Here is a 144179-nt window from a genome sequence, read left to right as displayed (position 1 = left end):
TTTATTGAGTTTTTTGTTGGGTTACAAGCAAATTTATTCCAATGATACAACAGAGCCTTGGGTGAGAAACTGCATCCAACAAAGTTGAAGAATCTCCGAAGAAACCTTTTGTGAGACAATAGCAGAGAGACAAGAGTGATTTTCAGTAAAAAGTGATAGAAAATTTATATGTGCATTAGTTGGTTCACACTCTTTATATAAGTTATGGAGAGTCATCTCAAAGAGAAAGGTGTTGGTTCAAAGAGGCTCTTCGCACTATCACAATTTCAAACTTTATAACTATTCACAATTAGCTAACATTATTGACAGTTAACTTTTGAATAATACCTCTTGATCACACCCGATGGACATGGAAAAAAATTCCTAAGTATGAAAAAATTGAAACAAAATTCCTAAGTATGCCACAAAGAAGAGTCTATGCCTAGTTCTTTACAAGATTTAATTTTTCAAACATCAATCACTTTAGTCGACTAGATAATAAAATAAGCCAATTTGATAAAAAAAATTACCATTGCCACTCACAATTCAAACAAATTGATTATCCAAATTCACAAGAAAAATATGCATCCTTGTAATGCACCAAACCATCATAAGATATGTTCCTCAATGGATAATCTACTTTACCCTCCAAAATCACTATTTTTATGTGGAAATTCTTTCATAATTGTATATGTTAGGAATTGGAAAAGCTTTGAGGAATATTTAAAGACACTGTTGTTAGAATGTTATTTGCCCCCACTCAATTTTACTGAGTTTGTTGTTGAGTTACAAGCAAATTCGCTCCTAGGATACAATAGAGCCTTAGCTGAGGAAGTTCAAATTTTCTTAAAACTTTTATAACAATGTGCTACTTTCTTGGTTTCATGAATGATTCCGAGAGCAAAACCTAAGCTTTCATGAGAAGCAACACCACTTCCACATTCCCATAAGTGAAGTTTCACTATGTGTTCCATTACTGTTATTACCCATTATACCCAATACTTGATATTTTCAATTCAGGTTGGGTTACCATCACTGGTGACTAGGCAAAAGATTTTAATCCTATCTCTTTAATTGTTGTTCTTACCAATTCTTTAAGCAAAACCTTGGTATATAAGAGGATCAACTAAGATTTTACTTGATTTCACATATGTTATAGTGATAGCTCCGTCCTAAATTAATTGCCTAATATATTCATGTCTTAAACTTATGTGTCTGGACTTGTCATTATAAGTACTGCTATAGGCTCTCGATAGAGTTGCTTCATTATCAAAGTAGATGGAAATTGGAGGCATAAGACTAGGGCATAGTTTTATATCTAACAACCGCTAAGGCTATGAATTCGGATTCCATGGTCGAGTGAGATATACAGGTTTCTCTTTTGGATGCCCAAGATTTTGCACCCCCACCAAACATGAAAATCCAAGTAGATGTGGACATATTATTTCTGTTACTAGTAATCTAACTTGCAGCAGTGTGCCCTTCTAGTATACCTGGATAATCATAGTAGAATAAGCATCTTATTGTGCCACACATACGTATATATTGCACGGTAGCAAGCCTCCATACTCTCCTCTCTATAACTTTAAGGAGTGTAAACAAGCTCATATTTAAAAGCTCAAAACAAATTCAACAATTTTCCGATATGAGACAAGGCTTTAAAGAAGAGAAAACAAGTTGAAAAACTAGTTTTTTGTGTGAAATTTAAAATTCTTTTGAAGGTGTATGTCCAGGAATGTTTTCATGTAATTGATCAATCAAACCCCATTCGATTTAATCTCTCGTGGTATTAAAATCCAACAATATAGTAGTGGAAGACAATGATAAAAAGAAAGATATTTCTATGGAAAGATGTTGTGGTAGTTCGCTATGAGTTTATTGAACACATGTTTGGTAACAACATCTCAACATATTAGAGATCAAATCAAGAGCTGGTGGGGCCTGTGTGATTCAAGTACTCAAAAAAGAAAAAAAGAGATTTGGTGATGTTACCTCATTTATTCTTTGGGAAGTTTGGTTTGAGAGATGTAGTAGAATCTATGAAACTGCTCTAACTTCGTTTAAAGTTATCACAAAATGAAGCTTCTAATCGAGATCTACATAAACGAGCTCTCCTATTCCTCATATTGAAGATCGCGATTATGTTTCCTAATTGGGTGTTTATTTTGCAGATAAAAAGTAGGGTAAAACATAAAATCCTCCCCTAAAATTTTTGACAACCATATTCAAACAAAAACATCCCCTATAGTTTCAAAAAAAAAGAAAAAATTGCAGTTATCTCTCTTTCATCTTTGTCCCAATAATGGAGACTTCAAAGTTACAAAATTGCTCTTACAACTTATTAATTAGGGCACCTTTCAATATAATTTAAAATGCTAGGTTTGCCCTTCGAAACTTCACTAGACCTAACGTTTTTGTAAAATTACTTTACTACTCTTTTCAATCTAAATAGGGGAACTTTTGAATTACAAATTAAAAGTTTGGGAGTATTTTAATAAATTTCTATTTGAATTGATAAATGAGGGGTAAAATGGGTAATTTTGAAAAACTAATTCATTAGGCCACAACATTTTCTATCTAGGACAATAACGAAAAGGGAGGTAACTGTAGGTTAATTTTTTCAAAAGTATAGCATAATTCTTTGTTAAAATGAAACATCACAGGAGGCTTATATGATTGTGAAAAATCTCAGGGGAGGTTTTTTTATTTTACCCCTAAAAGAAAAGCTATTGATCAAAAGAAATATATCTGATGGTGCGCAATCCGGCCGGTCCTAGTTGTCGATGACCTGGCCTCTAAACGGAGCTACGGGGAACATGAAATCAAAGGGTGAGAACGCTCCGGGGGAGACCCTGTGTGGAGGCTCCGAAGCTCAAGTTAGAATCCTTCAAAGGCAAAATGAAACCAGATAGCGCAAAGTTTGCATACCTTCTTCTTGGGGGGTCGGGGGCCTTTTATAGTCACCTCGCGCACTCACTTCCAAGCTCCGTCAGATCGGGCATGATTACTTCTGCGTTCCTACCAGTTCGGATGCCATTTCTTCTGACTTGGTCAGAACCGCCACTGCTCCTTCTGTCGAGGTCGCCTCTGCGACTGGTGACGATGGTGGCAGGTGGCGGTGGCAGGAGACCGTTTGAAGTGCGGCCGTCAAGCATCAGATCCCAAGCCAGTCAGGTACGCTGCCCTGGGAAACGGGCACCCCCGGTGTCAGGGGCGGTACGTTCGGTCAGCTTGGTATTTGGGAGGTGAGGTAGAGGAGTGGCGAGGCGAGGTGAAGTCTTGAGTTCGGTTTGGGGAGTGTCCCGAGCTGCCAAGGGCCAGTTCGGGTCACTGCTTTGTGAGGCTCAGGGACGAAGGGAGAGTTTGGGCTCCTTGCAGGGAGTTTAGGTTCTTAGTAGGGAGCTCGGGCTTCCAGTAGGGAGTTCGGGTCCTTAGTAGAGAGCTCAGGCTCCTAGTAGGGAGTTCGGGCTCTTAGTAGGGAGCTCGGGTCCTTAGTGGGGAGCTCGAGTCCTTAATAGGGGAGCTTGGGCTCTTAGTGGGGAGCTCGGGTCCTTAATAGGGGAGCTTGGGCTCTTAGTAGGGGAGCTTGGGCTCTTAGTAGGGAGTTCGGATCGCTGGTTCCTCTTGGTGCTTGCGCCTTGGGTGCGCTGTTGTTCCGAGCTGTTTGCTTTTGCCACGTGCTGGGTGATTGCGAGGTCGGGCCAAATTTCCTTTCATCAATTGCCCCCCACTCCCTGCGCTAAGGGTCCTGCCTTGGCGCGGGGAGTTTGCAAGGTGGCAGGTGGATTTGCCCGCACTTTGAATTTTATTCAACTGATGGCGCGCGTTTTAATTTGAATTTTCAAAAAGCGCGCCATTTGGGAGACGTGACGGCCGTTGTTTTCTCAAATTTCGGGAGTCGTGCTGCTGTCGCTTTTATTGCGGGGAGACATACGCTGACACCCTATCAGTTTTGAAAAGACGCGCGCCGACGCCCCGTCAGTTATGAGGAGACGTGCGCCGGCGCCGTCCGTTTTAGGAAGACGTGTGCTGGTCACGTCTCGGATTCGGAGGACGTGCGGTCAGCGCGACTGTGGGCCATTGGATTGGCTTTGATCTGGGTCGTCGTTTTCTGGTCACTGTGGATATAAATAGCAGGGGGGACCCCAGCCGCTGCTACTACTGTACTTCTCGAGCTCGCGTCCAAGCTTTTCAGTTCGCGTCTTAGGTTCCTTCTGCTCATTTGAGCTTTCATGGTCTACTCCAGTCTTCTTCTCGGGTGAGTGCTTTTCCTCGAACCCGTCTTCTACTCTGATGTCTAGCTCGGATAGCTCAGATAGTCCAAGCGGGTCTGATGCAGGTTCTACGAACCGAGCTGCATCCCCCGGTAGTTCTAGCGAGCCTAATGTAGGTTTTGAGGAAGAGGTTGAACCCATAGGTCGAGGAGCCTCGGGTAATTTGGCGTCCACCTCTTGTCGGGGTCGGGCTTTAGACCAGTTCGGCCCTTCGACCATGACGCCTGAGGGACTCCAATCCCTCATACACTACTATAACTTGCCCGGGGAGTATGCCTACTTTATCCCTACGGGTAACTTTCCTTGAGAACATGGTCCTGATGAGATCGTGATATTCCAGGAGCAGCTCGCTGCGGGGCTGCGGCTGCCTTTCCATCCTCTCCTTGTCAAGGTTCTGAACCACTTTGGCGTGACGGTCGGCCAGCTCCACCCAAACTCCATTCGGAATTTAGTGGGGACGATTTCCCTATTCTGTGAGGAGAGCTTTCCTTTGGACTTGGAGATTTTTTCTTCCATTTTAATGCTTAAAAAGCAAGCGGGTCCCCTCCCTGGACGTAGGCGGGCATACTACCTGTCTCCTCGCCCGGGCTTCAAGCTCTTACACGAACTCCCTAACAAGGTCCCGGCGTGGAAGCGGGACTATTTCGGGGTGCGAAGTGTGCTGGGGTGGCCGTTTCAGACCGGTTGGGGGATGGCCGCTCCCGACTCCGGCGTCACACTTGACAAAGAGACGGTGAAGGGCCTCCGGCAATGGGCGCGGCTTGGGCTGAAGTGTCAACAGTATCTAATGGAGGCCAAGCTTATTGCTGCCGGCCTGAGTTCGGGTAGGTTCTTCCCCTAGCGATTCTGTCTTGCTCTTCATTTGCTTTTTTACTGATGCCGAACTCTTTTTCGCAGGTGTGATGGACTCTCGAGGGACCCGAGGTGGGCACTTGTTCCAGGGCATGAAGAGGAGGAAACGGGTTGCTAAGCGAACTCGCACCGAGCTACCCCAGGGTGCGGAGCCCGAGGTGCCGGGTTATCCGGCGGAAGATCAGCCTAGGGAGCCCGAGATGGTTCCTCCTATGCGGGAGCCGGCGGGGGCCCCTTATGCTGAAACTACTCACACAGGGGCTCCCGCCTACTCTGGGTCTGCCCACACGCGAGCTGGGCCATCAGGCTCGGGGGCCCCGGGGGACTTTAGGAGTGTGTTGTCGCCTACTCACGCTCTTCAGAGGAGTAAGGAGGCCATTTTCCCCGAGGAAGTCGCGGCGTAGACCGATCTCCCTCTGCACCAAGTGGCCTGTCGTTCCGTTACCCATGCCATGGTGGTTAGTGATCTTCCTTTTTTAGAGTTCTTCGGCTTTTATTCTTCTATTGGTTCCTTTGAACACTTGTTTCCTTTTGGTAGGTGAACTCTTCTATTCACGCCTTGGCGAACTAGGTGGAGAGGAGCTCAAGGCAGGCGCGAGCTGCCGAAGAGGCTGCTCGTGCTGCCGAGGAGGCTGCTCGCCTCGCGCGGTCTAGGCAGGCGAGGTCTCAGAGAGATGCCGAGGCCATGGGAGTGGTGGTGAAACATATGGCGGACTTGAGGCTGGATCTGCAGCATCAGGTCGAGCACCTTTAGGAAGATATCAGGGAGAGGACTCAGATCTTCTCTCAAGGCATCGAGGATGCGAAGAAGAAAGCTATTGATGATTATATTTCTTCGCCGGGCTTCGATGATCTGATGGTGGACTCCTACAGGAGGGGTTTTCAAGCTAAGCCGGTGGATGATCCGGAATACGTACCCCGAGCTCGACATCAGCGCTATATCCACTTCGCGCATCACTCAGGAGATGGCCAACACTGCGGATGGTGAACCAGACTCCGAAGGGGAGGCGGGGCCTTCGGGTATCGTCGAAGTGGCTTTTGATAATGAAGAAGTAGCCCTGGACTTGTAAATATGAAATGGCTCCTTATCTGAAATGAAATGAAATGGCTTTTTTTTTCTTGAATATACACCTCATTATCTGAAATGAAATGGCTTTTCTTTTGTTTAAGTGTTGGTTGTCCTGTCTTTGAGCTGTGTTTTTTGCCGAATTGACCATTTCGGTCTTCCCTGCTAACTCGTTTTTTGCCTTTTCCTTGTTAGCTCGGTATGTTCGGGGTACTTGCCTTGGTGGTTTATAGGTAGTACCTTCTTAAGTTGACGATGTTCCAGGTTCGGGGTACTTGCTTACCCTCTAAGGTTTCGAGCTCGTATGCCCCTCCGAGTGCTTTCTTTACTTTGTAGGGTCCTTCCCAATTTGGTCCCAGTTTGCCCACGCTGGGCTCGGATACCATGATTTTACGAAGAACCAGGTCGCCAACACGGAAGCTTCGCTTCTTTACTCTGGCGTTGTAGTACCGAGCTACTTTTTGCTGGTAGGCCGCAGTTCGGATGTGCGCGAGGTCTCTTGCCTCTTCCAATAGGTTGAGATTGGTGCATAACTCATCTCCGTTAGCTTGATCGTCATACGCCTCTAGTCGTAACGTAGGTATTTCGATTTCCACTGGGATTACCGCTTCGGTGCCGTAGGTGAGGTTGAAGGGGGTCTCTCCTGTGGCGGTTTTTTCCATAGTTCGGTGAGCCCACAGAACGCTTGGTAGCTCGTCCGCCCACAACCCCTTAGCTCGGTCCAGTCGTGCTTTCAGTCCGTGGAGGATGGCTCTGTTCATTACTTTTGTTTGACCATTTGCCTGTGGGTGTACGACCGATGTGAAGTTCTGACGAATTCCCATGTCTTGGCACCATTCTTGGAACTTGATATCCTCGAACTGCTTGCTGTTGTCGGAGATCAGTACCCGAGGTAGCCCGAAGCGACATACTATGTTCCTCCAAAAGAAGTTCTGTATGTTTCGGGCTGTGATCGTTGTCAGAGGTTCAGCCTCTATCCATTTTGTGAAGTAGTCTACTGCCACCACTAGGAACTTTCTTCCTCCCGTTGTTGGTGGAAAAGGCCCCAGGAGGTCGATGCCCCATTGCGCAAAGGGCCATGGACTGGTGAGGTACTTGAGGTCGGCAGCAGGCTGATGGTGTATATTGGTGTGCCTTTGGCACTTGTCGCATTTCCTGACGAGCTCAATCGCTTCTGCCTTCATTGTTGGCCAGTAGTATCCTTGTTGGAGTGCTTTTTGGGCGAGGGCTCTGCCCCCCAGGTGTTCTCCGCACAGGCCTTCATGGGTGTCACGTAGTACAAGTTCAGCTTCGGTAGGTCGCAAGCAACGTAGGTAGGGGAGCGTGTAGGATAGCTGGTACAATTGCTCGTCTATTATGACGTATTTGGCTGCTTGTCGCTGCACCCTCTTGGCTGTATTGCGATCTGCGGGGAGGGATCCATCTAGCAAGAAGCTCGCGAGTGGGTCGATCCAGCTCGGTTCTGCTTCAAGGACAGGAGCGACCTCCTCTGCCCCCCCGAGAATGCTAGGCCGAGGTAAGTCTTCTATGTACGCGGTTCTCATGGTGTTGTGACTCGTGCTGGCTAACCGTGACAGGGCGTCGGCCTCAGTGTTCTCTGACCTCGGGATTTGTCTGATGAAGTGTGACTGGAAGTTGAGCAGAGCATTCTTTACTTTTGCCAAGTATGCGATCATAGCGAGCTCGCGTGCTTCGTATTCGCCCGTAACCTGGTTGATCACGAGCTGAGAATCGCTGCAGATGACTATGTGCTTTGCTCTTACCTTCTGTGCTAGGTTCAGCCCGGCTATCAGTGCCTCATACTCTGCTTCGTTGTTGGATGCCGCGAACTCAAAGCGTAATGCGTATTCCAGTTTCACGCCACTTGGTCCGCGCAGGACTATTCCAGCCCCGCTGCCCAGATGGTTCGAGGAGCCGTCTACGTGAAGGATCCAAGGCTCTTCATCCCAGTTCGCGTTTGGCCTAACCAGGAGAGATGCCACACTGGCTGCTACTTCGCGAGGCTCAGACTCTATTGGCTTGGGAGCTCCGGGCTCGCCCGAACTGGGGACCCCGGGTTCGGCCAGCCCAGGGGCTTCGAGGCTGAAAGTGCACTCGGCTATAAAATCCGCTAAGGCTTGGGCCTTAATAGCAGTTCGTGGCTTATACTAGAGGTCGTACTCGCTGAGCTCGATGGCCCACTTCGTTAGCCGACCGGAAACCTCGGGCTTAAGTAAGACTTGCCTTAGGGGTTGCTCGGTCAAGACCACGATGGTGTGGGCCTGGAAATACGGGCGGAGTTTTCGAGCTGCAATTACCAGTGCATACGCTAGCTTTTCTATCTACGGGTACCTCGCCTATGCCCCTTGCAGGATTTTGCTAACATAATAGATGGGTCGCTGGACCCGACCTTCTTCTTTTATAAGTACCGAACTGACCACCTCGTCGCTTGCTGAGAGGTACAGTTCTAAGACTTCGCCTTCCTCAGGCCTAGCCAGGGTCGGTATAGTAGCGAGGTAATTTTTTAGCTAGTCGAACGCCAGCTGGCAACCTTGGGTCCATTCGAACCCTTTGCCTTTGATTGCCTTAAAGAAAGGTAGACAGCGGTCTGCTGATTTGGACATGAAGCGGCTCAGGGCGGCTATGCGGCCGTTTAGCCTCTGAACTTCTTTTACTTTTCGGGGTGGTCTCATGTCTAGGATAGCCTTTACTTTGTCTGGGTTGGCCTCAATACCGCGTCGGTTGACAATGTACCCAAGGAACTTACCCGAGGTGACACCGAAGACACACTTGTTGGGGTTTAGTTTCATGCTAAATCGACGCACAATTTGGAAAACAGAATCTAAGTCTTGTATTAACTCCCGTGAGAATTGCGTCTTGACGACCATGTCGTCTACATAACACTCTACTTTCGTGCCAATTAAGGGACGAAACAGTTTATTGACAAGTCTTTGGAAGGTCGCCTCAGCGTTCTTCAGTCCGAAGGACATGACCTTGTAACAGTATAGGCCGAACTCGGTTATGAAGCTGGTTTTTTCCTCGTCAAACGGGTCCATCTTGATTTGGTTATAACCCGAGTAGGCGTCCAAGAAGCTTAGCAGCTCATGTCCCGAGGTCGCGTCCACTAGGCGGTCGATTCTGGGGAGGGGGAAGCAGTCTTTTGGGCAAGCTCGGTTCAGGTCGGTGTAGTCGACGCACATGCGCCACCTGCCGTTTGCCTTTTTCACCAGCACTGGGTTGGCCACCCAACTCGGGTAATGAACTTCTCTTATAAAGTCTGCTGCGAGGAGCTTCTTGACCTCCTCGTCAACCGCCCTCCAATGCTCAGGGGCTAAGTTGCGTTTCTTCTGTCTAACGGGTCTGACTACAGGGTCAGTGTTAAGTTTGTGAGTTATAAGGCTAGGGTCAATACCGGGCATGTCGGCTGCGGACCATGCAAAAATATCTAAATTTTGGAGTAAGAAACTTACCAATTCAGTTCGTAGAGGTTCCTCGACGGAAGCACCGATCTATATTGTTCGGGCCAGATCCGTAGCTGAGGTTGGTATTGCGACAGTCTCCTCTGTGGGCGAAGCTCGCTCCTCGCCCTGCTCCGTAGGCCGCTCCAGTTCGAGGTCGTCGGCCGCCTTGGTCTTTCCCTTCGAGGCGGCAACATAACACTTGCGGGACTCAAGTTGGTCGCCCCGTGCTACCCCCACACCGAAGTCGGTAGGGAACTTCATTGTCAGATAGTAGGTGGAGACCACTGCCCGCAGAATATGCATAAATGGCCGTCCTATTATGGCATTGTATGGGGAGGGGGTCGCGACTACTAGGAAATCGTAGTTGAGTCTGACCGCATAGGGCCATGTACCGACTTCCACTAGTACCGTTATCTTCCCGAGGGGCCTGACTTCCTCTCCACTGAAGCCTACTAGAGGGGTATTTGAGGGTTTCAGCTCGTGTCTCTGCAACTGTAGCTGCTCAAACGCTGACTTGAAGAGGATGTCTGCCGAGCTTTCCGTATCCACAAGCACACGCTGGACCTCGAAGTCACTGATCCTTAGCTTTATGACGAGCGTGTCATCGTGAGGGTAGTGGACACCTCGCGCTCCATCTTCCGTGAAGAAGATCGGTTCTTCCATCTTCGGCCTGCCTCGCGAACTGACGTCTGGGTTGCTGCCGAAGTACATCCTGCCACCACCGAACCTCCCACTATCACATGGATGGTCCCTTGGACTAGCCTTTCTTCCGGGGGCTGTCGTAGCGGCGCTTCGGCTGGTTTGCTACTGGATTCGGGGATATCCTTTCCGTGCTCCCCTTGTCGACCTGCCTTATTGTTATCATACTGTACAAAATTTCTCAGGTATCCACGACGGATGAGTCCCTCTATCTCGTCCCGGAGATTATTACACTGTTCGGTACTATGACCGTGATCCTTGTGAAAACTACAATATAAATTTTTATTCCTCTCGTTTGGATTCCCCTTCAGGCGAGGTGGCCACTTCACGTACGGGGCGTCCTTGATCGTCATCAAGATCTCAGTCCGCTTCGTGTTTAACGGCATGTAATCCGTCCGAACTGCTGGGGGAGCTCGGGACGGCTGGCTAGGCTTCGCCTCTCAGGCTGGGTTTCTCCTGTCACTTGGGTTGGTGGGCTCATCTTCTCTTTTTCTTTTCTCGACCCCGGCTTCGGTCCTTTGGTTGATTTCTTCCTCTGTTCTCATAAACTTGTCTGCGAGCTTGGGCTCTTAGTGGGGAGCTCGGGTCCTTAATAGGGGAGCTTGGGCTCTTAGTAGGGGAGCTTGGGCTCTTAGTAGGGAGTTCGGATCGTTGGTTCCTCTTGGTGCTTGCGCCTTGGGTGCGCTGTTGTTCCGAGCTGTTTGCTTTTGCCACGTGCTGGGTGATTGTGAGGTCGGGCCAAATTTTCCTTCATCAATATCTAGATTAAATGGCAACCCCCTCCTCAGGGTTATTTTAAACTCAATACAGATGGAGTATGTCGAAGTAACCCGGGTTCCTATGGTGTGGGGGCCTAATTGGGATTGAAGATGGCCAGGTTACAGAAACATTTGCTAGTTTCTTTTGTTTTTGCTTATTGTTTTGGGCTGGGTGGAGTGTGTGAAAGAGAGATGTGTAATCAAGGTCTTTGGGGCAAGGGGGATTATGTCCTCCCCTGTAATGTTGTTGCTTATTGAGCTTTATTTTAATAAAATTTTAAGGTGGCTGCCCCTCCACCTAGAATAAAATTTGGAGCTCAAAAAAAATGTCCCTCAATGCACCAACATTCTATTCTCCATTAGAAGTCAATATATCTTATTTAATCACCAAATCTTTAAAAATTCCTACATGCTGGACCCCTCAAAGTTATAAATTCCCTACCAACCCGAATCCAAAGAATGCTCCAAATATTCACATTAACAATCACAAAGACCTTAAACCCAAATTACCCAACCTTCCAAACAAACTAAGTGCTTTACACAAAGACCTCCAAATCAAGGAACTGTTATTAATCCTTATTCTAAGCAGAAATAAGTTATTATTAGTCAAATGTTTAACTTTCAAAACTTTAATAACCCATAAAGCATTCTTAGAGTTCAAAAAAGTCCAAGCCATCTTCGATTAAAAAGCCTTGTTCACTTCTTTAGCCTTCCAAATTCCTAACCCTCAGATTTGGAGAATAAATCATATCCTAGCTATACCAAACAAACCCTTAGTATCTTTCCCAAAATTCCATACCTGAGAAAGATTAGACACGTTCCAACTATTTAACTTATTATTTAAATTCTCCAAAATATAAGAAATATAAATTGATTTATTTTTTTACTAGAAAAGGGGAAATCTTAAATATTTAGATTTAGAATCCCTATTATCATCCTTAATTGTTTCCTAATTACTTTCTCTCACCCTTGTGACTTACATTCTTGTTACAAATTAAAAGATACAAGACTAACTACAATTAATATAACCTGACTTGTCATACTTTGGAAATCATTACTAATATCTAACAAATTAGCAATATCTTCTCTAGAAGCCTTCAAAAACAAAATAGTAATAATAATTCACATGGCCCAAATAGCCCCACCAATCAGATGTGGACATGTGGCACCCCCAAATGATAAATTCATCCTTGCACAGACCCCGAGGACATTCTTGACATTTTCCGGGGCCATAAGGGCAGAAGATATGACCTTGGCTGAACAGTCTTAATTTTAAGGATAAATTTTTTAAACTACCACTATTATTTAACATAATAACATGCAGCCATTGCTACAAGTTTTCTAATAATTGTCCGATTCCTCCCCTCCCCTGTCGTTTATATATCCGTTAATGTTCTATCGAAATTCATACAGATGATGGAACGTGATGTATAAATTATCTTTAAAACCAATTTTGCCCTTCGTCCCTCTCCATCTTCCCGCTCACCAGCGACAACTACAGCGAACCACTCTGCACCCGTATCCCCGGCGAAGAGGGCTCTGCATCACAGTTTTCCACTTAGATTTTTTTGGGCAATACAAGGAGAGGTCGGATGTGGAAAGGGAAGGAGAACGAACGAAGGGAACCGAGAGAGAGAGGGGATGTGAACAGGGGGGGACAGGGAGAGAGAACGAAGGGAACAGAGGGAGAGAGAATGAAGGGGACGAAGAGAGAGAGAAAGGAACCTCCATGAGCTCCCGAGCTAACTAAGATGACGGAGAAGAATATTTACCACCGATGCCTTTTAGAAAAATCGCCAGAGTTGGATCGTTCCACCAAGGTTTTCAAGGCATCCCGTAAGAAGCCGAGAGATTCGTCGCTGTTGTCTCCCTCTCCGGTGACGACTAGAACGTTCCGGACTCTACCTCCCAACATCGCCATTTCTGCTCGGATGGTCGGCGGAGGGATTTCAGTGTCTCGATCAGATCGGGCAATAAATCAGATCAGTCTTCGTGCTTTCAGAATCAATCTCCCTCTCCGGCACACGCTTATTTCAAGTAGACGCTGCAACTACTTCTTCTCCTTCGTCCTCTCTCTCCTTCGTCCCCTTCGTCCCCTTTGTGGTGACAGAAAAAGTTGGGTTCAAGTTTGACAACACTGGATATTCCTTACCCTCATCCTCTTCATCATTGATGAGTATTGTGTTAAATTCAAGAATGATAAATCGATTGGCAACTAGAGAAAATAAAACAGAAAACATATACAGAGGAGGTTTATAAATCGATTGGCAACTAGAGAAAATAAAACAGAAAACATATACAGAGGAGGTTTATATGGTTCAACTTATATAGCCTACATTCACAGGCGTCAGAGAAGAAGAAATCCACTATTTGGCAATGGAGATTTACATTTCAACCTCTCACCAAACCCTAGCTCCCAAAACATCCGCCACTCTAGCCCTGCTATTTCTCTAACACACTCTTACCTTCTCGTTTGATCCCCAAGATACAAGTTATCTAAGATTGTAAGATAAAGGCTATTTATACCGAGAAAATTTTACCGGGTTGGCCTCCTCAGAACCGCTAAGAGTCGAATCTCACGAGTCTCGCTGAGTCCAGAGTTGCGAGATCAGTTTGTGATGGTAGGCTATTGTGAGCCCATCTTTCTAGCTGTAGGGGAAAACCCTTGACTAACCAAAAAGACAGCTGACGCCATTTTTCTTATTACTTTCGGTCTCTTCATTTCCACTGCAATATACATTAGTCATCTCGTCCGCTTTTCCTTCCATATGATCCTTCGCTCCTCCTTTGCTAGTTCCACCATACCGAGTTACTGGCCAAAAACCTTCCGGCGCTATTACCTAAAGAGCACCCTCGCCACCCTCGCTCCTACGGAGACTAGAGTAATCTCCCCCTACAGTTGCAACACTTATTTGGTACATAAACGTTGCATTCGATTGCCTCGCCTGACGGGTGGCTGTGGGAAAGAAGGGCAAATTTGAAGCCTCCGGGACAATACGCTATTACCTATAGAGCACCTTGCTAGCCTTCGATTGCCTCGTCTGACGGTAAAACTGGAAGTCTTCGGAAAATAAGGGTAAATTTGACATTTTATTTCCTTTCATTAATACTTAACCGCAATAACAATTGTTAGAAAACTCAAGGATACCGCAAAACAATAATTAAACAGTAGGGGTACCATGTGTTATTATGCTAAAATAGTTTAAGAGATTTACCCTAACTTTAATGACACTCTATGTGCAAAGTGGTTACAGATACCTTACTGTGCAGCTTTAGGAGAGACCTCAACTATAAGTACTCTCAATTACTCCTACTCTTCTCTCTTCTTGGCGAATTCAGATCTGCACCCCACAAGGGGTGCCCATAATGTTTCACAGTACATTCCCGCCGTGTATTAGGAACATCTCCCTATAATGGCATCATGGGGCCCCCACGATGGGAATGTGTTGTGGGACATTGTGGGGTGCCCCCTTGTGGGGTGCAGATGTAAACTCCTTCTCGGCACCTCAACTTTCTAAGACCTTGGCTAGAGTGTTATAATCCTCGCCCCTATGACCACACCTCAAGGCCTTTTGATGTCTTTTTGTCCTGAGAGGTGGGATCTTGGACCTCATCACCCTTGGGAATTCGATCCAATCTCAACTTCACTCAACATTTGGCAACGTCAATAATAATAATAATAATAATAATAATAATAATAATAATAATATTATTATTATTATTATTATTATTATTATTATTATTATTATTATTATTATTATTATTATTATTATTATTATTATTATTATTATTATTATTATGATCCATCATGAGAAGCAACTTCCTTGTGTAATGCATGCATGGACCGGGAGAGGCAAATCTAGCTGGATTAACACAACACAAGAAACTTTGAGCCTCTGGCTCCAAATGCCAATAAGAAGGTAAAAAGGAAGGGTTAGAGACTCAACAAACCAAGAATATTGGCAGTGGTGTGTAGTGTATCATTCCCATTTGAGCTATAGGAAAGATTAGATCATAGCATCATTGGATATGGTGGTGATAAAAGAATAGAGCAGTGGCCGTTAATAGCTTGGCACATCTAACATATATCTTATATATTCTTAAAGCAAAAAAGGGAGAAGGGAAAACACAATGCGTAGTTGGATGACGACTCAATATTCATAATAACACAGTAACCGCCTTGATTGTTTTGTGTTGAAGGCAGTGTTGTTTATGTTTACTGCCATCAACTTTTTGTTTGCATCCAACAGCCAATGATTTATGTTTACTACCATTATCGTTTGTCTTTTTTTTATAGCAGAATTGAAGAGGCACGCAGTCACGACACTTGGCCCCTCTAACCTGTCCCTCCCTTTTTTTTTTCCTTGCACCCAATCTATATATATATATATATTAAAATTGGTTTGTCCATGTCATCATACTTCTTCTTGCTTCAAACCCTCCTTAATTTTCTGTTTTTTTGAATTTTTTATTTTTTATTATACATAATTACTCATTAAACCAATAAGGAAATCACATATGCATAATTATTTCTAACAACCATAAAGGAAGAGGGATTTGCTTTTCTAATGTTTAGCCAAGTGGCAATACTTTCCCCCACTTCCTCTTAAATTGTCTCTAATTCCTATTTATCTCCTAAATGATCTTTAACTCCTATTTATCTCTTAAGTTATCTCTAATTTAGTAGAGGGATTCTGATGCTGCTCAATCCGAGGTAGTGCATGAACTAAGGAGAGCAACCAGATAATCCTTACTGACTAGGCGGTGCCGAGCTTACAAGGACGATGTCGCGCTATGTAACCGGCAATCAAGAGAAGTCAGAGGCCCGAGGAGTTATCCCAGGGTAAGTACTCTGATGCTCAAGTCAATGAGAGGGCGGTGAATGGTCGGGCCGAGCAATTAGGGTGTTGGTCCGAGCTAAATAGCAGTATGGGTGCTAGAAGTTGGGGGCCCTTCCCTCGAGCATGGAGTACCTTTTTATAGCTAGGGGGTCCGTATCCTGGTCGGAGTAGGGTTCCAGGATAACCGGGATAGAACTCTCTATTGACGTTACTAGGGTAGAGTCCTACTCCTCGACGGAGTTGTCTTCCCACCCTTCTCCATTAGGTGGGCTTATCCGTGTGGCATGTAGCTAACGTGGCTAGCGGGATTAGGCAAGGGACCATGACAATAACGTAGCTTCGTTGGGCTATGCCGACGTGGCCGAGCTGTGACAGGCGGCCATGGGTCTCTCTAGGCCAGCTTAACCATGACCCCAACACCACTCCCCCAGTTCTGAAGTCGAGGGATGAGGTTCTCTTGGTTCATTGCTCGGTTGAGAAACTTCTGGCCATGCGTATTGTCCACGTAGTGTCGGTTGTTTCTGAGGGACTTCCGAGCTGTTGTCCTATTCGCACCGTATTGGTCGTTGTCGAGGAGTCCTCCGATCATCGATTGCAGAACTTAAATAAGAACCGAAATTTTGATTACCGAACCACTCCCCCAGTTCTGCTGTCGAGGAGGGGGAATGCTCGGCCGAACTATTACGCGGCCTTGTAGCCTTGTTCGGCATCGGTTAAGGTTGGTACTGGGCATTCCAGTTGGACCTACGTCCTTGAGTGGCCTAACCGAGGATCCGCATCGATGGTTGGGCTAGTATTGAGGGTCAAACCGGTGCAATCAATGGTCGTAACCGCTACCTGCCAGGGGCACCGCTCCGGTTTCTGAGGCTTTGTGCGTATGCTATTGGTCATGTCGATTGGCCTTCCGAGGCATTGTTAGAGGCGCTTCATCTGCACCGTTGATCTCTCATCGGTATTATTTGCAAGGTGGTTGGCGTTGTTTGGCGGCCATTTCTCGGCAGGTTGTTCGATAGATAGCTCAAGAGATAGTTCGACAAATTGCTCGGTGGTTTTCATTCCTCAGCTCTGTAGATTGCCTGGTATGTCTTTTTCATCTCATCGGTCCTCTTCCTCTTCCGGGTCCTCCAGTAGTTCTGGTTCCAACTCTTCTCACGGCTCGAACTATGAGCCTGAGCTGAGAGATTTTGTGGCTGTCGAAGTTGAGGAGGCTAAGGCTTCCTCTACAGACAGGTCGCCGGTTTGGCACCACACCCTACGTCTTGGTGCTTGGGGATATGGCTTGGATTTGAGCTACGTACGCCATCCCCGAGGAATACCAAATGAGGTGTCCACTGCCCGGCGAGATGGCCACTGATGCTCAGCCCAGTGAGCTATGCTTTTATGAGCATAGCTTGGAAGCTGGGATGAGGTTTCTATTGAGCGAGGGGTTCGCCGAAGTGCTAGGCTGGTATAGGGTGTTGCCGGTGCAACTGATGCTGAACTCCTTTAGGTTCTTGCTCGGCCTTATGTCCTACTGTGTCGTCTGTGATATCAAACTAACCCTGGGGATGGTGAGCTTTATGCTCCAGTTGAAACACCACCAGTAGGGGTACAATTACTTCTCTAGTAGGCGGAATATCCGGTCGTTGGTCGGGGCCCCTTCTTCTGTGAAGCACTGGAAGGAGTCATTCTTCTTCATGCGCATTCTCGGGGGTCTCCCTTTTCCCACCGAGCTATGGGAGCCGAGGACAACTGTGCCGCAGCCCTAGTGGTCAACGCTCACTTGGGAGGAGAGGTCGGCTCTGAGCATGATCTACGAAATTGATGTTACCATGTACACATGCTCGGAGATGCTGATGCTCACTAGGTTGATGGAGAGGGTGGCCAGTCTGTTCCTTTTACAATTTGTTTGTCGAGCTATCGTTCCCTTGCCCACTTTCTACTTATCTTGGGTATTTTGTGTTGCACGTATAAGCATGGCCAACGAGGAAGAGATTGTTCGTTGGATGAAGGCACATCGACAGAGGTAGGGGTGAGCTGGTGCACAACCGGAGGCTCATCCCGAGATAGAGGAGCGGCTACGGTCTGCGGATAGGGTGGATCATCGGTAAAGGAGAGCTTGGCAGTGGGAAGCCGAGGAGGACGATGTTGTCGTGGTTGACCCTGAAGGGGTTCATCGTCCTACAGGTGCGTCGGGAACTGAAGCGAGCAACAGCTCGGGTCTACACATGCTACGATGGTCGGTTTGCGACGACGATAACTTGGAGATGCTTGGGGTTCCCGAGCAATTGCTGCGGGGGATCAGGACAATGTTGATAGCTCGGGAGTCGATCAGGGTCGGCAGCGGAGCCTTAGAGTGTGCGCTTCTACGGTTTGCTGCCCAGGTGAGTTCCTTTCTTTCTTACCCCTTGAGCTTTTGCCTTCTTTTTGTACACTTATCATCTTCTTCTGCAGAATTCTTGTGCGGCGGTCGCATTGGTTGATCGTCTCTAAGACCTCCAATCAACGTATGTGTGGGAACACTCCGAATATCTACGGCAGAAGGCCTAGCTAATCGAGCATCAGGCTGCCGGGGAGAGGTCGGCCGCGCTAGAGAGGGAGGTGGCCGAGCTGAAGGCGCAATTGGCCGAGCAGGCCAGCGTTGTCCAGGGGCTGAAGCAAGAGATCGCCAAGCTTAAGGCGAAGCGGGAGAGGTTGAGGCAGGAGGCTGTTGAGGAGATAGTTCACCAGTACAAGGTATCGAAGGAGATGAAGCTGCACATGGATGAGTACGTCGAGGCTTCCTTCACAGCTGGATTCAACGTCTTCCGACGAAGGATCCTTCGCCACCATCCAGAGCTGGTCGAGGAGTCGTAGGGCTAGGCTACTTTCGATTCAGATACTTCGCAAGGTTCCGCCGAGGGAGCCGATGAAGAGGCTGGGGATGAGGCCGAAGCTGTTGATGGGGTTGCTGACTCTACTACCGAGGATTGAGTGGCTATTTCTTCCATCCTTTTTATTGGCTCGTTATGACGAGCCTTAAACAATGTAATGGACCATCTTGAATTGAATATTAGTGTTTCTTTGTGTTGACCACATGTATGCCTCTTGCTGTCCCTATCCTTACTTGTGCCTTTCTTTTTCAAACCGAAGCATGTCTGGTCGGGCTATTGCGTGTGCCGAGCTGGGCTATGCCTTGGCATCTTGTTGCACAATTTTCTTCCGCTGGCCAGGGTGTGGCCGGCTGGGCTACTGCATGGGCTGAGCCATGGGATGCTCAGTTTTTGGTCTCGGGAGCCTTAGGAACCTTCTAGGGCTAGCCATTGCTCAACTAGCTCGGTCGTTAATCAGACGGTTGTGCGGAGTTCCACGACCGCCCTCGGGCCTCGGTAAGCGGGGGCATTCTTTCTTCGCATTTAGGCTCAGCCGTGGTCAATTGAGTCAGGTAGCTTGGTCGGTGATTTGTGATGGACTCAACCATTCGGGGTTCGGCGGAGTCAACTTAGTCGGTAGTGTGGCTTGGCCTATGCATGTGTAGTGTGTGCGGTGAGCGTGTGCGTGCTTGGGGGTCGAAGATGTAGCTTAAAAGAAAGGAAACTTTCATTGCTTGTAGGTCTACTGGTAGTACATCCTGAGATTCCCCGAGTTCTAACTCCTCGGTATTGGTCAGCCTTCGAGGTCTTCAAGTCTATAAGTACTCGGCCCGAGGACCCTGGTGATTCTGTATGGCCCTTCCTAGTTTGGTCCGAGCTTACCTTCTCCGGGTGTGGGGACTATGACTCTACGTAGGATGAAGTCGCTTGTCTTGAATTCACATCCTCTGACTTTGGAATCGTAGTGCTTTGCTATCCTTTGCTGCTGTGTAGTCATTCTTACGTGTGCTCGGTCCTGGGCTTCCTCTACCAGGTCCAACTCTATGCGTAGATCTTCATCATTCTGTTCTTCGTTGAATAGCTCGATGTAGATAGTTGGGGAACCTATCTCCACGGAGACTACGGCTTCGGCCCCGTTGGTCTGGCTAAAAGGGGTCTCTCTGGTGGCGGTTTGTGGGGTCGTCCTGTATGCCTAGAGAATGCTCGGTAGCTCCTCCACCCACCTTCCCTTGGCTTGATCCAAGAACGTTTTCAGGCCATGTAGCATGGTGCGGTTGGTTACCTCGGTTTGCCCATTACTCTGGGGTCGATACGCAGTGGTGGTCCGATTGTAAATTCTTAGGTCGGCAGAGAGGGCTTCAAACTTCTTGTCGGTGAACTGCGTCCCATTATCCGTTGTAAGCACGCGAGGGACGCCAAAGTGGCAGATAATACCTTGCCAGAAGTTTCGGGCATTATGGGTAGTGATGCGTGCTAAAGCTTCGGCTTCCACCCACTTCGTGAAGTACTCTACTGCCACGAGGAGGAATTTCTTCTACACAACCACGGTGGGGAAAGGGCCGAGGATGTCCATTCCCCATTGGGCGAACGTTCATGGGCTGGTGATCAGCTTCGAAGGGGCTGCGGCCTGGCGATAGAGATTTGAGTGTCGCTTGCAACTGTTGCACTTTCGAACCAAATGGGTGGCATCCTGCTTCATCGTTGGCCAGAAGTAGCCCTGTCGGAGTGGCTTATGGGTTAATGTGCATGCGCCAGGGTGATCCCCGCAAATGCCCTCATGTATTTCCCTGAGGATGTAGTCTGCTTTGGTTGGGGGAGACACTTCAGGTATGGGAGAGTGTGGGAGTGGCAGTAAATCTAGCCCTATATTAGGAAATACTGGGCCACTCTTTGTTGGAGCTTCTTCGCTTCCACTCGATCTTCTAGGAGAGTACCTTCTCGAAGATACTCGGTTATGGGGTCCATCCAAGATGGGTCGTGCTGCACTGGGAGGACAAGGAGGGTCGTTGGTATGATGCTCGACTGGGCCAATGTGTACAGTCGGACGGTTGCATCAAGGTTGGTCTGCGGTGAACTGGCTAACTTTTAAAGGGCGTCGGCTCGGGTGTTCTCGGCTCACAGGATCTGTTGAATATCGAAGTGCTCGAGCTGCTGAGTGAGCTCCAGCACCTTTTGTAGATAACTTGCCATGGAGGGGGTCTGAGCCTCGAACTGGCCATGGATTTGGTTGACCACTAGCTAGGAGTCACTAAAGACCTCGATTCTTCAGGCCCCGAGGTCCAAGGCCAGGCGGAGCCCGGCAATAAGGGCCTCGTAATCGGCCTCGTTGTTGGATGCCTTGAACTCGAACCTAAGGGCGCGTTCTAATACTGCATCGTCTGGGTTGAGAAGGATGAGGACAGTGCTACTGCCCTGCTGGTTTGTCGAGCCAACCACGTACAGGGTCCGTAATGGGGGCAGTGGGGCCAGCTCCTCAATGGTGAATGTACACTCTGCGATGAAATCTACTAGAGACTGGGGTTTGATCATCAGTTGGGATGCGTACTTGTTGTTGAATTCACTTATTTCCATGCTCCACTTGACTAGGCAACCAGACACTTCTGGTCTATGTAGTATTTTCTTAAGGGGTTGGTTAGTAAGTACCCAGATGTTGTGGGCCTGGAAGTAGGGTCTAAGTTTTCTAGCATCCGTGACGAGGGCTAAGGCTAACTTTTCTAGGTTGGGGTATCGGGACTCTACGCCACTGAGGACTTTGCTAGTGTAGTAGATCGACCTCTGTACCCAGTCTTCCTCCTTCACCAGCACCGAGCTGACGACCTCATCTCCGATTGAGCGGTAGAGCAATAGCTCATCCCCTGTGTTTGGCTTAGTCAGGAGAGAATGTGAGCTTAGGTACTACTTTAGTTCCTGGAAAGACTGCTCACATTCTTCGGTCCAGTGGAAATCTTTTGGCCGCTTAAGGGCTTTGAAGAAAGGGAGGCACCGGTCTGCGGATTTGGACATGAATCTGCTAAGGGCGGCCATTCTTCCGGTAAGCCACTGCACCTCTTTATGGGTCCGAGGGGATAGCATGTCTAGGATGGCCTTTATCTTTTCCGGATTTGCTTCGATCCCTCTGTGTGTTACCATGAACCCTAGGAACTTGCCAGAGCCAACCCTGAAAGCACATTTGGTGGGGTTTAGCTTCATCTTGTATTTTCTGAGGGTGTCGAAGACTTCGCGAAGGTAGGCCAGGTGATGCTCGGCTTTCTTGCTCCTCATGAGCATCTCGTCGACGTATGCCTCTACATTCTGGCCGAATTATTCTTTGAACACCTCATTCACCAGCCACTGATAAGTGGCACCAACATTTTTAAGGCCGAAGGGCATTACCTTGTAGCAATATAGGGCATAGTCGGTGATAAAATCCGTCCGCTCTTGGTCATCCGGGTGCATCCGGATTTGGTTGTAACCTGAGAATGCACCCATGAAGCTCAGCAGCTCATGTCCCGTCGTTGTGTCGACGAGTTAGTCGATCCTTGGCAGGGGGAAACTGTCTTTGGGGTAGGCCTTATTTAAGTCAGTGAAGTCGGTGTAGATTCTCCACTTTCCGTTCGCCTTTTTCACCATTACCACATTGGCTAAACAATCGGGGTAATTAACTTCCTAGATGAAGCGGCGTCAAGTAGTTTCTGCACTTCATCGGCGATCACTTGCCACTGCTCTATGGCGAAGTTCTCCTTTTTCTGCTTCACGGCATCGAGTAGTTTCTGCTTCATGGGTTGGCCGCGTTGTGCCCATACCTCATCACATAGGTCATAGGCCTCTGCCACCAGTGTCTCAGCGGTTGGACATGGCCCACGGTAGGAGAGCTGATAGCAATGTCGTGCTACTTTCTGGTCCCCGCGTGCCACCCCTATGCCGTACTTTGATGGAAACCTCATGAGCATTGAGGGTCGGCCTACTGAGGATTACGTTGTAAGAGGATGGGCAATGCACCACAATGAAATCTACCATGGCCGTCATAGTAATGTCGCCATCCCCGATCAAGAGGAGAAGAGTTATCCTCCCAGTGGATAGGAGGGACTCTCCCGAGAATCCCATCAAGGGCATGATAACCAGCGTGAGCCGCTCTCTACCGATGCCGAGCTTTTCGAATGCATCTTCGAATAGTACATCGGCAGAGCTTCCCGTGTCAACTAGGATCCACCGCAACTCGAAGTTAGCCACTTCGACCGTGATGACCAAGGCATCATCGTGCGATGTCTAGATCCCTCGAAGGTCATCGTCAGTGAAGGTGATAGATGTGTTGCGCTTCTTCATGTGCCCGTAGTCGTCGATCTTGCACAGTTGAGCATATCTTTTCCAACCCAAACTGCTATCCCCCCAGGCAGCGGTTCCTCCTAATATGACGTGGATGACGCCGACTGGGGGGCCTCAGGGCGGTGGTTACCAATCTTCGTCCATTCTTTGCTCCTCTTGTGCTAGCTTCTCACTTCTGTCTATGAAACAATGGATAAAGAGATATAGAAAATTCAAAAAATCTTTTCCATGCGTTGATTCAGTCAAAGTGAAACAACCCCATGGTGTGCAAATCTAAGGGGGAAGGTGGTTTGTGTAATTTATGCATGATTACACAAACCCCATGGTGTGCAAACATTCAACTGAGCTTTTATGCATATGTTTGGTTTGGCTGCATATGAATCAAGATAGTAATTTATGCATGATTCTATCTTCTTTTAGACTTTCATTGAGGTTACGCAAGAAAAAAGTCTCACCTTATGGCAGAATTTAATGGGATAATGGGGTTGGGGTTTTAGGAAAAATCTGTAGGAAATGTTTTACCTATCTGGTATATTCATATATATATACATGGAAGTTAACAGTTTTATATTAATTCCCATGCATGGGTGCATGAATGCCTCAAGTTAACTTATATATGTTTAATTTTGATTCGTTTAATTTGAGTTCAGGTATAACATGGTGGAGCATGGTCTTTTATGTGAGAAGGTCTTCTCTTTTTGGTGCAATCGAAATCTAGAGGCTGGAAGGGGGTGAGATGTTCTTTGGTGGTGTTGATCCCAAACACTTTAAGGGAAAGCATATTGATGGAGGGTGATTTGGCCCGACATCGTAGCACGGGTACACGTGGGCATGATCTTGCTCAAGCGATGATTCAGTATGACAGCACAGCAAGTGCAATCGCAACTCGGTGGGAAGGGCTCACCGAGTTTAGTCTAGCAACTCGGCGGGTTAGGCTATTCGCCGAGAGCCGCCTGGCTTGCACCTCCTTCCCAAGGCTGAGGCACTCCGAGCTACCTCCAAGCTCGGGGCCCCCTGACCTTTTCTAATGCCCGAGCTCTTCCCAGTGGATTTTAGGCCACTCCCAAACAGGAACACCCTGATCCGCCTCTAGATACCCCGAGGTAGAGACACCTTGGGCCAGACAGCTCGGTGTAGCTTGCCACAAGCAGCTCGCCACTTGTAGGGTAGCTCGGTACAGGGTAGCTCGCAAAAGAGCAGTTTGACACGTCACAGGAAAGCCTCCTACCTGACCACCGTACCTGACAAACCTGGAGACTGCAACCACGTCTCTCATCAGACAGTGTTGTGCCTGCCACCTTTAGAGGGTGTCTTACACCTGACAGGTACGTACCCTGCAACGACGGCCCCACGCGTGCCACCTCAGCCCTGTCTGTAACGACTGCAGCAGGACGACAGTAGCGGTTATACCTGCCCTGTCAGAGGCAGGTGGGCCTGATTCGATAGAGTTCTGTTATAAGTAGCCCAATCCAAAAGGACAGAGGTAACTTTTTTATACTTGCGCTATCTGCACTCTTAGCTTTCTTCCTTCCTTGGCATCTTTCACAGAACTCTAACTTAAGCGTCGGAGTGTTCCTGCCGAGCAAGCCCCCGGGGATCCCTCATCTTCTCCATCTCAGGTACCTTTCAGGAGCCACGCAAGTGCCAGCTAGGAGTGACTGGATTGCGCACCATCATTTGGCGCCGTTTGTGGGAACGCTTCTAAAAGCCTTCCTCTAAGCTTTCACAGTCCTTTCTTTTCTGAAAACTCAGCATTCATGGCTTCTTCAAGCAATGTCGGGCGTAGCATGGAGATGGACATCGTCAGGGAAAAACTCTAGGTCCCCGTGGTCTGCATTGGGCAGTTCACCATTCCCCTTTCGGTGGACGGAGTCCCTAGCCTGAACATGCCACGAGCAGTGGCGCCTGTGAGTGTTCCCCTTCCACCCTCTATTGAGACAACCTTTGTTGAACCAACTGTTGTCCCTCCAACGACAAGCCAGAGCCAACTCGACAACCTGGTGTAGTCCATGCGGGCCATACAAGCCCAGATGCAGTAGTTTCAGCAGTTCCAACTCTACCAGCAGCAGGTGCTGCACCAAGTCTCTCAATATCACTATTAGCAGCAGTCCCTCAGCTGCCTCAGCCTCAGCCTCAGCTCCCTCCTCGGCACCTAGCCTCACGGCAAGCTAGGTCTCGCCGCCAGGATGAACGCCCTTCTCGCCAAGGAGAGGCTTCCCAGAACCCCCCTAGGAGCCAAGCCTCCTCCCGCGACAAAAAGGAAAGACCAGCCACTCCGGTCTCGTCGCGGGCAGTCAAGTCGGGAGGACCCCAATTCGCCAGGTCTACATCACCCCAACAATCAAAGTTCGAAGCTCCACTTCTAAAGAACCGGTTCGAGATCCTGGCTGTAGACTCTAAGCAAAACCCCTCTATCCGTAGCCATCACCAGCAGCCCGAGCTGCTTCCTGCGCAAACTATTCCTGATAGTACGGAGGTGAGCAGCACCAATGCGGAGCCTGCCAAGAAGCAAAGATGCCGCCGTCGAGATCGCCGAACTACCACCCCCAACCTACCCGAGCTCAGAGGCAGGGAAGAGGTAAGCTCGGGTGAAGTTAAAGCTCCCCTCCTTTCTGTTCCATCCCTCCTATCTCCCGAGCTCCTGGTTGTTCCAATGCCCAAGGACTTCAAGCTCCCCCTCTCGATAAATATGACGGGTTGTTCGACCAGAATGATCATCTAGACGCTTTCCAGTCACAGATGCACCTGGCGAGGGCCAGTGAGTCTTGCATGTGCATAGCTTTCTCCACCACTTTCAGAGGAGTGGCCCACACATGGTATCGAAACCTTGCACCCGGATCGATAAGAAGTTGGGCGCAGTTCGCGCAAGCCTTCACGTCCCACTTCGTCACTAGCAAGCGGTGCCCGCGAACTAAGGAAAGTCTTCTCAACATAGTCCAGAGAGAGGGAGAGTCCATCCGGGGCTATATCAAGCGGTTCAATGATGCATGCATGCAGATACCGCGCCTGGACCCCGTAGTGCGCCCTGCAGCAGCCAAGAAGGGCGTGACGCACAAGGAATTCAAGTGGCACATTGTTGTCAACCAGCCTTCGACCATAACTGAATTCCTCAAGCTTGTAGATACGTTCATAGCCACGGAAGAAGAGATCAATCAGAAGGGCAAGAGCGCACCCGAGAAGAGAAAGAGAGAAGGAGAACTTTCCAGCCAAGGAGACTGCCGAAAGAAGAAGGACGTAGCTCGGGGGACAAAGTCGGGTCAGTCGTTCCGACCCCCTATAGCAGACCAAACTGACTATACCCCACTGAACGCAAACCGGGCCGAAATCCTGATGGCAATCAAGGATGCCCCGTACGTGAAGTGGCCACCCCGCCTGAGGGGGAATCCTAATGAAAGGAAAAAAAAAACTTATATTGTAGCTTTCACAGAGACCACGGTCATAGTACCGAGAACTGTAAGAATCTCCGCGACGAAATAGAAGAACTCATTCGTCGCGGATATCTAAGGAATTTTGTATAGAATAACAGTAATAATAATAATAAGGCAGGTCGGCAAGGGGAACACGGTAAGGATGCTCCTGAGTCCAGTAGCAGGCCGGTAGAGCAATCACAGAGGAAGCCCCCGGAAGAGACGGGGCACCATCCACATGATAGTTGGAGGTTCGATCATCGCAGGTTGTACCCCGGCGGCAGCTCGGACGTCAGTTCGTGAATCTGCCAGGGAAGAACAAAATCCTCCGAAATGGCCGAAGACAGAGGAACCGATCTTCTTCACGGAGGATGATGCGCGCGGGGTCCACTACCCCCACGATGACGCGCTCGTCATAAAAGTAAGGATCAATGATTTCGAAGTCAGGCACGTCCTCGTTGACTCAGGTAGCTTGGCAGATATCTTCTTCAAAGCGCGTTTGACCAGCTTCAGTTGCAGGGAAGTGACTTGAGGCCCGCTAATACTCCCTTGGTGGGCTTCAGCAGAGAAGAAGTCTGGCCCCTCGGGAAAATAACAGTACCTGTGGAAGTCGACACATGGCCCAGCGTAGTCAGACTCAACCATGATTTCTTGGTGGCTGCGACCCCCTCCCCGTACAACGCCATAATAGGCCGACCGATCACCTATGTCCTACGGGCGGTGGTCTCCACTTATCATTTGGCAATGAAGTTCCCTACAGACTTCGGAGTAGGGGTAGCGCGGGGCGACCAACTTGAGTCTCGCAAGTGTTATGTCGCCGCCCTCAAGGGAAAGACCAAGGTGGCTGAAAACCTCGAACTGGAGCGACCTACGGAGCAAGGCGAAGAACGAGCTGCACCCACGAAAGAAATAGTTTCCATTCCGACTTCAGCAGAAGACCCAACTCGGACACTTCAGATCGGTGCTTCATTCCAGGAACCCCTGCGATCCGAACTAGTAAGGTTCCTAGTTCAAAACTTAGATGTTTTGGCATGGTCCACGGTAGAGATGCCCGGTATAGACCCTAGTCTTGTAACTCACAAGCTCAATACTGATCATGTCGTTAGGCTCGTTAGACAGAAGAAACGCAGCCTAGCCCCGGAGCGAAGGAAAGTAGTTGACGAGGAGGTCGCGAAGCTCTTCGCAGCCGACTTCATAAGAGAAGTCCATTACTCGAGCTAGGTAGCCAACCCCGTTCTAGTAAAGAAGGCTAATTGCAAGTGGCGCATGTGCGTCGACTACACCGACCTAAACCGAGCTTGCCCAAAAGACTGCTTCCCACTCCCCAGAATCGATCGCCTCGTGGACGCAAGCTCAGGGCACGAGTTGCTGAGTTTCTTAGACGCTTATTCGGGCTATAACCAAATCAGGATGGACCCGGCGGACGAAGAAAAAACTACCTTCATCACAGAGTTCGGGCTATAACCAAATCAGGAATACGAAGCGTTGATAGCTGGACTAGCTTTATCCAGAGAAGTAAAAGCCAAGCACATCGTCATCTGCAGCGATTCCCAGCTCGTAGTCAACCAAGTCACAGGAGATTACGAAGCTCGCGAACCAACCATGGTTGCTTACTTAGCCAAAGTAAGAGAGGCTCTGCTCAACTTCCAGTCACACTTCATCAAGAAAATCCCGAGGTTGGAGAACACTGAGGCCGATGCCCTATTCCAGTTAGCCAACACCAGCGATATCACCATGAGAACCGTGTACATAGAGGACCTGCCTCGGCCTAGCATTCTCGGGGGGGCAGAGGAGGTCGCTCCCGTCGTTGAAGCATAACCGAGCTGGATTGACCTGCTCGCGAGCTTCTTGCTACACGGGACCCTCCCTGCAGATCGCAATGCGGCCAGAAAGGTAGAGCGCCAGGCAACCAAATACGTCATAATAGACGAACGAATGTACCGGAGATCCTACACGCTCCCCTACCTGCGTTGCTTGCGACCTACCGAAGTCGAACTCGTACTCTGCGACACTCATGAGATTCTGTGCAGCAGACACTTGGGGGGCAGGGCCCTCGCCCAAAAAGCACTACGACAGGGGTATTATTGGCCAACAATGAAGGCAGATGCCATCGAGCTCGTCAGAAAATGTGACAAATGCCAGAAGCATGTCAATATTCACTATCAGCCTGTTGCCAACCTCAAGTATCTCACCAGCCCGTGGCCTTTCGCACAATGGGGCATCAACATACTTGGACCGTTCCCGCCAGCGGCAGGCCAGAGGAAGTTCTTAGTAGTAGCAGTGGATTACTTCACCAAGTGGGTAGAAGCTGAACCTCTTGTAACGATCACAGCCCAAAACGTCCAAAACTTCTTTTGGAATAACATTGTGTGCCGCTTCGGGCTACCCTGGGTACTAATTTCTGACAACGGCAAGCAGTTCGAGGACATCAAATTCCAGAACTGGTGCCAAGACATAGGGATTCGACAGAATTTTACTTCAGTTGCACACCCTCAAGCAAACGGTCAAGCAAAAGTCACAAACAGAGCCATCCTCCGCGGACTGAAGGCACGTTTGGACCGAGCTAAAGGATGTGAAGAAATTACGTAAACTCAGTACCATTGTCACTTCTAACTATCTTTACCAATTTATCATATTGGCATTCAACCATAGTGAAGAAATTACATAAAGTTTTGCCCACTTCACTTTTGTCATTAAGCAAAAAAATCCAAACGGCTCTTGAGAAATCATCAACAATAGTCAAAAAATATGTGGCACCACAAGACGCACGTATAGAGTAAGGACCCCATAAATCACATTGAATCAATTCAAAAATTTCTTTAGCATTATTTTCACTAGAATCAAATGCACCTCTTGATAGCTATAAATATATAGCCCTAGCAAGTGCACTAGTTATCAAGTAGTATAAAATATCGTTACCACGAGGGTTTAACAAAATAAGTATTAGAACCACAGTCTTCCCTAAATATTTGGACAATCGAAATTCAGTTTTGAGCAAGAACTACTGAAAATAAAAACTAGAAAAAGAAAATAAAGCAAATGTGATCACTAATCGAATATACAATGGATGAAATCGCTAGGACTTTTAGGTCCACCTAACCAATGTAATGAATATTAAAGGATTTGATTAACCAAGATTATTTGCCATTTCCATAAGCTGAGGTCTTTCCAAATTTATTTAATATTCTCTCTCGAGACATACTAAAACTACATCCATCAGGTAACCCTTTGATCTCTCGAGTAAAGTTCTCAAGATGAAAATGCATTAAGTCCAAGAAAAACCATTAAGTTCAGATGAATCATGTATGTATATCTCTATATACCATTCAATTCACACTATGAATTATTCAGTCGATTATGTGAATTCCTCTCTCGATTCATTCACATAACACAAATCAATTAAGAGGTGGCCAAGCTCTAAATTGCATTAAGCACAATAATTCATAGACTATATGGAAATCACAATCTTGGATAAATCATAAAGATAAAAATATATTCATTAACATGGTTAGGCTTTCCACAGCCCTAGCAAGAAACAAATCAGTTCATGATAAGAGAATTAAAGCAAATAAAGGGAAAGAAAGAACTCTTGAATTCGCCCATGGTGTTGAGATCTCCTCTTCTTGTCGCCACCTTCTTCTTGGTGTTTCTTGAATTCTTGATCACCTTTCCTCAGTTTCTTGACTTCTTTTCTCTTTCCTTGACTGATTGCTCAATGCAATTCGTGATGGCCTTGAGCTGGTGCGCCCAGCTCTCATATAGCTTACAATTTCTTGGAGTTATCTCAAGAATGGATAATCCAGCATTGATCCAAACTCCTCTTATCCTATCTTATCTTCTCCTCTCTCCTTATCTAAAAACCTTTCTTAATATTTCTGGAATTACATTTAAAAGTTTAAATCTAAGAGGACTCTCGAACTCTTGAATTCGAATGGGCTACTTTAATATCTTGGGCCGCCTCAATGTTCTTCTGCGAAATGGGCTTCAGCTAGGAATTGGGCCTCACTACGAAAGTGCTCCATCTTTGGGTCCGGATTTGACTTTGATGTAGGCCGAATCTACAAAATCCCAAAACATGAAAGTTGTATCTTTATCTCTTATCTTTCCAGTGGATCTTGAATCAGCCTAATCGGAGTTCGGACATGAAAGTTAGGCCCGGATTACTGATCAATGCTGAAACTATGAAAAACCCATCCGATTAGCCTTTGTTTGCTCCTAATGCCTTCTTTCATGCCCTGAATCAAAATACAAGAGATATGAGTCCAATTAAGTATTAATTAGGTATGAAAGACAAAATAATTGGGGATAAAAATGTGATAAATTCTACCCTCATCACCTCTTGTCTGTCTGGCTCTTAGACAAACATTACAAATTTTATTTCCACTCCCACATCTAATGTTCAAATCAGAAAGAAATTTAATTACTTTCTCGGAGGGATGACCCATTTTCTTGTGTCATAACTCATATGAAGCTTCAACATTTGCCTTGTGAACCTTGCTTGAGCCCGCGCCCTTGAAGTAGTAAAGCCCTTCGCGTAGTTAACCCGCACCAATCACCATCCTCGAAGTGCGGTCCTGTATAACACAAAATTTATTAGTGAATTGGATATTACAATTCAACTCCTCTAATAATTGCGACACAGATATCAGGTTACAATTCAAACGAGGAACATAAAGCACATTAATAAGCTTCATGTGTTTATTTAAAATGACTGTCCCTTTCTTTATTGCCATGACATGCTTTCCATCGGGCAATCCAACCGGACAACCAGTCACAGTCTTGATATCATGCAAGTGCCTCAAGTCGCCGGTCATATGGTGTGATGCTCCTGTATCAATTATCCAATTGATGGGTTTGTCGAAGCCCTCAAAATTAATACTAGTCCCACAATAAAATATTTACAGTAAAAGTGGTACTAGGTCGAATACCACAGGGAGCAAATCAGTAATCTCTTAGCCAAATGGATAATATAACTAAGTGGGAAAATAACTAAAATTAAAAGAACAAGAAAGCAATAGCAAACTCAACAATCAAAAAGAAATCAGTCTTACCAAATTCTGGTTCAAGGGTTCGGGTTGAATCGATTGGCCATCGATCCTAGGTACACTTCAGCATTCTCGCAATTCAAGCATTTAAAAGATTTATTAGGATAGCCATAATAAATCTTGTGTTTTTCTAATTCAGTTGACCAAACCCAGCATTCAATCAACACTTATCACCACTCAACTGGGTACGATAGCGTTCCATGTTAAACAGGTATAGCATTAAGATTTGTGAAAACAGTTAAACCAAAATAACAATAATTGAGATAGCTGCAATTACTGAATCTTGTTCCATCGATTCCTTTTAGGTTGAACCATGTTAAAACATTGGTCAAAGGCTGTCACGAACAATTGACCCAAAAAGATTTCAACCTAATTGCTACTTGTACCATTATTCGTGACAATTACGGATCACCGAAATCATAGATAGCAGTAGGAAAATCAACATTAATTCAGTTTGCCAAACTAATTAACATTAATATCCACTAAAAATATGCTCAAGAATCAATGAATACTTGAATTAAAAAGAAAGAAAATAAATTAACTACAGAACCTCACAATGACACAACCGAACCTCCCCCCTTGAACCAGTAAAAGAAGCTTAGCTACTCTTGATCTGCGCAATCTCCATGCTTTGCTTCTCCATGGCCGAACTGCTTTCTTGGAGTGAGTGATGCTAGAGCTGGTTCGCCCCCCTCTTTATATAGCCAAAGGAGATGGCTGTTTTCCAACTCCTTCTAGAAGATCATCTTATCTTTAAGGAGTCTTGATCTTCTTTGAACTAATCCTATCCTATCTCTTATCTAATGATTTAATCTCAATCTTCTTATCTCTCTAGGATTACATTCAAGACTTTAGATCTGATAAGACTCTATCCTTGGAGATTACATTCGAAATTCGGACTCTTAACTCTTGAATTCGAGTTGGGCTGCTTCAAGGTACTTCTGCGAGTTGGGCTTAAGTTGTGAAATGGGCCTAGCTATGAACTTGCTCCGACTTCGGGCTCATTTTCGTACTCGATTCGGTTCGAATCTGTCGAAACCCAAAACATAAAATTTGTGGGAATTTCTTTCATCTTTCTAATGCTTCTTGAATTGTCAAATTCGGAGTTCGGAATTGACAGTTAGGCCCAGATTATTGACTGTCTCCAAAACTGTGCAAAATCACCCGATTTGCCCTGTTTTCTTCCAATTGCCTTCTTTATTGCCCTGAATCGAAATACAAGAGTAATGAGTTCATTTAAGTGATAAATAAATGTAAAAGAGTGAATATTAGGGGACAAAAATAGGGTTCTTTTTGGTCTCATCACCAATTCATACCTGTCAACTTCTCATTTGTGTTGGGTTTGCAAGAATTCAAGAGATTAAGAAATGTGGTTCACTGTTCATTAGTCAACCCACTGAATGCTGCACGATCTCCCTCTATTGCGTGGATTGGTTCAGAAGTTTGCCCTACCGCCTGTGTAGCATTCACTCTCTGTACGCCTCCACTTCCATGACCAGTTTTGCCTTGTGCTCCTTGGCCTCGTGTTTTCCCATTTCCAGTAGATCTCGGTCAGTCTCCCCACCAGTCCGGGTAGCCGATGAGTTGAAAACAACTCTCAGCTTCATGCCCTGTTCGTCCGCAGTTCATGCACAGTCTAGATTTTTCTTTTGTGTCAAATCCCGTTCTTTTTGCTCCAACTTGCGCTTGTACAGCAAAGCTCATCGCCTCCCTTTTTTCTTCTTTGCCACGTGTCATGGTTCTCAGGCGCTCCTCTTGTATCACCATGGGATAGGCTTTGTTCAAGCTCGGTAGCAAATCGGTGCCTAGAATATTAGAACGCACTGTTCCATACATTGCGTTGTCCAAGCCCATCAGAAATTGATGGACTCTTTCTTCCTCTCGTCTCTTCTCTAGCTTCGCAGGGATGTTACAGTTGCAGCCTACACAAACGCACGTCGGGATTTGTTCGTAATTAGCAAGCTCTTCCCATATTTGTTTCAATTTGCCATAATAAGTCACGATTGGGAGACCAGCCTGTTTGTTGTTCACGAGATCCGCTTTGAGTTGTTGAATTCTTGGTCCATTGCCCACTGAAAAACGCTCTTTGGTGTCGTCCCATAAATCTTTCACAAATTTCATATATGTGATTGTAGAACGCAAGCTTGGTTCTATCGTGTTCAGAATCCACGAAACCAACATCGAGTTTATGGTCCACCAGTCTTCCAATTCTGGTGAATCATCAGCGGGCTGAGATATAGTCCCATCGATAAATCCAATTTTCTTCTTAGCTCAGAGCGTCATCCGCATTGCTCGAGCCCATTCTTCGTAATTGTCTCCTTTCAGTTGAATTTGGGTAATTATATTACCCGGATTGTCATTGGTAGTCAAGTAGTATGGTGAGGCCGCCTTCTTGCTTCCGCCCTCACCTTCATTCTTCTTCTCTTTTTCATCCGCCATTATCAGTCAACCAGAGCTTGAAAACGGATCTGATACCATGACAAAGTTTAGGTGAAAGAGAAAGATAATGGGAGAAAGTTTCAGTCATTCCAGCCAATGATTACAAGCAACATATATACAAAGTTCCCCCACAAGAATATTGGCTAACAACTAGGAAACAAATCACCGACTCCTATAATTATGGTAACTAAAACCAAATTTACAGCTATCTTAAACTGGCACAAAGATTATATCCTAAAATATACATGAAGATATACGATGAATCTCAATATCAATCAACGTTGAAGCCCTCCCAAATGGATTCTCTATCAATCTTTTGCAGGCTTGTTCAATTTGATGGTAATCTGACCTGGCCCTAGTAAGAACCTGACTCACCACATCTAGGTCAGGATGGATTTTTTGAATGTTGATCAGGTTTGGGGTAGGTTTTGGGAAAACCTGAAATTCTAGTGATGAGAAATGGGGCAGGATAAAAATACCACCGTCTTAATCCCAGCCTCGAACCTGCCCCGATAGGTAATATGTTATTTTATATTTTTATATAAAAATATTATAATATGATACCTATATATAAAACAAATTTTATACACATATGTTACAATTCTCAAAAAACAGGTTTGCATGTAGCAAGGCAAATTCAGAAATTCTCATTCCCTCTGGGGAGAAGGATGGCCTTGAGATTTTCAACCCCACTAGAGTAAGGGGTGGGTATGAGGTGCAAATGCAATAGACAATGGGTATGTCAACACTGGCTCCACCCTGCCCCGTTACCATTCTTAAGATTCTTTGAATAATTTATTTGGAGTGTTTTATAAATAGCTGAATCTTCAATTCAATTCCCCAAAATGGACCCTTAGATCCATGGGTCCATAGGGTTTTTTTGTTTTTTGATATTTAACACAATACACTAACTTTTCAACGGAGGTGAAAATAACAGGACTCTAATTCACGTCTCTACTGAAACTACCCAATTAACATACCAACTGAGCCACCACTCAGTTGGCTGGATCCATTGGAGCTTAGGAACCCAGTTAATGAGTATAAATTCTACCTACCATATCACCTCCCAATGATATATATGCAGCATATTTCGACTGGTTGGATATTAATAGGTTGGAAAAATTAGATCCATAAGACTCAGTTTGGAAGGATACAAATGCAAATACCTAGAGTACAAAACATTATATTTTTGTATTATTTTGTATTCATGTATACTGTACATATTTGTATTTTTGTTCTCCTTCCAAACTGAGCCTAAGGAGCTTACGAACCGAATAAATGAATATGATAAATTCCATCTACCAGATTCGTGGAACCATGAACTTGGATGCTGGACTGAACTGGAGTCAATTATTTTGTCTTCAAATGGGTCGTCGTTGAAAAGTTTAGAGGGGCCATATCACCCTCAGTAGACACCAGTGAACTGTATCGATTGATCAATAAAACGTCATCAGTTTCTGTATATATCCCTTGTTAAGATTTAAATTCAAATCAGATTGAATTCGGATTTTGATGGATTCATCGATCCATTTAATAAAGAAGGTACATAAACTTATTACACTTTTTAATTCATGATAGCCTAAAATCCAACTCCAGCCACATAGGGAAAGAAAAGAAAAATAGGAAAATTCATACAAAGTTCGTAAAGGTTTTCTTACCTTTTCCTACTTTTTCCTTTAAATCAAACACAGCCTAAGGAAGTGGACTTTCACCGAATGATCCTCTCAGTTGGATAATGACTACTAGAAAGATAGAAAAAGATTATCAACAACAAGCGGTTGGGCCTGTGAGGACCGTTGGCAAAAGGAATCCAGATCTGTTCCTTACAGAGTGTTCCTCACATCAACCTTACAACGTGTTTCAGTCATCGGCTTCAGTCAGGGCAAAGCCCATTCAAGCAGCCTTTACTGTTTTACATTGAAAATATCTTCATACTTTTATGTTTTATTTAATGGAGAAATATTTCTAATGCAAGGTTGTAAAATGCTGTTAGAATGGTGTGGGCACATATTTGCCCTGATAAAAGCCTATCTCACACATTCAAATCATCATTTTCTGTACGTTGTATTGTTATTAATGAAAAAATGTTACTGATATATGGTGGAATGGGACTGTGAGGTTGATGTGAGGTGTGTTCTATTAGGAACAAATCCCAATTCTAACATAAAGCTTTTCTATAACCAACTGAAGAGACCTTACCAAGGATCAGGACCAGTTCCTGATAAAGACCTAGAAATATTACAAAAATTAAAAACCTACTTTTGTTGTCAAAATATTGCCACATCATATTTTTTTGCAAGGATTAAATCTACCTTTGATGTCTCTAGTCTGTAAGTATATACATAAATGGTTTTATAAATCAAGGATGGTTAGGGTATGGGATTATGTGGACAATACCAAAACGCATGCCTGCGTATCTTGGGAATCCAAATAGTCATACAAGAGGCAGACTACAACGTTAGGGGGTTTTAGGATTCCATCAAAATCACCATTATTCATGGAAAACTCCACCAACAAACATTTTGAACCATTTTTAATAAATCAAATAAGGTGAGGCGATTTTTTTGATACGTAAAGGTGGAGAGATAATGTTTCCTATGACCACTGCCGTAGGACAAACCCGAGACCCAGTGATGTTTCATTAAAAGTACACCTGGCAAAAAGTTTGATTCAATCCCCACAAACCTGATTCAACCCAACCGAAAAATAGGGTTAGGATCACATATTTAGCTACTTGGATGTGAGGATGACCCAACCACAACCCGACCTGGAAAAACTGGGTTGGGTCATGGATTAACCTGCCAACCCAATTGTCAGGTTTAATTGGGACTACTTTATGTATAGTTAGAAGTTTTCACTCTTTAATCTTTATTAATTTTGTCTTTACACTTCATTGTTTACTTTTTGAATTGTTGTATGTTTTAAATTTTTTATTTTATCTTCAGAATTTTAAGGTTAATTCCTTTAGTTTTGGCATTTTTCCTGTATTTTTCAAAATTTCAATTATTTTTAGGGATGCCCAAATTAACCCGTGGATCAACCCTAACCCGAACTGTTAGGGGTTAGGGTCTAGCGTTTGCCAATTGACCCAACCTGAACCCAACCCACCCAACCCAATTGCCAGGTCACATTAAGCTGGTGTTTGATTAAAACTGTTAGAAAATATCAACCTATTCTAGGACCTCACTTGACAGTTTAAGCTTTTAAGTTCAATGGTTCTTTGAGATAGTATCAGAGCCATCTTGACCAATTGGTCTACTGTTTGATCCTCATTACCCTGTTATAATTAAATAAGTTTCAGCACAAGGTAAGGATAGGCCTGTGCTTGTTCACTCTTCAAGCCCAATGGGCTTTCGTGGGCATGTTAGAGAATATCAATATATTCACGAACCTCACCTAACAGCAGCTTGTAAGTTGAACGGTTCTTTGACTAAAACAATGGCGTACTCAAAAAATCAACCGGAGGTCTCGGGTTTGTCCTGCAACGGTGGTCGCAGTAAATGTGATCATCAGAAAGGTGGAGTGGGTTATTGGAGTCCGGATATTAGTTGCACTTGATTATTGTGACAGGATTGATTAACCATTAATAATAACACCCCACTCAGGATTGGTTAAACAAGCCCTACATAGTCATCAAGTGCAGGTAATCTGTATCTGGGTTATTAAACAAGCATAGACATATGCCATTAATGAACATCTGAACAATTAAAATCTAAACAAGGTGCGTCTTACTGTGGCCTGGCATAAACTTTCCAACGGAACAGCTTGTTTACTGATTAGTGATCCCCTCCAATGTCCCAGTTGCTTGTTTCAGCCAATTTAGATAGTGTATGAGATTGAGGACCATTTGATTGACAATTTGTTTTCAGAAATAAAAGTTGGCATTTTGTTTGCTTCCTTGGCCAGTTAGCTCATGTCTGCCACATTAAAGCTTTGTGCAAAGAGCATGTGCGAAACAATAATTCATTGAATGAAGAGTTATATTGGTGACTGGTGAGATGATCGAAATAAAGAATGAAAATGAAATTAGACGAGAGTCTTCACTCTCTAGTCTCTCCGGTCTTCTCTCAGATCTTATCTTGGAAGCCATACCCTTGAATCTATTTAAGAAGTGAAGAGTTTCTTGCCATTCCCCCCCCCCCCCCCCCCCCCCCCCATAAGTGAAAATATTAAAAATGTCTGCTGCTGAAATGATGAGAACATTCAATGTTGTTGGGTGGGCTCTGCTTATCATCTATTTGTTGTCAAGAGTATCAGTTTGTCATGGTGCTGCAACAGGTTGCTCCGAATCTGATAGGAAAGCTCTGATCGACTTCAGAAGTGGTATTGTCGATCCTGAAGGTCGACTCCATTCATGGCAAGGGAGTGAGTGCTGTCAATGGAGCGGAGTCAGGTGCGACAACAAAACTGGAGCTGTAACTGCAATCGATCTCCACAACCCACATCCATATGACCCTTATTCTTCTGTCTGGTATGGATTTTGGAACTTAAGTGGGCGGATTGGTCCTTCTTTGTTAAGGCTCAAGTCTTTGAGGTATTTAGACTTGAGCCTCAACACATTTCAAGGCATCCCAATTCCTGACTTTCTCGGTTCTCTCAAGGAATTGAGATACCTGAACCTATCCAATGCTGGGTTTAGTGGTGCAATTCCTGCCAATATTGGTAATCTTACTAAGTTGCAGTATCTTGATTTGACTTCTGTATCCAATGTTTTGAATGATTTTAATCCTCAACTAATAGCTGCTGATATTCAGTGGGTAACTGGTCTTGCTTCTCTAAGACACCTTGCACTGAATGGAGTGAACCTCTCGAGTGTGGAGTCCAATTGGGTCCAAGTTCTAAATATGCTCCCATCACTGACAGAGTTGCATTTATCTAGCTGCAGCCTCCCAGGCTCCATTTCATCTATTCAACCTGTTAATTTTACTTTACTCAAAGTTATAGATTTGAGCTCAAACAGTTTCAGTATGAAGATTCTCAACTGGATCGTGAATGTGAGCAGCCTTGTGTATGTGGATGTAGGTGATATTACTGGTCTTTATGGAAGGACTCCTCTTGGTTTCTCCAAGCTTCCAAATTTGCGTTACTTGGATCTTTCCATGAACAATCTGTCTGCTAGTTGTCCACAGTTACTCGGTGGAAGTTGGGCAAGAATCGAGATATTGAAGCTATTTGGAAACAGAATACATAGCAAAATACCTTCATCCCTTGGAAACATGACATCCTTGGATGAATTGGACTTGTCTAACAACAACATCAAGGGCGGAATTCCAAGCTCCATTGGTAAGCTTTGCAACTTAAAGAGCTTAGAATTATCCAATAACAACTTGGATGGGGTGTTACCAGAATTTGTTCAAAGGACAGAAAACTACTGCAGGTCTGGCGGGAGCCCCTTGCCTAACCTGATCTCAATGAGGATGAGTAGCAACCGTTTGGTGGGGAGTCTACCAGACTGGCTGGGCCAGCTGAAGAATTTGCAAGTACTGGATTTTGAGAATAACTCCTTCCAAGGCCCCATCCCTCCATCTCTAGGTAGATTGTCACAACTACAGTACTTGTGGCTTCGAAAGAATGAACTGAATGGAAGCATCCCAGATTCTCTAGGACAACTTTCCAAATTGGTTTCTTTAGATCTGTCTTACAACCAACTAAGAGGTTCTGTGTCGGAATCTCATTTCTCATAGCTTAGTAACTTGGAGTTACTAAGCATGTCTTCTAATTCCTTTAATTTTGAATGTTACCTCCAAATGTGTCCCTCCATTTCGAAAGAATGAACTGAATGGAAGCATCCCAAATTTTCCAGCTTGGCTTGAAACTCAAAAGCAACTCACAGATTTGGACTTCTCAAATGCTAGCATTTCCAGTCCAATACCCTACTGGTTTTGGAATGTTTCCTCCAATATAAATGTAGTATTGAATGTCTCTTTGAACCAATTACAGGGTAAACTGCCAAACCCACTTAACCTCATCCATGGTGTAGGTGTTGATTTCAGCTCCAACCTCTTAGAAGGACCCATACCTCTTCCAGCAGTGGAGATTGTGTCACTGGATCTCTCTAACAATCGATTCTCTGATCTATCCCCCCAGACATTGGCTTTGTAGTTCCCAACTTGATTTTTCTCTCTTTCAAATAACCATCTAACAGGCAATATCCCAACCTCTATAGGAAACATGTTTCTGCTTGAGGTCCTTAGTCTTTCAAGAAACAATTTAACAGGAAACCTCCCTGCAAGCTTAGGGAATTGTTCTAATCTAAATGCCCTAGATCTTAGAGAAAATCACTTATCTGGGCCAATTCCTTGGTCATGGGGCCAATTGCAGATGCTTCAGTCTTTGCACCTTGGTGGTAATAGGATATCAGGGGAGCTCCCTTCATCTCTACAAAACTGCTCTAGCTTGGAGACGCTGAATCTCGGAAACAACAAATTGTTTGGTAAAATTCCACATTGGATTGGAGAAAGTCTATTTGCTCTTAGAATTCTTCGGCTGAGATCAAATGCATTTTCTGGAAGAATTCCATCCCAACTTTCCAATATGAGTTCCCTGCAAGTGTTGGATCTTGCAGATAACAATTTGGTTGGCAGCATTCCTTCTAGCTTAGGAAATCTTAAAGCAATGGCCAATGTACCAGTATTTGCTGTACGGAGGCGCCGGAGGCATCGTCATATACTACGAGGAGAGCTTGGATTTGTCCATGAAAGGCTTGCTCCTTACATACAGCAAAACTCTTTCTCTTGTAACCTGCATTGACCTGTCTGAAAATAATTTATATGGAGACTTCCCTGAATCAATAACAAATCTATCAGGGTTGATGGTTTTGAACTTGTCAAGAAACCATTTCACTGGAAAAATTCCTGAAACAATTGCAAGCTTACACGAATTGTCATCTCTTGATGTCTCAAACAATCAGCTCTCTGGTGCCATTCCTTCTATCATGTCGACCATGGCTTCCTTGAGTTATCTCAACTTGTCAAACAACAACTTATCAGGCTCAATTCCATACAAGGGGCAGTTGACAACTTTTGACATGTACTCATACACTGGAAATCCAGGTCTATGTGGTGATCCACTTCCTGTAAAGTGTGATGAAGGTGAGTATTCAAATCAACAAACAACTGTTGAGAGGAATGAGGGCAATATTGTCAACAGCAACTGGTTTTACTCTGGCATTGGTACAGGTTTTGCAGCAGGTCTTCTGGTACCCTTTCTTGTTTTAGCCATGAAACGGTCATGGGGCAATTACTACTTCAGCCTTGTTGATAAAATTGTGGATAGAATCTGGGATAAGTGAAGCAGCAGAGCCATATCCCATGAGAAATAACATCAATGGTTAATTTCAAACTGAAGATTAACCATTGATTCAAGTTGGGAAGGTCATGGCTTTAGTTCCAAGTTAGTGGTATTCTGTAGGTTACTTGTGGTGATATGAATTGTGCATGAATGTAACAACATCCGGGCATCCTTTTAAGTGAACATATTTTCATTATTCCAAATGAAAACCAGAAATTTAGAAGCAACATATAGTTATATACAACTTCAAATGCATTTATTCATCTACTTCCCAAAGCACAAGAATCAGCCAAGAATTTTATTTTTATAATATGTCCTTATGTTGATGGTTAACTATTCACAGTATACAAGAATTTATCCCAAATTGAGGGTAGTCTAGGAATAAAAATTTACCCCATTTTTATTATTTGAAAAGTTCATCAAAATAGGCACCATTTCAGAAGCAATGGATACACAATTCAACACATAAGAAATAAATACCCAGATCGCTAGGACCAATTTTTTTTCTTCTTTTGGTATTGTCTAGGACCAATATTGGGTACTGGGCTTTTGTACACGCGTATTATATAAAATTGGGTTGACTACTTGTATTTGTATATACATCTACTTAAAAGACAAAAATGACCCTAACTGTTCATTAAATTTTCAAAACATGACACTTGGTGATCAATTTGAATAATGGAGAAAAGGGGGACCGAATACAGGTGAACAAAGCCACCGATATTTGTAAAGAGTACGAAGGTCAACAAAAGGATGCCCTGCTATATCATATGCATCATTGTCCATCTTGAGCAATTAGTCATATTAGCTGCCTCTAGTGCAGCAAGTTCACCTACATACTTGGTTCTTGATGTGATCAAAAAGAAGAAAGAGGATGGACCATTCTCCAATGTATTGGGAAGAGTTTGGTTCTGGGGACTATGCAGAATGCAGTATCAGATGGAAGTGCAATGTTAGCTACCGCCCTTAAGGATGTCAACGAGGTCACTATATGAGTGCCCGTCTTAAAATCTTTAACAGAATTTGACCTTTGAGCCAGATTTCTTCAGAGCACCCGTTCCTACCACATAATCGCGAATCTATTTACGGGGTGTTCTTTTTCTGGATTTTGAGAGGGAGGAAAGTTGGTCAATGGAATTTTGATTCCCATTAACAAAAAATCCCATGTTCTTTTTTCAGATATATGTGGGGGACCAAAAAAAGTTTATTTTCTTGGGTACCCATCTCCCACCTTGGGGAAAAGTTGCTGATGTAACCATTTTTGGTCACGTACCATTTTTTGTGATGTATAAATTTTTTGGCTAAGTACCTCGTTGTTTGACCCGGTGGTGACGCCTTGGTGATGAGCTACTTGGTGACGAACTGCCTGGGGGCGGACTGCCTAGTGGCGAACTGACTGGGGGCGAGTTGCCTGGTGGCGAACTGCCTGGTGACAAACTGTCTGGTGGCGAACTGCCTGGTGGACTCGTCACTTGACTTGCTCCTAGGCGGCTTGCAACTCAGAGGATGGTGGAGCTCCCTGGTGCAGCGCAACCCGACTACCCTTCGCGTGAGGTGATTTCCTCTCCTTTGTAGGCGGCGGGAGCTGAGGGACCTGCGAGAACTGAATCAGAGGACCCGGGGGTACTTTCCCGGCGGGGACTCTCCGATGCCTAAGTTAGCATTCTGATTACAGAGAGCTTGGAGAGAAATGAGAGAGCTAGAGAGCAGGGGTTACCCTCCTTTTTTCCACCCCCTCCCCTTTGGGGGGTGAGGTCTTTATATACCGGAGTCCTCGTGGGTTAGGTGGGTGAAAAGCCTCCAAACGGTAAGACTCGTCACATCCCGTCAGAACCGAGATACGGTGCTGAACTCCTTGAGGTCGTCAGGCTGGCGCTTGTGTCAGGTGGCCAGGTCGGCGCCTGGGCCAGGTTGTCAGGGCGGCGCCTGCGTCAGTCGGCGGGTCGGTGTCTGGACCAGGTTGTCATGTCGGCGCCTGTGTCAGTCGGCGGGTCGGTGTCTGGGCCAGGTTGTCAGGCAGGAGATCTTCCTGCGATACTTGGGGATGAACTGCTTAGTGGCGAGCTGCCTATGCAATGCCAAGCTGTCTAAGTTGCCAGGCTAAGGGTGAGCTGCCTATGGCGAGCTGCCTGTGGCTGGCTGCATGTGGCAAGCTGCCTATGGCGAGCTGCCTGTGGCGAGCTCGAGCTGCTTAGTGGCGAGCTGCCTAGTTGTCAAGAGGCTACACTTAGTTGGCATGAGGTGCCAGGTGTCACAATTTCACTGGAGGGCCAAATCTGCCCTCATCAGTTGCCAATACTTGAAAGAGACAAAAGCACCCCTTGTAATGATAGATTTTTATGAATAAAATGGTCATTGCCTTATTTACATGAAAAATAAAAGAACATGGGTAAATGCACTTACTCAGGTAAATTTTTCCTAGGAAACAATTACATGGGTGAGTGCATTTACCCAAGTAACTTACCGAAATGTGAACGGGACCTTAGTATCCATTGCCTCACTCTCAAACATAATCCTTCTTCCATCCATTTAACCTCATAGCTGTTTCTCTGTTTTGAACTTTCGGTTTGTTTGATCTGATCCATAGTTCACACCATTACACCCCTCCATTCTCAAACATGCTTGAAAAGTATAATAGAATAGAAAAGATCGGTCTTCTAGGGTTTCAGTTAAGATTAAGAAGTTTGAAGAAGATCATCAACCTTCTCAAAATGGAAGAGTAAATTCGGGATTACAAAAAAAAAAAAAAAGATTTGGAGTTTTAAGTGTTCAGTCCACCCCTAGAAATCTTAGTTCCACCCTATTGGTGGAATGAATCCTGACCGTGAATTAGCTTATAAGGGGGCTACTAGTAGATTAGGAGGTGACTGTAATTTCAAATTTCTGAGGGAGAATACAGTCTATTATCCCAAAAATATAAAATTAATTTAACAATAGCTACAAATGACCCTAATCTTTTAATTAAGGGAGGGCCTGTTTTTGTCATGTAAGGCCATCTTAAAAGGTATATATAAACAGTTTTTCAAAGTTTAAGGTGTATATAAGTAATTAGCCATATCAAATTTATTTGGAATTAATTCATCAAATAGGGCGAGATGTGCAATCAGTCTGATTACTTATGTGTTGTCATTCATGGAGAGATGTTTTTGATGTAAGGTTGTAGTAGTATTTTATGGGTAAGTGTGGGAAGAGTCCTTATGCGTAGGAGATTTAAGTGTACCTTAAAGCAGCTTACTTTAGCTCAGCCAGTTTAGCTGAACATTCAGCTCAGCCCTCCAAAATGAGCACTTAGACTGTTTATTATTTTTTAATACACACGCTGACTTTGCCATCTTCTTGCCATCAAAATAATTTCCGCACAAGTTTCTAATACAATTATAGTGGTTATAGATAAAATCAACATAACATAAAGTTAAAGAAATGCTATAAAAAGCATCCATGTTTGGTTCAACTCTCATTTTTGTTCATTCTTTTTAATAATAAAATTTTAGAAAAGATAAAAATAGGTAAAGATGGGTAAAATGAAAAAATATTGTTATTAATTAAATACCTTTTTCCAAAAAAAAATGAATTCTTTTTTGTGGCAAAAATGAAAATAAAGTTTGAATGTATTTGGTTCCAAATCTAATTTTTATTAATTTTTTTCCATTAACCAAAATAATAATAAAGATATACATACAATACCCATTAGTAGATATATAGTGGAAACATGCAAGACCCACACCAACAAAAACCGTGTAGGTCCCTCATCAGTAACACAAAATATAAAATATAAAAGGAAAAAAAAAAGAAACCTGAAGTTACATAGAAAAAATATAAAAGGAAATTAAAAAAAGGCAATTAAAACCTATTTAAAACTAATTAAAAAGAGAATTATTTTGCTGGATAGGCAATTACACAAAAAAAGAAAGAAACTTGGAGCTTCCAAAGAAGTGCAAAATGTTTAATAATTTCATCAAATTGATGTTGTATATTTAGGGTTGTCAATGGATTAGATATTGGTCCGATCTGATCCGGTCCCAACCTAGTATTGATGGACCAGGTCCAGTCCAACACAATGAATACTTTGGACCATTCTTGACAGGTCCAGTTTAATGCTTGAATGGTCCAAACTGTTCAAATTGGTTTTAATATAGATTGGGTCCAATCCAAACCTAGTCCGCTAACACCCATACTTTTATCTTATGTTTATGGACTAAATATTGGTTCAATTTGACCCTTCATTACAAATGTACCAAGTCCAATCCAATCTAATAAGTACTTTGGACAATTAAGTCTAGACTGGTCCAATTCAATATGTCTTATTGGTTTGTCCAATCTATTCAAATTGATTTTGAGTCGAATAGGGTGCAACCCAAACCCAGTCCATTAACCCAAGCTTGAAATTAGTGCTTATTTTAAAAATAAGGGCTTATTTTCTAAGCCCAAATTTCTAGCGTTTTTTAAGTGCTCATATAATAAGCACTTATTCAAATCTTTTCTTTTAGATTTGTATCCAATAAATTTTTAGAATACTAATTATACCCTTTTACGAAAGTAATTTTACAAAAGCACTTTGTAAAAGTAATTTTATAAAAGTACTTTTTCAAAAGTAAAGTACTTTTACGAAAGCACTTTTATAAAAGCAAAGTATTTTTACGAAAGTACTTTTTTGAAAGCACTTTCATAAAAGTAAAAAGTGCTCTTATAAAAGCACATTTACGAAAGTACTTTTACGAAATACTTTTATAAAGTAATTTTATGAAAGCACTTTTATAGAAACACTTTTACAAATGTATTTGTATAAAAGAACTTTCATAAAAGTACTTTTACAAATGTATTTGTATAAAAGCACTTTCATAAAAGTACTTTTACAAAAAGTATGTAAAAGTACTTTTATGAAAGTATTTTTATCAAAGTACTTTTATAAAATCACTTCTACCAAAGTACTTTTGTTCATTTACTTTGGATTAGATATTTTGAAAATTTGAAAGAAAATGAAGGACAAAAGAGTCACAAACGTTTATTTAAGTGCTTATTGGAGAAAAAGACCACCAAATGCCAAATATGAAATAAGTACTTATTTTTTAAAATAAATAATTGAAAAAGCTAGGTGCCAAATGCAAATAAGTGCTTATTAGAATAAGCACTTGTTTTTAAGCAATTATTTTAACATAAGCACTCGCCTAAAAAATCATAAAATATAGTAAAATATCATATAATTGTGCCCCATGTTGTTCATTTTCATTCTTGAATGAAGCTCTTATGCGGATGGTCATAAACTGCCGATCAATGTAGAGCTTCTTTAAAGAATGAAAATGAATAATATGGAGCACTATTATTATTCATGCTACAATTTACCTCAATTTTTGTACCATAGACTCGTTTTTCATTCTAAAAAGAATGAGGCCATGGCAAGAATTTTGTAAACAAATGCTCTTATGTAATTCATTCTTGTCCAAAATAAATAGGGTAAATTACAAAGACCCCCTGTACTATGGGGTCTGTGACAAAGACCCCCTGTACTATGACCGTGAGACAAAGACCCCCTTCCGTTAGCCTTCTGTCCAAGAAGGCCGTTGCAATATTTTTTAATTCCCATACTACCATTGTAATAACTATTTGGACAATTGGGAGAAAAACACTGTTCATCTTCCCTGACCTCACATACACGAACAGCAGTGATGATAATCCCCTCTGCCTCAGATTCCTTAACATTTCTCTCTCTCCCTCCCTCTCTCTTTCTCTCTCCCCTGGTCTCTCTTCTTCCCCTTCTCCATCATCTACCACCACAGCAATGTCACCATTTTGCATGCCATTTGCATCAATAATATCCAAGTCCTCACCCCAATCACCATCAGTAGTCTCTTCATCATCTTCCTCTGCACCCCTCCCTACATTATCCAGCTCGCTCTTAATGATACCTTTCATAACCCTCAACAAGGGCCAATCTCCTCCACAGAGAATTGGTGATGGAGGCATCACAAGCGATGGTACTCTCCCCTCTGGCAAGGTTGGAATGTTATCTCCCAATTCAGCTGCAAGACGTTCAGCAACATCTTGGAGACCATGGCTAGCAACAATAACATATGCAGGGGGCAAATGGCCAGCATTCTCCAAAATCTTGACACGCTCCTTGACATCACCCAAGTACAGGACATTATGAAATTGGCCCATCACATCATCTTTTACTTCAGCAATTCTTAGCATTTTAGACAGTTTGTCCATATTCCCTGTTACCAAATACAAGAAGGATAACTTCAAAGTTCTTTGTCCTCTGGTATGCATATTCAACAATACTCGTATTGCCCTGGCACAAGGCCTCTTCCCCGAACCTATACCAGTGGTCTTTCTCATCAGTCTCCTTAGCTAAAGCAACAACAATCTGAATGTTACCACTCTCAAGTGCCAAGTTGAATCGAGTTCTCTCATCTTTTACAAAATGAAGAGCAATTTTCAGGAAACCTTTCTGCTGCAAATAGGCAATCATGGCTTGCCTACAGAGCTGTGAGCTCCTGATCATCTCTTCTTTAAAAGGGAGAGCTTGAAAACATACTCGGTTGTGCATCAATTACTATTGCGCGGATCTTTCCGTACCAGTCCAAGCAAAATATGGTGTTGCCAGAAACCTTGGTAATGTATATTGGGACATCATGAAAAACAGAAGGATAGCAGAAGGCTGAAAAGCAGAAGAATAGCAGAAGGGTTGACAAAACAGAGAGCCGAATAAGCTTACTTTTTTGTATTAATATTATACGGTTATATATACACAGTTATACAAGAATCAAGGGAAATGACTAGCTACAATTTTGTAATATAAAAGGAAGATATATACAAGATATTGACCAGGCTTAATATAGAAGATATGCAGAATCTTCCCTTTTAACACTCCCCTCAAGTTGGAGAGTGGATATCCTGCACTCCCAACTTGCGAACCATAGGAGAAAAATTTTCTCTCCCCAAAGGTTTGGTTAGGATGTCTGCCAGTTGATGTGCAGAATTTACGTACTTTGTAACGACAGAACCATCTTGGATTTTGTCCCTGATGTAATGGCAATCCATCTCGATGTGCCTAGTTCGCTCATGAAAAACTGGATTGGCTGCAATGTGCAAAGCCGCCTTGTTGTCACAATATAATATGGCAGGTCCACGATGAATAAGTCCCAAGTCTCTTAACAGAGAACGGAGCCATGTTAACTCACAACATGCTCCTGTCATTGCACGGTACTCAGCTTCGGCTAAAGAAAGAGACATTGTTTTCTGCCATTTTGATCTCCAAGATATTAATGAAGGTCCAAGAAAAACACAGTAGCCTGTAGTAGGCCTTCTAGTAAGTGGGCAACCTGCCCAATCAGAATCACAATAAGCTCGTAGTCTGAAATCACTATTTGAAGAAAAGAACAATCCCTGGCCAAGTGCACCTTTCAAATATCGAACAACTCGAAGAGCTGCTTCCATATGAAGTTTCTGTGGTTGATGCATAAACCTGCTCAAGACATGAACTAATACGTGATGTCTGGCCTTGAAACAGTCAAGTATATTAGTCGCCCGACTAATCTTCTGTAGCAGCCTGGATCTTTAAGTAAATCACTCTTATCTGACAACTTCAAACCTTTCTCCATAGGAGTGTCAACTGGTGCCGCACCCAACGACCCAACATCTTTGATAATTTCTAATGCATACTTGCGTTGGGAGATAAAAATTCCATTTTTAGAAGCAGAAACTTCAATTCCCATAAAATATTTCAAGTCACCAAGATCTTTAAGGCGAAATCTGCTATGTAAAAACTTCTTAATTGCAGCAATACTGACAGGATCATTCCCAATAATCAAAATGTCGTCAACATATATCAAGAGTGTAGTGAAAGACTTGCCTCGTTTCCTGGTGAATAAAGAGTAATCGGCTCGGGATTGCACATAACCAGCGGCGCTGATAGCATCTGAAAATTTAGAGAACCACTGCTGTGATGCCTGTTTCAAGCCATATAAGGACTTATGCAGCCGACAAACCAAGTGTTCCTCCCCCTGTCTCCGAAGCCCTGGCGGTGGAGACATATAAATTTCCTCATGAAGGTCGCCATGAAGGAAAGTGTTGTTGACATCCAGTTGGTGAAGGGACCAACCCCGAGCAGCGGCTAAGACAAGCAAGCAACGAACTGTAATGATCTTAGCAGTGGAGGAGAAAGTGTCATGAAAATCAACACCCTCCAATTGAGTGAATCCTTTGGCCACTAACCGCGCCTTGTACTGTTCAATTGAACCATCAAACTTATGCTTGATTTTATAAACCCAACGACAGCCAATTGGTTTCTTACCGGGTGGAAGAGGGGTGAGAGACCAAGTGTCGTTGGCTTGGAGTGCCTCTAATTCGGATTGCATTGCTGCCCGCCATTCAGGATGAGTGACGGCTTCGGAATAGGACTGAGGTTCGGTTGTGTGGCTGATATGGGATATGAAGGTACGGTGCGCTGGCTTGTATCGATGATAGGAAACATAATTGTAAAGTGGATGGCGGGTGCCTTTGGTCGGACCCGGAAACAAAGAGGATGACGGCTCGGATGAAACATGTGTGACATTAGAACAAACGTAATCTCAAAGCTTGACCGGTGGACCAACATGGCGACTGGAGCGATGAAGTGGTTCAGGTGATGGTGTTGGTGGATTAGGCGAGAAGAGAGGTGGTTCGGGTGTCGGTAAAGTTGGATGGAGGGAAGACGTTGATGCCGGAGATGATGCATCAGATGGCAATGATAAAGGGACATGGACGATCGGTGAAGATGGCTCAATGTGTTGTTGTGATGGGTTGGGGGGAGGAGAGGAAGGGGATGGTTGTTCGGGTTCCATAAAGGAAGTAGGTGAGTGAGATTCATTTGTGTGGGGAATAGTGTTGTGGAGAGGTGAGTCAAAAGTTGGGTCAACGGTAGGAAATGTAGGAATTGGGCTATAATGATGAGCTGAAGAAGGTGTATTAAGGGTGGCCTGACTATAAGGAAAAATATTTTCATGGAATCTTACATCTTGGCTAGTGAATACCTTCTTGGTTGATAAATCGAATAATTTGTATGCCTTTTGACCAATAGGATATCCAATGAAAATTGAGGGTGTAGCACGGTGATCAAATTTATGTGAGGTATTCACATTAGTAGCATAGGCTAAACAGCCAAAAACACGGAGATGGGAAAAGGAAGGTGCTTTTGAGTAGAGCAACTCAAAAGGAGTTTTGAAAGAAAGAACTGGAGTAGGTAAACGATTAATTATGTGGACAGCAATAAGAGCACATTCACCCCATAATTGGGTAGGGAGTTTGCGTTCCACTACACCGTTTTGTTGAGGTGTGTAAACACAAGAATGTTGAAAAATGGCACCATTATCTTGAAAAAAGGAACGAAGTGAGAGAAATTCTCCACCATTATCACTTTGAAATATTTTAATGCGGGTTCCGAATTGAGTGAGAACGTGGTTAAAGAAGCGTTTTAAAAGGAATTGTGTTTCATTTTTGTGTCGCATCAAGAAAATCCAAGTGAAACGTGTATAATCATCAGCAATGGTAAGAAAAAAATGAGCACCTGAAAGAGAGGGGTGTCATATCGACCCCAAATGTCACAATGAATAATGTCAAAAGGTTTGGAAGAAGAAATCTCACTAATACTGAAAGGTAAACGACTTTGCTTTGCCAAAGGACATATAGGGCAAGCATTATTTGACTGAATGGAAAAATCCAGAAAATTCTTAGCGATGAAAGCCAAGCGAGAAGATGATATGTGGCCTAAGCGTCAATGCTAGAGGTCAGTGGAAGAAGTGGTGAGATTGCAGGTTGGTTGGAAGTTGGTGGATGATGAAGGGTTGGTAAATTTCTTCGTCGCTAGTGCCACTAAATAATATAGCTTGTCATGCTGTTTACCCAAACCAATCATCCTCTTCGTATCCAGATCCTGCAAAATACACCAATAAGGGAAAAATGTCACTGAACAATTTAAACCTCTTGTAAGATGACTGACTGACATCAAATCAACTTGGAAAGTAGGCACACATAATACATCATGTAGAGAATAAACAGAATTCAGAGGCAATGATCCTTTGGCAACAATATTAGCCTTTTGTCCGCTAGGTAGTAATACAGAAGGCAACGAGCAAGCTTTATTTTTGTGTGAAAACAATTTAGATGATGAAGATATGTGGTCCGTTGCACCGCTATCAATGATCCAATTATGGGAAGTGATCTTAGACAAACTTGGTTTGGTTACAGCATTAGCTTGAGGACTAGACCCCTCATTTTTTATGCTAAGAAGCGATAAAAGCTGCTGCAATTGAGCCTCTGATATCCCAACAATTGGTTTCTCTTCCTCTTTAGAATAGCCTTTTGAAACATGATTAGCCGCTGGTTTTCCGAACTGATTTGAGCCTAAAGTATTCTTTGCCTTTGGATGGCCTGGTGGATACCCATGTAGCTGATAACACTTCTGGACCCAATGGCCCTTATCACCACAATACGTGCATTGAGGCCTGCCTCTGCCAGATCTTGAGCGTCGTCTATCAGTATCAGAACGACGCTGGCCATACTCCTATGACCGCTGGAAATCGACTGATCGGGTTTGGGAACCATAAGGCGGATTAGTCTTCTCTGTTTCTGTCGAATTTCGCACAGCCATAGCAGCACTGGATTCTGTGTCGGAATGGGTTGAACTCAGGTGTCGCTGCTTCTCTTGACTGACTAAAAAGGAGGCTTGACGAACAGAAGGAAGCGGATTCATCAGAAGAATCTGCCCACGAATAGCATTATAAGATTCATTCAAACCCATTAAAAATTGTATTAATTTTTGTTGATCAGCTTGCGCCCCATATGCTGTGTCTGAATATGTTGCCAATTCGTCCCATAGGCTCTTCAATTTTGTATAATAAGCAGAGACAGAGAGTTGTTCTTGTCGAAGGCAAGCAATATCTCGCTGAATCTCAAAGATACGAAGTGCATTATTTTGAGAGAAACGCTCACGGAGATCTTCCCAAACTTCATGAGCAGAAGAATAATAGATCACACTGTCCGAGATTTCTGGGCTGAGAGTGTTAATAATCCAGGAATGGACCATATCATTGCATCACGACCAAGTCGCATAACCTTCAGGATCGGCTTCTTTTGAAGGAGCCTTGATTGAGCCGTTGACAAAACATAGCTTGTTCTTAGAATTCAAGGCCGGTGTCATAGCCCTCTTCCAAGCAGAATAATTGTCTCCATTCAAAGGTTTGGAAACCAAGACCAAACCCGGATGATCTGAATGGTGAAGGAAATAAGGATTGGAGATATCTGTGGGGGTAATAATAATTCCTGGTTTGGATATACCAGAATAGGCATTGATCTTGCCGAGAGTAGGAGTCATATTATCGTTGGCCATGAAGACGGAAAAGATGAAGAGATGCTACACGAAGGAATAGAGTGCAGCGATGATTGAGTCAGGATCTTAGTTCTGCTCTGATACCATGAAAAACAGAACGATAGCAGAAGGCTGAAAAGCAGAAGAATAGCAGAAGGGTTGACAGAACAGAGAGCCGAATAAGCTTACTTTTTTGTATTGATATTATATGGTTATATATACACAGTTATACAAGAATCAAGGGAAATGACTAGCTACAATTCTGTAATATAAAAGGAAGATATATACAAGATATTGACCAGGCTTAATATAGAAGATATGCAGAATCTTCCCTTTTAACACATCAAGGGTCCTAATGATCCCACTATCTCTATTAGGAAGGCAATACTTGATATGGTTCAGAGTTGTATATATGGAGATGGTGATTGGGGAAGGGGAAGAAGAAAGATTGGGGGAGAGAGAGAGAGAGAGAAATGTGAAGGAATCTAATGGTAGAGGGGATTACTGTTACTGTTGTTCGTGTATTGTGAGGTCGGGGAAGATGAACAGTGTTTTTCTCCCAATTTTTCAAAATGAGAATTAAAAATATTGTAATGGAAAGCTAAGAAAGGGAGGACTTTGTAATTTACCCAAATAAATAAGAATTAAAAAAATGAGACTCATGGCAACGAACCAAACATGGCCTACATTTTTATCTCTATTAACATAACAAAACAAAAAAGGACACAAAGTTCATAGAAGAAGGCCTATACGGTTAGAAGAGCCACCCCAATTCCTCCACCTCCACACAAGTCGTCTAATACTCCTTCCGATTGCATCCTCTCAAAGAAGAAACCCGTTCCTCCGCCAAATCTTTCAGTAGAACATTGCCCGTTCTGATTCCTGAAGCAACGAAGTCTTTAATGCTCTGTACAAGTGGAATTAGAGCATAAAACAAATCGGTGGGTATATGGTGATTGCATCTATTCCTTGGGAAGTTCAACTATGAAGGAGATCGATATAAAACAAAAAAACTGCAGCAAAGTTTCTACGTTTCATAAAACAGATAAATTTGTAAAATGAGAAGCGATTGCTCTTGATAATAAGAAATCCAAACCCAGGGTTTGGTTTCATGTAAATGGAAGCCCTAAATAAGGGACTTATTGCCATGGAGTCGATTAGATAAGATAATACTGTTGTTCAACAACTGAAGTTCAAGATGATACTGTTGTTTTGTTGTTGTGTTCGTGTGTTTATAAATGTAAGAGATACTTACCTGAGGTTTGAGCGAAGGCAGCAGTTGTTAAGGAATTAGGATCTGCTGATCATAATACATTGTTGGTCACTCATCCAGCCGTGCATTAAGAATATCGGTGAATACAGAACAACCGATGTTCCATATATATAGCTGAATAAGCATGATCAGCAGATTCGGACTCCTTGTTAAGCGAGAGGAAGAAGATGACCCTACGCATACCAGGGCTTTTTCAAAAGGCTACTTATATTTTAGGACACATTTACAGAAATGCCCTCTCTTTCACACGTTTGTTATTTGAAGATGACCATGAAGAGGACATTTGAGAGCATAGAAGAAATTACATCTACAAAAGAATGGATTTTCTGGAATAGGCAAACCCAAACACAATTCTGCCCCAAAGAATTGTGAGAATCGCCCGATACAATTCTCTGGAGTGATGCCAAACAGGGTTTGACTTAGATGGTGTTTGGAAGAGTGGGCGTTTTTTTGGACCGATTTTCAATAAAAAACGCCCATGCTTCCAAGACCCGTTTTTCACAAAAAAAAAAAAAAAACCACTTCTGCCACATAGGCGATGAGCAACACTATGCTGTTTAGTAAGGTGATTTTCATCACCGTTTTACATGTATATTCTGACAGGTAAGCACCACATAGGATACACATCAGTCAACAGTTGGGGGCAACTGTTCATCGATGCATGTTGGCGTTTCATGCATCGTTGGGGTCCCAATTTACGAGGCATGTCTGATTTTTCAATAAACACCAGAACCAAAAATTCATATATATGGATGTTTATTGAAACGCCTATGTGGATCTGATGTGGCACTGTTTTTTTTTTTTTGAAAAATGGCCACAATTTCAAACATCCCCTTAATAACAACAATATAACCTTTTGTAGGGCTGCAACTTGGGCCAGATTAAATTGAACCCAATCCGAAATGTAGGCTTGAATTGAGACCTTCACCAATCCGACTTAACATCATATTTACATTTATAAATATTAATATTTATGCATATAAATACTTATATGTATGTATATTATATATTTAAATAAATATGTATTTATGCATGTAAGTAGTAATGTAAATTTATGTATATACGTGTATTTATATATCTAAGCATATATGCATGTATATTGAATGTCAAAAATTTCAAGTTTAAATGAAAACTTTTTTTAGAGCACAATAACCATGTTATTTTACACATAATAATGTTAATATTGAATTAACATCAATCTTTATGTTTAGAAAATAAATAAATTTAACAAAAGAAAGTAGAAAAGTCCGGCCACCCTAAGACTAATTAACCCAAATCCAACCCAAGCTTACCTGAACCCAACCCAATCCTAAATGAGCCTGAAGTTTTAGGGTTGGATTAGGCTTAGAGAGTTAGAGTTGGGGGTTCAATAACTTGGGTTGGGTTATGGTTGACCTCAATCAGACCTGCCTGGCCCAACTTACATCCGTAACCATGTCCCATAGCAAAATAGAGAGCATTATAGACAGCCACCAACACCAATTCTACCACACCATCTTTGACAACACATAATCACCCTGCAACACAAAAAACAACCAAAGTTAGAAAAACAGAAAACCATAAAACACAAAGTTAGAATTAATATAGCCAGCATCACAAAAAATAATTATATATATAATTCTTACTTAGTTATGCTTTGCAACTTACCTAAATTACTTACCTCAAAGACTATACAGCAATCCACAGTATCCGTCGTACTCTATTCAAACTCGTCTCTTTTCTAAACAAAGCATCTTCCAAACTAACATTAGAACCTCTAAAAATAACATCACTCCTCAAACACCAAATAGCATAATAAATTTTTCTCAAATTTAGAAAATAAGAAAAACATCTTTATCTGAAATGAACTCTGAAACATTACCAAACCTTACATCCTAAAGGGAACTAAGCCAAATAGCACTTGTAAAAGGGCAAAGTAAAACATATGACAAACTTCCTGTCCCTCAACCCCACAAAAAAACACAATTAGAAATTACATTAAGGGTCTATTTGGTTCCCTGGAATAGGTTCCTAGAATATTGGAATTGGAATGGTTGGACCGTTTTCTATTCCAACGTTTGTTTGGTCGGAAATAAAGAAGTAAAGAACTTGTAACAGGAAAAAACCCCAAACCCTAATATTAATAAAATACTAGTAAAATAATAAATTATTGTTAAAGTAATAACATAATAGTAAAAAAAAATATATTAATAATTAAATAAAATAGTAATAATAACAAAGTTTATAAACAAATTGTTAATAAACCTATAATAAAATATTCATAATAAAGTGGTAATATTTATTATGTATTCATAAAATATTAATAAATTAATAATAAAATAAAAAAATACTAATAACTAATATAAAATTGAAAATTTTCTACTGATTTCAATTTCAACTCCAAATGAACCAAACAACAATGACTGGAATCCCACTCTAATCCCGTCTGAACAAAATAGGCATTGGGAATAAGCGATTCTAACATCGATTCTAGGGGATTCCAACTTCAATCTTGACCAGGAACCAACTGGACCCTAAATCCTTTACTCCTCATCATGAGAAAAAACTTAAACAAAATCCCCAAGTATACCATAAAAAGAGTCTATTGGGAAGAATAGGCAAAGCCCACAACTTCTTTACAAAATTTAATTCTGCCCATGACAGCCTTATTAGCTCTAGTTAGCCAAATAACAAAACAAGCAACTTTAATAAAAAATTTACCATTCCTGCTCACAATTCAAACAAATTGATTATCCATGTATGCATCTAATTTTGTCAAATTGATTGGACTTACTGATGATAAATAGGTTAATACTCCTTTGGAGTAAAATGTTAAGTTGTCCAAGACAGAAGGTTTCTTACTGACTGATGCTTCTCTTTATTGACAACTTATGAGGTCTCTTATCTATTTCACCATGACTTGTCTTGACATTTCTTAGGAGATTAATTCAAGCGGTTAATCAGTTTTTTCTGTATTTTTGCACCTCATCAACCCCACTTGATTGATCTTCATCGGATTATTTGCTAAGTTTGTGTTACTTTATCACACCCAGCATTTCACTGTAGAGTGGTTTATCTTCATGGGTGATTCCCTCATCTCATGGAAATGCAAGAAATAACAAATTGTCTCCATGTCATCTCAAAAAGTAAAGTATAGAGCAATGTCATCTGTGTGCAATGAAATTGTTTGGCTTCAACCACTATTTAAGGATCTTAGTCATTCTCTCTCTACACCGATACCTCTATATGTAGACAACACTAGTAATATAAAGATTGCTTCTAACCCTATATTTCATAAGAGGGCGAAGCATACTAAGGTGGATTGCCACTTATTAAAGACTTGTTTCTTGTTAGTTGGTTCTGTTTATCTCTCTCTCTCATATCGCCTCAAATATGTAGATTTTCAACATTTTTACTAAGGCCATGATGAGATCTTGACATCTATTTCTTATAAGCAATTTGATACTAATGAATTTGCATCAGTTTGAGGAGTTCAGCTTCCATCAGAGCAAAGCCCGTTAGAGCAGACTTTACAGCCTTGCTTTGAGAATATCTCTGTACTCATGTGCTTTATTTCATGGGGAGATATTCCCAATGAAAGGTTGCAAATAGCGGTTGGAACGGTGTGGGCACAGGCTTGCCCTGAGGGAAGCCGATCTCCAGTTTGAGGGAGAGTGTAAAGAGTCCTAATGTTGCACTGTATTACCGTAGTCCCTATCGTATGCTTCACATGCTATATATTTTATTTCTTTGTTTTCTTTTTCTTTAGTCTTATAAGGGCTTTTTCTTTAAGCTCTTTGGAGTGGGGGTCAATTCATTCACACCCCTGATTTCTTATGTTCTCTCTAGTACGAACTGCACCAAATCTTCATAAAAAATGACCCTCAATAGACATTCTGTTTTACCCTCCAAAATCGCTAGTTTTAGGGGGAAATTCTTTCACAATGATGTAACGGTGGGAGAGAATGTTACTTGTAGATGTTGTGGTAGTTGAGGCTGAGTCTATTGAACACTTGCTTGGTAACAACATCCTTGCCTCCAAATGTTGGGTGCATTCAATGCATGGATCTCAACATATTGGAGATTGAATCATGAGCTGGTGGGGCCTGGTGATTCAAGTACTAAATGAAATCAGATTTTAGTGATTTTACCCTCAATTATTCCTTGGGAAATCTGGTTGGAGAGATGCCGTAGAATCTATGAAACAATTGCTCTTTGTTCAAACTTATAACTAAACAAAACTTCCGACGGGATCTCAATAAACGAGCTCCTATTTTCTCATATTAAAGACTGGAATTATGTTTGGGCATCTATTTTGCAGATTAAGAGAAGGGTAAGATATAAAAACCTTCCCTAAAGTTTTTGACAATTATAATAACCATAGGTTTCACTTTAATAAAATCCCCTATAGTTTCAAAAAATCTGCAGTTACCTTCCTTTAATCTTTGGTAATGGAGACTTCAGAGTTATAAAATTGTCCTTACAAGTTATTAGGGCATCTTTTAGTATAATTCAAAATGCTAGCTTTGCCTTTCTAGATTTCACTAGATTAATGTTTTTGTAAGATTATTTAATTACTCTTTTCAATCTAACTAGGGGAATTTTTAATTAAAGAATTAAAAGTTTGGGGGTATTTTAATAAATTTCTATTTGAATTGATAGATGTAAAGGTAAAATGGGTACTTTTGAAAAACCAATTCATTAGGCCAACCTTTTCTGTCTAGAACAATAACAAAAAGGGAGATAGCTGCAGTTTTCTTTTTTAAATTACAGGGGAGGTTTTTGTGAAAATGAAACATTAAGGAAGGTTTTTATGATTGTCAACTCAGGAGAGGTTTTTTATACTTTACCCTTAAGACTGTGTTTGGATGGGGTGTAAAACCCGGTTCGATGTATTTTTACATTCCGGTCCAATTTTGCGGCCATTTGAATGGGATATAAAAATACACTGAAAATCGGTGTAAAAGTGATTTCCGATTTTTTTTTACTTCGATTATCAATGTATTTTATACATCGATATTTTCGATGTAAAACTCCATCGAAGTAAACAAGGTGTAAAAACTCCAAATCAACCAACGACTCGTCGTCTCCTTTGATCCTCTCTCTCACCGTCGAGCACTTCGCTAGCACCCTCTACACTGTTCTACTGGTCACCCCTTCTCTTCCACTCCCTCCCTCTCTCTCGCTCTTTCTCTTCTTTTCTCACTGTCTTTCACAGATTTGAACGCCCTAATCTCAGAACACAGAGGACGTTCTCAAGTTGTCATCGTCCCCATCTCGCAACGAACAGAAGGTACTAGATCTAGAGCTGGCTACACCGTGGCCTTGTTCATGACTACAACCATTACCAATGGTGCTACTCACATCGTTCTTGCAACTCAAATGGAAATGGTACCCTATACACATTGGAACATTCAAATTCAAAACCCTAGCTCTGGCTCCACTACCACCAACATTCATGCTCTGCCGACTCTCTAATCCTTCCTTCTTTACCCCCTTATCGGCATTCCAAGCCAAAGGCTCGGAGCTTCTTGCGTTGGAGTCTCCACGCTGTACCTTCCAAACTGGGCTACTCCTCCCCACATGGATCCCACCTCAACCAAGACTACTTGGCCATTTTCGGAACTTGTACTCCCCAGCTGAGTTACTGCGTGGACAAGGGCCGCTACTAACCTTCCGAGAAGCTGCCCCTCCAGCGACCATCTTTGGCCGGTTGTCGCTATTCCCTGCTGAACAGCTCCTAGAGAATGGCCATATATTGATGTTGAGCTCCACTGCATTTGCACCACTGCTACTTTTCCTTTCTTTCTTCTTGTCTTTGTCTTTGTCTTCATGATTGTTGGTGGTTGTAAAGGATGCCACGACTGCCGCTTTCCTTTCACCCTTCCTGAAAATGTCCCTCCATCATTTGAATGTCAAAAATACAAGCGGTGACTTGGATAACAAAGTTGCTGACTCTGGTCTTGGGCCAGGCTCTGATTCAGGTTCTAGAGTGTGCATCTCCTCTGCATTGGCTTTGGGTTCCGAGTCAAGTGGGTTGGAGTGGTGGGAAGGGAGGTGGAGCGGGAGCAGAATGCTGTTAATGAATAATTTATCAACAGAGTGGAGGTTGGGTTGTGGGAAGGATGGGTTTTTGACCATCTAGAACTTGAATTCAGGAGAGTTAGAAGCACTGCTCCTCCTTCCACTATTACTGGGTGAGAGAATTTTGTGGGTTGTAGGTGTTTGAGCTTCTAGTTCAATTTTGGGTTTCTCCATAGATGCGATCATGCGAGAGCTGGCCAGAAAGGAAAAGAGAGTGTGTGTGAGAGGGGAGAGGAGGGAAGTGGGGAGTAGTTTTTGTTGTACAGAGGTGGGTGGTGTGAAGTTTCTTTCTTTCCTTGAGAGTCAACACATGGTTCCGTGTAGTAGCTCCCACGTAGGCTTTTATTCCAAAACAATTGAATTTGGCATTAATAGGCATTTTTAATTCTAGGTGTAGTCTTACACCCATGTTAATTCCAAACACACATAAAAAATACTCTCATGATTTACACTCATCTTCCAAATGCACAATAGTATAAAATTAAATTTTGACCAGTTCAACTTTTGTGATGATACATCTGGTCGTTTTTCATTTACATCAATGTATTTTTGTATTTACACTGAAAGCAAACATAGCCTAAAAGAAAAGCTATTGCTCATCTATCTGTCTATCTATCTATCTGTCTATCTATCTATCTATCTATCTATCTATCTATCTATCTATCTATATATGTTGGACAACTTTGTATGCCCTTAGCTTCAATCTGAATTGATGTACTTTTGATATTTAGTGTAAATAAATAAAGTGCATGTTTGATTCATTTCTGGTATAATTCTGTGTAAAACCCTAAAACTGGACACTTATTGAGACTCGTGTTAGTTTAAATGTTCACAGCCATTGGATGAGTCTGGGGAGATTCATCCTGCCAAGGCTAATGCTGGTGTGCCACCAAGTGTTGGGATGGCCTGTCTCGGCCACCAGGGTGAGACCCAAGGCACATGCAGTATGGGATTACTCGAATCTTTGAACCGGACCAGATTTCCAGTATTGCCCTAGACCTTGGAGACAGATGGGCAAAACTGGAAAGTTACACCTGACCCCTAGACTCGATTGTGATACTTCACTGGGTGTCAAATCGGATTGTCTTTGATATGCCAATCAGTGAGATCCTTAGCAGGGGTCAAAACCTGGGCATGTTGGGGCAGTCTGAGAACTCACCTGAGTGGGTGATCATAGTGACAGGATCAGCCTTTTGATCAGACAAAGGTAATGATCGGGAACGCACTCTCTCTGATGGAAACCAAACTGCCGGTAGTTGATTTCAATCGTTGGAATTTTGTTTTGCAAAATTAATATATATATATATGTACGATTTCAAAATGTTTGCAAATGGTTTTAATTCCCGGGATCCATGTGAGTGGAGAGTGCAGCACTGTTCCTTGCAGCCGAGGTAGAGGTCCTCTCTTGTCGAGTAGTGCTTGATCATTATGGGCTGAGAGGTGAAGTGTAAGACCATTTACGATAATACCTGATGGGCTATGCCCACAGTCCCTGGGTTTTTATAAGATGGCTTGGCCCATGGACCACTTAATGTAAGTGTTGGGCCCATAGGGTCCATGTGATGGGCTCAGGGGTTCACTGAGTTTTCTCAGTGAATTCGGCTAGGCCTTGTAATAAAGGCTGGACCGAACCCATGTGGCTGGTGTGTAGATCAATGCTTGGGTCCCATGCCATACAAAGAAGCCCAACTGGGCAGCAGATTGGAAACTAGTTAAGCACTAAACACTTAATGGGCCAAAAGCCCATTTCGAACTGGGCTGATATAATCACCCACTAATGGGGCGGATCTGGGATTAAAGTTAGCAGAAGGATTGGGCCTTTAACATAATCCACTCTGGGAGACCAAATTCAAATCAGATTTGAATCTGGTAACCTCCTGATAAGATCAGGAGTAAGCTAACCTAATCTGCAGATATGATTAAGATTATCCCCTATCCAAATACTGATTTGGATTGGGATAACTCCTAATTAGATTTGGGAGGTTTCTTAATCAAAGAGAAAAGAGGATAAACCCTAAGAGAGAACATCATCAGATTTCAAACAGAGGGTTGTGTGCAAAAAATATTATGCGAATAGAGATTAGATCTCATACTCACTCCAGAGAGAAGAGAAGCAGTTCAGCCATCTTCGTCTCAGGAGTTCTCCTCCAGCCGCCACCATTCTTTCTGACAAGATTCGATATTTGAAGAAGAAAGAAATCAAGAAATCAGTTCTTGATATCAGTTTTGCAAAAGGAGACTGAAAAGTTTTGGTGCTCAAATTTCCCGAGGGTTCTTGAGAAGGATTCAGTGTGTAGGACGCACCCTGCTGGTTTTGTTCCACAGTTGCTGTGTCATCTTCAACAGGAGCAGATCTTGGTTCCTCCTTTGGGCGTGAACACCAACTCTGGGAGATACTGCATCTCTGGATCAGGTATAATCCCTCCATTGTTTTTGGTTTAGATTTGGTTCGATTATGGTTCAAGTAGGATCCTTGAATATTGTATTTTTAAATTAGGGAATGTGATTCCCAGTTGGAAGAATGTAGGAAAATTTTTGAAATTCGCCCACCCATTCCGCAATCTTTATGGCGTCCATTAGATGGATCCTACCATTTTTTCAATATATATATATATATATATATATATAACCTAGAAGCAAAATGTTGTATGTTGCATTTGCCAAATGGAATTTTTTTATATAACCTAAGGTTGTGTTTGGTTTCAAGAAAAAAGTAGAGAAAGGAAGGGAAAGGTAAGGAAAGGTAAGGAAACCTATACCTACCTTTCTCTTCATTTCCCTAACTTTTTCTTCAAACCAAAACATAACCCAAATGAAATCTTAGAATCTTTCCCTTTTTATGCTTTTAACCATTACCATTACAAATTTAATTAATTATAATGATGCCATTGAATAAAACAAAAAAAAGCAATAATAACTTGTCCTTTTCCTTTTCCTCTTTCATATTTACAATGGTACCACTGGTAACTATTTACAATGATGCCACTAAACTTCTACCTTTTTCATATTTGTTAAAAATTGCCTTTCTCTCATTTTATTTACAATAGAGCTGTGTTGGACCATGTCGTATGGGCTGTGCTGAGCTAGGCCGTACTTCCCTCCCATAGGATACTTTAAGGGGTCAGCCCGTGCAAACTTATGTTGTGCAATGGGTCAGGTTGGTCCTTGGGCCAAGTCTTAGGTTAGGTCGGGCCATGAACCAAGCTAACCCATGTTTTTTTTTTTAATTTGAAAAAATAATGAAAAAATTAACATAAATTAAAAAATAGATAAAAATTAAAAAAGATCTTAAAATTTTTATTTTATATGAATTTTGATGTATACAATTGTTTAAATATGCAATAATAAATAAAATTAAAAATAAAATTATATATTATATAATTATTGTGTATAATATACGGCTTGAGCCCGTGCAGGCCTGTGCTGTGCTGCAGGCCAAGTCTTAGGCCAAGTTGAACCACGAACTAGGCTAAGCCATGTTTTTAAAAAATTTTGAAAAAAAAATGAAAAATCTAACATAAATTAAAATAATAGACAAAAAACTAAAAAAAGATCTTAAAATTTTATTTTATATGTGTTTTGATGTACACAATTGAAAATTAAATTATATATATGTTAATATATTATATAATTATTATCAGGCCATGAACAGAGCTAAGCCATGTTTTTATAAATTAATAAAATAGATAAAAAATTAAAAAATATCTTCAAAATTTATTTTATATGAATTTTTCTATGTATAATGGTTTATATATGCAACAATAAAATGAAGTAATATAATAAAATTATATATATTAATATATTATGTAATTATTGTATATAATATAAGGCCTGAGCCCATGCGGGCCCGTGGCATGGCACGGGCCAAGCTGGTCTGAGACTGGATCTACTCCTTACACTTGGCACCTCACAAGCACATCCTATCATGCATTGGGAACATCTCCCGTTATGGTTGGTCCACAGGCCAAGTATTAGGCTAGGTCAAGCCACAAACCAAGTTAAGCCATGTATTTTTAAAAATTTTGAAAATAACAATGAAAATTTTAACATAAATTAAAAAATGGACAAAAAAATTAAAAAAGATCTTCAAATTTTATTTTAGCTCGAGCCCACACGGGCCCATGCCGTGCTGCGGGCCAAGCTGGTCTGCGAGCCAAATCTTAGGCCAAGTCGGGCCACGAATTGGGCTAAGCCTGTTCATGGACTCGATAGCCTGATAGTTCAGCCTGACCCTTTAAATACATTATTATCTAGATATTTATTTTAAATAGATGTTTTTTTTTTTTTCAATAAGGCTCAGTTTGGAAGGAGTACAAATACAAACATGTAGAGTGCAAAAAACTTGTATTTAATATTATTTTGTATATATTTGTATTCTTTTTAAACTAAGCCTAAACTTTTAATTAAAAAGTTTGACAACCCACTTACCATCATATTTTGCCCCTGCAAGGCAGTGACCCTTCCGCTAGTATCTAGGTTAAATGGCAACCCTCACCTAGGGGGCGTGTTATTTTAAGCTCAACAGAGATGGAGCGTATCAAGGTAACCCAGGTCCCTCTGGTGGTGGGTGCCTGATTCGGAATGAAGATGACTTTATATCAACGATTTAACACCCATTTTAACAGCAATTGGAAGTGGGGTCGTTGTGATCAAGAAGCCACCCACTTTAACAGCCGGCTAGATGACCTTGTAATCCGATCATCCGATCTATGCAAGTTGCATGTGGAACGGGAAGACTCGGTGATTGTGGAACAGGGGACTGCTCATTCAATTTCTGCCGAGCTCACATCTCCGCCCCATAAGGGGCCGCCTCACAACTCCCCACGGCACATCCCCGCTGTGCATTGGGAACATCTCCAGGGATGTGCCGTGGGGAGTTGTGGGGCGGAGATGTGATCTCATTTCTGCCACAGAACCTCTGTTTCAACATGCCACTTAATTCAGTAAATCTCTTCATCCTAAAAAAACTAGAATATGGAAAAATTTTCTTTAAATATCTTTTTTTTTTCTATTTTTATGTTGTTTTCATCCTCCTTATCTTTCAAAATTATTTTGTTATGCAAGATTTAAATTATTGTTATTGATGATGCACGGCCAAATCACCCCTCATCAGTTACCATAAAGAATATGTTACGATTGGGTATGCATCTTATGAGTCATGTGTAACCTTTTTTTTGAGGGAAGAGTCATGTGAATTGACATGATACATCTTTGTATTGGGTTGTATCACACATTTACACCATATATCATACATAAGTGTATCTAATTTGATAAAATTGTATATTGACCACTTTTGAATTGTTTTTGAACTTTAATAAAAGTTGAAAATTATAATTATAAAAACTAAAATAGAATTATAATTATAAAAATAAAATAAATAATTTAAGATTTATTTTTTCTTAAAAAATTAGTAAAAACTGAAAATTATAAAAACAATTTATTTTATTTTCCTTAAATGATTTATATGTTTTATTTTACATATAAATTATATGTTAAAAATAAAAAATATTTATTATTTAAAAACTAGAGTTATTATTTGCATAAAATGTTAAATAAATAAATTTTCTCAAAGTTTTAATACAAATTAAAGAAAAATATAATTATAACAATTTTTTGGTAAACATACTGAAATGGAGTGATAATTATTATATGATGTATTAGTGTTCTAGAATCTCTGTATTGTCAAATGTAATGTTTCTCTTTATATAACCTATTTAAGTGTGTTTTTCATGTGTTTACACTTTATTCATAAATAATTTAGCCTTAAATTTATTACTATTGATGTATTTATGTAATTTGTATGCTAAGCAGTTCCATATCTTTTATAGGTATCCATGTATTTCTAAAATATATTCATATCAGTATTTGTACATGAACTGTTCGATATGATATTCCATTCCGATGTTTTATTAAACCCTCTCTGATGTTTTGTTTTTCTTTGACTTTTTTTACCCTCTTCCACCTCTCTCTCCGGCACCGGCGATCGCTCCGGCCACCGTCACCAGGTGTTGGAGTGTTTTTCATTTCAAGAAACCAATGCTCTATGAAGAAAAAACTAGGGAGTGATGCCCCTGCATGTCTTTATTGTGTCTTTGTGCGCACACAACTTTGGAAACTATAAGAGAAAAGACAATCAAGTCGAAACAGGTAAATAGATTTCCTCTTTGACCTCTATTTTTCTCTCTTCATTAAGGTAGAGAAGACAGACCGAAAACAATGGAGAGTGATAGGAAACAAAACTGACCCCATGCTATCCGAAAAGAAGATTTCTCATTTTCTTGGTAACCAAAAGCAGATCAGAGAACCAAGTTAATGAAAACGCCAATGGGAGAAATACTTCTCCCAGAATATTTCATATAAGAAGAAAGTATGATATAAGTAACAAATTTGGGTTCATGATGTAGTTGGGACGAGGCATTATCGAGTTGAGAACTTGAGACGGGATCCCAACGTTTGTACGAATACCAGTTTTTTATGCCCCCTTTTTTTATTCATGATATTCTGAACTTCTGCAACAAATAAACAAGAATCTCTCTCTCTCTAGTTGCATTTTTTTAAACAATAGATTATAAAGCTTCGTAATATGTTATTTTAATCTGCAAAATAGTCGTGCGATGCTGAGATTGATGATACCTTATTGAATGAACACCATGAAGAGAAGGTTCGATATATCTCTGTCAACATATAAGCATACTTGCTCTATCAAGAAGCAGAGTCAGATTTCTCAGAAGGAAGAAGAAAAAGATTCTGACATGGGTTTACATTAATATGGTTTTTTGTTTAATCACCATCATGTCACTTTAGATCTTATGAAACCCATGATTTGATCTGGGTCTCCAATCCATGTGACACTACTGTTACCATGTATTAGATTAAGATTGAGGATTCTGCTTGCTCTGTGACAGTAACTGTACTTCTGTTGGATTCTTTAAACTACTTCAAAACAGTCGTATTTATCATGTAGATGGAACATTAATAAGAAGTGTTGATATTGCAGATTGAAGCATCGGGGGCCTGATTGGAGTGAGCTGTACCAGTATGGACCATGGAGACTGCTTTTTGTCTCATCAAAGGCTAGCTAGTATTGATCCTTCTTCAGGGGACCAGCCTCTGTTTAACTAAGACAGGAAGATAGTTGTAATGCCCTGCTTTAGGCTAGTTAGTTGGAATATTACCATAAACCTGTGTTTAATATATTAAGATACCCTTGAAAGCTAGAGGAGAGAGAGAGAGAGAGAGAGAGAGAGAGAGAGAGAGAGTTCATAGCCATAGCCAAACAACATTTGTACCAAAGCATACAAATTAATAATAAAGTGTTTGAAAATTCAGCTTTCTGTATTGTATCTGTACAAAAGCATACAAATTAATAATAAAGTTTGAAAATTCAGCTTTGTGTAGCCATAGCCAATCACTGCACTACTTTCTCTTTCTCCTGTCGTTTTTTCCTATGCTGGATGAAGTTCATAGCCATAGCCAAAACCTGTAAACCAAACAACTTTCTAAGTGAGTTTTTAATAGCCATTGCATAATAAAAAAGTTGAATGCAGTTCTAAGTGTGACACTCCAACACCTGGTGACAGTGGCCGGAGCGATCGCCGGTGCCGGAGAAGGAGGTGGAAGAGGGTAAAAAAAGTCAACGAAAAATAAAACATCAAAAAGGGTTTAATGAAAAAAATCAAAGCCCCAGACAAAGAACAAGGGTTAGAGCTTACCTGGTGACCGGAGCGTTCGCCAGTGCCGGAGATGGAGAGCGGAGATCCGAGCTCGGGCAGAAAACGGGGGTAAGAGCCTCTCCTCCGATTTGAGCTTCAGGAGGGGCGCGAATATGGGAAAATATCTTCAGGGGGCGTTCCAGCACTTTTGAATTGGTTTTGGGGCTAACTGGCGGGGCTAACGTCCGTCACGTTTGCGTCGCACGCGGGAACGCCCCACCGCGTGCGAGTGGACAGGTGTCAGTCGCACGTCGTGTGGGGCGAAGCGCGGTGGGGCGGTGATGCGAACTCCCAAGTTGCACTCCCAGTCTCCCACCTATATGGAGCAGGCATGACGGCTGTATGATCATTGTTGGTTATTTTTCCCTGTAAAACTGCATTTGATTGGTAGTGGTGTCTGTTGCTGATTTTTGCTTTGACGGGAGCCGTTATTTCCCGCCACCTGCTTTGGCCGCTACCCGCCAAGATAGTGATGTAGTAGTAGGGTCCGCAGTCCGCACAACTTCACACCGGTTTCAATGGCTCTCCTTCGCCTTCGCGTACTTCAAGCCCCCGTAGCAGAAGATATTCATCTGGTTCTCCTTCTCTTCCTCTCTCTCGACTATGGCTCTCTTAACTTTGATTTCTTCTGCTCCGAGCTCGTTCTCCCTCTCTCTCCATCGTCCCCCTCGCACGATCAGACGCTTCTCACTCCCGATCGCTTCCCTTAGTTCATCATCGCCATCATCATCTCCGGAGTATAATCCCAGTGAAAGCGTCCCTTTCTCGACTTCTCTGGGCAAGAAGCCTTTTGTTGAACCCACTAGGCCACCGGATTCCAGCTTCAACTATGCGGTGGTAAATCCGAATAGTAACCCTGTTGTTCGACTTTCTCGCTCCACTGAGTCTACCATCGAGAGGGTAATGGCTTCTCTCACTTTCTCTCATTTCTCTTCAAGTTGGTAATTCGATTGGAGCAGGCCTGTGAAATGGTGATTTAAAGCAGAATTATTTTCTTATTCATACTTGTAATCTGGTTAACGTAAAGTCTTGCAATTGAATATCTTTCAGTAACTTGCCCAAGCCACGGTATGTTGGATTTATGTTCTTTTCTGTACACTAAATCTTTAGGTTGAACAACTGTCATCAGCTTGGTAAATCTTGTCAAAATGTTGGACTTTGTACATTAAGATATTGTTGTTGTTGTTGTTTTCCCCCTTTTCTTTTGGTATCTCACTGATGCAGGAGAATCTGCAGTTGATTCTATCAATCACATTAATTGAGCACCCAGAGATGCAGTGTTGAATGGTTGAACTATAGCTATATACAGTTAGTGATTTAATGCTCGAACAATAGAGACAGAAGATCATTTCCCACTTAAGCCTGTTTATTTATTTATTTTTTAACTGAGGTTCGCGGACACTGTCAAAAAGATGCTCCCTACATCTTGGCTAGTCAAACTTAATTCATATTCTATGGAAAACTATTGGTGTTTTCGGAATATAAAAATAGTTTTAAAATATAGATTTGATATTTCTATTTATATGAAATAATAGATTATTTCTAGATTTACAAGGCTCTCCTTTCAGTGTTACTGATAAAGAAACAGACTATTTCTACATTAATGGAACTATTACCTGACTGAAATGAAACCAACAAATTCTTACCAGGTTGTTGGCCATGCAAGTCCGGGCATCCTTTAAGGTATCTGTATGTAAATTTGTAGACATCACATTAGTAGGTTATAGTGTATCATTAATTTTGTGGAGTTTTTAGAAGGCTGATTCATTATATGTCAAATGGTGCAAAATTACTGATACTCAGCTACTAGATCCTTATATATGACTTATGGTATGCCCATAGAAATCTTTATTCTAAATGACTGAAACTATGTAATAAGCCCTTCCATTGTGTTCAACTCAACATGTTGAGAAGGACATGTTTGAGGTTAGAATCAAAATTGAGAGTGCAAAAGTATGGAATCTTCCGTTAACTTTTTATTCTATGTGAATATCCAAGTTGGAATATGCATCTTTGTAATCCACATTCATAAAAAATTGCAAGTTAACTAAACCACAAACTATGCATCTAGTCTTTGTTTTTCGACCCATTAGTACACTTTTTAAGATGCAGCTTAATGTTAGATTTGGCTGGGCTGATTTCCTTTCTTTCACATGATATTGAGTTTTTAACCATAAGCCTTTGAAGTCAAGTTCTAGACTCATATATATGGGTTGGGTCTTCAACCCTCCAAGTTTTTAGCAAGACCCCTACTCCAATATGCAACTTAAGGAGACTCAGTAAACTTGAGGCATAAACATGCAGAATACAGCTTAGGTGTACCTGTCTTGGCTGAAATTTTAAATCCTGGCCTTGACACTTTTTCCAGGATAGCAACATCCAGGATAGCAATATGGCCGAAGGGATTGCTAAGTGTTACTTTCCATCTTGAACATGTCATGTAGCCTGTCATGCACTATATTGTTAAAAGTTGACATATATGGGCATGTGGAATGGAATTAAAGCCATTCTCTCATGGAAGTGCCTTATAAACAATAATGCTATGGATGCAAGCTACATTGGGCAATGTGGTAGCTATTATGCTAGGCCATTCCTCTCCTTTGACAAATTCCTGTCTGAGACAGCCCTTTTAGAAGTTTTTTTAGGAGCATGGGTGGGAGGTTATATCCTAGATTGCATTTAACCGAAGTGGATGACATTCATGGAGGGGAAAATTCTAGGGGGCATAAATTTCCTTCTAAGTTCTGTGAGATTGAACAACTCATAGAGAGGTAACAAAGGAAGGGTGCTCCTGTCTAGTGGTTGTGGTGGTAAGGGAATATAAACAATATAATCATAATTGGGGGCATTGAAGGAGGGACATTAAAGAATTTCTCTAGTTATGATGTACTCCAATAGCCTGGAAGAGTGGGGGGAATGCAATTCAGGTGGAGTTCTGAAGGTCTATTAATTCTCATAGATAAGTAGGCAGGGCTTGGTTGGATAAAGTTATATCTGAATGTGCTCATATTAGGAATCAGTGTTGGAACTTGGAGGGTTTAAGCCACAGTACCTGTATATATCTGTATCTGGTATTTCTACTAGACCTCCTTTTCACATGTTGTAGAGGATGGACTGAGGGAGTAAGTGACAATGAAAATAATCCTCAAAGGGTCAGAGGTATCTGTTTCTTCTCAGGAATCCTTTTTTACATTTGGGGAACAGGAGGAGGTTATCAACTGAAATTGGTTAAGACTGACCTGATGGTTTTTGAAGATTTTGAAAATCACTAAAATGATTTATGTAAAAGGATTTGATTCTTCTCTATGGGGAGGGAGTGATGCTCAATAATTTTATTGATTGAATGAGATAGATCTTCTAGAGCTTAAAGTCTAGAAGGCTCATGAAGAAGGTACTTGTTATGTGCCTTAGGAGAACTCCCCCCTAAAAGCTAGCTGTTAGAGGGAGGGAACCCAAGCACATATATACCCCACAACATCATCCCATTCTACCGATGTGGGATACCTCACATTAGCATCCCATACTACCAACATGGGACAAATGGATCGTAACATCCCACCATGCTTCCGCAGTCCTGGCGCCCATGCAGGCTGGCTTTGCACTAGTCCACCTAGTCCCTGCTGAACACTGCAATACCGGTGTCACCACCTGCGCCGCACGATTGCAACTGGGAGGCATAGTGTAGGTTCTGATACTATTTGTTATGTGCCTTAGGAGAACTCACCCCTAAAAGCTAGCTGTTAGAGGGAGGAAACCCAAGCACATATATACCCCACAACAGCATCCCATTCTACCGATGTGGGATACCTCACATTAGCATCCCATACTACCAACATTGGACAAATGGATCGTAACAGTACTAAATATTGCCTCCCTCTGTGGTGATGAGAGTTTGGTGACCGGTGATATGTTTGATTATCCTAACAAGTATTTGGTAGTTTCAACTTGAGTAGCCAGAACTTAAAGAGGTTCTGGAAAGGGTTTTTAAGAATGCACTGATATTGTTTTTTTAAGATGTTAGTACTTTATGGTACTTGTCAGTTGATTAAATCGTCCACACATTCTTCTTATACAAACTGAAGCCCATATACTGTCCACCCTTCCCAAGATTTCAGACAACTGTGTGACCAGCTTTAGGTTATCATCTTCATCTAAGCCCTGTCCCAACTGTATGGGGTCAGTTACTTGAATCCTGTTTTACCATTCCATTCTGTTCAGTGCCATATCAGTTGTTAAATTATGAGCACTTAAATCATTTCTTATCACTTCCACCCAAGTCCTTTTCAGTTTACCCTTAGCTCTTCTAGCTCCTTCAACTTATAACAGATTACTTTTTTTCTAACAGGTTCTGTAGATGGTCATCTATGCACGTGACCAAACCATCTCAACCTACTTTCTCTCATTTTATCACCTATTGGAGCTACTCCTAGGTGATAATGGCCTTAGATAAAAATGAAGTTCTTCTATATGTAGTTGATGCAGGAGCATCTGATGATGGCTACAATGGGTAGCCCTGAATCATGTGCAATGTGGCCATGAGAAATCAAAGACATTAATTAGGGTATCTTGTTCTTTCCAAAAGTAGTTAATCTATTAGCTTTTCCTAGGACTATTAAGAACGCAAGTGCTAGAACTTTAACTAGTCATTGGTAACTGTATTTGTTTTGGAGCCAGATTTTCCTTTTTTTTTGATCAATAACAGGAAATTTTCATTAATTGAAGATAAGATACAATAAAGCACCACAGAGAGAGATAAACTCTCTTAGCTCTCTCCGAGGTGATATCGAAATACATAACTTACAGCATAGCCCAGAACATCTGATCCCTTCCCACCCCTTTGCCAAAGTATCAGCAAAAGCATTTGCACTCATTTTTACCCGCTGCAGCTTGATCTCTATATTTTGAATTAAGCATTTGAACTTTCTTCTTTCATTAATAAAGTTCCACCAACCAATCTCTTCTCTTTGCAGCCGGTTTACTACCAACTTTGAATCCCCTTCAATAATCAATCTTCTAATGTTTAACTCCTTCACCTTTTGAATTCCTTCCATCACTGCCATGATTTCAGCCCTTAATGAATCTCCCACACCTATTGGGGCTGAGTATAGAGCAATAATTCTTCCCTCCTCATTCTGGAAAACACTTCTAATGCCTGAAGGACCCAGATTCCCCTCACTACTTCCATCGAAATTCAACTTAACAAACCACAAGGAGGTGGGAACCAAATCAACCTAATAACAGCTTTAGGGAGAGAACAATCTGCCACCTCCTTCCACTTTCTAAGCAAGTCATTTGTGGAATATCTTCAAAGCTGCTCAAGTACTTGACCCACTGGATTACTCTAATTGTAATGGCCTCAATGGTCGCTTCTCTACTTCCATGTCTGAAAAAAAACTCTTTGATTCCTCTCCTCCCATATTGTCCATCCAGCATACTGCTGCCCTTGTACACCTCCGCAGAATTCTCCCCCTTCTTTTCCTCCAACTAATAAAAGAAGAATTGAACAAGCCTTGTACATTTGGTGGGGGGTTCACCTGCACCCAAACAAAGAGAAAAACCATTCCCAAATAATAGAAAGTGTTGAGTTGGGCTTAGTTGTTTTTATTCTTACTTTAAGTTATTTAGTTAGGAAGTTGTTGGGCTTTAGGCCCATTAGTTTATGTTTTTAAGTTGTGACTGCTCAGCTACTTTAGTAGCCGCCCTACTAAGGGCATTCTTGTAATATCTCATCCTTTAAGTTAAGTATAAATTATAATGAGGGGTTGGCGGCTAGGGTTAATCTAAGAATCCTGGTTGACTTCCTACTCTTTTCTTCTTCTCTACTGTTGAAATCTTCATCTTTTTCTTCTTTCCTTTCACAAGGAATTCAACTAAATCTGCAGTCAGTGATTTCTACTTGGTATTAGAGCAGGCCGAAGATTCCTTGAGTTGTTTTCTCATGCAGCCCTAGATCGGCCGACTGCATGGTGATTTAAGAGGCTGATCAAAGATCTCAGGTAAGCCCAGTTTTTGGATTTTTTGGTGGATCTGTTTGCCTTGTAGCTGGTTTGGGGTTTCTCATCAAAATCAGGAAAAAATGGAGAAAGGGGAAGAGTTCTGTTTCTGTTGGACTCTTCAATTTTGACCTAGGAAGTGGCGCCCTAATTTTTTAGGGTTCCTTGGAGTTTTCTGTAGGGGCGGTTCAAGTCCTGCCTGATTTGGAGGCTTCTAGAGAGAGCGGCTGCCTCTTCTCTCTCTTCTCCTGTTCCGTAGAAAAGGAATCTTTTGTGGGAAGACAGTCTAGGACCCTAGAAAGGTGGTGTTGGTTCCAGAAGTGTTTTGTTTGATCTTCTTGCATATTTCAGTTATTTTCTTTACAATTTTTGAGAAGCATGGAGGGTCACGGAGTTGAAAATAAGCCCGAGAGTGAAATGAGACCAGTGAGAGGAGGTGCTGGAGACCTTTTCGGGATTGGGACCATTACTACAGTTAGGTTGGATGGTGCGAATTACTTAGAATGGTCACAATCTGCAAAGATTGCCATTGGTGCTCGTGGGAAATTAGGGTATAGCACTGGTGAAGAAGTGAAACCCGAAACTAGCAACTCCCGGTGGGTACAGGAGAACTATATGGTGATGATTTGGTTGTTTAATTCCATGTTGCCCCATATAAGTAAAAATTTTTTATGGGCAAATACAACTAAGGAAATATGGGATGGGGTTGCAGAAACCTATTCATAGAGGGAGAATGTTGCTAGGGCTTATCAATTGAGAAATTAGATTATTTCTACAAGGCAGGGAGATAGACTTGTTGCAGCCTATTTTTCAGCCCTTAAAAACCCTGTGGCAGGAGATTGACCATTTAGAGACATTTGCTTGGGAAACCACCAAGGATGCAGCTACCTATCAGAAACATCTAGAGAAGTATAGGGCGTTTGAATTTCTTGCTGGCCTTAACCTTGAGTATGATATTGCAAGACAACATCTTCTTTCCAGGGACAGTGTTACCCTCTCCCAGGCATATGCCTTTGTGTCAGGGGAGGAGAGCAGGAGAGATGTGATGATGAAAAATCCTGTTTTTGGTCAGTCTGCCATGGTGAGTACTGTGAAACCAAAACAAAGTGGAGATCGAGGTGGCAATGAAATCAAGAAGGAAGATAAAAGAGATTTGATTTGTGACTATTGTAAGAAGCCTAAACACATAAGAGATACTTGCTGGAAGATTCACCCACATCTTGTGCCGAATAGACTGAAAAATAAGAAGGTAAATGCTCACATGGCAGTTACTGGTGACATTTCGGCCCCTCCTACTACAGTTGCTCTGGAGTCTATTGTAGCTGCTGCGGTAAGGGCCGAACTTGAGAGGTATGGGCAACTTCTGAACCAGTGGGATACAACCAGTTCCAGCTCAGCAGCAAGCGGATAGCAAGGTACAGGTGGTACTGATGGAGTCCACTCTACTTCCTTTGCTCACATAAGTAGTTCACATGTCACTACAAATTATGTTTCTACTTTAGGTAAGGAGGGACCTCCTTGGATTATAGATTCTGGAGCCTCAGAGCACATGACCCATAACTTTATTATTTTTTCCTCTTACCAGCTCTGTTCTAGCAGAGATAGGGTCTCCACAGTTGATGGATCCCATGTTCTCATTGTTGGGAAGGGATCTGTCAAGATTAGTGATTCTATTTCCCTTCCCTCTGTCTTTCATGTTCCCAGATTGAGCACTAATTTGTTATCTGTTAGTAGTTTGATTAAGAACCTGAATTGCTCAGTAATTTTTTTCCCGGTCATTGTATTTTGCAAAATTTGGATTCAAAGAGGACGATTGGGAGTGGTCGTGAAGTGAATGGAATCTACCTCCTGGATGTGCTTCCTCCTCATCAGACTCATCATGTCAGCAGGGATGGTGAGTCAGGGTCTGTGGGTCAAATTATGCATAATCATTTGGGCCATTTACCTTTTTCTGCTTTGAGTTTTTTGTTTTCAAAACTTTTTGAGTCTGTTAGTTTGTCATGTTTGGAGTGTAAAAAGGTTGTCAACTTGGAAAGCATTGTAGACATTCATTTAAACCTAGTAATAAAAGGTGTTATTCTTTTGATGTTATTCATTCTGATGTGTGGGGACCTTACCATGTTCCTTTTGTGGGAGGCTATTGATATTTTCTCTTATTTGTGGATGATTTCTCACGATACTCTTGGATTTACCTGATGAGATCCCGCAATGAAATACCATCCTTGGTGAGGCAATTTCATCAGATGGTGCTAACACAGTTTGGAACAAGAATAAAGGTGTTCAGATTAGATAATGCCAGGGAATATTTTGAAAAACACCTTGCCTCATATCTGTTAGAATATAGTGTTGTCCATCAGAGCAGTTGTCCCTACAATCCACAGCCGAATGGAGTTGTAGAAAGGAAGAACAAACATATTGTTGAGATTGCAAGAAGCATGCTGATCACATCTACAGTTCCAGTTCGGTTTTGGGGTGATGTAGTTCTCACAACAGTATATCTGATTAATAGGGTGCCCTCTCGTATGCTTGGATTCAGCACCTCATTCAGTCTCCTTTTTCCTGAGGGGGAGATGTTTCATATTCCTCTCAGGGTGTTTGGGTGTGTCTGCTTTGCACATTTCCTTGGTTCTCACCGCTCGAAGCTTGATCCCAAGGCAAAGAAGTGTGTCTTCCTTGGATATGTAGAAAATTAGAAAGGGTACTACTGCTATGATTCAGTCTCTGGGAGCCGGTATGTTACCATGGATGTTACCTTTTTTGAATCCACATACTTCTTCTCAAGGAATCCTTCTCAGGGGGAGTGTTTTAGGGAAGTGATTCAGCAGTCTATTCCTCTCCCAGTTCCAGTCCCTATGTCTACTCCTGTGCTTGACCCTCTTGTGTCACCTACCTTACCACCTCCTTTGCATCTTGCTTCTCAGCATTATTCACGACAGGACTTCACAGGGAGGTTGATTCGACTACAACATAACTCACATCACTTCCTGTTGGTTCCTTGGTGACTCTAGATTCAGTTGACATGGATTCGGGTATTCCTCTTGATCCCGCTATTGTTTCAGTTCTCATTGATTCTACTAATCCTGTTACAGATAACCTCGATCTTCCTATTGCTCTCAGAAAAGGAAAGAGAAAGTGTACTGCTCATTGTATTTCACAGTACTTATCCTACAGTGGACTTTCTCCTTCCTACTGTGCTTTTCTTTCCTTTCTTGACTCTGTGTCTATACCCAAGGGTGTTAGTGAGGCTCTCCCCAAACCTGAGTGGAAGACAACTATGTAGGAAGAGATGAAAGCTTTGATTAAGAATCAGACATGGGACATTGTGGATCTACCAGAGGGCAAGGAGATAGTTGGATGCAGATGGGTTTACACAGTAAAATATAAGGCAGATGGAAGTATAGAAAGGTACAAGGCCAGACTTGTTGCAAAAGGGTATACACAGACCTATGGCATTGATTACTTAGAGACCTTTGCACCAGTTGCAAAGATGACCTCTGTTTGGATACTTCTTTCTCTTGCTGCCACATACTCTTGGCCCTTGTTTCAACTTGATATGAAGAATGCTTTCCTAAATGGGGATCTGCAAGAGGAAGTGTATATGGATCTTCCTGCTGGTTTCTACAGTGATGCTGAAAAGGGAAATGTATGCAGGCTTAAGAAGTCACTTTATGGCTTGAAACAATCTTCTAGAGCATGGTTTGATAGATGCAGAAAGGCCTTGATTTCTTTTGGCTACAATCAGACTCAATCCAATCATACCTTGTTTGTGAAGCGAAGGGGATCTTCGGTGTCAGTCCTAATTGTTTATGTGGATGATATTGCTGTCACGGGGAATGCCTTAAGTGAGATTGATTGTCTGAAAAGGAATCTACATAAAGAATTTGAATTTAAGGATCTTAGAGAACTGAGATACTTCTTAGGCATTGAAGTTGCAAGATCAAAACATGGAATTTTTATCTCTCAAAGGAAGTATGTCTTGGATCTTCTTCAAGAAACAGGGAAGCTTGGAACGAAGGCAATTAGTACCTTTATTGATCAGAACCATAGAATCAATGCATCAGAAGGTGAGCCAGTAAAGAACATTGGGAGATATCAGAGACTTGTGGGTCAACTGCTATACTTGTGTATGACAAGATCGGACATTTTCTATGCAGTAAGTGTGGTAAGTTAATACATGCATGCTCCACGAGTCTAGCATTGGGAGGCAGTTGACATGATTCTTGCTTATCTGAAAGGACACTCGGGTAGAGGCATATTGTTTACTGATCATGGATAGTTGAAACTAGAGGCTTACACAGATGCAGATTGGGCAGGATGCCTTGATGACAGGAGATCAACTTCAGGAGTGTGCACCCTTGTTGGGGGTAACCTTGTCTCATGGAAGAGTAAGAAACAAACAATGGTGGCAAGATTAAGTGCTGAAGCTGAATAAGGGCCATGGCACATGGAGTTTCAAAACTTCTCTGGATTCGTTCCCTATTAGAAGAAATTGGTGTACAGGAAGAATAACCTATGATGTTGTACCGTGATACCAGGCAGCAATTAACATTGCCCATAACCCAGTCCAGCATGACCGAACTAAGCACATTGAAGTGGATAGACATTTTATCAAAGAAAGAGTGATTTCTGGAGAAGTTTGTCTTCCATACATTGCTTCTGATCTGCAGCTCGCTGATGTTCTCACAAAAGGTGTTGCAAAGAACAAGATGGAGCATGATCTACGCAAGTTGGGAATGTGTGACATTTACTCCCAGCTTGAGGGGGAGTGTTGAGTTGGGCCTAGTTGTTTTATTCTTATTTTAAGTTATTTAGTTAGGAAGTTGTTGGGCTTTAGGCCCATTAGTTTATGTTTTTAAGTTGTGATTGTTCAGCTACTTTAGTAGCCGCCCTACTAAGGGTATTCTTGTAATATCTCATCCTTTAAGTTAAGTATAAATTATAATGAGGGGTTGGCGGTTAGGGTTAATCTAAGAATCCTGGTTGATTTCCTACTCTTTTCTTCTCCTCTTTTATTCTCTACTGCTGAAATCTTCATCTTCTTCTTCTTTCCCTTCACAAGGAATTCAACTAAATCTGCAATTAGTGATTTCTACTGAAAGAAAAGGGCAGGAAATTAATAAGTGGTAGAAAGTCTCACCATTAGCTTTACAAAGGACACACCAATTTGGGGAAAGGCACCAATTTTGTCATCACAAATGTTGATTCTTTCCAATAGGACTTCCCAATAAAAACCACTTACCTTAGAGGGATAGGCTTGTTCAAAACCTCCTTGACCGGAAAGAGCAACATAGAACTGTTTGAGGGTTGGGTCAGGGCCGAGAAGAATGAAGCGTAAGAAAATGAACCGGATGAAGCAATATTCCAAATCTTACTATCCACCTCTGAAGGGTTCAAGAAAATATGGAGCCAGATTTTCTTAGTCTAGAAGAAAAGTGTTATGTGGGTAGTTGGTAATTGTTAACTTATGTGTGCCCCTTTATTGGTCTTAGAAATACATGGAAGTATGAATACCTAGGAGTGAAAGGAAGGAGAATATTCCATCTACTATACATATCTGTGGCTGGGGATTTGTAGAAGTCAGGTTGTTTTGAATGAATATGTGGGTAGGTGGTAGTTGTTAACTTATATGAGTCCCTTTAACGGTCTTAAAAAATACACTGAAAGTATGAATATCTAGATGTGAAGTAGAGTTTTCCATCTATTATACATATCTGTGAATGGGGATTTGTAGAGATCAGGCTGTTTTGAACGAATTACCATTTTCCATGAATTGCTTCTGAGGTTCCATATCCCTTTCTTTTCTAGCTTTGGTCTTTGTACAACACTGTTTTGTTTGGGCATTAATCATCTTAGGAATAGTAAAGGATCAAAATAGTTGAAAGAATTTTACTAGAGAGTTTTCAGGGTTTTGAAAAATTGAAATTTTGATCATGTCAATTCTCTTTTAGATTATTTTTTCATGGGACAAGACTTGTCTGTTTCATGTATTTTGATGTAATTAGATAGAATATTGGTTACTTATACAAGGTGACCAAGGTTCTATGTCCAATGTGAATCTGTTAATCTGGAAAGTTGTGGCTATTTTACTGATAGAATGTGAGTCTGTGACAGGATATGGGTTGTTCTAAAGTTTTTTGGTTAATATTGGATTTATTTTTGTCTCTATTAGCTTTGGCACAATTAGTAAGGGATATTCGGGATTTTTCTGGGAGTTATTCTGTATCTGAATTTTTCTAGTGGGTTTACGTTATCTTTAATGCAAGCAGGATTCAATTCTAGTTAGTTTATTGAGTTTTAGTCACCCTGTAGAGGGTGATATGATCCCTTATGTTGAATCTATATACACAATTCTTGTAATTAGAATTGGTAAGTGATGATTTGGTGAATAAAAGTATGGCGATTTCTGGTTGTAACTTGGCACTTCTTCTACCTCTTCTCTAATAAATTTTGATCTTTTCTTCTCATCTTTCTTTTATCTGCATCTCTCTAATACAGTAACTATCTTCTTTTAGCAACATTATATTACAGTCTAGTCATCTGTCTTCAATCCTTTATAATTAATTTTTCATCTTGCTCTCGTATTCCACTCTGTGTAAATTGGTCTTGTCATCACTTCTGCTGTGCAATTAAGCAGAGGATATTGAAATTCTTTTGTCATGGACCTTGAAATTCTTCTGAATAGTTACTATTCAGGTTTTACCTTTAAATTGTATATGAACTTGGCCATATATGGTCATAACTGTAGAATAAAGGAACCCAACCCTTATTAAGTAATCCTCTATTTATTGAGATGGACTGTTTCCTAAATGCCCAAGAAGGACCTTAGAAAATAAAATGGCCAATTCTGGTTTATCCAGAGGTACCAATACCATAAAGTCTATATTATATATCTATATCATGTATTTGCTAGAGAGATTTGTTTGTTTTACGATTTTCATCTTTTCATGGAAAAAGTGATTATTTGGATCTTCAATGAGTGATTAGAAAGATATTTAAGGTGAGCTCTGCCTACACGGGTTATTTGATGTTTGGGTTTACCATCAGAATAGACTAATGTGCCAGCTTCGTTGTTTAACATTTTTTGTTGATTGAGGTAGTCAGCACAACATCTGAGTAAAGAATGACTTTGCAAAATTTATTCTTCATTGAAAGTCCACTTAAAAAGTAAGACCATGATCATATTCTAATCTGATTTAACCCTTTTTGTCTTTTTATTGAGCAGGTAATTTTTGACTTCCGCTTCTTGGCACTTTTGGCTGTTGGAGGTTCATTGGCTGGGTCCTTGTTGTGCTTTCTCAATGTACTTCTTTTTGCAATATTAACCTTTTTCTGCATTGTGATAGAAATCCAAAAACGTTCTTTTTTTTATCTTGTTTTGATTGATAAAGCATGGACTTGATTTTTCATCAGTTACTCAAGCTTGATTTGGCATTAAACTAGAGGAACATCAGCATTGACAGGATCCATAGTGAGTGGCCATTACTTGGTGTAATGGTAAAATCTTGGTTTGGCAAGCATGGCAACACAGATTCGAGTCTGTGGAAAGCTACTTTCTGCGAGAAAAAGCCAAAGGCTAGGACTGTATCCAGTCTACCCCTTCCAAATCTCCAGAGAGCTGTGGGACCAACATTGGGTAATGGCCTTAGGCAAGATCCCTAATGGCTTTTAAAACTGGATATACAATAAATGAGTTATGCACTGGCGTGTCATGTAGATAAGTTTTTCACCAACATCTCCTCTATCTTTTGTGGTGTAGTGCACAGTTTGATCCTCAATATTCTTATGAGGCAAAAATATAAACTCTTTGCACGTAATCTTCTCATAATACATTAATTCTGCATGTTTTATGATTTCAAATTGTTTGTTCTCATCCCATTTTGGTTTTCGGAGCTTTTAATTTGAAAATTTTGTAATGTGGACCTGCATGAGAGAACAACATTGGACCATGCCTATGGCAGCCGCACTTTTTGAACTCACCAAAGGCATGGGTTCAGACTTAAGGGCTTAATAAAGATTGTACTGGTTTTATCAAATAGAAAACATATGATGGGAAACTGTATCACCTTATAGAATTACTAGTGGCTAACTTGTAAATACTTTGATTCACACTTCCCTATAAGCTTAGGTGAATGAAAAAATAATAACTAGTTCTTTGTTGATCCAAATACTGAGCAATCTTTCTGGGTGATTTTGTCTTTAGAGTGGAGAGGGTACGAGTAGTGTTTTTCCTTTTTTGTTTACTGTTTCGGTTGTAGTGTTTTTTGTATTAACCTTAGGAGTGATTATCGAGTGTGATGTCTAATGCTACTTGTACATGTCCAGTTTGGGATATATTTTTTCATATTCATACGTATTGATCTTTGTGTTATTCAGGGTTGTGTTTACATTGTTGATGCATATAAGGTTTATTGGACATGCTGTCTCAAAGGGGTTCACACAGGGCAGATGGTTCTACGATTAGTTGAAGCTATTGGTTAGATTCCCAACTTCACTTTCTTAATTGTCTTATTTTCTTGTTCTCAGTTTATTGTTTTAGTGGTTTAGATAAGTCCTGTTCAAAGAGAAAGAGAAAGAGAAAGAGAAAGAGAAAGAGAAAGAAGAAGAACAAAAAGGAGAAGAAGAAAGATATTGAACTAGAGAGTCTAAAAACCCCTCCTAGTCAACCATAATCTCTATTATATTAAAATAAGGGTACAAAGTCAAATATACCCCTACTTAAGTATGGGACAAGAGAAATAAAAAAAATAAAACAAAATTGCCACATCACTATACTACTTAAACTATAATGAAAAGACTAAGTTACCCTTACTCGACCAACTCTAACACTCCCCCTCAAGCTTGAGAATATATGTCATATGATCCCAGTTTGTTACATATATAGTTCACTCTCCCTGAACTCAAACCTTTCGTGAACAAGTCTGCCCATTGATCACCTGAACTCACGTTCTTTGTGCTTATCTCTTCAGTAAGGACTTTCTCCCTCACAAAATGGCAATCAACCTCTATGTGTTTTGTCCTTTCATGGAAAACTGGATTAGATGAGATGTGGATTGCACAACTTGGTTGTCACAATACAATCTCATAGGTTTTCTCATTGAGAATCCAACTTCTTGCAAAAGATTTTTCAGCTATACTAATTTACATGTGGTGTGTGCCATGGCCTTTTATTTAGCTTCAGCACTACTCCTTACTACAAGTTGAAAAACAGCCCTAGAAGTATGGGATTGTGCAAGAAATCAGAAAAACAAACAAGAGAAGATTAGAGAATGAGAGAGAGAGAGAGAGCTGCGGCAAGGAAGGTTAGAGAATGAGAGGTTTGAACTAAACCTCCCTCTAACACTCTAATACACTTTTATTAAGTTAATCTTTGAGTAATTACAAGAGAGGTCCTTGGTTGGACAAGAAATTAAAAAAAAATAGCATAGAAGAGTATGGGCCCAAAATAAGGCCCATTATAGAGAAGAACATAAAGATAACATAGAGTAACAGCCTATGGGCCATTCAGCCCATCTTCTCTACACTCCCCTTCAAGCTGAGCATAGATGTTAATCATGCCCAGCTTGTTAGTGTCATGCTGAAGCCTTGCCTTGGGAATACCCTTGGTGAGGAAATCTGCCAATTGTCCTTCAGAAGTAATGAATGCAAGACACACTTCACCCGAAGAGACTCTTTCTCGAATAAAGTGTCTATCAACCTCAATATGTTTAGTTCTATCATGTTGTACGGGGTTGTGGGCAATGTTGATGGCAGCCTGATTATCACAGTACAACATCATCGACTTGTCATAATCAATCCCGAGTTCTTCCATCAATGACCTTAGCCACATCTGATTGTTTCTTGCTCCTCCAAGAGACAACATTACCAGCCACCAGACTGCAATACCCTAAAGTAGGTCTTCTGTTATCAATATTTCCAGCCCAGTCAGCATTAGTATAGGCTTCAAGTTTCAGATGTCCATGCTTGGTAAACAGAATCCCTTTTCCTGGAGAGCTTTTCAAATAACACAAAACTCATTCTACAACTGCCATATGAGTATCTCGAGGGGCATGCATGTACTGGCTACAACTGACAACATATGCAATATCTGGTCAAGTCATGCACAGGTACAGGAGCTTCCCAAGAAGTCTCTGAAAGACCCCTTTGTCTTCCAACAATGTCCCATCTGAAGCAGAAAGTTTGTGACTCATATCAATAGGAGTTGCAGCTGGTCTAGCACTCATCTTCCCAGTTTCAGAGAGCAAGTCAAGGACATATTTCCTTTGGGAGATAAGAATCCCATCCTTGGATTTAGCAACCTCTATGCCAAGGAAGTATCTCAACTCCCCCAGATCCTTAATCTCAAATTCTGTACGAAGGAAAAACTTAAGAACACGAATTCCTGAGGCATCATTACTAGTCACAACAATGTCATCAACATACACAATGAGATATACTGCCAGAGATTCACTTCTCTTCACAAAAAGAGTATGATCTGACTATGTCTGAGTATAGCCAAATTTAACAAGTGCTGTTCTAAATTTCTCAAACCATGCTCTAGGAGACTGTTTGAGGCCATAAAGAGATTTCTTCAATTTGCATACCTTTCCTTGCATATCACTTCCATACATTCTTGGAGGGAGAGGCATATAGACCTCCTCATGTAAGTCACCATTCAGAAACGCATTCTTTACATCAAACTGATAAAGGGGCCAATCAAAGTGAACTGCCAGAGATAAGAGAACCCTCACAGATGTCATCTTAGCAACAGGAGCAAAGGTCTCCAGGTAATCAATCCCATACGTCTGTGTGTAGCCTTTGGCAACCAGTCTGGCCTTATACCTCTCAATAGTCATTAGATCGGTATTTAATGGTAAAGACCCACTTGCAACCAACCAGATCCTTTCCTTTAGGCAGATCCACCACTTCCCAAGTATCATTTTTGTGTAGGGCATCCATTTCAGATTTCATGGCATCTCTCCATTCTGGAATCTCAAGAGCTTCTGACACAGACCTAGGAATAGGGTTAGAAGCAACTGAAGAGAGATAGGCAAAGTATGAAGGAGAAAGTAGATCATAAGAAAGGTGTTTGGAAATGCAATGTGCAGTGCACTTCCGTTTTCCTTTCCTAACAGCAATAGGAACATCAAGATCCGGGAAAGATGGTTCCAAAGAGGTTAAAACAACACCTGTTGTCTCATCTGTGATTGGAAGTGTATGAGGCTCATCTGCTGTAAGGGAAACAACCTGCTCATTCCTGGACCTTTGCCTTTGATACACCTTGGGATTGTGGGTAGGACGAGGAGGTAAAGAGATAGGAGTACTAGGACAAGAAGAATGAAGTGACTAGTCCTCCCTTGATTCATTTGGTGAGGACACAGGCTCATCAAGAGACTCAACTGAAACAGGGAGAGGAAGAGCAAACACTTGTGACAAACTCTTCCCCTGTTGACAATGTCCTTCCTGAGAGGACCCATAAAAAGGAGAAAGTTCATCAAAGGTAACATCCATTGAGACATATCGAGTGCCAATCTTTGGATCAAAACAATAGTAACCCTTTTGTGTGGGGGAATAACCAAGGAAGATGCATTTGTGGGCATTTGGTTCAAACTTATGTCTCTAGGCACTTGGAATGTGAACATAACAGGTGCAGCCAAACACACGGAGAGGAATCGGGAAGAGATCATTGTCTGGATGAAGAAGACTTAAGGGGGATTTAAACCCTAGAACCCTGGATGGCTTACGGTTTATGAGATAGGTAGCAGTGAGAACATCACCCCAAAATCTTGTGGGAACATGTGAGGCAAACAAAAGGCTTCTTGCAACTTCAACAATATGAAGGAATGAGAGATCCATCGTATGGATGCCCGAATCTTGCGGAATAGAATGGGCGAATTTAAAAAATTTCTCTCCATCCTATTGGGAATCGTATTCCCTAATTTAGAAAAATCATATGTTTCAAGGATCAATTTTGAACCAAGAACCGAATTAGATCTGAACAAAAACAATAAGAGAGGGATATACCTGATACGGAGAAATAATATCTCCCAATGGAGGTGTTCACGCCCAAGGAAGGAATCAAAAACTGCTCCCACTGAAGATGATGCAGTGTAGGATGGAGCAGAATCAACAACGTTCTTCACAAGAACCAGATCCTTCGCAAGAATCAGCTGGATGGCACGTGAGCACTACTTCCAATCAGTCCTTCCACAAAGAACTGATATCAAGATCTGATCTTGATCACTCCCACTGAGAACAGGAGATCGAACTGGCAGATATGGCGGCAGCAGGAAGGAGGTGACAAGAGAGATTTAGTGTAGTGGTGCTGAATTCTCTCTTCTGTGATTTCAGCTCTGAAGACAGGATGTGAAGTGTTGTTTTTGTTGTGAAAAGGCTGCCACCCCCTCCTCCTTTTATAACCTTAAAAGGATCAACTCCTAATCCCATTAGGAGTTGTTGATCCAAATCATATTTGGATTAGAATTCCCTCTAAGTGATGAGGGTAAACCCTTATCTTATCTGCAGATTAGATCAGCCTCCTCCTAATCCTATTAGGAGGTTTTCAGATCTGAATCACATTCAGATCTGGACTCTCTGAGTGGATAGGGTTATGACCCAATCCTATCTGCTAATCTAATATCAGAATTCACCCCTTATTTAACTGATCAAATCAGCCCAGTTTGAAATGGGCTTTAGGCCCAATAAGGTTATGTGCTCACTTAGACTTCCAAACTGCTACCCAGTTGGGCTTCCTTGTATGGCGTGGGACCCAAACATTGATCTACACATCAGCCACATGGGTTCAGCCTAGCCTTTGTTACAAGGCCTGGCCGAATACATTGTTATGGACAGTGCACCCCCTGAAACCCATCACATGGGCTCTATGGGCCCAACACTTACCCTAAGTGGTCCCTGGGCCAAGCCACCTTGTAACACCTAGGGATTGTGGGTAGATGCAAGATTAGCCCCTCAGGTATTACCCTCAATGGTCTTACACTTAACCTCTCAGCCCATAATGATCAAACACTGCCCGACAAGAGAGGACCTCTCCCTCGGCTGCAAGGAACAATGCTGCACTCTCTGCTTACATGGATCCCGGGAATTAAAACCTTTTGCAAACCTTTGGAAACCATAATGTATATACTTTTATATCTCATATAAAATATATTTTGCAAAACAAATCTCAACAATTGAAATCGGCTACCGGCAGTCTTGGTTTCCATCAGAGAGAATGCATCCCCGATCATTACCTTTGTCCGACAAAGGGGCTGATCCTGTCACTATGATCACCCATTCAGATCCTAACATACCCAGGTTTTGACCCTGCTAAGGATCTCACTGATTGGCATATCAAAGACAGCCCAGTCCGACACCTAGTGAAGTATCATAATCGAGTCTAGGGGTCAGGTGTAACTTTACAGTTTTGCCCATCAATCTCCAAAGTCTAGGGCAATGCTAGAAATATAGTCCGGTTCAAAGATTCAATTAATCCTACACTGCATGTACCTCGGGTCTCACTCTGGTGGCAGAGACAGGCCACCCCGACCGACTTGGCGGTACATCAGTGTTAGCCTTGGCAGGATGAATCTCCCCGGACTTATCCAACGGTTGTGAACGTTCTAAACTAACACGAGTCTCATTAGTGTCCAGTTTAAGGGTATTACATAGAAACATACCACATGAATCAAATATGCACTTTATTATTTACAATAAATGTCATAAGTACATCAAACTGATTGGAGCTAAGGGCATACAAAACTGTCTAACACAATATGCCTAGTTTTTCTTTCAGCAACTCCATTCTGCTCAGGGGTTCTAACACAGGAACTTTGATGAATAATTCCCATGTTAGAGAGATACAAGGATAAACTCTTCTCAAAATACTCTTTTGCATTGTTAGATCTGAAAATCTTAATTCTGGTATCAAACAAGTTAAAACAAATTCATGAAATTGCCTCACAAGTCTTGGAACTTATTCACGAGATTTCATTAGGTATATCCAAGTGAATCTAGAAAAATCATCAATAAACAGGATGAAATATCTGTAGCCCCCCATAAAAGATAAGTGGTAAGGCCCCCACACATCAGAGTGCACAATATTAAATGGAAAAGATGATCTTTTATTGCTCAAAGGGTAATTGTTTCTACAATGCTTTGATAACTGACAAGACTCACAATTAAGACTAGACACACTGACTCCCTTAAACAACTCAGGAAATAGATGACTTAAAGCAGAAAAAGGCAAATGACCCAAACGATAATGACTCAACATGATTCGACTAACAGACTCTGACAAGGTAGATCGAAAGGCAACATTCTTAGGATGATCAAGGCATTGTCCAGGAGTGTCAAGCAAGTATATTCCATTCGCTTCATGGCCACTCCCAATCACCTTTCGAGACTTCAGATCCTGAAAAACACAGTGAGAGGGAAAAAAGGTTACACAACAATTCAATGACTTGGTTAAGCTATTTACAGATAACAAATTGGTATTTAATCTAAGTACATGAAGGGTGGAAGATAGGAGTAAGGAGTCCATAGCCTTGATAGTTCCCTTGCCAGAAATAGAGGCAAGAAAGCCATTGGCTAAGGTGATTTTGTCACGACCAGGAAGCAAATCATATGAAACAAACAAAGTGGAAAGGTTGGTCATGTGATCAGAAGCACCTGAGTCTATGATCCAAGGGGTCTTAGGATTACTTGAGGTGACTGCATGGTTAGCAAAAGCCCTTATACCTGAGTGAGCAAATGCAGTGGTGGCTGAATTTTCTGAAGGGTTGGATGATGAAGTCACTCCTTCAAGATGGCTGATCATCTTTCCAAACTTTTCATACTCAACTTTCATGGCTGCCAACTGTGCACTGGTAGACTCAACTTGAACATCTGTACCCGTGGCTGCATTTGCACTCTCTGTCTTCCTACTATCATTTTTCTTCTGGAATTGAACAAGAACAAGCCCGGGATGTAATTTCCAGCACTTGTCCTTGGTGTGCTTCGACTTCTTGCAATATTCACAGACAACCTCCTTCTTTCCAGTGCCACTAGGAGCCCCTATAACTCCTTTGGGTTTAACCCCCATATTTGCAAATGCATTACTGCCAACTCCTTGAACTTGTACCTGTCTTCTGCTTTCTTCACTGCTGACTAAGGCATATGCTTGTGTTTGGACAGAATATTTTGTTTTGTGATGTCATATTCAGGGTTTAGCCCAGTTAGGAACTCAAAAACCCTGTTCCTTTCAACTAATTTCCTGTAGGTTTCTGCATCATTGGGAGTATCCCATGTCACAACCTCTATCAGATCAATTTCTTGCCACAGAGATTTCAAGGTTGAGAAATAAGCCGCAAGGGATTTCTCCCCCTGTCTTAGATTCTTCACATCACTCCTTAGTTTATAGGCTCTGGCTACATTCAGTTTCTGGGAGTAGGTTTCTACAACACTATCCCAGATTTCCTTAGCCGAGTTCATCCAGAGATAATGTTGACTAATCTGTGGCTGCATTGAATTCACAAGCCACCCAATCACGGTGTAATTCTCTTGCACCCATTTCTCATAAGAGGGATCATCCTCTGGGGGAGCTTTCTTGCTCCCAGAGATAAATCCCCACTTTCCTCTACTACAAATATGAATTTTAACGGATTGTGACCAGGCCAAATAGTTGGTTCCATCCAGTTTAACTGTATTTACAGCCAACAAAGAATCAGTTGGGTTTCCCAAAGTATGTCTATGTTCAGCAGTACTCTTGCTCTCAATATCTGAGAAGTCCATTATGTAAAAGACTTCAATTAGGGTTTCGACAAGCCTCCACTAGTGTACTGATTTGATGAACTCTGATTGAGTTGAATCGGCAACAAACACAGCAACTCACAAACTCAGTTCAGTCCTGACAGCCGTGAGAACCAAGTTCGGTGGCAGCTCTTTCAAGAAGAAGAAGGCCTGATTCAGCCTTCAAGAAACAACTAGCAGGCCTCCAAACACTATGTATTCTTGGTTTCCAACAATAATTTCCCAAAGAGAGCAAAAATACAGTCCAAAATACTTAAGAGCCCTTTTTACAAACACTATGTGTGTAGCAGTTAACACCCCACTGTTAACTACTAGGAATCACTTCAAGAGCACTCCGTATAGGTCCAAGAAGTAGCTGAACTAAAGTAGAGACTCGTACCACTGAGTCTAAACAAGTTTCGACCACTTGGCAGTCCAACAAGATAAGAAAAATAACCCAGAAATCTCTGAGTCAAATCAGTCCAGCATCAGCCGAACAGTAGAGCAAATATAGAGGGGTTTCGAGTACTTTAACAGCTCCCCAAATCAGAAAAAATAACCCAGCAGTAACTCAGCAATAACTGAAGCTACTTACAGTTGTATGAATCTCTGATTTGAGCTTCAAATCAGGCCGAACAATCCTTATCTTTGATTCTTCCTGGTCACCGAACTATTCTCCAAGTGAATAGAGTCTTGGGCACCCTCCAATGACCTCCAAGAATCAGGCGAATGAGTCTAAACTTCCAGCCCTAGAACACCCTCATGCAGTCGGCTGGACTATAACCACATGAGAGCCACGCCAAGCTCAGGCCTGCTCTGATACTAAGTTGAAAAACAGCCATAGAAGTATGGGACTGTGCAAGAAATCAGAAAAACAAACAAGAGAAGATTAGAAAATGAGAGAGAGAGAGAGAGCTGCGGCAAGGAAGGTTAGAGAATGAGAGGTTCGAACTAAACCTCCCTCTAACACTCTAATACACTTTTATTAAGTTAATCTTTGAGTAATTACAAGAGAGGTCATTGGTTGGACAAGAAATTACAAAAAAAGAGCATAGAAGAGTATGGGCCCTGAATAAGGCCCATTACAGAGAAGAACATAAAGATAACATAGAGTAACAGCCTATGGGCCATTCGGCCCATCTTCTCTACACTACAACAGTTTGCTTCTTACTCTTCCACGTCACTAGATTTCCTCCAAGAAACGTGCATTAACCTATAGTGGATCTCCTATCAGACACCAAGCCTGCCCAATCTGCATCTGTATGCCCAACTATCTCAAGTCTTCCCCCTGGTTTGTACAACAACCTGCGACCTGGAGCTCCTTTCAAGTACCGTACAATCCTAAGAATTGCATCCCAATGAGGTATTCGGGGATTTTGCATAAATTGTCTTACCACACTAACAGCAAAGGAGATGTTTGGTCTAGTAATGGGTAGGTAGTTCAGCTTCCCCACTAACTATCTATATCTTCTAGGATCATCAAACATTTCACTTGCATCATTACTCAACTTAGCATTTGGTTCCATGGGTGTTTTAGCTGGTTTAGCACCTAACAACCCTGTTTCTTCCATCAGATCAAGAACATATTTTCTTTGGCACATATCTATATCTTCTAGGATCATCAAACATTTCACTTGCATCATTACTCAACTTAGCATTTGGTTCCATGGGTGTTTTAGCTGGTTTAGCACATAACGACCCTGTTTCTTCCATTAGATCAAGAACATATTTTCTTTGGCACATATTTATACCTTGTTTCGACTTGGCAACTTCTATACCCAAGAAATACTTTAACTTCCCAAGATCTTTTGTTTGGAAATGGTCTTGCAGGAAGGCCTTTAGCCTATCAATCCCTAGTCTGTCACTACTAGTTATGAATATATCATCCACATAAACCACTGATAAAATCTTTCTAGCTTTAGAATCATAGTTGAACCCTAAGTGATCAACCTGACATTGTTTCATTCCAAAATCTTTCACCACTTCACTGAACCTCCCAAACCAAGCACGAGAAGACTGTTTCAACCCTTAAATTTCCTTTTTGAGTCTACACACTTCACCATCCTCCTCCTGAGCAACAAATTGGTGGTTGCTCCATGTAGACCTCCTCCAAAAGATTACTATGGAGGAAGGAATTTTTAATGTCAAGTTGAAACAAAGGCCAATCATACATAACTGCCAAGGAAATCAAGACACGAACTGAACCAATCTTAGCAACAGGAGAGAAGGTCTCCATATAATCCACCCCATACAATTGAGAGTAACCCTTAGCAACCAATCGGGCTTTCAACCATTCCACACTACCATCTGGTAAATATTTATTAGTATATACCCATTTATAACCTACAACATGCTTACCTGGAGGAAGAGTGGTGAGCTTCCACATGTGATTGTGTTGAAGAGCAAAGAGTTCCTCCTCCATTGCTTGACGCCACCCACCCCGCTGAAATAAGAGTCTCTTGGACATCCTTGGGTATAGATATAGAGGACAACAAAGAAACAAACTGGTGATGTAAAGTGGAAAGATGAGAAACAGACACATAATTGGATATGGGATATAAGGTACAACTACGTTTACCTTTCCACAATACAATGGAAAGATCTAGGTCAGAAGAGATAGGCAACTTTGGGATAGGAGCAACTGTAAGATCCGCATATGAGGTAGAAGCTGGAGGAGGTGCCGGTGTCTGTTGATGAGTATACACATGCCAGATTGGTGGTCGTTCAGTAGGAATTTGCACCGGAGGAGGTGAAGGCTCAGGTATAACAGGAATAGCTAGAATGGGATCACCAACAGGAAGAGGAAGAGGGATCAATGGTGAAGAGGCCGGTACATCAAGACCTGGGAAGAACGGCACGGACTCAAAAAAGGTGACATCAGGATAGACAAATGACTTCCGAGTGATAGGATTGTAACACTTATACCCTTTCTGGGTCCGAGAATAGCTGATAAAGATACACTTAATAGAATGTGCATCCAACTTGTCTAAATCAGTGCCCAGATTGTGAACAAAACACACACACCCAAAGACCTGGGGAGTTAATGGAAATAGAGGGGAACAAAATAGAAAAGTGAGATCGGCCATGAAGGGTGGATGAGGGCATCCGATTAATGAGGAAACAAGTTGTGAGCATTGCATCACTCCATAAACACTTAGGAACATTCATATGATGAAGGATAGACCGAGCAGTTTCAAGAAGATGACGGTCCTTTTGTTCAGCCACCCCATTTTGCTGAGGGGTAGATGCACGTGAGGTCTGATGAATGATGCCATGTTGTTCCAAATATTGTTGAAAGGAAGTAAGTCTTTGCTGTTATCTGAACGAAGAATTTTTATTGGAACACCAAATTGCATACGTATTTCAGCATGAATTTTTTTGAAAAATATAAAACAATTCGCTTCTTTCTTTTCAATAAATAAATTCATGTCATCTTTGAACAATCATCAATGAAAATGACAAAATACTTGTAACCATTATAGGACTCAATTCTGATTGGACCCCAAACATCTGAATGGACTAAAGCAAAAGGACACAACATACGACTATCGACTCTAGGACTAAAGGAAACCTGATAGTGTTTCCCATACTAACACGACTCACACTATGATGAGTTGCTGCTCACCTCAGGAGTCTCTTTGAGGGAGACCCTCCTAATTAGGAATGAAAAGAAGAGAGAGAGAGAGAGAGAGAGAGAGAGAGAGAGAGAGAGAGAGAGGAGGATTCAGTCATGCTTCATTCATTCGGCCATCCCATACTAGTAATGATTTCAGTTACAAAATATCTCAACAAACTCTGAGCTCTAACAACAAACTCTGATCTCTAACGAATTCATGTAGAGGGACCAGCTGACATGTTGCTTGCTGCAGTTGGGTGTTGAAACTGCTTGCGTGCCTTCTTCCTCAGGTAGGTGCGAGTAAGTGGAGGCCTGGGCATCGGGTTCGGATTTGGGTCTTGGTTCCCAACAGTTTCCCCTCCCTCAAGATGAGCCTTGTCCTCAAGGTCCAAATCTGGAAATTGATTTTTTAGCTGCAAATACAGTTTCCATGTGGAGTCATGGAGGGGAAGCCCAGTCCAAGTTACTAAGGCTTCCTTCACCATGTTCTTCCCACGATGGACCCAACGGTAATCCAATATCTTGGCGGGTGTGAGGGTAATACCTCCTTCCTCTGTAAATGTTGGTAGGCCACTACTAACTTTGGTTGTATCCTCCACCGACTTAAGCAAGGAGATGTGAAAAACTGGGTGGAGGCGAGCTGTTTTGGGGAGGTCCAGTCGGTAGGCAACATTGCCTATCTTCTCAATTATCTTGAGTGGCCCAAAGTAGCGAGGAAAGAGCTTATGCCAGACCCTTTTTGCTACTGAGGACTATTGGTAGGGCTGTAGCTTGAGGTAGACATAGTCCCCCACTTGAAATTCGATGGCCCAATGTTTTTTGTCATACTGCTTCTTCATGAGTTGTTGGGCCTTGTGCAAGTTCTCCTTGTCCAGTGTTTGGGCTTGGAACCCACAAAACAACGTAGGTAAGTTTCCAAGCATCTATTCAGCACTTCGTAGGATTGGGGGTGATAGCTAGTAGATCAATGAAGCATTGCCTCCTGTAAATGGAAATACTCCTTCTAGAACCGACTGAGGAAGGCTGGATCCCGATCTGAGAAGATCGATTTGGGAGTACCATGGAGTCTTGTCACCTCTTTGATGAAGGTTTCAGCTATTGATGCTGCAGTGTAGGGATGGGATAGGGATATGAAGTGCCCATACATAGAGAGCCTGTCGACCACCACAAAAATCACCGTCTTGCCCCCAGAGGATGGAAGACCAGTGATGAAGTCCAGGGATATATCTTCCCAAATCTGGGATGGAATTGGGAGGGGTTGCAGGAGCCCAGGGGGGGGATTGGGTCGAGTACTTTTGTTGCTGGCATACGGTACACTGTGCTACGTGTTGCTTGACTGCCTTCCTCATGTTGGGCCAATAAAAATGTGAAGATAACCTCTTATAAGTCCGGAAAACACCTGAATGTCCACCCAGCACCGAATCATGATAGAGCTCTAGCAAGGTCTTCTGATGTGCTGAAGTAGGAGAGAGGACAATTCTTCCTTTAAAAAATAAGTTTGGTCCCTTCATGGTAATGGGACTGAGAGTGTACTAACAGTGACAAATCAGCCTTCTGAGACAATGCATCCGCAGCTCTGTTGGTGATTCCAGGCTTGTATTTGATTAAGAAATCAAAGCCCATTAATTTCATTATCCATTTTTGCTGATCTGGAGTGAGAGCCTTTTGGTCCAATATATACTTCAAGCTTCTCTGATCCGTCCGGATTGTAAACCTTTGACCCAACAAGTATGGTCGCCATTTATGGACTACCAGTACTATTGCCATAATCTCCTTTGTATATATTGACTGATTCTGGGCTCTAGTGGAGAGGGCCTTGCTGAAATAAGATATGGGCCTTCCATTTTGCATGAGCACCGCTCCAACTCCCACACCTGATGCATCAGATTCAACCACAAAGGTCTCTTCGAAATTTGGTAAGGTTAGGACTGGTGGGCTGATCATTGCCTGCTTTAGAGAATCAAAAGCCTTCTGGGCCTGCTCCGTCCAAATGAAGCAGTCTTTTTTGAGAAGCCCAGTTAATGGGGCTGCTAGTGATCCATAGTTGCATATGAATCTCCGGTAGTAGCCGGTAAGGCACAAAAACCCGCGTAGGGCTTTGACTGTTTTGGGTTTGGGCCAGTCTTGTATACAATTTATTTTTTCTGTGTCAGCCATGACCCGTCCAGCTGCAACCACATGGCCCAAATAATGGACTTCAGTCTGCCCAAAAACACATTTTGAAAGCTTGGCAAACAGTTGATGCTGTTTCAGCAAGCTCAATGTTTGTTCCAAGTGTTGGAGGTGTGAATTCCAATCCTTGTTGTATACCAGAATGTCATCAAAGAAGACCAAAATAAAACGCCGGAGGTAGGGCCTGAAGACATCATTCATGATAGCCTGGAAGGTAGAAGGGGCGTTGAACAGCCCAAACGGCATAACTAGGAACTCATAGTGTCCACCATGGGTTCTGAAGGCTGTCTTGTATACATCTTCAGAGTGGACCCGGACTTGGTGATAGCCAGATCGGAGGTTCATTTTGGAAAAATACTTGGCTTGCCCCAGCTCATCTAATAGCTCATCCACAACCGTGATCGGGAACTTATCCTTGACTTGATATGGTTCAGGGCCTGGTAATCTACACAAAAACACCAGGACCCATCTTTCTTCTTTACAAGGAGCATTGGGGACAAAAATGGGCTTGTATTAGGCTGTATCCATCCCTTGTGTAGGAGCTCCTTCACGAGTCCCTCAATCTCAGTTTTTTGGAAATGGGGGTATCTGTAGAGCCGCATGTTAGTAGGGGCTGCCCCTGGAATTAGAGGTATACGGTGGTCTTGGAACTTGTTTGGTGGAAGCTGGTCTAGGTCTGTAAAGATTTCTGGAAATTGGCCTATCACCTTTTGTATGTCATCTTGGTCTTTCTCAGATGATTGGACCTCATTTTCTAGCTTTAGTAAAGGTCCATTACTGTCGTTCCATGCAGAATCACTGGTTAGGGGGCAACCCTCAAAGGTAGCTTTGGCTGCATTGGTTAATACAGATTTGATTGAACCTAAACAACTTCCAAAGATCAATCAATCAGGGGAACCAGACCTAGATTCGATACCTCCGATAGCATTTTCTGCCCCTGTTCCCACTCTGCGAGTTCCCTTTGAGTCAGGTACGCCTGTGGATTTGTTTTCTGGTACTAACAAGGGTCCTATGCCTGCATCAGGTACTTCGGCCTCTTAGCCAGAAGGAATGGCCAATGGAGGGGAGAGTGGGAATGTGGCTAAGGGTTGTGGAGAAGAGGAGGGGGAGTCTTTATCAAAAAGGAAGCAGGAAGAAGAATTAGAGAGAATATGGGAGCGGATTTGTGCTCTCTTGGAGGATTATAAAGAGAAAGAAGAGCAAATGGAGGTTACCCCTACAAAATTGGAACAGAAGGAGGGGAATAGAGAGAGCTTTAGAAGTGCTGGAGTAGATAAAAGTAGGAAAAAAAAGAAAAGATCAGAGGTGGAAAGGCTAATCTCAGATATTGAGGGTGATATTGAGTTTAATGGTCGAGGGGAGAGAAGAAAGGGTCTCAAGTAAAGGGGGGTAAGGGTGTTTGGGAGGGAGTTCTACTATTTCCTAATGAAAATCATAAGCTGGAATGTGAGGGGCTTAGGAAGTGCAAGGAAGAGAAGACTAATAAAAGAGATGCTTAGAAGGGAAAGGCCTGATGTGGTTATGCTACAAGAGACAAAATTAGAAGGGATGGATAGAAGGTGGGCTAGAAGTGTGTGGAAATCAAGAGGGATTAGTTGGGCTTCAACTCCCTCTTGGGGAGCTTCAGGGGGGATAATTACCTTGTGGAAAGAAGATGTGGTAGAAGCAGTTGAGGAATTAGTAGGTAACTTCTCTGTGTCTCTGAAATTCAAAATGGTGGAGGGTGATTTTACTTGGCTGCTAACCAATGTGTATGGGCCCAATAATTACAGAGAGAGGAATGAATTGTGGGAGGAGTGTATGACATTCAAGGGTTATGGGAAAGTCCTTGTGCTTAGGTGGAAATTTCAATGTTATTTGGTTCACAACAGAGTCAAATAACCCTCATCAATCCATCACTACTAGCATGAGGAAATTCAATGATTTTATTAACTCTTGTGAGCAGAAGGAGATTCCTCTTTTGCAAGCCAATTTTACCTGGTCCAACTTTCAGGAGAACCCAACATGTTCGAAGCTAGATAGATTCTTGTTCAATGAAGCCTGGGAGAATCAATGGAGGGGGTTGATAGCTAAAGGGTTACCTAGAGTTATTTCGGATCACTGCCCTATTCAGTTAGGAGAGGAACCATTAGACTCTGGACCTAGACCCTTTAGATTTGAGAATATGTGGTTGACTCACCCAGACTTTGTAAAAAATATTGAGAGTTGGTGGAGTGAAGAGCTAAGGGGGGTGAAGTGGAAAGGAGTTAGTTTTCATAGAAAACTAAGGAACTTGAGGACAAAATTGAAAGCCTGGAATAGGGACCAATTTGGGAGGTTAGAGGACTTAAAATCTTCCTTGTTGACTCAGATTGAAGAATTGGACAAAAAGGAATCCCAAAGGACTATGAATGCACAAGAACGGGAGTTGAGATGGAATTTAAAAGGAATTAGAAGAGGTCCTGCTGTGAGAAGAGATTTCATGGAGGCAAAAGTCAAGGTTTAAATGGATCAAGGAAGGAGATGGGAACACGATTTTTTCATACGATGGCCAATGGGAGGAGGAAAAATTTTGTAGGACAACTTGAGATTGGTGGAGAGGAAATCTCCTCTCAAGAAGAGATAGCCAGATGCTTTGTAGATCATTTTAAGTCAATTCTGAGAAGACCTCTTGATTGGAGGGTGGAAGTGGATGGTCTAGATTGGCTACGTCTTTCTGAGAGGGAGAGGGGACGACTGGAAAGAAATTTTGAGGAAAAGATCAGACAAGCAGTTTTCCTAATGGATAGATCTAAGGCTCCTGGGCCAGATGGATTCACGATGGCCTTTTATCAAGATTGTTGGGACATAGTTAAAAATGATTTATTTGAGGTCTTCAGGGAGTTTGAGGATAATCATGTTGTTAGCCCTGGAGTCAATGCTACTTTTGTAGCTCTTGTTCCCAAGAAGGCTGTCGCTAAACATCCTAAGGACTTCAGACCAATCAGCTTGGTGACTAGTGTTTACAAAATTTTGGCTAAGGTCTTATTCTTGAGGATTAAAGCGGTACTTCCCTCTCTAATTAGTCAAGCTCAAGGTGCGTTTGTACAAGGCAGACAAATAGTAGATCAGATTTTGATAGCTAATGAATGTGTGGAGGAGATGAAGAGATCAGGTAAGAAGGGCTTTGTTTGCAAATTGGATCTTGAAAAAGCCTATGATATGGTGGACTGGAGATTCCTCTTAGAGGTGCTAACTAAGTGTGGATTTGGGGAAAGATGGTGCAAGTGGATCAAGGGTTGTCTCACTTCTTTCCATTATTCCATCCTTGTCAATGGAGTAGTTAAGGATTTCTTCCCAGTGTGTAGAGGCCTAAGACAAGGTGATCCACTCTCCCCCTTTTTATTCACTCGTGTTGCTGATGTGTTAAGTAGATTGATATCAAAAGCAGTCAGGGAGGAGGTTGTGAGTGGTTGGAGAATAGGAAGAAATAGTGTGCCTGTGACTCACCTTCAGTTCGTAGATGATACTATAATCTTTTGTGGAGGAAGCGATTTGAGGAAGGTTGGGAACCTTAAGAATTTAATTATTTTTTTTGAAAAGGCCTCAAATCTAAAAATCAACTTTGAAAAAAGTTGTGTGGTGGGAGTCAATATTGATGCTCAAGAAATAGAGGCTATTGCAGATTGCTTAGAGTGCTCCACCTCTTCTTGGCCCTTAACTTATCTTGGTCTTCCCCTAGGAGGTAATGCAAAGGAAAGCTGCTTTTGGATCCCTATTGTGGAAAAGTTTGGTAAGAAGTTGGCAAGCTGGAAAAATAATTATATCTCTGTGGGGGGTAGAGTGACTTTGATCAAATCCACACTTGCTAATCTGCCGGTCTACTTTTGTCTGTCTTTAAGATTTCTGCTAGGGAAGCTAAGAGGTTAGAGAAAATGATGAGGGACTTCTTGTGGGAGTCGGGGCAAGAGAAGAAGGATCATCTGGTTAGATGGGAGATAGTTAGTCGAAGTAAGGAGGAAGGAGGATTAGGATTAGGGAATATCACTTTCAAGAATGTGGAACTTCTAGGTAAGTGGTTGTGGAGGTGGCCTTTAGAGAGGGAGAGGTTATGGCATGAAGTGGTGGCAAGTATCCATGGCTATTCCAGAAATGGTTGGGATGCAGGGGTATCCAGACGGGCAACTCTTGCAACACCTTGGAAGGCAATTCATGGCATCCTCCCACAGTTCCTACGCTTTGTAAGGTATGATGCTTGCTCTGGGACTCGTATTCTTTTCTAGGAAGACACTTGGGTGGGAAATTTGCCCCTTAAGGATCTGTTCCCTTCTCTCTTATCTATTTCCCTTTATAAAAAAGAACCTATGTCTTCCTTTATTTTGCCCCTGAATACCCCTTTGTCGACAAATTGGGACCTTGGATTCCGTAGAGGGTTGAGGGATGAGGAATCCTTATCAGTTTCTGAGCTCCTACTATTACTTGATTCTGCTTGCCTGGACCCACTAAATCCTGATAGGCGGATTTGGACTTTGACTCCGAAAGGGCTGTTTACTTGTGCTTCTTTCTTTAATTCCCTCTACTCCAGTTCTTCTTCTTGGGCTTTCCCAATTGAGGAAGTTTGGTCTAGGCCTATTCCCCCAAAAATTGCTGTATTTTGTTGGGAAGTTTACTTGGGTAAAATCAATACAATGGATAACCTGCAGAAGAAAAGACCTTTTTTGTGTTTATCTCCTAACTGGTGTATTTTGTGCAAAGCGCAGAATGAGGACTGTTACCACTTATTGATTTCTTGTCCTTTTGCTGCAGCCATTTGGAACTGGGTATTTGATTTGTTTGAGTGTAGGTAGAACTTGCCAGCTGAGGTAAATTTGCTATTTTCCCCTTCTACCTTTGTGTGGACCACAAGAAGAGGGAGAGTCATGTTGAAGTGTATAAGAGCAGCTCTCCTTTGGACTATTTGGGAAGAGAGAAATTCCAGAATTTTTCAGGAGAAGGAAAGAAGCATTCTTGAGGTCAAAGAGTGTATTGTTACAAGGACTATTTTGTGGCTGAAATCCTTAAAGCTCTTTGAATATTATTCCTTTGAGGATTTAATGAGGAATTGGTCTACAATTGCCCTCACTTCTTGTACGATGCCTAGAGTTCAAGTAACTTGGACTCCGTCGATGGAGGGTTTTATTAAGCTGAACTTTGACGGAAGTAGTCAGGGTAACCCAGGACCGTCTGGGATTGGTGGTGTACTAAGAGATGAGAACAACATTATTACCTTCTTTTCGGGACCGGTGGGAATAGGAGATTCTGTGAGGGCTGAACTCCTAGTTGCGGCACAGGGGGTACAGATTGCCTATCAACTCGGAGTGCAAAACTTAATAATTGAAGGAGACTCCAAGGTGGTAGTAGGATGGTTGGCTGACCCCGGTACTGTCACTTGGAACTTTAAGGACATTTCAAAAAAGGTTAAATGGCTATTGAGGGGTATGACAGTTAGAGTTCAGTGGCTAGGTAGATCGGCTAATGCCTTGGCTGATTATCTTGCTAAACAAGGGGCTACTCGGGTTTCATTGTATTGGGCTTCATTGTAATTTTCTTATTCCTTTGTTATGCTCTTTAACTAAAGGGTTGATGGTTTCTTCCATCTCCCCTCTTTAAAGGGGAGTTAGCATCTCGTGCCTCTCCCTAAGTTGTACTATCTTTGACTTTGATTTAATAAATCTTAATATTCATTGATCAAAAACTAGGCCCATCTGCATCAGCAGCAGGTGTTCTTTTCCAAACCCCCCTTTTAGCATGGAGTGTAGACCTTCCACTATTGGGCTGGGTACCTCCTGACCTTGCAGATGGCAGTGGAGCCCATCACAATAGAAGTCCATGGTCATGTGTCCCCACTCACAAAGGACCGAGCCCAGTTGGCTCAGCCATTGTACACTCAACACTACATCGGCCCCGCTGAAATCCAATGGGTGCAAGTCCACGATGAAAGTGTGGTCTTGGATTACCAGCTTTTCATGTTTACAAATACTTTCACATTCAATGTGGTTACCATCCGCTACTCTAACAGCAAATGGAGAGGTGTAGAGAACTGTTATACCTAATTGGCGAGCCAATACTTGTGTGATAAAATTTAGTGTGCTTCTGCTATCTATGAGTATGGATACCCGGCGACCTCTGAGTTTCCCTTCAACCCTCATAGATTTGGGGGATGCTAGCTCTGTTAAAGCTTCCAGAGAGATCTCGGGGTTGTCGTATCGAGTCCTGTCCGGTTCCCTTTCCTCAGCTAGTTCCTCCTCCTCACCTTCTTGTCCAGTCTCCTCCCATTGCAGCAAGGGCATCTGTTGGGTCTTGCATCGGTGGCCAGGCCCAAACTTCTCATCACAATTGTAGCACAGGCCCTTCTCACGTTGGGCCTACATTTCGGCCTAGGATAGGCGTTTGAAGAGGACTAGGCTCTTAGTTGGCGGTGTGGGTCCTTGGGTGGGCCGAGTGGTTTCCCCTATAGTTCGGCTGGGTTCTGTCATGGGCCGAGGGAGAAGCCCATCTTGGCGGGACGGGCTTTTTAACAGGGGTTCGGATGGTCGAGTCTTCACCTTCCTTAGTCAGTTGAATCTCTCCTCTTGCAACCTTGCCAGTCCTGCCATTGTAGACAGAGAAGTAGGCTGAAGAGCCTTCACCTCCACTTTGATGTCGTCCCTCGGTCCTCCAACAAAGTAGCTGACCAACGCCTTTTCCGGCCACCCATATACTTTGGTGGGTAGTCGTTCAAACTCAACTTGGTAGTCTCGCACCGTTCCAATCTGTTTTGCCCGGGATAACATCTCATCATAGTCGTCATACCCAGTAGGACCAAATCTTATGCATAATGCCTCCATGAATTCTTGCCATGAGATTTGGGGTCGGGAGCGCCGAAACCATTGAAACCAAAAAATTGCCTCCCCTTCCAAATGAAAAGAGGCAATGGTCACGTGCTGGAGTCCTTGTGAAAGAATGGTAGGATCTATCTAATGGACACCATAAAGGTTGCGGAATGGGTGGGCGAATTTCAAAAATTTCCTACCTTCTCCCAACTGGGAATCATATTCCCTAAATTTAGAATACAATATTCAAGGATCTACTTGAACCCTAATCAAACCAGATCTGTACCAAAAGATGAATGGGAGGATTATACCTGATCCGGAGAAGCAGTATCTCCCAAAGTTGGTGTTCACGCCCAAAGAATGCTCCAAGATCTGTCCCTGCTGAAGATGACACAGCTGTGGATGGAACAGAACCAGCAGGGTGCGTCCTACACACTGGATCCTTCACAAGAATCCCCTGGATGTACTAAACACTGAATTCTTTCAGTCTTTCTTGCAAGACTGATGTCAAGAACTGGTTTCTTGACTTTCTTTTTTGCAAAGATCGAATCTTGCAATGTTGCAGATGGCGGCAGCAGGAGGAGATCTCCAGAAAACGAAAAAGGCTGAACTGTTTTTCTTTTCTGGAGAGTATGAGATCTAATCTCAAATCGCAGGAACCCTTCTTGTGATCTTGCTTGGTTCGAAATCTGATATTTCTCCCTCTTAGTTGGTTCGAAATCTCCTCCTTTCTTCTTGATTAAGAAATCTCCTCCTTAGGAGTTATCCCAATCCAAATCAGTATTTGGATAGGGGATGATCTTAATCCCTTTCCCAGATAGAGTTAGCTTACTCCTGATCTTATTAGGAGGTTACCAGATTCAAATCTGATTTGAATTTGGTCTCTAAGAGTGGATAGAGCTAAGAGCCCAATCCATTTACTAACTTCAATCTAAAATTCGCCCCCTGGATGGGTGATCATATCAGCCCACCTCGAAATGGGCTTTTGGCCCATTAAGTGTTCAGTGTTTAATTAGCTTCCAATCTGTTGCCCAGTTGGGCTTCTTTGTATGGCGTGGGACCCAAGCATTGATCTACACACCAGCCACATGGGTTCGGCCTAGCCTTTAATACAAGGCCCAGCCGAATTCACTGAAAAACTCAATGAACCCCTTGAGTCCATCGTATGGACCCTATGGGCCCAACACTTACATTAAGTGGTCCCTGGGCCAAGCCATCTTATAAAAACCCAGGGACTGTGGGCAGGTGCAAGATTAGCCCATCAGGTATTATCCTAAATGGTCTTACACTTAACCTCTCAGCCCTTAATGATCAAGCACTGCCCGACAAGAGAGGACCTCTCCCTCGGCTGCAAGGAACAGTGCCGCACTCTCCTCTCACATGGATCCCGGGAATTAAAACCATTTGCAAACATTTTGAAACCATACATATATATGTAAATATATTAATTTTGCAAAACAAAATTCCAACGATTGAAATCAATTACCGGCAGTTTGGTTTCCATCAGAGAGAGTGCATTCCCGATCATTACCCTTTGTCCGACAAAGTGGCTGATTCTGTCACTATGACCACCCACTCAGATGAATTCTCAAACTGCCCCAACATACCCAGGTTTTGATCCCCACTAAGGATCTCACTGATTGGCATATCAAAGGCAGCCTGATCCAGCACCTAGTGAAGTGTCAAAATCGAGTCTAGGGGTTAGGTGTAACTTTCCAGTTTTGCCCATCTATCTCCAAGGTCCAGGGCAAGACTGGAAATCTGATCCGGTTCAAGGATTCAAGTAATCCCATACTGCATGTGCCTCGGGTCTTACCCTGATGGCTGAGACAGGCCATCCCAACACTTGGTGGCACACCAACATCAGCCTTGGTAGGATAAATCTCCCCAGACTTAGCCAACGGCTGTGAACATTTAAAACTAACATGAGTCTCTACAAATGTCCAGTTTTAGGGTTTTACACAGAATTAAACCAAACAACATGAATCAAACATGCACTTTATTTATTTCCACTAAATAACAAAAGTACATCAAATTAGATTGAAGCTAAGGGCATACATAAACTGTCTAACACCTTGTACATCATGATACTCAAAATACTTCTCGGCCTTGAAGATCCAAGGAATTAGGTCTCCCCTGTAGAACGTTGGGAAATCCAGTTTGGTGATTCTTCTTGGGATGTAATTCCCCCTCTTGCTGCTGCCCTAGCTGGATTCTTCGTTGTCACTTTCTCGGCCGGTGGCGGGTGAAGCTTTCTCTTTCTGAGATGCAATTACTGACATATCTTCCTTGATCTCCTTAAGCCCTGTGACCACCTGGTGGAGATCGACTTTGATATTGTCCACCCTCTCGTCTAGTGTCACCGATCTGGTGTTGGTCATCTTCGATCGTTCAAGTTAGTCGACGCAGCTCCGATACCAATTGATGAGTTTTTGCTCACCATAGGAGTCTCTTCGAGGGAGACCCTTTCTCCTAAGCAGAAATGAAAAGAAGAGAGAGAGAGAGAGAGAGAGAGAGAGAGGATTCAATCTTTGCATGCTTCATTCATTCGGCCATCCCATACTTGTAATGATTTCAGTTACAAAATGTCTCAACAAACTCTGAGCTCTAACGAATTCATGTAGAGGGACTAACTGACGTGTTTCTTGTTGTAGTTGGGTGTTGAAACTGCTTGCGTGCCTTCTTCCTTAGGTAGGTGCGAGTAAGTGGAGGCCTGGGCCTCGGGTTCGGATCTGGGTCTTGGTTCCCAACACACTACAAAGAAGACAAATGACTCAAAGAAGGAACTAGTAGCTTGGGAGCTTTGAGAGATGGATGTCCAAGCCGATAGTGCCATTGGAGAGGAGTCAAGGAAGTTTGAAGTGCAACTGAAGATCCACCATCATCAAGATAATACAATCCATCGGCTTCTTGCCTCCATTGATCTTCTTTGTCTTGAGATCCTAAAAAACACAAGATAAAGGGTAAAATGTGATAGAACAATGAAGAGCTTTACTTAATTTATTAACAAACATAAGGTTGAATTGAATTTTGGGCACATATAGAATAGAGGATGAAGAGAGAGATGCAGTATAAACATTACCAACACCACAAATGGGAGAAGAAGAACCATTGGCTAGGGTAATAGTTTGGGATGTGGAAGTTTCAAAGAGGGAAGAGAACACACCTGGAGTCCTAGTCATGTGATCAAAGGCTCTAGAATCAATGATCCAATGAGAAGGTTTGGATGCCAGACAAGTCATACCTAAAATGAGCAAGGGTAGCAGTGTTCTGTTGTGAAGTGGCCTGAAAGAACCTCTCATACTCATCTCGTGGTACACTCATCATCTCCTTCCCGGAAGCAGATGTAGATGTAGAATGTGTTTGATCTGTCTGTTGACTATCATTCATATCAGCACTACTAGTGATTGCATGGTTAGCCCATGTGGAAGGTGGGCCATGTAGATCATAACAGAAATTAATTGAATGTCCTTCCTTGCCACAATTTGTACACTTCCTAGTAGTGTGCCTTCTTCCTCTACCACGGTCTCCCCCTTAGTCACAACCTCCACCACTTCCACTACTACGACCAAACATGGGACTACCATGGCCTCCTCAAAATGAATGTCCTCCTCTATTTCCACATCGACCTCCACTTGCTACAACAAACACTGATCTGTCAGAAGTTGTGGTACTCTCTGTGGGTCCTAGGGAAATCCTACGGAGCCCAGCAAATACTTCCTCAAGTGTAGGAAGAGCAGAATGTTATGGATGCATTCGTGGGAAGGACATACCGCCGCCGGCAGCAGCAGTGAGGGGGGCCCACACAGCAGCTTATCTTGCCAGCTCGCCAATAGTTTACTTATTCCAGTTCTGTTCTTACTTATCTATTAGAGATAGGAGCTAAGTTCTGTTAGAAGTAGGAGTTTGAATTAAAGTTGGATTGTCCTAGCTTAGTCGAATGGAATAAGGAGTCTCCTCTTGATCTCCTATTTAAGGAGCTATGATTTGGGAATAAAGCATTCAGTTTTCCAGTTAAGAGAAGAGTGAGGAGAGTTCGGGTGGTCTCTTGGACAAATCATCCATTCGGTTGCCACAATAGGGTCTGCACGTAAGGGAAGGCGCAAGGGGAAGCAAGAGGTTCTTGTTAGACAGTTTTGTATGCCCTTAGCTTCAATCATTTTGATGTACTTTTGTTATTTAGTGGAAATAAATAAAGTGCATGTTTGATTCATGTTGTTTGGTTTAATTCTGTGTAAAACCCTAAAACTGGACATTTGTAGAGACTCATGTTAGTTTTAAATGTTCACAGCCGTTGGATAAGTCTGGGGAGATTTATCCTGCCAAGGCTGATACTGGTGTGCCACCAAGTGTTGGGATGGCCTGTCTCAGCCATCAGGGTAAGACCCGAGGCACATACAGCATGGGATTACTTGAATCCTTGAACCGGACCAGATTTCCAGTCTTGCCCTGGACCTTGGAGATAGATGGGCAAAACTGGAAAGTTACACCTGACCCCTAGACTCGATTATGACACTTCACTAGGTGCTGGATCAGGCTGCCTTTGATATGCCAATCAGTGAGATCCTTAGTGGGGATCAAAACCTGGGTATGTTGGGGCAGTTTGAGAATTCATCTGAGTGGGTGGTCATAGTGACAGAATCAGCCACTTTGTCGGACAAAGAGTAATGATCGGGAATGCACTCTCTCTGATGGAAACCAAACTGCCGGCAGTTGATTTCAATCGTTGGAATTTTGTTTTTGCAAAATTAATATATTTACATATATATGTACGGTTTCAAAATGTTTGCAAATGGTTTTAATTCCCGGGATCCATGTGAGAGGAGAGTGCGGCACTGTTCCTTGCAGCCGAGGGAGAGGTCCTCTCTTGTCGGGCAGTGCTTGATCATTAAGGGCTGAGAGGTTAAGTGTAAGACCATTTAGGATAATACCTGATGGGCTAATCTTGCACCTGTCCACAGTCCCTTGGTTTTTATAAGATGGCTTGGCCCAGGGACCACTTAATGTAAGTGTTGGGCCCATAGGGTTCATACGATGGACTCAAGGGGTTTATTGAGATTTTCAGTGAATTTGGCTGGGCCTTGTATTAAAGGCTGGGCCGAACCCATGTGGCTGGTGTGTAGATCAATGCTTGGGTCCCACGCCATACAAAGAAGCCCAACTGGGCAGCAGACTGGAAACTAATTAAACACTGAATACTTAATGGGCCAAAAGCCCATTTCGAAGTGGGCTGATATGATCACCCATCAATGGGGCGAATTTGAGATTGAAGTTAGCAAAAAGGATTGGGCTCTTAGCCTTATCCACTCTTAGAGACCAAATTCAAATCAGATTTGAATCTGGTAACCTCCTGATAAGATCAGGAGTAAGCTAACTCTATCTGGGAAAGGGATTAAGATTATCCCCTATCCAAATACTGATTTGGATTGGGATAACTCCTAATTAGGAGATTTCTTAATCAAGAAGAAAAGAGAGGAGATTTTCGAATGAACCATAGAGAGGGAAATCAGATTTCGATCCAAGAGGTTCTGGTAAGCAAGAAAGGTTCCTGCGAATTGAGATTAGATCTCATTCTCTCCAGAAAAGAAAACAGTTCAGCCTTTTCGTTTCTGGAAATCTCCTCCTGCCGCCGCCATCTGCATTGTTGCAAGATTTGATCTTTGCAGAAAAGAAAGTCAAGAAACCAGTTCTTGACATCAGTCTTGCAAGAAAGACTGAAAGAATTCAGTGTTTAGTACATCCAGGGGATTCTTGTGAAGGATCCAGTGTGTAGGACGCACCCTACTGGTTCTGTTCCATCCACAGCTGTGTCATCTTCAGCAGGGACAGATCTTGGAGCATTCTTTGGGCGTGAACACCAACTTTGGGAGATACTGCTTCTCCGGATCAGGTATAATCCTCCCATTTATCTTTTGGTACAGATCTGGTTTGATTAGGGTTCAAGTAGATCCTTGAATATTGTATTCTAAATTTAGGGAATATGATTCCCAGTTGGGAGAAGGTAGGAAATTTTTGAAATTCGCCCCACCCATTCCGCAACCTTTATGGCGTCCATTAGATGGATCCTACCATTCTTTCAGTGGTATCAGAGCCACAGGTTCGAATCTTGAACCAAAAGAAAATCAGATCTGACCCTGCGCAGATGGATAGAAGGTGTTCTTTCAAGATTGCGCAGATTGTCTTCTTTTTTTTTTAAGAAACTGTTTCTTGTTAAGGGCGATTGATCTGAAATTAATTTCTATTAAATCCAAAATTTATTTGGAATTGTTCTTTATTTATTTTGATTTAATGGACTGTTCAAACCTGGAGATCGCAGTGCGAACTGTTCTTCCGTAATCAACGCATTGATGACAAAGACAAGGTCAGTCTGGCTGTCTTCCACCTGTCGGAAGAGGCACAACTCTGGTTCTACCGTCTGGAGCAGGAAGAACCCGGGCTTAGTTGGGGGCAATTTAAATCCTATTGCCTCCTTAGGTTTGGACCCCCGTTGACAAGAAACCCGTTGGGCGAGTTAATCAACCTCAAGCAAACTGGAACCGTGACAGAATACCAACGCCAGTTCCAAACCCTTCTCGCCAGAGCAACCTCGGTTCGTGCAAATCAGCAAGTCGATATGTTCACCGCGGGGCTAGCAGAACCCCTAAGACTGGACGTGGAGATGCAACACCCTTCCAACCTGGTCACAGCAATGAACCTCGCACACGCCTTCGAACGGAAACTGCAGCTCACCCACGGAACCCTCAGTGTGGGTCGGCCAACAACGACCTGGGCTCCTTCGAAGATAGCAGGAGTGCCTCCTTCTTCAACCGCCAGCAGGGAACCGAGGCTTCCTACCGGTAATCCTTCCAGATCGGCGTCAAGTATAGGGAGTAGCAGGACAACACCTCCTATTAAATGACTATCCCGAGCCGAGATGGCAGAACGACGTGCAAGACGGCAGTGTTTCAACTGCGACGATCTGTACTCCTCCGGGCATAGGTGCAAGAAGCTATTTTGTCTTCTGGTAGACGAACCCGAAGAGGACGAGGAGGAACCTGCAGCATCAGACCCCGAGATCTCCCTCCATGCAATCACGGGGATCAAAACCTCACAAACCATGCAACTAAGGGCGCTGGTAGCAGGGAAACCAGTGCGCATTTTCGTAGACTCCGGCAGCACCCACAACTTTGTCAGTGAACAGGCTGCCCGCCAGTTAGAACTACTGATGGAAATCAGGCCGCAGTTACAGGTAGCCGTGGCAAACGGGGAAAGAGTTCACAGCCCTGGAATCTGCAAGGATACCAAGATTCAGGTCGGATCAGAATCTTTCCTTGCTGATTTATTCGTACTCTCCTTGGATGAATTCGACATCATCCTGGGAGTCAAATGGCTGATCACTCTAGGGCCAATCCTATGGGATTTCAACGCCCTGACAATGACATTTCAGCTGGACGGAAAACCAGTTACATGGCAGGGAACCAGGATAAGAACAAAGACGCAGTTGCATACACTTCAAGGAGAGAACTTGCGCACCACAGATATGAAGAGTCTCCTCACGGATTTTTCTACAGTATTCCAAGAACCCAAGGGGCTTCCACCTTTCAGAGCCTGCGATCACCGGACCCTCTGATAGCCGGATCGGATCCCGTCGTCCGACCCTACCGCTACCCACACCGACAAAAGGATGAAATAGAGAGGCAGTGTGCGGATATGTTACAGCAAGGGATCATCCGTCCCAACCACTCCCCTTTTTCCTCTCCGGTTCTGTTGGTACCCAAGCAGGACGGGACTTGGAGGTTTTGTGTGGACTACAGAGTAGGACGATCAAGGATAAATTTCCTATCCCCATCGTAGATGAGCTGTTGGACGAACTCCATGGCGCCCAATACTTCTCAAAATTGGACCTCCGGTCAGGTTACTTCCATGTCCGGATGACTCCCGAAGATATAGAGAAAACGGCCTTCAGAACACACCATGGCCATTTTGAATTCCTAGTTATGCCATTCGGCCTCAGCAACGCTCCTTCCACGTTCCAGTCCCTGATGAACGAGGTGTTCCACTCTCACCTCCGCAGATTTGTCTTGGTATTCTTCGACGACATCCTAGTCTATAGCAAGTCGTGGGTTGAACATGTGCAGCATCTACGGATCGTTTTTGAACTCCTGCGACAACACCAACTCTTCCTTAAGCGATCCAAATGCTCCTTTGGGGAACGTCGGGTCCTTTACTTAGGACATGTGATCAGCGGGCAAGGGGTCACTGTGGATGAGTCCAAGATCCAGGCGATCAAGGAACGGCCCAGGCCGCAATCCGCCAAAGCTCTCCGCGGATTCCTAGTGTTGACGGGTTACTACTGCAAGTTCGTACAAAATTACGGACTCTTGGCGGCACCACTAACCAATCTGCTCAAGAAGAATGCCTTCCACTGGGATCATACAGCCTATGCAGCCTTTGCAAGTTTAAGAGAAGCCCTCTCCTCCACTCCGGTTCTACAGTTGCCAAACTTTGAGCTCGAGTTCACAGTCGAATGCGATGCATCCGGCACCGGCATTGGCGCCATACTACAGCAGCAAGGACATCCGGTCGCCTTCTTCAGCCGCAAACTGGCTGACCGCCACCTTGAATTACCCGCCTATGAACGGGAATTGATTGGGCTGGCTAAGGCAGTACAGCATTGGAGGCCATACTTATGGGGGAGGTCCTTCGTCGTCAAGACAGACCACTACAACCTGAAATATTTGTTGGAACAACGGCTTACCACCTCGCCGCAACAGCATTGGATCAGCAAACTATTGGGTTTCGATTTCCGGGTAGACTACAAGGCAGGAACCTTGAACCATGCAGCAGATGCCTTGTCTCGCCGAGCAGAAGAAGACAGTGTGCTCCTCCATGCGATCTCCCAGCCACGAGCCACCCTGCTGGAAGACATTCGGAACACGCTGCCACAATCACCAGAGTGGAATAATCTTGTCCAGAAGATACAGTCTGGCACAACCAACCCAAACTGGTCCATGCACGACGGGTTAGCACTCTACAAGGGACGGATATATCTTCCAGCCGATTGTCCTTTAATCCCCTTCGTCATCTCCAGCATACACAACTCCACGCATGAAGGTGTCCAGAAAACATTGCACCGCATCCACACCGATTTCCACTGGCAGGGCATGCGGGCTTCGGTGCGGGACTTCATTCAGAATTGCTCTATGTACCAGCAACAGAAGTGGGAAAACTTGCACCCAGCAGGCCTTCTCCAACCGCTTTCACTCCCAACTCAGATCTGGGCTGATATTTCCATGGATTTCATTGAGGGCCTACCCAAGGTTGGTGGGAAATCGGTCTTATTCGTGGTGGACCGTTTTTCCAAGTATGCTCATGTCCTTCCCTTATCCCACCCATATAGCACGGTCTCAATCGCCCACGCCTTCTTCACCCATATTTTCCGACTGCATGGGCTACTCGAGTCCATTGTCAGTGACAGGGACCCAATTTTTACTAGCACCTTTTGGAAGGAGCTATTTCGACTGTAGGGAACAGCCCTAGCCTTCTCCTCCGCCTACCATCCACAAACTGACGGCCAAATGGAGGTGGTAAACCGAACAATAGAGATGTACCTCCGATGTTTTGTGGGAGACCAGCCACAGCGTTGGGTGGAGTACCTCTCGTGGGCCGAATACTGTTACAACACATCTTATCACTCCTCTCTTGGCATGACTCCCTTCCGGGTTGTTTATGGTCGGGACCCTCCCCGTTTATTGTCTTACGAACCAGGTTCAACACGGTTGGAAGAAGTGGATCGAGGCCTGCAGGACCGCGATGCCCTCCTCGCCGAAGTCTCCCTACGCTTACAGCAGGCTCAGGCACACATGAAGGATGCCTACGATCAGCACCACAGAGAAGTAACCTTTGAACCCGGACAGTTCGTATGGCTGAAGCTCCAACCCTATCGGCAACACTCCCTCAGGCGCAGAGCTTCTCCTAAATTGGCCCCCAAATTCTATGGGCCCTTCAAGATTTTACGGCGGATCGGGAAGGTTGCATATCAACTCGAGCTACCAGACCATAGCAGACTCCATGATACCTTCCACGTTTCCTTACTCAAGCCATTTACAGGGACTCCTCCGGAGAAGATACCTCCCCTGCCACCCTTAAAGGACGGTAGACCCATTCTCCAACCTCGGTCTCTTGTCCAGTCCCATGTCAATCGGGGGACCTTAGAAGTGCTAGTGGAGTGGGACGAACTACCATCAGCTGAGGCCACCTGGATTCTCTGGTCTGATCTTCACAACGCCTATCCAGATCTCGAGCTTGAGGACAAACTCGTTGCCCAGGAGGGGTGTGATGTTATGGATGCATTCGTGGGAAGGACATACCGCCGCCGGCAGCAGCAGTGAGGGGGGCCCACACAACAGCTTATCTTGCCAGCTCGCCAATAGTTTACTTATTCCAGTTTTGTTCTTACTTATCTATTAGAGATAGGAGCTAAGTTCTGTTAGAAGTCTGTTAGAAGTAGGAGTTTGATTTAAAGTTGGATTGTCCTAGCTTAGTCGAATGGAATAAGGAGTCTCCTCTTGTAATCTCCTATTTAAGGAGCTATGATTTGGGAATAAAGCATTCAGTTTTCTAGTTAAGAGAAGAGTGAGGAGAGTTCGGGTGGTCTCTTGGAAAAATCACCCATTCGGTTGCCACAATAGGGTCTGCACGCAAGGGAAGGCGCGCAAGGGGAAACAAGAGGTTCTCCCCGTGGACCGACCCGTGACGAGATCCTACGCCCGGGCCCATAACACAGAACCTCCCAACATTTGTGCTCTAATTGGTTCATATTCTGATTTCAGCCCTACTAAAATCCTGGTTACATCATCAAGTTGCTGCGGTTGTTGTTGCTGAATTGACATCTGAAGTGAGGGGGTGATAGACATTAAGTTCATTCTTGAGGTTCTTCATACTAGCATAATACTCTTTAAGGGTTTGATTTCCTTGTTGTAAATTGAAGTACTCCTGATAGAGTTGATATACTCTCGTAGTATTGTCCTGTCCAGAATAAAGTTTCTTTGCATGTTCCCATATTTCTTTGGCTGTATCTAAGAACATAAAGTTTTCACTTATCTTGGGTTCCATACTGTTCCATAACCATGTTATGATTTAGGCATCCAGGCATCCTCTTATTCCTAGTCATCAAACCCTGGAGAGTCAACTGATGGTTTATCCTCCTTTACATGTTTCACCTTTCTCTTGGCCTTAAGAAAAACCTCCACTGCCTTGGCCCATGGCACATAATTTTCACCATTAAGTTTAATTGATGTCATCTGTACACCTAAATAGTCTGAGGGGATCACCACATTAGATTTCTGATCACCACCACCATCTCCGGTTGCTGCCATTATGTTCTCAATACACTAGATTTCTCCCAGTTCTGAATTATCAACCAACAAAAAAGGATTTCTGCTATTCAATCAACACTGCTGCAATCTGCACATCACCTTATGGCACCTTCTCAACCAACCACCATGAAAAAACACTAGCATATATACCACCATTCAGACACATTCGGCCATCTCCTTAATAAAACAAAAACTGATTTCTCACACCACTACTGTTAACCATGAAAGAATGGTTGGATCCATCTAATGGACGCCATAAAGGTTGCGGAATGGGTGGGGCGAATTTCAAAAATTTCCTACCTTCTCCCAACTGGGAATCATATTCCCTGAATTTAGAATACAATATTCAAGGATCTACTTGAACCCTAATCAAACCAGATCTGTACCAAAAGATAAATGGGAGGATTATACCTGATCCGGAGAAGCAGTATCTCCCAAAGTTGGTGTTCACGCCCAAAGAATGCTCCAAGATCTGTCCCCGCTGAAGATGACACAGCTGTGGATGGAACAGAACCAGCAGGGTGCGTCCTACACACTGGATCCTTCACAAGAATCCCCTGGATGTACTAAACACTGAATTCTTTCAGTCTTTCTTGCAAGACTGATGTCAAGAACTGGTTTCTTGACTTTCTTTTCTGCAAAGATCGAATCTTGCAACAATGCAGATGGCGGCGGCAGGAGGAGATCTCCAGAAACGAAAAGGCTGAACTGTTTTCTTTTCTAGAGAGTATGAGATCTAATCTCAAATCGCAGGAACCCTTCTTGCTTACCAAAACCCCTTGGATCGAAATCTGATTTCTCTCCCTCTTGGTACATTCGAAATCTCCTCCTTTCTTCTTGATTAAGAAATCTCCTAATTAGGAGTTATCCCAATCCAAATCAGTATTTGGATAGGGGATACTCTTAATCCTTTTCCCAGATAGAGTTAGCTTACTCCTGATCTTATCAGGAGGTTACCAGATTCAAATCTGATTTGAATTTGGTCTCTAAGAGTGGATAAGGCTAAGAGCCCAATCCTTTTTGCCAACTTCAATCTCAAATTCGCCCCATTGATGGGTGATCATATCAGCCCACTTCGAAATGGGCTTTAGGCCCATTAAGTATTCAGTGTTTAATTAGTTTCCAATCTGCTGCCCAGTTGGGCTTCTTTGTATGGCGTGGGACCCAAGCATTGATCTACACACCAGCCACATGGGTTCGGCCCAGCCTTCAATACAAGGCCCAGCCAAATTCACTGAAAATCTCAATGAACCCCTTGAGTCCATCGTATGAACCCTATGGGCCCAACACTTACATTAAGTGGTCCCTGGGCCAAGCCATCTTATAAAAACCCAGGGACTGTGGGCAGGTGCAAGATTAGCCCATCAGGTATTGTCCTAAATGGTCTTACACTTAACCTCTCAGCCCTTAATGATCAAGCACTGCCCGACAAGAGAGGACCTCTCCCTCGGCTGCAAGGAACAGTGCCGCATTCTCCTCTCACATGGATCCCGGGAATTAAAACCATTTGCAAACATTTTGAAACCGTACATATATATATGTAAATATATTAATTTTGCAAAAACAAAATTCCAACGATTGAAATCAACTGCCGGCAGTTTGGTTTCCATCAGAGAGAGTGCATTCCCGATCATTACCCTTTGTCCGACAAAGTGGCTGATTCTGTCACTATGACCACCCACTCAGATGAATTCTCAAACTGCCCCAACATACCCAGGTTTTGATCCCCACTCAGGATCTCACTGATTGGCATATCAAAGGCAGCCTGATCCAGCACCTAGTGAAGTGTCACAATCGAGTCTAGGGGTCAGGTGTAACTTTCCAGTTTTGCCCATCTATCTCCAAGGTCCAGGGCAAGACTGGAAATCTGGTCCGGTTCAAGGATTCAAGTAATCCCATGCTGTATGTGCCTCGGGTCTTACCCTGATGGCTGAGACAGGCCATCCCAACACTTGGTGGCACACCAGTATCAGCCTTGGCAGGATAAATCTCCCCAGACATATCCAACGGCTGTGAACATTTAAAACTAACATGAGTCTCTACAAATGTCCAGTTTTAGGGTTTTACACAGAATTAAACCAAACAACATGAATCAAACATGCACTTTATTTATTTCCACTAAACAACAAAAGTACATCAAAATGATTGAAGCTAAGGGCATACAAAACTGTCTAACAGCTCCCACTTGCACTTAGGTCCAATCTGGTACAAGCCGGAGTCCCATACTTTCCACGTGTTTCTCAAACACCTTCTGTGTCAGTGGCTTAGTCAATGGGTCTGCCACATTATCCGCTGATGCTACCTTTTGAATTAGGACGTCCCCTCTACCAACGATCTCCCGCAGTACATGGTACTTCCTCTCGATGTGCTTTGACTTCGAGTGGGCCCGAGGCTCTTTAGCCTGGGCGATCGCTCCATTGTTGTCACACAACAACGGGATGGGTGATGTGCTGGATGGAATCGCTCCCAATTCGTGTATGAATTTCTTCATCCACACGGCTTCCTTGGCAGCTTCACTTGCGGCAATGTACTCGGCCTCGGTTGTGGAGTCTGCAGTGGACCCCTGTTTGCTGCTTTTCCAGCAAACAGCACACGATCCTATCGTGAAAACATACCCAGATGTAGACTTTCTATCATCTGGATCCGACTGGAAATCGGCATCGGTATACCCTAGAACTTGCAGTGAACCACCATCGAATACCAGACAAAACTCTTTCGTCCTGCGAAGGTATTTGAGTATGTTCTTCACAGCAGTCCAATGCTCCTGTCCTGGGTTTGCCTGGAATCTGCTTACCACACTCACCGCCTGAGCTATGTCCGGGCGAGTGCACAACATGGCATACATGATGCTCCCCACAGCTGAGGCATAGGGAACGTCTCTCATGCTCTCAATCTCCTCAGAAGTCTTGGGAGACATCTTTTTGGAGAGAGTGACTCCGTGCCTGAAAGGAACGTTTCCTTTCTTGGAGTTTTCCATGCTGTATCTTTTGACAATTTTGTCAATGTAAGCAGCCTGGGATAATCCAATTATCCGCTTCGATCTATCTCTATAGAGTCGAAGACCCAGTATGTATGAAGCTTCTCCAAGATCTTTCATGGAGAACTGCTGTGATAGCCACACCTTGACCGAAGTCAACATTCCTACATCATTCCCAATGAGTAGGATATCGTCCACATACAAGACTAAAAAGGTGATCTTATCCCCACTGGATTTCCTGTAAACACAGGGCTCATCCGGATTCTGCTCAAAGTCAACCATTTTGACTGCAGAATCAAAACGGATGTTCCAACTCCTAGAAGCCTGCTTAAGTCCATATATGGATCTATTAAGTTTACATACCATGTGTTCCTGACCAGCAGCAATGAAGCCTTGCGGCTGCTGCATGTAGATATCTTCACTAAGATCTCCATTCAGGAACGCTGTTTTGACATCCATTTGCCAAATCTCGTAATCATGGTACGCTGCTACAGCTAGCAGGATCCTAATGGATTTAAGCATGGCCACCGGTGAAAAGGTTTCCTCATAGTCGATGCCTTCTTTCTGAGTATACCCTTTCGCCACCAAACGAGCTTTAAAGGTCTCAATCCTGCCATCGGGGCCCTTCTTCCTCTTGTAGATCCATTTGCAACCAATTGCTTTTACCCCGGAGGGCGGATCCACTAGAGTCCAGACTCCATTGGTCTCCATTGAGTCCATCTCGGCTCTCATGGCCTCCACCCACTTCTGGGAGTCTATGTCTAACATAGCTTCCGCGTAAGACACGGGATCCTCTTCACTAGTCAAGGCTTCCACCAGGTAACTATCCTGGTCATAACCATATCGGACTGGTGGTCTGGATACCCGGGTGGACCTTCTAGGTTGGTCATTACCTGGAACTTGTGGGTCATCTCCCACTGCTCCTGAGCTCTCCTCATCAAGAACTATTTCCTGACGATGGGTGTCCAGGATGTAATCGGATTCTAAGAATCGGGCGTTTCGACTGCAGAACACTTTCTGCTCACTTGGGTCATAGAATAGATAACCCACCGAATCCTTTGGGTAGCCTATAAACAGGCAACGGCTGGTTTTAGATTCCAACTTGTCCGCACTTGTTCTTTTAACGTGTGCAGGACAACCCCAAATCTTCAAGTGTCTCACACTTGGCTTCCTTCCGGTCCAAAGTTCATATGGAGTTTTCGGAACTGATTTGGTTGGAACCCTATTCAGCACGTAGGTAGCAGTCTCTAATGCGTATCCCCAAAAGGATGTGGGTAATTCTGAGCGCACGAGAAGTGACCGGACCATGTCTAATAAGGTCCTATTTCTCCTCTCTGAAACACCGTTGAGTTGAGGTGTAGCAGGAGGAGCTAGTTGTGACACTATCCCATTGGCCTTTAAGTAGTCCCTGAATTCGTCAGAGAGATACTCGCCACCTCGATCTGATCGAAGGGCCTTAATTTCTCTCCCTAACTGTTTCTCGACTTCCTGTCTGAACTCTTTGAACTTTTCAAATGATTCAGACTTATGTCTCATCAGGTACACGTAACCATATCGTGAAAAATCATCTGTAAAGGTGATGAAGTACACGTGTTGATTCCGTGTCCTAACACTCAGGGGACCACATACATCAGTATGTATTAGGTCAAGTGTGCCTGCACATCTTTCAGGCTTACCGTCAAATGGCCGCTTAGTCATCTTACCTTGGAGGCAAGGTTCACAAGTGGGAAGATTTTCTACGGTTAGAAAATCCAAAGGACCATCCTTTACCAGTCTTGTGATTCGGTCGACACCGATGTGGCCAAGTCGGTAATGCCAGAGGCACGTGGGATTTATTGTATCACGAGTCCTTTTCTTGGGATTTTCGACCGACGTAGTTTCGGTTAAGTTAGTTTCCAAAGAAGGATGCAGAACATAGAGACCGTTCTCTAGCTCCCCGCATGCGATGAATTTATTATTCTGTTTAACAGTAATCATATTACTAAAGTAAACAGTATATCCATCAGCACACAATTTTGAAACAGAAATTAAATTCCTTCTCAAGTTCTGTACATAAAGACAATCTTTAAGTACAAGGACTCCTTCTTTAAAAACTAATTCTACGGTTCCTATTGCCGCAGCTACAACACTTGCAGTTGTTCCCAAGAACAGTGTCACTTCACCTTCACTCAGCCTTCTGCTAACTTTGAACCCCTGCAGTGAGTTACACGCATGAGTTGAAGCCCCGGAGTCAACACACCAGGACACAGAAGTAACTAACATATTAGTTTCTATGACACAAGTTTCGATATTACCTTTCTTAGATTCCAGGTAGGTAGGACAGTTCCTCTTCCAGTGGCCGGTCTGCTTGCAGAAGTGACAGACATCAGATGCCTTGTTCTTCTTCTGCTTCTTGGGTTTGGTAGTCTTCTTCTGGGGCTTCTTTGCCTTTCTCTTTCTCTTGCCCGATTTGTTAGCTTCAGCAAGCATAACCACAGGCTCATCCTTCTTGAGTAAATCCTCGGCCCTCTGCAACATATTGCTGAGTTCCTGGACGCTGACATTCAGCTTATTCATATTGTAGTTCATAGTGAACGCATTGAAGGAAGAGGGCAAAGAATTTAGGATGGCATCCACTTGCGTGCCAAGATCTAGCCCGGATCCAAGAGCTTCAAGTTCGTTGATGTATCCCATCATCCGAAGACAATGGTCATGAACTTTCTGCCCTTTGGTCATCTGCGCGGTCATGAACAATTTCAGGACCTTCTGTCGAGTAGAACGGTTCTGCTCCTCATACATTGTCCTTAGACTGTCCAATATGTCCTTGGCAAGTTCGATCTGATCGAACTGCCTCTGTATTGAGTTGTCTAATGAGGCAATGACAAAGCAGCGGGCTAGGGAGTTCTTATCCTCCCAATCTTGGTAGTCCCTCCTACGGGCCTCAGAAGCCCTATCACCCGGACGTTCCGGGGCAAGATTTTTCACTACCTTGTCTAACTTTTCAGAAGTTAGGACCAGCATAAGATTTCTGTACCAGTCGGCATAGTTTGGGCCCTTAAGCTTGTTATCGTCTAGAAGCTTTGCAAATTGACCGTTTGCCATTTTCTGATAAAACAGCAAAATCATTAGTCCACAACCTTAGTTTGATTCATGTTTACCTACATAGATATGGCTTTTAATCTATGTTCCATTTCCATTTTGTTCATCTCTGAGATTTCCCTCCTATCTCAGTGACGGAGACGACGAAATGTCTCTGGAAATGTGGGAAATCACATGGGGTGCGTGAAGCCAACTGTTTCAGCTGCATAACCCCACCACCTTTCTGTGACGGATCATATCCACTCATCAAATGAGTTTCCCTTTGGCCTCTGTCAGACAAGGTTCAGAGCCGTTTTCAGGTAAACCCTTCTGTCAGTGAGTGCACACCCATCATATTCAGGTTACGCCAAGGTACCGTGAGAGAGTTCCCATTTTCTAGTGAAGCCCCTCCCACATCGGTCTATGACGCCCCTATCATCTTATGAAACACTCTAACAGATCCAACAGCAAATGGATAGCCCAATTTTATGGTGTGTTTCCTCATTACTGATGGACCCATCATTGTGCTAATGACGGAAGGCCTTTAGAGAGTCCATCATATGGATCTCCCTATCACTTGCATTCATATTTGCTGGAGGGAACAAAATCACGGCCTAGTTCTAATTTAGGTCAAACCAAAGTGGCTCCCACTGACTTTCATAAAGTCAGATTTCTGGTGGGCCTTCATCGGCTAGGGGTTCCGTACGCATCCCTTTTCAGGGTTGTGGGGCCCACCAGGCAAAGAGGGGGTCATCCAATGACCTTCAGGGACACCATGGCAATGATGTGCATTCAGCCATGGTGTGCGCAAGAGCCACTAACGAGTCATCACGGGCCAAGTACTTATGGCCCATGGTCGCAGCACATCAAACATCCAAACATCACATGTAAAGGAGGAATTGATCCAATCAATTAATTGCTGTAAAGCCCATTCAACGGCCCATTTAAAAACCAAGTCATTAACGATTAATGTCCACTAGGTGTATGGGCTGAATCGCAGATAGCAGTTCGGCCCATACAGCTTATCTCACAATAATGGGCTTTTGCAGATTTAACCCTTTAAAACTGGGCTTTACAGGTGGGCCGAATTAATCCCTGTAATTGAACATCAGATTTGGAACGAAAGTGTGAGACAATTGGACTGAGAACAGCCCCTTTCGAAACCCAGATTCGGTCCAAACAGTTTTGGTCCAATCTAGTCCGAAATGGTCCAAAACTGATTTTCAATTCAAGAATTAATTATTGAATGATCTGAAATTAATAGTTTTGATTTCTAGCAAACACAAAACAATTATGGACTGTTCGCACCACCTGCAAAACAGAGGTTAATCACAAGGGTTGCAGTTTCATAAACTGCAAATCGCAGAAAACGATTTCTCCATCTGCAAATCTCCAGCGCCGCCATCTTCTTCCATCTTCTTTAATCAAGAAAAATAACAGAAATCCTATTTCTATTAATTACATTCTTGATCAAATCCTATACATTCAGTCTAAAAATAAAAAAAATTATTTACAGACCGAATTGAATGAAATAAATAAATAGAAAAGAAAAAGGGTGCGCAGACCATCTGCGCTAAAACTGCACTGCGATCTCCAGGTTTGAACAGTCCATTAAATCAAAATAAATAAAGAACAATTCCAAATAAATTTTGGATTTAATAGAAATTAATTTCAGATCAATCGCCCTTAACAAGAAACAGTTTCTTGAAAAAAAAAAAAGAAAACAATCTGCGCAAATCTTGAAAGAACACCTTCTATCCATCTGCGCAGGGTCAGATCTGATTTTCTTTTGGTTCAAGATTCGAACCTGTGGCTCTGATACCACTGAAAGAATGGTAGGATCCATCTAATGGACGCCATAAAGGTTGCGGAATGGGTGGGGCGAATTTCAAAAATTTCCTACCTTCTCCCAACTGGGAATCATATTCCCTGAATTTAGAATACAATATTCAAGGATCTACTTGAACCCTAATCAAACCAGATCTGTACCAAAAGATAAATGGGAGGATTATACCTGATCCGGAGAAGCAGTATCTCCCAAAGTTGGTGTTCACGCCCAAAGAATGCTCCAAGATCTGTCCCCGCTAAAGATGACACAGCTGTGGATGGAACAGAACCAGCAGGGTGCGTCCTACACACTGGATCCTTCACAAGAATCCCCTGGATGTACTAAACACTGAATTCTTTCAGTCTTTCTTGCAAGACTGATGTCAAGAACTGGTTTCTTGACTTTCTTTTCTGCAAAGATCGAATCTTGCAACAATGCAGATGGCGGCGGCAGGAGGAGATCTCCAGAAACGAAAAGGCTGAACTGTTTTCTTTTCTAGAGAGTATGAGATCTAATCTCAAATCGCAGGAACCCTTCTTGCTTACCAAAACCCCTTGGATCGAAATCTGATTTCTCTCCCTCTTGGTACATTCGAAATCTCCTCCTTTCTTCTTGATTAAGAAATCTCCTAATTAGGAGTTATCCCAATCCAAATCAGTATTTGGATAGGGGATACTCTTAATCCTTTTCCCAGATAGAGTTAGCTTACTCCTGATCTTATCAGGAGGTTACCAGATTCAAATCTGATTTGAATTTGGTCTCTAAGAGTGGATAAGGCTAAGAGCCCAATCCTTTTTGCCAACTTCAATCTCAAATTCGCCCCATTGATGGGTGATCATATCAGCCCACTTCGAAATGGGCTTTAGGCCCATTAAGTATTCAGTGTTTAATTAGTTTCCAATCTGCTGCCCAGTTGGGCTTCTTTGTATGGCGTGGGACCCAAGCATTGATCTACACACCAGCCACATGGGTTCGGCCCAGCCTTCAATACAAGGCCCAGCCAAATTCACTGAAAATCTCAATGAACCCCTTGAGTCCATCGTATGAACCCTATGGGCCCAACACTTACATTAAGTGGTCCCTGGGCCAAGCCATCTTATAAAAACCCAGGGACTGTGGGCAGGTGCAAGATTAGCCCATCAGGTATTGTCCTAAATGGTCTTACACTTAACCTCTCAGCCCTTAATGATCAAGCACTGCCCGACAAGAGAGGACCTCTCCCTCGGCTGCAAGGAACAGTGCCGCACTCTCCTCTCACATGGATCCCGGGAATTAAAACCATTTGCAAACATTTTGAAACCGTACATATATATATGTAAATATATTAATTTTGCAAAAACAAAATTCCAACGATTGAAATCAACTGCCGGCAGTTTGGTTTCCATCAGAGAGAGTGCATTCCCGATCATTACCCTTTGTCCGACAAAGTGGCTGATTCTGTCACTATGACCACCCACTCAGATGAATTCTCAAACTGCCCCAACATACCCAGGTTTTGATCCCCACTCAGGATCTCACTGATTGGCATATCAAAGGCAGCCTGATCCAGCACCTAGTGAAGTGTCACAATCGAGTCTAGGGGTCAGGTGTAACTTTCCAGTTTTGCCCATCTATCTCCAAGGTCCAGGGCAAGACTGGAAATCTGGTCCGGTTCAAGGATTCAAGTAATCCCATGCTGTATGTGCCTCGGGTCTTACCCTGATGGCTGAGACAGGCCATCCCAACACTTGGTGGCACACCAGTATCAGCCTTGGCAGGATAAATCTCCCCAGACATATCCAACGGCTGTGAACATTTAAAACTAACATGAGTCTCTACAAATGTCCAGTTTTAGGGTTTTACACAGAATTAAACCAAACAACATGAATCAAACATGCACTTTATTTATTTCCACTAAACAACAAAAGTACATCAAAATGATTGAAGCTAAGGGCATACAAAACTGTCTAACAAACCACACTATTTCTCACATCACCATTCAAACACAAACAAAAAGAAGACCCCTCTTGAAACTTCTCAGTAGAGGGTCTGTAACACAACAAACACCACCACACAACCACTAGGGCTGTCACTCATGGTGACAGCAATCTGAGAACTACTCACCTAAGGCTGCCGCACCTTCCTAACACCTGTAATGGGGATTGCGGCCGTCCTGGATCACCAAAAAAAGGTTGCCGCAGCCTTCTACTAGGTGTGCCGCAGCCTTCTACTAGGTGTGCCGCAGCCTTCTACCTGTGTAACTGAGATCACACCTCAGAGAAGAGGAGAAAAGAAGAGAAGAGATTGCAGGTCCAGGAACTTGAGATCACAGCCTTCCTCTCTTTTATTTAGTTCTCTGGTACCATGTTTTAGTGGTTCAGATAAGTCCTGTTCAAAGAGAAAGAGAAAGAGAAAGAAGAAGAAGAAGAAGGAGAAGAAGAAAGGTGTCGAACTAGAGAGTCTAAAGACCCCTCCTAGTCGACCATAATCTTTGTTAATAAGGGTACAAAGTCAAATATACCCCTACTTAAGTATGGGACAAGAGAAATAGAAAAAAAAAACAAAACAGAATTGCCACATCACTACACTACTTAAACTATAATGAGAAGACTAAGTTACCCTTATTCACACAGGGCAGATGGTTCTACGATTAGTTGAAGCTATTAGTTATATTCCCAACTTCACTTTCTTAATTGTGTTATTTTCTTTTTGAGAAAATTTAACCAGAATTCATTAAGATTGTTGTAAGGCTTATTTAATTGTTACTTTATAGTTGCTGTTAGTAGGTTGTCCTCTTAAGATACTGTCAGTTAGTTATTTTTCCTTTTTTCTTATTAGTTTGTTTCTAGGGTGTGCCGCCAGGGGCATACTTGTAATTTCTATTCTTTTTTATTGAGTTAATATAAATAGTGAACTGGCGGCAGCCAGAGATAGTTTTCTTTTTCTCTCAATCGCATCTCCCTTTCCTTCTCTTTCTCTCTCTCTCGTCTCCCACTCTCCATGAATGATTACATGGTATCAGAGCAAGTTTTTGGGCTGTAAAAGAATTTCGGTCCCTCTTGTTTTGAACCTGCTTCGCCTTTTTTTTCCTTCTTTAAATTCTTGGATGTGGAAGACAGAGAAACCCTAGCAGATTACTGGCGGCACCTCCTGTGGGTTCTTCCTTGGTCGTAATATCAAGGAAACCCTAGTCGAAGAAGGGCGATGTTGATAGAGACCCTTTCTTCTCTGTTCGATGCTGTGAAGTCGATTTCTGGTTGGCACCTTCGTACAGGTGCTGGATAGGTGTGTTCTTGCTTTTGTCTTTTTTTGCCCAATGGTGTGAAGGCCTTATTCCTTGGTTCTATACATTCGTTTGGATGCTGGATTGTTAGACTGTATGGGCTGTAGTCAGACTGATAGTAACGTCTGCCTTGACTGTGTTGGACTGATTACCAGGCTGGTTTAATGACTGAATTATCACAGAGTTGATTTCAGCAATTTCTTGTTTTCTTCCTCACATCCCAAAAGTAAATTTCTTGAGGGTTGATATTCTGCTTGTGGCTGTTGTGTAGTTGTGTGGGATTTGGACTGTTTTCAGCAGTATTCTATGGCAAATTATGAATCAACTTTGTGATAGAACAAGAATTGGAAGAAATTGAAATCTTTCAATTGAGAAAATAGTACATATATATACAGCCTTGTAGATACTAAAACGGAAGAAAATCATACAGCCTTGCAGATACTAAAAAGGAAGAAAATCATACAGCCTTGTCGATACTAAAATAGGAAGAAAATCAAAGAAAGAATAATTCCTATAATCAAGCTATTCCTAATTGGGCTAATACTACATATTTACAGCCTATAATTACAACCTATAATCTCGTAACACTCCCCCTCAAGATGGAGCATAGATGTCAATCATGCCTAGCTTGTTACAAATCTAAGAAACCTGAGCTCCATTAAGAGCTTTTGTAAAGATATCTCTTAACTGCTCTCCAGTCTTCACATATGCTGTAGAGATCAAGTTTTGTTGAATTTTCTCACGAACGAAATGACAGCCTATCTCAATATGTTTAGTTCGTTCATGAAAAACTGGATTCGAAGCAATATGAATCGCAGCTTGATTATCGCACCATAGCTTCGCTGTAACTGAGACTTTAAGATCGACCTCAGTTAAGAGTTGAGAAACTCACATAACCTCACACGAAGCTTGTGCCATTGCTCTATACTCAGATTCTGCACTAGATCGCGACACCACATTTTGCTTCTTACTCTTCCACGAAACCAGATTACTACCGACAAAAACACAATAGCCAGTAGTGGACCTTCGATCAATCTTGGAACTTGCCCAGTCCGCATCAGAAAAACACTCAATATTATTGTGACCATGATTCCGATACAGTATCCCCCGTCAAGGAGCTCCTTTCAAGTAACACAAGATTTGTTCTAAGGCTGCCCAATGATGCACTGTAGGAGAGGACATAAATTGACTTACAATACTAACTTAGTAAGCAATGTCAAGACGAGTCACTGTGAGATAGTTCAACTTTCCAACTAATCCTCTATATCGTTCAGGATCATCAAAAGCATCTCCATCCTTTGTGAATTGTGGGTTAGGAAGCATTGGAGTACTGCATGGTTTGACTCCCAGTTTCCCGGTTTCTGTTAACAGGTACAAAACATACTTCATCTGAGACAGGAAAATGCCTCTTTTACTCCTTGCCACCTCAATCCCCAAGAAGTATTTTAGGTGCCCCAAATCTTTAGTATTGAACTGGCTCTGCAAGAAGGATTACAAGGATAAGATTCCCTTTGTGTCGCTCCCAGTGATAACAATATCATCTACATATACAACAAGTAGAATGATGCCAAATGTGGACTGCTTATAGAAAGCAGTATGGTCAAATTTGCTCTTCCTCATCCCAAACCTCTCTACTGCCTGATTGAATTTTCCAAACCAAGCTCGAGGACTCTGTTTTAGTCCATACAGCGATTTTCGAAGACGACAAACTTTCCTAGACTCCCCCCTGAGCAACAAACTCAAGTGGTTGCTTCATATAAACCTCCTCCTGAAGAACTCCATGCAAGAAAGCATTTTTAATATCAAGCTGGTAAAGTGGCCAATCATATGTAGCTGCCAGAGAAATAAATAATCGAACTGAAGTCAATTTTGCCACAGGGGAGAAAGTATCAGAATAGTCCACTCCATATGTCTGTGCATAGCCTTTGGCCACCAGGCGAGCCACTGATCCATCAGAATTAAATTTGACTGCAAAGACCCACTTGCATCCAACCGCTTTCTTACCAGTAGGTAAATCGACCAGATCCCAAGTACCATTCTCAGTCAAGGCACTCATTTCCTCAAGCATAGCATCACACCACCCAGGATGGGATAAGGCCTGGTGAACAGATTTGGGAATCCCTACAGAATCAAGAGAGGCAACAAACGAACAAGAAGTAGAGGACAAACGATCATAGGTAACATAAGATGAAATTGGATAAATACACTGGCATTTACCTTTCCGAAGAGCAATAGGTAGATCAATATCACTGGGCATTGGATCCGATGACGAAGAAGAGACCGGTGCCGGACTTGTCACAGGAGGATTAGGTCGTCGAGAATAGACTTGAGTAATAGGTGGTTTTGGTTGAGAAGGTGGTGGTGGGGGTATTGGAACAACACTAGCGTCTGGACCGGTGACTGAGAGAATGGTAGGATCCATCTAATGGACGCCATAAAGGTTGCGGAATGGGTGGGGCGAATTTCAAAAATTTCCTACCTTCTCCCAACTGGGAATCATATTCCCTGAATTTAGAATACAATATTCAAGGATCTACTTGAACCCTAATCAAACCAGATCTGTACCAAAAGATAAATGGGAGGATTATACCTGATCCGGAGAAGCAGTATCTCCCAAAGTTGGTGTTCACGCCCAAAGAATGCTCCAAGATCTGTCCCCGCTGAAGATGACACAGCTGTGGATGGAACAGAACCAGCAGGGTGCGTCCTACACACTGGATCCTTCACAAGAATCCCCTGGATGTACTAAACACTGAATTCTTTCAGTCTTTCTTGCAAGACTGATGTCAAGAACTGGTTTCTTGACTTTCTTTTCTGCAAAGATCGAATCTTGCAACAATGCAGATGGCGGCGGCAGGAGGAGATCTCCAGAAACGAAAAGGCTGAACTGTTTTCTTTTCTAGAGAGTATGAGATCTAATCTCAAATCGCAGGAACCCTTCTTGCTTACCAAAACCCCTTGGATCGAAATCTGATTTCTCTCCCTCTTGGTACATTCGAAATCTCCTCCTTTCTTCTTGATTAAGAAATCTCCTAATTAGGAGTTATCCCAATCCAAATCAGTATTTGGATAGGGGATACTCTTAATCCTTTTCCCAGATAGAGTTAGCTTACTCCTGATCTTATCAGGAGGTTACCAGATTCAAATCTGATTTGAATTTGGTCTCTAAGAGTGGATAAGGCTAAGAGCCCAATCCTTTTTGCCAACTTCAATCTCAAATTCGCCCCATTGATGGGTGATCATATCAGCCCACTTCGAAATGGGCTTTAGGCCCATTAAGTATTCAGTGTTTAATTAGTTTCCAATCTGCTGCCCAGTTGGGCTTCTTTGTATGGCGTGGGACCCAAGCATTGATCTACACACCAGCCACATGGGTTCGGCCCAGCCTTCAATACAAGGCCCAGCCAAATTCACTGAAAATCTCAATGAACCCCTTGAGTCCATCGTATGAACCCTATGGGCCCAACACTTACATTAAGTGGTCCCTGGGCCAAGCCATCTTATAAAAACCCAGGGACTGTGGGCAGGTGCAAGATTAGCCCATCAGGTATTGTCCTAAATGGTCTTACACTTAACCTCTCAGCCCCTAATGATCAAGCACTGCCCGACAAGAGAGGACCTCTCCCTCGGCTGCAAGGAACAGTGCCGCACTCTCCTCTCACATGGATCCCGGGAATTAAAACCATTTGCAAACATTTTGAAACCGTACATATATATATGTAAATATATTAATTTTGCAAAAACAAAATTCCAACGATTGAAATCAACTGCCGGCAGTTTGGTTTCCATCAGAGAGAGTGCATTCCCGATCATTACCCTTTGTCCGACAAAGTGGCTGATTCTGTCACTATGACCACCCACTCAGATGAATTCTCAAACTGCCCCAACATACCCAGGTTTTGATCCCCACTCAGGATCTCACTGATTGGCATATCAAAGGCAGCCTGATCCAGCACCTAGTGAAGTGTCACAATCGAGTCTAGGGGTCAGGTGTAACTTTCCAGTTTTGCCCATCTATCTCCAAGGTCCAGGGCAAGACTGGAAATCTGGTCCGGTTCAAGGATTCAAGTAATCCCATGCTGTATGTGCCTCGGGTCTTACCCTGATGGCTGAGACAGGCCATCCCAACACTTGGTGGCACACCAGTATCAGCCTTGGCAGGATAAATCTCCCCAGACTTATCCAACGGCTGTGAACATTTAAAACTAACATGAGTCTCTACAAATGTCCAGTTTTAGGGTTTTACACAGAATTAAACCAAACAACATGAATCAAACATGCACTTTATTTATTTCCACTAAATAACAAAAGTACATCAAAATGATTGAAGCTAAGGGCATACAAAACTGTCTAACAGTGACATGATACACTAGTAGATCATCATCCTCTTGTGGACACACAGGTGTAGATGGAGCGGTAAAGAAAGGAAGATGTTCATGGAATGTAAAATCAGTTGACACAAGTGAAAGGGATGGTAGGATCCATCGTATGGACGCCAAAACAGTTACGGAATGGGTGGGCGAATTTCAAAAATTTCCTCCCTTCCAACTGGGAATCGTATTCCCTGATTTTAGAATCAAATTCAAGGATCCTACTTGAACCAAACCAGACCAGATTTGAACCAAAAGAGAAGGGAGTGATTATACCTGATCCAGAGAAATAATATCTCCCAAAGTTGGTGTTCACGCCCAAAGAAGACACCAAGATCTGCTCCTGCTGAAGATGACACAGCAACTGTGGAACAGAACCAACAGAGTGCGTCCTACGCACTGAATCCTTCACAAGAATCCTTTGGAATCAATGAGCATTGAACTGAATCAGCCTTTCAGCAAAGACTAATATCAAGAACTCTTTCTTGATCTTTCCCTCTCAGAGAAATCGAACTTGTGGTGGTTGGCGGCGGCTGATGGAGAAGAGAACTAGAGAAGAAAGTGGTGAACTGCTTTTCTCCTCTAGGGTTTCTGAGATTTAATATTCAGAATGCAGGTGTGTTCTCTACGAAATCCCCTGGGTTCGAATTCTTGTAATTCGAATTAGGGTTTCCTCCACTTGCTTAATGATTAAGAAAACCTCCTAATCATATCAGGAGTTGCCCTTATCCAAATCTGTATTTGGATTAGGACTCTTCTTAATCTTATCTGCAGATTAGATAAGCTTTTGGGCTCATCCTAATCTCAGATCCGCCCCCTTTTGTGACTGATCAAATCAGCCCAGTTTGAAATGGGCTTTAGGCCCATTAAGTAATTAGTGCTCAATAGTCTTCCAAACTGCTGCCCAGTTGGGCTTCTTTGTATGGCGTGGGACCCAAGCATTGATCTACACATCAGCCACTTGGGTTCGGCCCAGCCTCTGTTACAGGGCCTATCCAAATTCACTAGAAAGCCTAGTGAACCCCTTGAGCCCATCACATGGACCCTATGGGCCCAAAACTTGCACTAAGTGGTCCCTGGGCCAAGCCATCTTATAAAAACCCAGGGACTCTGGGCAGATGCAAGATTAGCCCATCAGGTATTATCCCAAATGGCCTTACACTTAACCTCTCAACCCATATTGATCAAGCACTGCCCGACAAGAGAGGACCTCTCCCTCGGCTGCAAGGAACAATGTTGCACTCTCTGCTTACATGGATCCCGAGAATTAAAACCATTTGCAAACATTTTGAAACCATACATAAGTATATATCATATATATAAATTTTGCAAAACAAAATTCCAACGATTGAAATCAACTGCCGGCAGTTTGGTTTCCATCAGAGAGAGTGCATCCCCGATCATTACCCTTGTCCGACAAAGGGGCTGATCCCGTCACTATGATCACCCACTCAGATGAATTCTCAGACTGTCCCAACATACCCAGGTTTTGACCCCCGCTGAGGATCTCACTGATTGGCATATCAAAGACATCCCAATCCGACACCTAGTGTAGTACCATAATCGGGTCTAGGGGTCAGGTGTAACTTTCTAGTTTTGCCCATCAATCTCCAAGGTCCAGGGCAATACTGGAAATCTGGTCCGGTTCAAGGTTTCAAGTAATCCTACACTGCGTGTGCCTTGGGTCTCACCTTGGCAGCTGAGACAAGCCACCCCAACAGTTGGTAGAACACCAGTGTCAGCCTTGGCAAGATAAATCTCCCTAGACTTATCCAACGACTGTAAACATTTAAAACCAACACAAGTCTCATTAAGTGTTCAGTTTTAGGGTCTTACACAGAAGTATACCACACAACATGAATCAAACATGTACTTTATTTATTTACATTAAATATCAAAAGTACATCAAAGTCGATTGAAGCTAAGGGCATACAAAAACTGTCCAACAACAAGATACCTGTTCAAGAGAGGAGAAAAACACCTATACCCTTTTTGGAGACGAGAGTATCCCAGGAACACACATTTTAATGACTTGGGGTCCAATTTGGAAACCTGCGGACGAACATCACAAACAAAAGAAAGAACATCCAAAGATACGAGGTTCAACAGGAAACACAGATTTATTAGGAAACAGAATCTTATAAGGAATTTGATCATTTAGAACAGTGGAGGGCATGCGATTAATCAAAAAACACGCTGTAGAAGCAACATTAGCCCAAAACTGTTTAGGAACATGTGTTTGAAATAAAAGAGCCCTGGCAGTTTCAAGAAGATGTCTATTTTTTCTCTCAGCCACTCCATTTTGAGATGGAGTATCAACACAAGATGATTGATGGAGAATTCCATTCTGAGCCATGTAAGTCTGAAAGGAATCAGAGAAATATTCTTTGGCATTATCACATTGCAATGTTTGTACAGACACATCAAACTGGGTTTTTATTTCAGCACAAAAGGTTTTAAAATGTGAAAGTAACTCAGAACGAGATTTCATTAAATAAAGCCAAGTCATACGAGAAAAATCATCCACAAAGGTAACAAAATATCGAAATCCAATCTTAGACATAATGGGACAAGGTCCCCAAACATCTGAATGTACTAACTCGAAAGCATGACTAGCCCTTTTATTAACTCGAGAAACAGACGATAGATAATGATGTTTTGCAAACTAACAAGACTCACAATCTAAAGAAGATACATCATGAAACTGAGGACATAACTTCTTTAACAAAGGTAAAGATGGATGCCCCAACCGACAATGAGCTTCAAAAGGAGATAAAGTACTGTAACAAAGGTAAAGATGGATGCCCTTCAAAAAGAGCTTCAAATGGGAGATACTTGCTGGATGTCTCTGATCAAAGTCTTGGATTACCTGGTAGGAGTTGCTTTGGAGTCTGTTTTATCAGAGTCGGTTAATAGAGTCATGATATGTCATTTCCGATTTGGTCATTTGTCTTTTTCAGCTTTGAGTCATTCGTTTCCATAAATGTTTAAGGGAATATCCCTATCGAGTCTTCATTGTGAGTCATGTGAACTTGCTAAACATTGTAGACAATCTTTTTTAATGAGTAATAAAAGATCTGTTTCTCGTTTCCATATTGTGCACTTTGATGTGTGGGGGGCATCTCATCTACCTGCTATGGGGGACTACAAATATTTCATTCTTTTCATTGATGATTTCTCTCGTTACACATAGATTTATTTTCTGAAATCCCGGGATGAAGTACCAAATATTGTACAAAAGTTTCATGAACTTATACTTACCCAGTTTAACACTCGGATCAAAATATTCCGATCTGATAATGCAAAGGAATATTTTGAGAAGAGTCTCTCTTTCTACTTTGATACCTTTGGAGTTATTCATCAGAGTTCCTGTTCCTACACTCTTCAACAAAATGGAGTGGCGGAAAGGAAAAACAGACATGTGGTTGAGGTTGCGAGGAGCCTTCTTTTTGCTTCCCATGTTCCTATTAAATTTTGGGGTGATGTTGTTCTTATAGCTACATACAAGATAAACATAATGCCTTCTCGGGTTCTGGGGTTTAAAACTCCCTTAGCTTGCTTTTTTCAAATGAGGATCTGTTTTCTCTTCCTCTCAAGGTGTTTGGGTGCACTTGCTTTGTCCATGTTCACAGTCATCAAAGACATAAGTTTGAGCCTAAAGCACACAAATGTGTCTTTTTGGGATATGCCTCCATACAGAAGGGGTACTGCTGTTTTGATCCAGTTCGTGGCATTCGCTTTGTTTCTAGAGATGTCACATTTGTAGAGTCTGTCCCTTTCTTTGGTACTTTTCTTGAGGGGGAGCATTTAGATGAGTTGTTTGCATTGTTACCATCTATTCCTCTTCCAATTCCCATTGAATCTTTTATAGTCTTCTCTAGTTGAGTCATCTATCCCTACTCCCCCTCCTCCTACTCATCCTCCTTCTTTTCTTTCCCATCCTATTATCAAGAGATGGTACCAGAGACAGACTCAGAGACATGCAAGTTGTTTCCACACCTTCAGATGTGCCTCTTGCTCCTCCCATCACTACTGAGATAATAGGCCAGCCCTTTTCTACCACTTCGGATACCTTCCCTGACCTTGCTCTCCCTATTGCCCTTCGCAAAGGCAAATGGAAATGCACAACTCATTGTATTTCCAAACACCTGTCCTACAACCTCTTTTCCCCTTCTTACTATTCCTTCATTGCCTCTGTTTCCACATGTAACTCCCTGATCTGTCCCAGATGCCTTGTCCAAACCAGAATGGAGAGAAGCTATGATGACTGAACTAGATGCTTTGCATAAGAACAATACCTGGGAAATTGTGGATTTGCTTGAGGGAATGGAACTGGTTGGCTATAGTTGGGTGTTCACTATTAAGTATCATTCTGATGGTACTGTTGAGAGATATAAGGCCCGTTTGGTTGCTAAAGGATATACTAAGATGTATGGTATTGACTACTTAGAAACTTTAGTAGCCAAGATGACTTCAGTTCGAGTTTTGCTATCTTTAGCTACTACTTTTGATTGGCCTCTTCATCAGTTTGATGTAAAGAATGCCTTTTTGAATGGGGACCTAAATAAAGAGGTCAATATGTCTTTACTGTTAGACAGTTGTATGCCTTGAGCTTCAATCAGAAATATGTACATTATGAATTTATTGCAAATGAATAAAGTACACATTTGATTCATGTTCCTGTGGTGTGTTTCTGTGTAATACCCTTAACTGGACACTTAATGAGACTTGTGTTAGTTTAGAATGTTCACAGCCATTGGGTAAGTCTGGGGAGATTTATCTTGCCAAGGCTGACACTGGTGTGCTGCCAACTGTTGGGGTGGCTTGTCTCAGCTACCAGGGTGAGACCCGAAGCACATGCAGTGTAGGATTAATAGAACCTTTGAACCGGACTAGATTTCCAGTATTGCCCTGGACCTTGGAGATAGATGGGCAAAACTGGAAAGTTACACCTGACCCCTAGACTCGATTATGATATTACACTAGGTGTCGGATTGGGCTGTCTTTGATGTACCAATCAGTGAGATCCAGGCCACCGGTCCATTTTGGTTACGATCAGGATAGTTACCTGGTCGAAACTTTGACTAGTGAAGAGGATCCCGTGACTTATACGGAAGCTATGTTGGACATAGACTCCCTTAAATGGGTAGATGCCATGAGAGCTGAGATGGACTCAATGGAGACCAATGGAGTCTGGACTCTAGTGGATCCGCCCTCCGGGGTAAAAGCAATTGGTTGCAAATGGATCTACAAGAGGAACAAGGGCCCCGATGGCAGTGTTGAGACCTACAAAGCTCGTCTTGTGGCGAAAGGATACACTCAAAAAGAAGGCATCGATTATGAGGAAACCTTTTCGCCCGTGGCCATGCTTAAATCCATTAGGATCCTGGTAGCTATAGCAGCTTTTATGACTATGGGCTTTGGCAGATGGATGTCAAAACTGCGTTCCTGAATGGAGATCTTACTGAAGATATCTATATGCAGCAACCACAAGGTTTTGTAGCTGCGGGTCAGGAACACATGGTCTGTAAGTTGAATAGATCCATATATGGACTCAAGCAAGCTTCTAGAAGTTGGAACATCCGATTTGACTCTACGGTCAAAAAGTTTGATTTTGAGCAGAATCCGGATGAACCCTGTGTTTACAGGAAGACCAGTGGTGACAAGGTTACGTTTCTGGTTCTGTATGTAGATGACATTCTACTCATTGGGAATGATGTAGGAATGTTAACTACGATAAAAGTATGGCTATCACAGCAATTTTCCATGAAAGACCTTGGAGAAGCCTCCTATATACTAGGTCTTCGACTCTATAGAGATAGATCGAAGCGGATAATAGGATTACCCCAATCTGCTTATATTGACAAAATAGTCAAGAGATACAGCATGGAAAACTCCAAGAAAGGAAATGTTCCTTTCAGGCTTGGAGTCAATCTCTCCAAGAAGATGTCTCCAAAGACCTCTGAGGAGATCGAGAGCATGAAAGACGTTCCCTATGCCTCAGCCGTAGGGAGCATCATGTATGCCATGCTGTGCACTCGTCCAGACATCGCCCAGGCAGTGAGTGTAGTAAGCAGGTTCCAGGCCAACCCAGGGAGGAGCATTGGACTGTTGTGAAATGCATACTTAAGTACCTTCGAAGGACAAAAGACTTTTGTCTGGTATTCGATGGTAGTTCACTATAGATCCAAGGGTATATAGATGCGGATTTCCAGTCGGATCCGGATGATAGAAAGTCTACATCTAGATATGTTTTCACGATAGGATCGTGTGCTGTTTGCTGAAAAAGCAGCAAACAGGGGTCCACAGCAGACTCCACAACCGAGGCCGAATACATTACTACAAGTGAAGCTGCCAAGGAAGCCGTGTGGATGAAGAAGTTCGTTCACGAATTGGGAGTAGTTCCGTCCAGCACATCACCCATCCCATTGTTGTGTGACAACAATAGAGCGATTGCTCAGGCTAAGGAGCCACAAGCCCACTCGAAGTCGAAGCACATCGAGAGGAAGTACCACGTACTCCGAGAGATTGTTGGTAGAGGAGACATCTTGATTCATAAGGTAGCATCAGCGGAGAATGTAGCAGACCCATTGAAAGTGTTCGAGAAACACGTGGAAAGTCTGGGACTCCGGCTTATACCAGATTGGACCTAAGTGCAAGTGGGAGCTGTTAGACAGTTGTATGCCCTTAGCTTCAATCAGAAATATGTACATTATGAATTTATTGCAAATGAATAAAGTACACATTTGATTCATGTTCCTATGGTGTGTTTCTGTGTAATACCCTTAAACTGGACACTTAATGAGACTTGTATTAGTTTAGAATGTTCACAGCCATTGGGTAAGTCTGGGGAGATTTATCTTGCCAAGGCTGACAGTGGTGTGCTGCCAACTGTTGGGGTGGTTTGTCTCAGCTACCAGGGTGAGACCCGAAGCACATGCAGTGTAGGATTAATAGAACCTTTGAACCGAACCAGATTTCCAGTATTGCCCTGGACCTTGGAGATAGATGGGCAAAACTGGAAAGTTACACCTGACCTCTAGACTCAATTATGATATTACACTAGGTGTCGGATTGGGCTATCTTTGATGTACTAATCAGTGAGATCCTTAGCGGGGGTCAAAACCTGGGTATGTTGGGACAGTCCGAGAATTCATCTGAGTGGGTGATCATAGTGACAGGATCAACCCCTTTGTCGGACAAAGGTAATGATCGGGGATGCACTCTCTTTGATGGAAACCAAGACTGCCGGCAGCCGATTTCAATTGTTGAGATTTTGTTTTGCAAAATATATAAATATACATATACATATATATATATACATATATATATATATATATGTTATGGTTTCGAAATGATTTGCAAAAGGTTTTATTCCTGGGATCCATGTAAGCAGAGAGTGCAACACTGTTCCTTGCGGTCGAAGGAGAGGTCCTCCCTTGTCGGGCAGTGTTTGATCATTATGGGCTGAGAGGTTAAGTGTAAGACCATTGAGGATAATACCTGATGGGCTAATCTTGCATCTGCCCACAGTCCCTGGGTGTTACAAGGTGGCTTGGCCCAGGGACCACTTAGGGTAAGTGTTGGGCCCATAGAGCCCATAAGATGGGTTTCAGGGGGTGCACTGTCCATAATAGTGTATTCGGCCAGGCCTTGTAACAAAGGCTTGGCTGAACCCATGTGGCTGATGTGTAGATCAATGTTTGGGTCCCACGCCATACAAGGAAGCCCAACTGGGCAGCAGTTTGGAAGGCTAAGTGAGTACATAACCTTAAATGGACCTTAAGCCCATTTCGAACTGGGCTGATTTGATCAGTCAATTAAAGGGGGCGAATTCTAAGATGGATCAGCTGATAGGATTGGGCCTAGACCCTATCCACTTAGAGAGTCCAAGATCTAAATAAGATTTAGATCTGGAAGCCTCCTAATTAGATTAGGAGATGGTTGATCTGATCTGCAGATAAGATAAGGGTTCTCCCTTATCACTTAAAGGGACTTCTAATCCAAATATAATTTGGATCAGCAGCTCCTAATAGGATTAGGAGCTGATCCCTTTAAATCTATAAAAGGAGGAGGGGGCGGCAGCCTTTAGACATGCAACCTAAGACTCTTGTCTTCAGAGCTGAAATCACAGAAGAGAGATTTCTGCAACCTCTGCAAAATTTCTCTTGCTGCCTCCTTCCTGCCGCCGCCATTACCTTCAGTTTGATCTCTAGTTCTTGGGAGAAATCAAGATCTGATCTTGATACCAATCTTTTGGGAAAGGATTGATTGGAGCTGTACTCACAAGCCATCCAGTTGATTCTTGCGAAGGGTCAAGTTCTTTTGAAGAACATTGCTGATTCTGCTCCATCCTGCACTGCGCCATCTTCAGTGGGAGCAGTCTTTGGATCCTTCCTTGGGCGTGAACACCTCCATTGGGAGATACTAATTCTCCGTATCAGGTACATCCTCCCACCTACTCCTTTTGGTTCAGATCTGGTTTGGTTCATGGTTCAAGATTGATCATTGAAAAATATGTTTTTCTAAACTAGGGAATTCGATTCCCTCCAAAGATGGGAGAAATTTTGTTGAAATTCGCCCAGTCCATTCCGCAAGACTTGGGCGTCCATGTGATGGATATCCCATCTCTTCATTTACCTCTCGGGGTGTATGGGAAGGAGATGCAAGGAAAGAGGTCTGTAAACTGAAAAAGTCTCTGTATGGCCTTAAGAAGTCTCCTAGAACCTGGTTTGACAGATTTCGGGCTGTTCTTGTTGCTTTTGGGTACACACAGACTCAGTCGGATCATACTTTGTTTGTTAAGAGGAGAGATTCCTTAGTGACCCTCCTGATTGTCTATGTTGATGATATTGTGGTTACAGGAAATGAGTTTTCTTAACACTGAGTTTGAAATTAAAGACTTGGGAGAACTCAGATATTTCTTGGGAATTGAAGTTATCAGATCTATGGATGGTATCTTCATTTCTCAATGGAAATATATTCTTGATCTCCTTGCAGAGACTGGGAAACTGGGGGCTCGACCTGCTTTTACTCCTATTGACCAAAATCACAAGTTGTCAGCGACTGAAGGTGAACTGTTGCTTGATAAGGGGGTGTTCCAGAGACTGGTTGGGAAGTTACTTTACCTTTGCATGACTCGGCCAGATATTTCCTATGCAATTAGTGTAATCGGCTAGTTTATGCATTCTCCGAGAGATTCACATTTAGCAGCTGCTGAGAGAGTTCTGTGCTATCTAAAAGGGACTCCAGGGAAAGGTATCTTGTTTGCTAAGCATGGACACATGAAGCTGGAAGCATACACTAATGCTGACTGGGCCAGATGTATTGATGATAGGAGGTTTACTTTAGGTTACTGTGCTATGGTAGCAGGGAACATTATATCATGGAGGAGTAAGAAGCAATCTGTAGTGGCAAGATCTTCAGTTGAAGCGGAATACAGGGCAATGGCACATGGAATTTCTGAACTCTTGTGGTTGAGATCACTTTTAGATGAATTGGGTATAGACTGTGAGAAGTTAATGATGTTATATTGTGACAACCTGGCTGCTATCAACATTGCACACAATCCTATTCAACATGACAGAACTAAAGACATTGAGGTTGACAGGCATTTTATATGTGGGAGAGTTGCCTCAGGAGAAGTCTGTCTACCATTTGTTGCTTCTGAAGAACAATTGGCTGATGTTTTGACAAAAGGTGTTCCTATAGGAAAGCTGGTTTATTATATAAGCAAGCTGGGCATGATGGATATCTATGCTCAGCTTGATGGGGAGTGTAGAGAGATTGGGCCCATTAGTGTCTTTCATGTTATGTTTTCTTATTGGGCCTTTAGCTCTTATTTATGTTTTCTAAGTTTAGTGCTGATGTGGACGTCTACTTAAGGGCCTCCTTGTAATTTATGTAACTTAAGTAAGTTTAATAAAAGATCAGAGTAGGGGAAAGATGAGACATTTGAACTCCTCCTTTCTTTCTCCTTTCTTCTCTAATCTTCCTCCTTCTTGCTGTCTCCTTCATCTCTGATTTCTTTTACTTTATTCTGAAATATTCTACTGATTTTATTGGTTTGACTCACATCTTTGTGGACTGAAGAGAGCCTTGACTAAGATTGGGGCTATGCCATACAAACTCTTCTGGCTGGCTAGAAAATTGTGGTCCTTGGGGTCATATCAGCTAGTGAATAGGTTGCTCAACTCTCTAATCAACTTTTCCTTTAATTCTTGCCCATGCCACAGCAGCTTTTGCTTATGTTTCTCTTTCTGATGAACCGAAGACTGCTGAAAATTGATTTTTAGGATAAAGTCCTGGTAACTGTATTTGTTTTTTTTTTAATCATTGCCTAAATGCATCCTGACTGTACTACTAAATTTCTCTGTTACCTGATGCTTTAGCCAAACAAGGGGTGGGAAGAGAGACTTTATTTTGGGCACAGTTGTGGGGAGAGATAATAGATCTTGTCTCTCATTGACTTGTTTTTCTTTTTACACTTTTTTATTTCTACACTATGCACAATCCTTTCTTTCTCTCTTTAATAAATTATGCAGTTACTGATAAAAAAAAATGTTGTTATTATAGTTAGGGTTTATTTATCCTTTTTAATGGGGAAGTTCCTAGTGTATAAAAAAATGGGGTTCCCCAAATTGGTAAACTTATGTGACCTAGTAACAATTTTTTCCCAAAAGTATTCTAAATAATAAAAAATGAAAATTTTCTGATATTCCTAGCCAAAAAAAGGTCAAGAGAAAAAGGTATCTATTATTTCTTGGTTTTCTTTCTTTAATTTGGAGGTGCACTAATTTTTTCCTTGTAATGTGCATATATGAGGTCCTTTTACTTTTCCAATCTGATTATAGAATTTTTATCTTCTTTCCAAATTTAGCTTGGTAGAAAATTCCACATTTCATCTTCACCTTTAGAACTAAAGTTTTTAGCAACTTAATGCTGTATTTGATCTAATTGCATTTTTCTCCCCTTAGAAATATATTGAAGTTGAATTTCTCATATTAAATGCAGATGTCTATCTTGCTGGCACTGTTATGTTAATATTTGGTATGGGCTTGTATGGACTATTTATCAGCAATGTGCCTCCTGATGTGCCTTCCAATATTGACCGTGCTCTGAAAGGGTCTTCTTTATTTGGGATGTTCACCCTGAAGGTACTTCAATGTCCTTTTTGGTCTAAATCTCCAATTGGGTATAAAGAATATAAAATTCTGTGCCTTTTTAATTGTACCTGCTATTATTATTTTGTTTGGACTTATGATTTTGTTTTCTTCACATTCTTTTTTTCTTCTCTAAGTTCATTTTCTGAGTTTGAAGTTGTTAAATTTCCATTGTTCAGGATGTCAGATAGGTTCTGCATGTAATACTTTTTGTGTGGAAATCCCCTGTTTATTGTATTTTAGTTATTGAATCCATTTTTTAATTTTAATTTAAATTAGTGCATTTATATTAGGATAATTATATTTTGGATCTCATAACCATAAATTCTAAACTGATCTTATCCTTTCCCATAATCCTCTCCACATACTTTTTTTTCTTTCCTTTTCCTTTTCCTTTTCCTTAACCAACAATAGAACAGAAATTCAAGAAGAAAGTTATAGAACAGAAATTCAAGAAGAAAGTTATAGTCTAGAAAAGAACCTATAGTAGTTAAGATGGTTTATAGTACATTAAAAGATTAAAACATTGATATGTATTCATATCCATCCAAGAACATGTATCTTATTTTGTTTTTAATGATATGAAACAACATGGAATCATACAAGTTGCATGGCTTGAATAGTGTTATGCAGACTATTCCATTTATACCAGTATAATTCATAATAATATTATGTCTGATGTAATTGATGCTTGGTCAATATGCAAGGGGGTGTTTATTAAATGATCTGATTCTGAATGAATTTCTTAAAGTTTTTGAAATCAAGTTCATCTTTCCTAAATTTGAAGCATATCATTTGTCTAAAATGTTAGACTATAAATTTTCAGAAGTAGGTGTTTAGATTGCAGATTTGTGGTGTATAAATATAAACACTTTAGTTTAGGAAATATTTTAACTTTGAATTACTATATTGTAAATATGTTTTAAATTGCCATAATGAATTTTTAAGAGTATAAAAAAATATAAACTGTTTCCTTTGTTTTAAAGGCATTTTGAGGTGCAGTCAGAACAGGCATGGATGGCTCAATAAGGAAAGAAAGAAAAGAGAGAAAAAAAAATGAAAAGAAAGAAAGAAAGAGAGGAATGTAAGAACTAATGAAGGAAAAAGACCAAGAAGAAAACTCCTCCCCTTTAGGAGGCTACACCTCTTGTAGTCTAGTGTTCTGAAGTCTGAACTGTCACTCACACTTTCAAGTAGTGGAATGCCTCACATTACACCCCAATATTTTAAAACTTGACTTTTACAAATTGTTTAGATATAACCAAGGTTCAAAGTATCATACGTATAAAGGCCTGCCCCCTGAAAATATTAAAAACACAAAATACCATTACCTAATATTTAGCCTATCCAGGCATTACCGATAAGATATGCCTGATATGGCTTGATACATGATGAAATTTTGAACCTTGGATATGATTAATGCTTGTATAATTTAAACTTTGCCTGGATTTTTTGATGTTAGTGATAGTTAGCTACAAGTGGACTAATTTTCTATCAGAAGGATATAATAATTATGTATATTGTTAGAATGTTATATGGTCGTGCTTCCTCTCTAACATATTATAATGTTGTATGTACATGATAAAGCTTGTAGCATCTTTGAGTATTTTTGTTTGAACCTTCAATCAACCACCGATGACCCAGTAGTCGAGATGGTCACTTCTCACCCCTCCTAATTGGTGGTGCAGGATCTAACATGCATCTTTCTCTGCCCAACCCCTGATTCCCCTGTAATGAGTAGTATGTAATACTAAAAGAAAGAACCTTCAATCGATCAACATCATGTATTCATGAGCAATCACATTCTAATTCTTGCATAGGTAAATAAACTCATGATTAATTATTTCCATCTTATTTCCAATCATTTGGATGTTGAAGGGATTATTTCTTAATATATCTGATTTATGTATTTCTCTTAGGAGTTTCGATATGAATCTTAATTATTCAGGCGAGTTTTATGGGTGCAACTTGGGTCAGATTGGGTTGGGAATTTGTTAAAGTTTTATAGGGCCTAAACTCTAACTCTATCCCAATGTAGTCGAAATTCTTCAAGTCATGCAACCTAACTTGCAACCTTAATGTGTCTTCAAGGTTCTTCAGTACTAATATTCTCTTCAGTACTAAAAGTTTTGATGAAAAGTCACAGATCAGAAGGGTGTTTAAAGTAAATAATTGTTTTTTTCCAGAGACTCTACTCTTGATTCTAAGACTGGGAATGTTGTGGTGACTGTCATGCCATCCAAGTCCAAATTTTAAACTCTTGGTATATGTTCTTTATTTAATTGTTCAATTTTGGTTTTTCTGATTTTGGAATGATCATTAAAGGGATGCTCACTGATTGGTTAGTCCACAATATTTGGATGATGGACAAATTGTATGAAATGAATAGGTTCTTTGATAATGGACGAAACTCCCCTTTTGACATGAACATGTAGTTGTATCTCTTAGATATTTGTGTTATTCAAGTGGAATCTCTAACACTGTACTTGTCTAGAATCTGCATGATCTTGCTATGTATATGGATTCTTGGTATGTAATGGCAACCTTTGGTTTCTAGTCAAGTGATACAAATCGAAATATAGTACAGAATGGTATATAACTCAACTGATCGATGTTCATCACAATCATGGGTGCGCAGTTGAAATCCATCTACATTCTGATAAACGTTTATTTATTTTTCTTATTGATTGCAGGAGAGACCTAAATGGATGAAAATCAGTTCACTTGATGAATTAAAAACAAAGGTGGGACATGTTATCGTCATGATTCTTCTGGTGAAGATGTTTGAGAGGAGCAAAATGGTGCAAATAACCACTGGTACGGATCTGCTTAGTTATTCTGTGTGTATTTTCTTGTCATCTGCTTCTTTATACATTCTTCATTATCTTCACAAGTCAGAATAAAGATGTTCCATGTATTAGAGGACAACTTGTAAACATGTGAATATTGTCCTTTTGACAATAGTTGAGGAGGCATTGTGCACCCACTTCAAGGAAAAGTAACCATACAGACAAATGTTTACTTCATCAAACATTTGATGAATAAATAATGTTGGGGGCTCAGGCTTATGCCAGCATGTTTTTTCCTCGAGATATTTAATGTTGATAAGGATTCCATCTTAATGATATTATGTAGGCTTCCCAAATCATTAATCACATTAAAATATCAAAAGAGGTCATAGAAAGAGAATGCACATGAAGTAGGTAACTAATAAATAAGCAATATTGATAACTTGTGTAGCAGCTGGAAGAACAAAAATCTTAAAGAAGCTGCCTTGGAAATTTCCCATCACCATTTGCACTTGTGCTTCTGTTGTTTGTACCATGTTTTATTTTGCTGTCCTGTGTGTTATTACTGATTGCTCCTAGTCTCCTAAGACATACCTTTTTCTCTTTAATATATTTTAGTTTTTTCTTTAGTAATCTTCATATTTATTATTTAGAATAAATCACAAGACATTATTTATTCGTGCCTGTTGTAGGACGTGGGAATTGTTTCATTTCTTAGTTTTAATATGGATATGTGCAACACTAGCTCTAAAGAAGTCTCTTGTAATCATCTTATTTTGGTGGAACAAGATGATTGATAAATTGAATTTGGTTTTATTATACAGCCCATATTGACCCCAGCTGGCCTCTATCTTCACTTCTCTAACTTGTAGAACATTGTTTTCCATGTTTATCTTCATCAGCCCTCCCATATTAATCTCCCAATTTCACCCTTCTGTGCACTAGTTTTTTAGCCGTCCCTAGTAGTTATTAGTTCATCCTGGTAAATTCTTTTTGCCCATCCACCATCATTCCTCCACCAAAGGTTGCAAACGGCCTAGACTAAGATATTGGGATTATTGGTCTAGATTGGCCCATTTAAACAAGCTAGCTATACATATAAAAACATACAGAAGTACATATTTATGTGTACAAGACCAACCTGGGATGAAAACTGCTAGCCTAATAGTGAAGCATTGCAGGGGTTTAACTGTAGATGTTGATACAAATTGCCGGACCATGTTAAACCTTGTCTAGTATTCTCTGTTATTTTGTTTGTTTTGCGTTCTTTACTTTGGCACAAAACCAACCCTACTCTTAAGTCTTAAGAGAAGAACTCCATATGAGAAAGCAAATGTCTGTATATGTCTGTGTGCGGTGTCCTTTTATGTATTTAATTGTTTGTGCATATTGAAAAGGTTTGGGCAGGATGGTTGGGCTGCAAATGTATCG

At 42.3% G+C, this 144179-nt stretch overlaps 3 protein-coding genes and 2 pseudogenes across 5 annotated transcripts; 2 read left to right on the top strand and 3 right to left on the bottom strand.

Annotated features, from left to right (window-relative positions):
- Positions 1-33045: 33045 nt before the first annotated feature.
- On the bottom strand, positions 33046-33933 carry LOC148802619 (uncharacterized). Its single transcript, XM_088897950.1, has 2 exons — positions 33843-33933; positions 33046-33644 (listed from the first exon to the last, which is right to left on the bottom strand). The coding sequence occupies exons 1-2, from the start codon at positions 33931-33933 to the stop codon at positions 33046-33048; spliced, it is 690 nt and encodes a 229-aa protein (XP_088754076.1).
- A 4141-nt stretch (positions 33934-38074) lies between these two features.
- On the top strand, positions 38075-41441 carry LOC104585921 (uncharacterized; annotated as a pseudogene).
- Positions 41442-51763: 10322 nt separating this feature from the next.
- LOC148802618 (uncharacterized) lies at positions 51764-52573 on the bottom strand. Its single transcript, XM_088897949.1, has 2 exons — positions 52315-52573; positions 51764-52206 (listed from the first exon to the last, which is right to left on the bottom strand). Exons 1-2 carry the CDS (start codon positions 52571-52573, stop codon positions 51764-51766), a joined length of 702 nt encoding a protein of 233 aa, XP_088754075.1.
- Positions 52574-59054: 6481 nt separating this feature from the next.
- On the bottom strand, positions 59055-60077 carry LOC104585919 (uncharacterized; annotated as a pseudogene).
- An 8000-nt stretch (positions 60078-68077) lies between these two features.
- LOC104585917 (uncharacterized) lies at positions 68078-143051 on the top strand. 3 transcript variants are annotated; one of them, XR_016082555.1, is made up of 6 exons: positions 68078-68515; positions 80831-80908; positions 81982-82081; positions 139811-139953; positions 141648-141779; positions 142653-142852. XR_016082555.1 is itself a non-coding variant. In XM_088898259.1 (5 exons), exons 1-5 carry the CDS (start codon positions 68219-68221, stop codon positions 142860-142862), a joined length of 828 nt encoding a protein of 275 aa, XP_088754385.1. In that variant the 5' UTR covers positions 68078-68218; the 3' UTR covers positions 142863-143051. The 3 variants fall into 3 exon arrangements, 2 of the variants coding, with proteins under 2 accessions (XP_088754385.1, XP_088754386.1); XM_088898259.1 differs by lacking the exon at positions 141648-141779 and having other exon boundaries at positions 142653-143051; XM_088898260.1 differs by lacking the exons at positions 80831-80908; positions 141648-141779 and having other exon boundaries at positions 142653-143051.
- The last annotated feature ends 1128 nt before the right edge of the window (positions 143052-144179 follow it).

The sequence above is a fragment of the Nelumbo nucifera genome, chromosome 2 (genome assembly GCF_055504915.1).
Source record: "Nelumbo nucifera cultivar China Antique chromosome 2, China Antique-T2T, whole genome shotgun sequence".
Taxonomy (NCBI): Eukaryota; Viridiplantae; Streptophyta; class Magnoliopsida; order Proteales; family Nelumbonaceae; genus Nelumbo; species Nelumbo nucifera.
The sequence above is the reverse complement of the archived record's forward strand: the minus strand, read 5'-3'. Positions and strand labels throughout refer to the sequence as shown.

Bases quoted from the DNA above. Each gene is read 5' to 3' on its own strand.
- LOC148802619 (XM_088897950.1), bottom strand. From the start codon at position 33,933: ATGGCGGATGAAAAAGAGAAGAAGAATGAAGGTGAGGGCGGAAGCAAG. The intron at 33,645-33,842 runs GTAATATAATTA...TGAACACGATAG, and splicing joins GACTACCAATGACAATCCGG to AACCAAGCTTGCGTTCTACA.
- LOC148802618 (XM_088897949.1), bottom strand. From the start codon at position 52,573: ATGACTCCTACTCTCGGCAAGATCAATGCCTATTCTGGTATATCCAAA. The intron at 52,207-52,314 runs GTTATGCGACTT...CTGCTCATGAAG, and splicing joins AAAAGAAGCCGATCCTGAAG to TTTGGGAAGATCTCCGTGAG.
- LOC104585917 (XM_088898259.1), top strand. From the start codon at position 68,219: ATGGCTCTCTTAACTTTGATTTCTTCTGCTCCGAGCTCGTTCTCCCTC. The intron at 82,082-139,810 runs GTTAGATTCCCA...TATTAAATGCAG, and splicing joins ACGATTAGTTGAAGCTATTG to ATGTCTATCTTGCTGGCACT. The intron at 139,954-142,652 runs GTACTTCAATGT...TATTGATTGCAG, and splicing joins TTGGGATGTTCACCCTGAAG to GAGAGACCTAAATGGATGAA.